Here is a 121896-nt window from a genome sequence, read left to right as displayed (position 1 = left end):
ATGCTTCCAGATATTTTGTGTAGCTCACCTGCATAGCTGACACAGCAGAACCACATTAGCCAGATTTCAATCTTAGCAATTAGAAAAGGTGATGCTAATTTTTGCCACACACACTGCACTGAGATTAGAGTAACACTACATCAAACAGCACGTCTACCTTTAAGATGTTCAGTGCTAGATTTTCTAAGGTCGCTTCCAGATGACCTGTTTACTGAACATTCACCCCAATTCATTTGTGTACGAAGTTTGGGAGAAGTGCATTTTCCTGTCAATTTTTGTTACTGAGAGAGAGAGGGGCATACCTCAGGTTGCAAATGCTGCGGGTTACGTCTTTTGAGGTTGCGTCCCGTGGCGACCTGGAAGTACCGAAAGGGTTACTTCCGGGTTTCGGCGCTCGCACATGCGCAGACGCACAAAACGACATAACGCGCATGCGCAGAAGCAGTTAATCACAACCCACGCATGCGCAGACCAGGTTGCGTTCCTTTCAGGTTGCAAACGGGGCTCCAGAATGGATCCTGTTCACAACCAGAGCTACCAGTGTGTGTGTGTGTGTGTGTGTGTGTGTATATATACACACACACACATACATATATACATACATACATACAGTGGTACCTCTGGTTAAGTACTTAATTTGTTCCGGAGGTCTGTTCTTAACCTGAAACTGTTCTTAACCTGAAGCACCACTTTAGCTAATGGGGCCTCCCGCTGCCGCTGCGCCGCCGGAGCACGATTTCTGTTCTCACCCTGAAGCAAAGTTCTTAACCCGAGGTACTATTTCTGGGTTAGTGGAGTCTGTAACCTGAAGCGTATGTAACCTGAGGTACCACTGTACTATCTACAGTAGTACTTATATATATTTGCAGAGGAGGGTGTTGAAGCAAGGTTCTTAAGGAGCTCAAAACCCACTTAATGACACAATCTGGATTTGCTGCCATGCCACTGGCTCCCACCCACATGGCAGCAACAGCCTGCAAGTCTCCTTAGAGCAGACAGGAAAACGCTCCAGACCACTACTGAATAACATCCTGCTCATGGGAACAAGGAAGAACCCTATGTATTCAGAAATAAATCCAAATGAATTCAATGGGATTTACTCCCAGCATTCCATTAAACACACATAAAATGCTGAAGCGTTTCAGTACTAAACATTGAATATAATTTATTGATATATATATATATGTATATATGGGGATACACAAACACAGAATCTTGAAGGGAAGAAATATTCTCTGTATGGCCATACCGGAAGAAAATGAAATTAACTGCTGATTCAGAATTCACACCACAGATCTACTGTAAAAAATAATAATAAGGTGCTTTCTAACAGAGAAGAAAACTTACATAAAGCAAAGCTGTATATGTATATTTATGTATGAACACACACACACACACACACACTGCCAGAATCACTCCTTGATCTTTTTAGAGTTGCCCCCCTACCATGTCACTGACCAGTAAATAAAAAACCTTGAAACAGCTCACTAAAAGGCTCCATCCAAAGGAGAATGGAGGACTGTGATGCTATGGATCAGTCTTGGCTGAATATTTGGCAAACTCTGTTTTCCGTGTTCCGCACCAACCGGAACGAACTTATACTTCTGTGCAGTAGGTTCTTTTTGGTGGCGCATCTGACTTAGGTCCAAGACGCCCGCTTGGTTCACGCACCAAGGGTCGTAGATTTCTTCCGTTGGGCATGGATGAGGAGCGTGCACCATCTTCATGAGTTTGGGACGCATCACAACGCCCAGAAGATCTTTCTTAAACGATTCCCAGGAGTTCTGTCTGAGGAAGACTTGACATAGCTCGTCATCACTGAAAAGGGAATTCAAAATTGAGAATAGGGTGGCACCCCCCTACAGCCAAACAGTTGTGGTTCGAGGACCCGATCCCCGCTTTGAGGAATACAGTGGTGCCTCGCAAGACAAAAAGAATCCGTTCCGCGAGTCTCTTCGTCTTGCTGTTTTATCGCCTTGCGAAGCAAGCCCATTAGCGGCTTAGCGGATCAGCTGATAAGCGGCTTAGCGGATCAGCTGATAAGCGGCTTAGCGGATCAGCTGATAAGCGGCTTAGCAGATCAGCTGTTAAGCGGCTTAGCGGATCAGCTGTTAAGCGGCTTAGCGGATCAGCTGATAAGCGGCTTAGCGGATCAGCTGATAAGCGGCTTAGCGGATCAGCTGATAAGCGGCTTAGCGGATCAGCTGATAAGCGGCTTAGCGGATCAGCTGATAAGCGGCTTAGCGGATCAGCTGATAAGCGGCTTAGCGGATCAGCTGTTAAGCGGCTTAGCGGGTCAGCTGTTAAGCGGCTTAGCGGGTCAGCTGATAAGCGGCTTAGCGGATCAGCTGATTAGCGGCTTAGCGGATCAGCTGTTAAGCGGCTTAGCGGATCAGCTGTTAAGCGGCTTAGCGGGTCAGCTGATAAGCGGCTTAGAGGGTCAGCTGATAAGCGGCTTAGCGGCTTGGGGAAAAGGGGGGGGGAGGAAAAAAGCCCTGCAGGAACTCGCAAGACATTTTCGTCTTGCAAAGCAAGCCCATAGGAAATTCGTTTTGCGAAGCACCTCCAAAACGGAAAACCCTTTCGTCTAGCGGGTTTTCCGTCTTGCAAGGCAGTCGTCTTGCAGGGCACCACTGTAATGACACGTGGACACAGTGTATAAGGTTAATGGGCAAGAAAAGGCCACAACTTTATTGATTACAGCAAGTGAGAAGGTATCGGCTTAGGCATTGGACCACGGAAGATTGACTCCACCCACTCGGAGAGGGGTGAGCCTAAAGAGGGGTTATTCACCAGTAGGGGGAGCCTGTTGATGCTAATGCAACTATAAGCTCTCCCCTGATGTCACTGAGGGTCGTGCCATGGCCCCCCGCCACACAGGCATCGGACAGGATCCACGACCGCCGGATTCCTTTAACGGAATACCCATAAGTGATGGGGTAGGCGATGGCCACACCTTGCCCTTCCACACACCAACAACACATTCCAATGCTTAACCTAACCGCCAATACCAAGAAAGTTGTGACGATTGCTACGAGGTAGGCGAAAAAACCAAAAGGCCTAATGCCAATTGGAAAAATTCCTACCAGCCCCCCTGGGCGACCAACCATAGGTCCATAGCAAGGTCAAGAGAAAAGCTAAGCCCTAAGCCCTAAGGGAGTGGTGGGTGGGTGACTCGTGGCGAGAAGGTGAAGAAATGGGCAGAATGGCTGGCGCGGCTGTATCTTAAACAGCAAACCACGCCCCCACCAAGCTGCCCGGTTTCGTGCTTACCCGTGGGCGTGGTGCGCCTCCCAGGTTTGTGGGGCAGGAGGAATAACGCCCCCTGCGTGACGCAGAAATCGCGTCCCGCCCACAATACCTCCCTCCGGGAGGCCCTAAGCTACTGGAGGTAATGGGGCCCTTTATATGCCCAGCTGTCCTTCGTCAACAACAAATGTTCACTGTTTTTTGTGTTGAATATATGCTATATGGTAATTTATGGACCTAATAGCTATCTAAAGCCATTTGCACATAACAAAATATGTATTTTATCAAAGTAATAGGTACAACCAGTCTGTGCAGAATGTAGGCACCCTATATATAGAAATGAGCAAACCAATGATATTTTAGGGAGCAGGCTAGCAGGCAGGGCCCGTTACAGTGGACCCTTTAGTTATGTACCGCTCTGGATACTTAACTTTCGGGTTACAAATGCGGCAAACCCGGAAGTTATACTTCTGGGTTTAGCACATGCGCAGAAGCGTTCTGTGTGTCATGCGCATGTGCAGAAGCGCTTAATCGCCCAGCATGCGTGCGCAGAAGTGGCACCTCTGCCAACAGCCTTCTCAGGTTGCGGAACGAATTTAATTCGTATCTGACTGGGCGTGCAGGGTCCACTGTACAGTCATACCTTGGTTTAAATATGCTTCAGGTTGAGCGCTTTCTCTTTTCTGTCAAAATGACGTCGCGTGGAAGCGGCGAAGCGCTGCACATGCGCGGGTCGCGATTCAGCGCTTCTGCACATTAGCAAAGTGCGATTTAGCACTTCTGCGCATGCGCCAAAACCCGAAAGTAACCCATTCTGGTACTTCCGGGTTCGGCGCACTGCGCAATCCAAAAACGCGCAACCTGAAGTGTCTGTAACCCGAGGTATGACTGTACTGTTTAGGTTCTATTCTGTTCTAAACCTGCTTCTCATTGGCTCCAGCAAACCACATAATATCTGAACACTCCGTACAGATACAGGGAAATAGATTTGTCAAAGGGGCCTCAAACTTAGTCTACAACATAGCACCTGTGTTTCCCTCATTATATAATGGGCTTGGACCCCATGCATCACAACCCCCCAATATCTATCTTGCGCCAGCCCACCCCAATGCTTCAGTCGTGCTTACCTGGGATATTTCACCTTTATTTTGCCAAATTTTATCATGGTGGCAGCATCTGCCCATTCCTCAACCTTCTCTTTTTTCAGACGGATGATCTCTGCCCCCTGACTGACCAAAACTATGACACGGCTATCTTGCAGATTCGCCTGAGAAGAAATGCAAACCGTGAGGAGATCCTTCCACCAATCTTTGTACAACTTTTGAACGGACCACCTTTAAAAGTACCGTATTTGCAGAGTCTGATTTAATTCAGTTTGGGCTGCCGAAGGCTTGCCACTCCATTTGTACGTAACTGCTGAATGCAAGGAGTACGACAAGGCTGTGTATTGTCTCCCTGCTTATTTAACTTATATGCAGAATTCATCATGCAAAAGGCTGGGCTGGATGAATCCCTAGCCAGAATTAAGATTGCCAGAAGAAATATCAACAACCTCAGATATGCAGATGACACAACCTTGATGGCAGAAAGTGAGGAGGAATTAAAGATCCTTTTAATGAGGGTGAAAGAGGAGAGCGCAAAATATGGTCAATGACAAACATAGACAGCATCTTAAAAAGCAGAGATATCACTTTGCCAATAAAGGTCCGTATAGTTAAAGCTATGGTTTTCCCAGTAGTGATGTATGGAAGTGAGAGCTGGACCATAAAGAAGGCTGATCGCTGAAGAATTGATGCTTTTGAATTATGGTGCTGGAGGAGACTCTTGAGAGTCCCGTGGACTGCAAGAAGATCAAACCTCTCCATTCTGAAGGAAATCAGCCCTGAGTGCTCACTGGAAGGACAGATCGTGAAGCTGAGGCTCCAATACTTTGGCCACCTCATGAGAAGAGAAGACTCCCTGGGAAAGACCCTGATGTTGGGAAAGATGGAGGGCACAAGGAGAAGGAGACGACAGAGGACGAGATGGTTGGACAGTGTTCTCGAAGCTACCAGCCTGAGTTTGGCCAAAGTGCGGGAGGCAGTGGAAGACAGGAGTGCCTGATGTGCTCTGGTCCAGGGGGTCATGAAGAGTCGGACACGACTAAACGACTGAACAACAACAGCTGAATGCAAGACATTTTCTGGATACAAGGGGCTGGAGTGAAGAAATACCCAAGGCCTCTTTCATGAACATAAACAGGGATGCAAGAGGCAATGTACAGGCAAGATCCGTCCCAGATCCTCAAGAAGTTCAGCCTCTTGTATTCTTCAGGCTAATTATTGCAAAGGCATTGGATATCTGAAAGGCACTAGGACATTTATTGCAATTTAATCAAAAATCATATAATAAGCGAAATAATTCATTGAACTATTTTAAACTCCTTTTATTCAGGCTTTTGCTGTTCCGCCCACTATTTCATTTCATTTTTAATTTGTACACCACCTTTCTATCTTACACAAAAAGCCGGCTTACAGCAACAAAATATACGACAAAGAACACCCTAATAGGTCGAAGGAATTTCTTTTGCATAGAAATGTTCTCTTTTATGTATGTTATCTGTTTTGTTATACCGTTGACTGGTGATATTAAAATCAGTAAAAATTAATTAAAAAAACAACAATACGCACCATAGAAGACTCTGACCAATACAAAAAAAGTCATAATAAAACATAACTTTACAATGGAATTACTTTTATCAAATAAAGTAATATTCGGTAATCGGTTAGAATATGATAGCACACCATGAAATGAACTCTCAAAAGGTCAGCAAATAATAAACAAACAGGAATTCACTCTTAACAATTACAATAAGTAATGACTAAACTATTATTGATAAAAGTAACTGCAAGTCACAATGCATAAAATATCATAGGTGGCTGTTTACTAAGTCCCTGGTCCTCCTAGAACGATGGTTACAGGGAGGGGGGAGGAAAGGAGCAGGAACTCTTCTATTTTTATAGATAGATAGATAGATATAGATAGATAGATAGATAGATAGATAGATAGATAGATAGATAGATAGATAGATAGATATCCATTTAATATTATACATTCACATCATCTTTATCTGCTATACTGCCTTGGCTCTTAGAGCCTGTAGACTTCCTTCCTTCCCGCCTCATGGCTTTCAAAATTAACCTTTATATCATTGCAATTTATACGTTTTCTGATTCTAATAACTCTCATTGCAGAATATCTCAAATAAATTAAATAAATATAGAAAGATCAGGAACTCTTCTAAGCAATTTCTGCGATATGAACCAGCCTGACTGATCCTGCCTGTCACTAAATGAGTGAAACCAATGAGTGGCGTCGGAAGGGCAATTCATGAGTCCTAAAGGACTACTTTTTTCCTCCTCCCTTTTAATGGAGTTTTTCAGTACAGTGGTACCTCGGGTTAAGAACTTAATTCGTTCTGGAGGTCTGTTCTTAACCTGAAACTGTTCTAAACCTGAGGTATCACTTTAGCTAATGGGGCTTCCCACTGCTGCTACGCCACCGCCGTGCAATTTCTGTTCTCATCCTGAAGCAAAGTTCTTAACCCGAGGTACTATTTCTGGGTTAGCGGAGTCTGTAACCTGAAGCGTATGTAACTTAAGGTACCACTGTAGTCATGAGGTACACCAAATCTTGGGGGCGGAGGTGTCTTCAGTCCCCCAAATTTTTGTTTGAAGAGGGCCCAGCCTGCTGCCCCCCTAATGTTGAGGGGGCCTGGTACGATGTCATAGGAGGTTGCCCAGGTGTCAGGGGGTCATACCCACCCACGCAGAAGGCTTGCACTAGCCTGCACAGCACCGAGAGGCACGTGTGACATCACGCAGCGCAAATATGATGTCACACGTACGCCAAGACCTCCCGATCTGGGGGCAACCTGCCCCTCTGCCCCTGCATGGCAGCCATTTTGTGTCTGGTGCCCACAGCACTATCTCAAAATTCAGATTGCTCCCACGAGTTCAAAAAAAAGTTGATGACCCCTGCTATGTAGTCCCACCACAGCCACGAAATGTTGGAGATTCATTCCTCGTGTCTGCAGTCATGGGACTGTTGTCTGTCACATGACAGTGTATGTTTTCATTCCACAATGTGGGAAGTGATGGAGACAGGATGTTTTGGTATTACTGTGTTCCGTGAAGTGGAACTATTGTCCTTTGTTCTTTCTCTCTTTGCTGTCTGATGAGAAAGAGGAAGGAGCTAATTCAGAATGCTCTGAGTGTATTACACGTAAATAAATGTAGATTAGCCAAAATGCTGTGCTATTGGTTCTGTTACGCAAACTGCGAATACTCTGCGGATCCCTAAGTGTGCTAATGCCTTTTTGCATCAGTCGATGTGATGTTAGGGCAGAAGAAAGCTTTTGAAGCTCCCGAAGGATCGACCAGGAGGGAGAGAACATGCCAGTCGGGCATGTGTTTCTGCCAGGGTCCTACACAAGAGTAGGACGCTCCTAACATGAAAATCTCCGGCTCTATAAGGCTAGTATGATGGCCTGGGAATCAGATTCAGAGGCTGAACCTGACGAATCCCAGCCTGTACAGGATTCCCCGCCTCCAGAACCAGCTGAGCCGGGGCTGGGGCATGAGCCTGAAGGGTCCTCACCTGTGCTGGATCCTCAGGTGTAGGCTCCAGCTGAGTCTGCTCTGGGTCCTGAGGTGATGGAGGACCCAATGCCTGCAGGTGCTCCACTCTCAGCCCCGTCAGGGGAAGGTGAGGTTGCCTCTGGGTCCGGTAACCCTCCAGCCTCTCCTGAGCTGCAGAGGCTCAGGGCAGAGAGGCGGAGGGAACTAAGTTCCTGCAGGAGGAGTGCTCGCCTCCAGGCCAGGAGAGGCGAGTCACCTGTGGACCGGGGCCGCCCTATGCCTCAGGGCAGATAAAAGCCAGCCAGTCCCAGTCCCAAGTTGCAGGAGCAACATTGTTAGTAGCCTGTTCCTGCCTGCACCCTGTCCTGCTTCTCTGCCGGAGCTCCTGACCTCACTCGACTCTCTGCCTTGGACCCAGCTTCAGCTTTGACAGACTGCCTCCATACTGCACCCTTGACCCCGGACTGGACTCGGACCTCACCTCAAGGTTAGCCCCCGGGACCAGCACAGCTAGGATATACTTACTATCATTTCTCCTTTGCGCAATTCATCCATTCTGATGTATACAGCTGCTGCAACAGAAGTTGGCATCTCTCCATAGGAAGTGGAGTACGTGGGTTCCTTTACGAACTCTCCCGATATAATCTTTTGAACAACCTCCCGATCGTCTTCCCCATGATGCTTCTGAATGAATGAACTAGAAATTGAAAAGTGGGGGCACACTTGTTTCTTTGTTTCTTTATTTGTTTGATAAAATATATACACCACCTCAAAGCTGTTTAAAAAACGATAAAACGATAAAATCATCACTAAAAAAAATTGCAGCCATAATTTAAAATGTACAGAAAGTTAAAACCAGGATAAAAGAGACTAAGGCAATTTAAAACTCATAGAAATGTTCTAAACATCTGGGTAAAGGTAAAGGGACTCCTGACCATTAGGTCTAGTTGTGACCGACTCTGGGGTTGCAGCGCTCATTTCGCTTTATTGGTCGAGGGAGCCGGCGTACAGCTTCCGGGTCATGTGGCCAGCATGACTAAGTCACTTCTGCCAAACCAGAGCAGCACACGGAAATGCTGTTTACCTTCCTGCCGGAGCGGTACCTATTTATCTACTTGCACTTTGACGTGCTTTCGAACTGCTAGGTTGACAGGAGCTGGGACCAAGCAACGGGAGCTCACTCCGTCGCTGGGATTCGAACCGCCGAACTTCTGATCGGCAAGTCCTAGGCTCTGTGGTTTAACCCACAGCGCCACCCGCGTCCCCCCCCAAAAAAGCCTACGGCACCCAGTATTCCCAGGCAGTCTCCCATCCAAGTACTAACCAGGCCTGACCCTGCTTAGCTTCTGAGATCAGACAAGATTGGGCGTGTTCAGGGTAGTATGGCCCACATCTGGGTGGCTTTATCTAAATATGAATGCGTTCAGCAGGCACCAAAAAGAATACAGTGAAAGTGCCTAGTTTGATATCAACAGGTAAGGAGTTCCAAAGTTGCAAAGGATTGGGTTATTACAAACACGGCGCAGGTATTATGAAGCACCTGTAAAAGTGTCAAATGCTCTTTGACGGTTCACTGTGCCTTGCGAGATACAAGAACCCTTATCTCGAATTTTTGTACACGGATCAGAGTGAAGAGATCTCCCCACCTGACATTCATGTGATCTTAGGTGAACGACAGGTGGACGTGGTTTGCCCAAAATAATATCACAGGCCAAATCCAGAGGCCCAGTGGCCCCAAATAGACCCATGGATTGGCGGTTCCATACTACAGGTTTAGCCCCTCGCTGTCAGGGTCTGGGCAAATGAGGAATGGGAGAGACCGCCTCCTCAGCTTGACCCTTCTAGGGAGGAGGAAGAGGAAGACAGTTTAGCAGAAGGAAACTGTTAAGTTGTGGATGAACATATCAGACGACACAGCGATTCTTCAAACAGCTCTTGTTTATTCACAGGCCAGAACAGAACTGAACTGAAGGGTTCAGCCAGCCTGGTTATATAGAGCTCCACTAGAACGCAACAGTAACCATTTTCTGTAACTATCCAATCACTGAACGTCACTTTCAATCCCTTATTTGCATATGTGGACCTGAGTGAAAACTATCTACAGTATCTCCCTGCTGGCCCAGGGTGAGAACTTCAGTACATAACAGAAACTAATCCAAAATGAAATGCTTCCAGATATTTTGTGTAGCTCACCTGCATAGCTGACATAAAACAGCAGAACCGCATTAGCCGGATTTCAATCTTAGCAATTAGAAAAGGTGACAGATATACAACAGGGGTTTGAGGGAGGTCACAGTGCAGAGGCAGATGAGGGGGGAGGTTGGGAAATAATGGGGGAGAAGGAGGAAGAGGAAGCAGACGGACACAGTGTCTTTAGAAAGCCTTCTATTTATAATGATTTTTTTTAAATGATGAAAGGCCTTTCTCCTTGGAATAACAGGTTCTGAATTGCCCAAAAAAGATGTAAAAATATTTTTGTATGCCACAACTGCTGCACGGATTTTAATAGCCAAAAAATGGAAAAACACAAGAATTACCAATGGTAGAAGAATGGCAGATGAAGATGATGGACTTTATGGAGCTGGCTGATCTCACTGGGAGAATCCGCGACCAGAAAGAAAAGTAATATCAAGAAGACTGGAATAAATTTAAAGGCTATTTGAATAAATATTGTAATATTAAAGATTTGTAATTACTTGAAAGAACTAATTAGGCCTAGGATTAAATCAGGATTAAATAAATAAATAAGAAATAGTAGGATAAGAAAAGTTAGGAAATTTGATTATAACTGGAATATTATATGTAATAATGATATTGGAAACTGCTACATTCAATTACAAGGAAATTCAGTTGGAAGAGATTAGAGGAAGTCAAGTAATATGTTTATGAAGTTGGAATTTAACCAATTAACTAAGTTTTATTTATTTATGCATGTGGTGGTGGTATATGTGGGTTTGTAATATTTTATTTTCTTCATTCTTCTTTTTCTCCTTTTTATTTTCTCCCCCCCCTTTTTTATTATGTTAAAGTTAGGTCTTTGTATGAAATTCAATAAATATCATTGGGGGGGGGGAGAGAGAGAAAGCATTCCAGACCTTCCATCTCCCAGAACATGGCGAGCCTTGAAAGTAGGAGAGCGAAGAGCTCAAAGACAGAGGGCATCTAGCAGCACCCGTAGGAGAGACAATGAGAATGACGAATGAGGAAATGGGAGAGACGGGGGGGGTGGATATTCACTCGGGACAACACCATTATCCAAGAGGCTGGGTTCTATAGCCTCTCTCTGTAAATACTGAATAAAAAGTGGGTGGTAAGAAACATTTCCTTGTCTTTGTGCGTTCCTGGTGTGGCGATCACACAGGGTCCCCGGACGTTTGACGGTCTATTGATCCCTGTGCCACCACTGTGATTGCTTTCCCGCTGCCACCAACCCATTTCTCTCGGGTACACACGGAGTCCAGACAGTTGTTAACATTAACAAATAATCAAGTTTATTTTATAGGCAGGAACAAGTTTATGGTTTCAGTTAATTTTCTTGGCAGTTTCTTAATCTTAGTTTCTTTACTGACCTATACGTTCCTAACAACTTCAAACTGATTATCCCAATTATCTATCTGACTCCACCTAACACTTCCTCTCACTCTCTCACCACACAACTCGACCAACCCACAAATTATTCCTCCCTCTTCCTTCTCCAACTCCCAAGTCTCAACTGACTTTCACACGACTCCAACTCTCACTCTAACTCCACCTATCAGTTTTCACTGGCCAATCACTTCACACTCATTTAACCCTTTTCTTATGACCCACCTAGGAGGCAAATGCCACACCTGGCAACCGGGCAGCAGCCTGTCACTTGCACCCTACACAACCAGCCATTTCCCTTGCACTCTCTGCCTCTAGGAAAACAATCTGGAAAGCCCCACTCGCCTCTCACCTTTTGTCCACGTTTATCACAACACTTTTATGCTGCCTGTTGAAGAGGCTGTCCTGTTTCATGAATTGGTCATACTGTTCATTCCGCTGACTGATATAGTAGTCTTTGAGGTCCTTCAATCTCTCCCCACTGAAGGAATTCCACATAGTGCTTTTGAATCTGTCAACGCACGCAATCTCTGCATAAGAAGAAAAGCATGTCAGAAGCTAGTTATGTAAAAAAAGCCATTGCCCCCTCTAAATTTAATTTAATTAAAGGAAAATTCAAAATTTTATCGCACAATAAAATTGCATGTTTTAAAGGATAGGAGCAGCTCAGAAAGTTCCTACTTTAAAAAAAATATTGTACACTGTTTTCACATATCAGGTTTTTAATGCTAACCAAGCCTTTTCAGAAGTAAGTCGTATTGAATTTGTTGGTGCTTATTTCCCAGGTGAGCAGGGGTAAGGGTTACAGTCTAAGTTGTCTTTGTGCGTTGGCAATATTTATGTTAGGTCCGATGCAGAACAGAAAGAGTAACAGAGGCATTTGTAAAGCAAATGGACATTGTAAGAATGCATGCTTTAGGTTTGCGTTGCCCAAAAAACTTAAACAAGGGCTACTTCAAACTTAATGTGTAAAAAAATGCATTAAGTTGTGAAGGCCAATTTATGCAAGGGGTTTAGATTTCTGTAGTAAATGAGTTAAGGGTAAGACTTTTTTCTTTCTGCTTTTTTCGCTTCTGGTATTTTTCTGTAAAATTTGAAACTTGAAGAAGGTTGTATTAAAAGCCCCCCCCCCCCCAAGCAAGGAAAACCTGTGTCCTAGAAGCGGTTTAGTCATGCTGGCCACATGATCCAGAAAGCAGTCTATGGAACAAACGCTGGCTCCCTCGGCCTGAAAGCGAGACGAGCACCACAACCCCATAGTCACCTTTGACTGGACTTAACCGTCCAGGGGTGCTTTACCTTTATCTTACAATTTTTAGAAGATCTCTGGAGGCAACCCTGTATACAGAAGTTTTTTCAATGTTTAATGTTTTGTTATGTTTTTATATATGTTGGAAGCTGCCCAGAGCAGCTGGGGCAACCCGGTCAGATGAGTGGTGCTTAATAAAATAATTAATAATAATAATAATAATAGAATCAGACATCCCTATTTTCATCAGAGAAATATTGGAGAGTATGGTGTACAGTGGTACCTCAGGTTACATACGCTTCAGGTTACATATGCTTCAGGTTACAGACTCCGCTAACCCAGAAATAGTGCTTCAGGTTAAGAACTTTGCTTCAGGATGAGAACAGAAATCGTGCTCTGGCGGCACGGCGGCAGCAGGAGGCCCCATTAGCTAAAGTGGTGCTTCAGGTTAAGAACAGTTTCAGGTTAAGTACGGACCTCCGGAACGATTACCGGTAAGTGCTTAACCCGAGGTACCATTAAAACAAATTATGAGTGGGCTATAAATAATAAATTGATATAAATTATTATTATTAATTGTTATTATTATTATTATTATTATTATTATTATTATTATTATTATTATTATTTCCCTCAGAGAATTCTGGGTACTGTAGTTTGTTCAGGGCTGCTGGGAACTATAACCCTGTGAGGGGTAAACTACCCCCTAGGGTCCAGAATTCATTGAGGGAAAGAATGGGCTTCACATGACGTGCTGCATATTCAGCACATGACGATCCCCAACAAATCCTTGGAATTGTGAAGGTGCTGGGAACTGGAGCTCTGTTAGGGATAAACTACAGTTCCGTATATTGTCTCTCTCCTTATTTAACTTATATGCAGAATTCATCATGCGAAAGGCTGGGCTGGATTAATCCCTAGCCGGAATTAAGACTGCCGGAAGAAATATCAACAACCTCAGATATGCAGATAACACAACCTTGATGGCAGAAAGTGAGGAGGAATTAAATAACCTTTTATTGAGGGTGAAAGAGGAGAGTGCAAAATATGGTCTGAAGCTCAACATCAAAAAAACTAGGATCATGGCCACTGGTCCCATTACCTCCTAGCAAATAGAAGGGGAAGAAATAGAGGCAGTGAGAGATTTTACCTTCTTGGGCTCCATGATCACTGCAGATGGTCACGAAATTAAAAGACATCTGCTTCTTGGGAGAAAAGCAATGACAAACCTAGACAGCATCTTAAAAAGCAGAGACATCACCTTGCCAACAAAGTTCCGTATAGTTAAAGCCATGGTTGTCCCAGTAGTGATGTATGGAAGTGAGAGCTGGACCATAAAGAAGGCTGATCGCCAAAAAATTGATGCTTTTGAATTATGGTGCTGGAGGAGACTCTTGAGAGTCCCATGGACTGCAAGAAGATCAAACTTCTCCATTCTGAAGGAAATCAGGCCTGAGTGCTCACTGGAAGGACAGATCCTGAAGCTGAGGCTCCAATACTTTGGCCACCTCATGAGAAGAGAAAACTCCCTGGAAAAGACCCTGATGCTGGGAAAGAAGGAGAAGGGGACGACAGAGGACGAGATGGTTGGACAGTGTTCTCGAAGCTACCAGCATGAGTTTGACCAAACTGCGGGAGGCAGTGGAAGACAGGAGGGCCTGGCGTGCTCTGGTCCAGGGGGTCACGAGGAGTCGGACACGACTAAACGACTGAACAACAACAGCTGAATGCAAGACATTTTCTGGATACAAGGGGCTGGAGTGAAGAAATACCCAAGGCCTCTTTCATGAACATAAACAGGGATGCAAGAGGCAGTGAAAGACAGGAGGGCCTGGCGTGCTCTGGTCCAGGGGGTCACGAAGAGTCGGACACGACTAAAAGACTAAACAACAACAACAAAGTTCCAGGTCTTTGTGGGGGAAGCAGTGTGATTTAAATGTACGCCGTGCAGTGCTCCCCCCCCAAAAAAACCATTTAAGGTACTCTCCTTTTCCTACTCATATTGAAATACTGCCCCTCAATGAGGCCAACAGTTCACAAAACGTTTAGGGGTATGCGTACCCCTGCATACCCCCAGAAAAAAGCACTGGCGTGTTCCTCCCAGTCTGCTTCCTACATACAGTTTTTGCTATATCTGCTCCAGGGATAGAGACATAGAAATAGAAGCCAGGCAATTGCTGCCATCTATGAAAAGCCATGAGCAAAGGTCGGCCTGTTTTTCTTGATTTAGGAGAGCTTCCAGCTACAACAATTCTTTGTTTTGCTATTTTTATTCCTTTTTATGTTTATTCTTCATAGTGCACCGTTTCGTGGGAAAAGAGAGTTTTGGCACATCCTATACTGCTTGGGTTCCAAGCTTTCCTGGAACAGCCTTCCTGCCAAGATCAGCAAAAGGAGACCTAGAACATTGGCCAAGGCAAACAGAGAGGTCTCCGAATGTGAAAGTGACTCTTTCTTATGGCGTTTTGCTTGATTTTGGGGTGTCTGGTGAGAACACTCTCCCAGTACCCTCATCAAATGGTAATTTTCTGGAGTCTTTGAGGCCATTGTGATAGTTAAACTGGAATCGATATAACTTTGGAGTGTGGGTTTAAAAACTGTTGAAGAAGGTCCATAATGGAAGAAAGCTGGAATACAGTGGTACCTCAGGTTAAGTACTTAATTCGTTCTGGAGGTCCGTCCGTTCTTAACCTGAAACTGTTCTTAACCTGAAGCACCATTTTAGCCAGTGGGGCCTCCTGCTGCCGCCGCACCACCGGAGCATGATTTATTTTCTTATCTGAAGCAAAGTTCTTAACCCGAAGCACTATTTCTGGGTTAGCGGAGTCTGTAACCTGAAGTGTATGTAACCTGAAGCGTATGTAACCCGAGGTACCACTGCATAAGAACTAAATATTAAAACAAGCTGGAGTTATTCAAAATTGGTGAGTTTATTTTGCTTCTGCATATAAAAAAAGCCACGATTTGGTGTATGTATCAGGGCTTTTTCAAGCCAGAATCCGCTGGAACTGATTTCTGCCCCCTCCCAGGTGGGCAGTATTGCGCGTTTAAGGAGAATGAAGAAGGTGTTCAAGGTGAGTTTAAATCCTACTCAATATTGATAAAGATTAACTTGCTTGATTAACCTGGAGGTAGGCTGTATGAATTGTGTATTGATTTGTAATGATTTGTTGGGTCTCTGGACCGTAATAAAGATTGATTGATTGATTGATTGATTGATTGATTGATTGATAAAGATTCCAACATATAGTTAGCAGAGTAAAAACATAAACACGTTGCAGGGTTCCCAAAAAATAGACCAGAGGCAATTGTATTTCATCCAGCAGAGCTTTACTGCTACTGAAGGCAAATGAGCATAATGGTCACGAATCTAATACTGTACATTCAGGATTGGCGCAGTCCATAAAAATCTAGTTGCAGCAGACGTAAACTTACAATAACTTATAATAAGTCTAAAAACCTTAAAACTAAGTGTTATGTACTGAGTTGAATAGGATCCAAAATGCAGCAGTCTGATTGGCCCTAGAACAATAGGATTCAGAATGCAGCAGTCTGATTGGCCCTAGAACAACAGGATTCAGAATGCAACAGTCTGATTGGTCCACAGGAGCCACCCAATCCTGCTCCAGGTGGAAGTGAATCTGCAACCTGATTGGCCTACAGGTGAATTCCGGAATTAGCCAATCATTATTTACATGTGTAAATAATGTATATAAAGCAGACATTCTGGGGGAACATTAATTCCTCCTCACCACTATGAGCTGAATAAAGAACATGAAATCCACTCTCGACTCCGAGTATATTTCACTAAGCATTCTATGTAGAAAACACACCACAAGGAAGAGAGATAGAAAGTGAAAGTGAAACCTAGGCTCCTTCTGGCCTTAATATTATAGTCAGCATGACCTTGGCAGAAGAGATAACAGAACCAGTTGAAACCAGCTGTACTCAGCTTCTCTGAAGGAATAACCCAAACACCATGAACCTTCTGCTTGTTTCTTTCACACAGGGAAGCTTCCAGAACCCTCTGGAACTCATTAGAATAGGAAAAATATCTACACATCAGATCAATACTTTCTGCACTAAGAAATGCAAACTGACAAGTTCTGGCACCACTTTTTCGAGAAGAATAGTGCTGTGTACGTTAGAAATTTCTTTCACTGAGACCAGCATAACCACCATATCTGGGAAGCAAGATTAATACTATTTTATGTGGGGGTTTTTTGCATTATTTCTCACATTTACATTTTTCCATCATGGAATTCACGGCAATGTGCACCATATTTTTCACTCTATAAGACGCACTTTTTCCCCTGCAAAAATTAAGGGGAAATGTGTGTGCGTCTTATGGAGCGAATGCAGGCTCCATGGCTTCAGCGATAGCAACGCAAAGCCTCCGAAGCGCAGTGGGAGTGCTCCCACTGCGCTCCGGAGGCTTCGTGTTGCTTTTTGTGCACCGATCCCTCTTGCTCTCCTGGCTTTGCTTCGCTGGAGAGGCGCTGCACAGCTTTCCCTCTCTGCACAGCACCCCGTCAGCGAAGCGGGAGGAGGACTGGAAGGGGCTCCATTTCTCCTGCTGCTTCGCTGAAGGGGCACTGCGCAGAGAGGGAGAGATTTTTTTCCCCTTCTACTCCCCCTCTAAAACAAGGTGCGTCCTATGGTCGGTGCGTCCTATAGAGCAAAAAATACGGTATATGTGATTCTCAGATGGTCTCCAATCTAACAGCTGACCAGACCTGGACCCATTTTCCTTGAGCAAGGCAGTAGCTTTGTGTACCTGCAAGACCATGCGCTGAGACCAGGTGCCATCCTGGCAGCTGAGAAGTCCTGGTGAATCACATGTGCGTAAAAAGGCAAAGTCGTAACATACCAGCTGCTATGCGGCGCTTCTCCATCATTTGTAGCTTGCGTTTGGGTAAACACAGTTGTTTTGAGATCCACTTGTGGTAGGATGGGCAGGTGCTGAGATCTACCAGTCGCAAAACCTCGCACACACCCTGATGAAAGACAGAAAAAACTACTGCTGAGTTGATCGTATGGGCCCATAGCTATGCACATCTTCCCAAGATTAGAACACAGAGGAGGGCAGGGGAGGAAAAGGAATTGACCTGATCTATAAACCTTGGTTATGGAACAACTGATTGGTTCAAAATTGGGAAAGGAGAATGACAAGGCTGTATATTGTCTCCCTGCTTCTTTAACTGATATGCAGAATTCATCATGCGAAAGGCGGGGCTGGATGAATCCCTAGCCGGAATTAAGATTGCAACAACCTCAGATATGCAGATGACACAACCTTGATGGCAGAAAGTGAGAAAGAATTAAAGACCCTTTTATTGAGGGTGAAAGAAGAGAGCACAAAATATGGACTGAAGCTCAACATCAAAAAAAAAACGAAGATCATGGCCACTGGTCCCATCACCTCCTGGCAAATAAGAGGGGAAGAAATGGAGGCAGTGAGAGATTTTACTTTCTTGCGCTCCATGATCACTGCAGATGGTGACAGCAGCCATGAAATTAAAAGACGCCTGCTTCTTGGGAGAAAAGCAATGACAAACCTAGACAGCATCTTAAAAAGTAGAGACATCACCTTGTCAACAAAGGTCCGTATAGTAAAAGCTATGGTTTTCCCAGTAGTGATGTATGGAAGTGAAAGCTGGACCATAAAGAATTAATGCTTTTGAATTATGGTGTTGGAGGAGACTCTTGAGAGTCCCATGGACTGCAAGAAGATCAAACGTATCCATTCTTAAGGAAATCAGCCCTGAGTGCTCACTGGAAGGACAGATCCTGAAGCTGAGGCTCCAATACTTTGGCCACCTCATGAGACGAGAAGGCTCCTTGGAAAAGTCCCTAATGTTGGGAAAGATGGAGGGCACAAGGAGAAGGGGACGACAGAGGACGAGATGGTTGGATAGTGTTCTCGAAGCTGCCAGCATGAGTTTGACCAAACTGCGGGAGGCAGTGGAAGACAGAACTGCCTGGCGTACTCTGGTCCATAGGGTCACGAAGAGTCGGACACGACTAAACGACTAAACAACAACAACAACATAAACATTGACAGTTTATAGGAAGTTTCCTGAGGAATACAGTCGAACCTCGGTTGTCGAACGTAATCCGTTCCGGAAGCCCATTTGGCTTCCGAAACATTCGACAACCAAGGCACGGCTTCTGATTGGTTGCAGGTGCTTCCTGCACTCAAGAGGAAACTGTGTCGGATGTTCAACTTCTGAAAAATGTTTGAAAAACGGACCATTTACTTCCGGGGTTTTGGTGCTCGGGAGCTGAATCATTCAAAAACAGAGCCGTCGGATGGAGATGATGGACTTTTGGGAGCTAGCCGACCTGACCGGAAGAGTCCGCGACCAGAAGGAAGAGGAGTACCAGGAAGAATGGAGGAAATTTAAATAATATTTAGCTATGCTAAGATAACTTAAATAGAAATACTTGCAAATACCAGATTGGCTTAGGATTTAAATATGTGTTTTTATATAATATTATGTTTATATGAAAAGTAAGAAAGAAGTTAATTGATTAAGTAAATTTTACGAGAAATTAGTTTTGGAAAATTGTTGCAATGATTTACATTGAAATTCAGCTGGGGGGGATTTGAGGAAGTCACCTAACAATGTTAATAATAGTGGAATAATTACAGTTAGGATTTGTGTTTGTTTGTCTGTTTATAAATTTGGAAAATCAATTTTTTTTTGAAAAAACAAAAACAGAGCCGTCCAGGAGCTGAGGTTTGACTGTACTGCCATCTACAGTATCTTCTTAAGAAGATAATTTACATTTTTTGGCAGGGGGGAGTTTAAAAGGATATTGAATTGATTAACTAAATTAGAAGCTGAAACCTTAGTTCTAACTCTACCAGGGCACCATGCTAATTCTTTCCCTTTGTCCAGCATCACATTCCACCAAGGCTGGCCTTAGTATGAGACAGAACGAGACGGCCTTTTCTTGGATATCATCAACGGACAGCAATTTGTTGTTTTTACTGTTATTCTGCCCCAGAGAGGCACTTGTGAGATTTTCTGCCTCCTGTGCCAAAATACCAGTGTTTGAAACTCCTGTTGTTCTAGGCGCATTTTGGAAGAGGGAATTTCATGAGCGCGAGCATTTTCTGAGCTCTGGGTGCAGTACCGCACCTAGGATTTCAGATTAAAACTGCAGAGTGGAAGGAAAGGAGGAGCTTTTTCTGCCCACTTCCAGCTACTCTCTGAAGACTGCAGAAGAGACCCTCTTCAGAATATTAGACGGGTGGGAAGGGGAAGGACTAGACTATGTGAAAAATAAACATAATATTTTAGCTGCAGTTCATTCAGCTTCAGCTTTGTATTCTTGTTACAGTGGTGCCCCGCAAAACGAATGCCTTTTCTGTTTTTCGATGCGCTTCGCAAGATGCATTTCCCTATGGCAGGGGTCTGCAACCTTTAAGACAAAAAGAGCCACTTGAACCCGTTTCCGAAGAAAAAAAACCTGGGAGCCGCAAAACTCATCATTATAAAAATAACTTTTTTGTCACTTTTTTATTATTTCTTTGTTTGACCCCTCAGAATTACTCCTCCTCATAGAAATAAACATTAAATTAACAAGTTACCTTTTTGTGTGTGTGTGTTCTTCACTCCCCTTCAAAACAGTGACCAGTGTACATGCCCCCTTTCAATGCAGTGACCAGCATGCATGTCCCTTACAATGTAGCGGGCGGGCAGGCAGGAAGGTGACGTCGGGACGGTGCGTGACTAATGCAGGCACTGCCCCCATGCGACATCACAGCCAGTACAGCGCCCGCCACAGTGGGGAGTGTCGGGGCGCACAATGCGCCTCCTCCCCTCGCTAGTATCCGCCCCAGAGCCGCGGCAAAGGTGTAAAAGAGCCACATGCAGCTCTGGAGCCGCGGGATGCAGACCCCTGCCCTATGGGCTTGCGATTTTTTTCGCTCCCTCCCCTTTTCTAAGCCGCTAAGCCGCTAATAGCCTTTTAGCCGCTAAGCCGGTAAGCCTTTAATAGCCGCTAAGCCGCTAATAGCGCTAATCCGCTAAACCGCTAATAGGGTTGCTTCGCAAGACGAAAAAACTGCTAGACGAAGAGACTCGCGGAACGGATTATTTTCGCCTTGCAAGGCACCACTGTATATTCTTAATGTATTCTTGCCCTACTTGCCATATAATTACTTTAATAGTGGCTGAATTTTTGAGTGCTGTCCATGTAGAAAGACTGGACCGTTATAAAGAGATTTAGTGGTTCTTAATTGATGTGGTAGTGTTATATTGTATTATTTATGCAAATTGATTTTCTCTGGAATTAAAGATCTGACAGGGTCAAACCTTGTTATGCCGAATTCGTATTTTGCACAATTTGTATACGGTGCTTGTGTGGTTTGCTATGACTAATAAAGGATTGACTTTTTTTATTTGAACTGAAGTTTGGTGGGAACCTCAAGGTTTGTGACTTGAGGAGGTGGTCCAGGAGTGTTCTGAGGGGTCACGGAGGATGAGGGGAGCTGCGTGCGGGCATGCAAAGGGTGCCCTCTTTTTGATGTGTGGTCATTATGAGGGGGGGCCGCTAGGGGCGCCTTGGAAGATGGCCGACAATACCATCTCTCCAGCTCGCACGAGGTAATTAAGGGGCTGGTGATGGGAGTAAATCAGCCTCCCAAATTCTTCCCGGTGGAAGGGAAGATGCAGCCTCATCCGCGGTTGCCCATAAATCACCCCCGAGTTCGAAAGAAGGAGGGGGTGAGGGCACTGGACGGAAAGCCCTTGAGTGAGTTCGGATCTCCCGGATGTTGTTTCTGAGAGTGACTCTAGTTGCATTACTTAAGATAAAAAATTGGATATAAAAGTTATTGCACATGCTTCAAGCGAAGAAAAGCGTATGTTAGCTGCTAATTCAGCCTGCCACTGAGAAGTTAAGAGTGATGGAATAGACTGGACAGAAGATAACATCAAAGAGTAACATCTATGCCGGTATGTTGAAACGGAACGGAAAGGAGGGGGGGACTTTTTCTTCTTTTTATTACAATATTACCTAACAATCCCCCCGCCCGAAGAACTGTCATACAATTTATAAGAAGTGAGATTGGAAAATAAACTGTGTGGAAATAAAAATTTAAACTAAAGCCTTTGTTTTTTGAAAGATCTGGAAAGAAAACAAAAGGCTCTCTTGTGACGCAGTTTTTAATTGGGATCCGCCATTATGAGATAGACTTCATTGCGAGATTAATAGGCACAGGGGGAGGCGAGCCATTACTCTGTTATCATGTTTGTATTTTAAGTTCGACTTGGCAAATTCTTCCCTGGAAAGCCTAATTTATGATGCAACCTGTCTGGGAAAATTAATGAGCAAACGCCTACATTTTATTTAATCGGAGCTGAGAATGATGGCATCTGCCGCTCGAGAAGGACTTTTGGATCAGCGTGTGAGAATTTATTGCAAACAAAAGACTTATAAGGGAGAGCCTTATAAAGTTCACACAGAAGCATAATATTGCTTACTTTAACTCGCCTGTGGAAACAACTCAGAGGCAATTAAGAAGAAAAAGGATAACATCAAGAAGATTGAAAGATAGGACTGGTGAACACTAAAAGCAGCAGAAATATGAGATGACTGGACCCTTACTGAACTCGAAGCATGGGAACCCCCAACAAAATATATAATTTAGTAAAATATTTGGACTTTATGATAGGTATTGGTATAATTTGGAATAATTAATGTGATATGATTGGATTGTTAAATGGAAAACTTAATAAAAAATATTTTTTTTTAAAAAGAGTGGTCATTATGCTCTTCACAACAATATACCCCCCCAAACTGACGTCCAATATGCGCACCTCCAAAGGAAACAGAACCCCCCCAAGGGCTACAGTGGCATCCCCACCTGTTGGGAAAGTAAGGCATATTATGAAAGATTAATCACACGCTGAGCTCACCTTTGTAATAAATATCATCGTGGACGTATCTGTGATGTCGCTAGTAATCACCTGCCCATAGTGGAACCTCTCAATTTTGCAGAAGTAGGCTATTTTCGCTACTGAAGAATCGGGCAGTGTTTCGAAAAGGTTGACACTTCTGAAAACAGGAGGGATACATGGAGAGCTTTCATCTGCAAGGGTTTCAAGCTGGCAACCATGATTTTGGTGTCCAGGTACACATTAACTCTTGAGAGGAGGGAGGTGTTAGAAAAATAATAATAGAAAAAGTACTGGAACATCCTGGGAATCTGCATAATGAGCAGCGCTCCATTAGGCTTACTGGGAAAGAGGTTTTTTAATTTTATTTTAAAACAGCTCTTTTTTGGAACTGTGCTTCTTGTGACAACGGAACAGCAGCTGACTCAGACTGTTCATAGTAAAAGCACTCTTGTACAGTGGTATCTCAGGTTACAGACGCTTCAGGTTATAGACTCCACTAACCCAGAAGTAGTACAGTGGTACCTCTGGCTACGTACTTAATTCGTTCCAGAGATCTGTTCTTAACCTGAAACTGTTCTTAACCTGAGGTACCACTTTAGCTAATGGGGCCTCCTGCTGCCACCGGTGAGCGATTTCTGTTCTCATCCTGAGGTAAAGTTCTTAACCCAAGGTACTACTTCTGCATTAGCGGTGTCTGTAACCCGAAGTGTTTGTGAGGTGTTTGTAACCCGAGGCACCACTGTACCTCGGGTTAAGAACTTTGCTTCAGGATGAGAACAGAAATAACACCGCCACAGTGTGGCGGCAGCAGGAGACCCCATTAGCTAAAGTGGTACCTCAGGTTAAGAAGATTCCGGTTAAGAATGGACCTCCAGGATGAATTAAGTTCTTAACCCAAGGTACCACTGTATCACATAAGGCTGCACTCACGGTAAAGGTAAAGGACCCCTGACAGTTAAGTCCAGTCGTGGCCGACTCTGGGGTTGCGGCGCTCATCTCGCTTTACTGGCCAAGGGACAGTTCTTCTGGGTCATGTGGCCATCATGACTAAGTCGCTTCTGGCGCAACGGAACACCGAAACCAGAGCAGCGCACAGAAACGCTGTTTATCTTCCTGGCACCTATTAATCTACTTGCACTTTTTGGGGTGCTTTCGAACTGGTCTCACCCCATCGTGGGGATTCAAACCACCAAAATTTTGATCAGCAAGCCCAAGGCTCAGTGGTTTAGACCACAGTGCCAACCACGTTCCATGCACTCACGGTGAGAAAGCTTAAATACACATTGTCATTAGAGGTTGTGACGCAAAGCTCGGCTTTTTAAAGGAGCCGGGACAAGGGCAAAGGGACACGAGAGGGGAAGGAATGATGCAGAGAAGCAGTGGTACAGAGTTACGCAGGGATACGTTACCTCAGGAATTCATATCGGTTTTTGAACTCTCGGTTAAGTTCCTTGTCTAGCTCGTAGGCAAAAAAATCACTTTTGTCCACCACCAACAGTTCCGTTTCCTCCAGGCAGACAACAGTGGCAACCCTCCTTGTGTTTTGCAAAAGGGCAATTTCCTAATAATAAGCAGGAATACAGGAATGAATCTGGGCAGCACAGCCAATAGTAGGTGCCTACAGCCAGTGATATTTCAAGTCAACCTAGGATTCTTCACTTTGTGGTTCTTAGCAATGCATAGTTCTACTATCTCTGCCTATTCTCTCACCATTTTTTTCTTTCCTCATCCACCTCCCGCTTTTCCTCAGGACATCCCTACTTTCAACAAAGAAACGTTGGAGGGTATGTGTTATGTTTTGAAGTTCTCACCCTGGCCACCAGGAGTATCATGTATATAGTTTTCACTCAGGTCCACGTCAGTGACCTTAGGCGAGAAACCCTGGGTTGTTGTTGCTACAATGTTGACAGCCGGCTGCCTATAAAAGCAGGCCGGCTGAGCTGTTTGCGGTTCAGTTCTGTTCCAGCTTACAAATAAAGAGCTGTTTGAAGAATCGCTGTGTCGTCTGATATGTTCACCCACAACTTAACAGGATGGAGTTATGTGACCGCGGAGCCAAGAAGATAAGTAACTATACAATCTTTAGAAGACATCTGAGGGCAGCCCTGTATAGGGAAGTTGTTTAATGTTTCATGTCTTTATATATGTTGGAAGCCAACCAAAGTGGCTGAGGCAATCCAGTCATATGGGCAGGGTATAAATAATAAAAGTATTATTATTATTATTGAATAGGAAAAGGTAAAGGGACCCCTGACTGTTAGGTCTAGTCGTGGCCGACTCTGGGGTTGTGGCGCTCATCTTGCTTTATTGGCCGAGGGAGCCGACGTACAGCTTCCGGGTCATGTGGCCAGCATGACTAAGCCGCTTCTGGCAAACCAGAGCAGTGCACGGAAATGCCATTTACCGTATTTTTCGCCCCATAGGATGCACCGCCCCATAGGACGCACCTAGATTTGGGGGGGAATAAAGAAAAAAAATTGTATTTCCCCCCCAGGCGCGGGGCTCGCACGGGGGAAGCCCAAGCTTCCCCCGACCCTAGCCCCCAGAACAGGCTGCTGCCTGCAAGCCTTGCGAGCCCGGTGGGACACTTGCCCAAAGCACGGGGCGTCCTCCGGAGGGCGCCCCGTGCTCTGGGCTGCAGGCTGCTGCCCGCAAGCCTTGCGAGCCCGCGGGAACTCCCCCCGGGCGTGCAAGGCTTGGGGCGGCAGCCTGCAGCCCGGAGCATGGGGCGCGCTGCGTCCTATACGGCGAAAAATACGGTACCTTCCCGCTGGAGCGGTATCTCTTTATCTACTTGCACTTTGACATGCTTTCGAACTGCTAGGTTGGCAGGAGCAGGGACCGAGCAACGGGAGCTCACCCCATCACGGGGATTCTAACCGCCAACCTTCTGATCCTAGGCTCTGTGGTTTAACCCACAGCACCACCCGCGCCCCACTATTATTGAATATTATTGAATAGGACACCTCTATTTTCATTGGAGAAATGTTAGGGGGTATGCTTTTCTCTCGCCTGCTGTGGCATACAACTCTAAACCATTGTTTCCACAGCACCTCTGCTCTTTTCACGGCAGTTTTTCTCCTTCTCTGGCTACTGCTCTGCTTTCTTAGACTCTAATTTTTCTGTTTGCCCTACCCCTCTCTATCTGAGAATTTGTTCTGAGTACCAGAACAGAACTCAGATCCTGGGATTCCATGTTGATGTAAAGGTCCATGCATTAAAATATATATATAAATTCTGAAATGGATGATTAATCCAGAATGCAGCAGCTGGGATGGGTGACTGGGAGCGGCTGCCGAGACCATATAACACCAGTCCTGAATGACCTACATTGGCTCCCAGTAGGTTTCAGAGCACAATTCAAAGTCTTGGCGCTGATCTTTAAAGCCCTAAACAGTCTCAGCCCAGTATAGCTGAAGGCAGTGGCATAGCGTGGGTTGTCAGCACCCGGGGCAAGGCAAGTAATTTGCGTCCCCTAACCCGTGGATTTGCGCCCCCTAACCCTAACCCCCAGATGTTGCGCCCGGTGAGGCCGCCCCCCCTGCACCCCCCACGCTACACCACTAGCTGAAGGAGTGTCTCCACCCCCTTCATTCAGCCCAGACACGGAGGTCCTGTTCCAAGGGCCTTCTGGTGGTTCCCTCACTGCAAGAAGTGAGGTTACTGGGAACCAGGCAGAGGGCTTTCTCGGTGGTGGCGCCCACCCTATGGAGCACCCTCCCACCCGATGTCAAGGAAATAAACAAACATCTGACTTTTAGAAGACATCTAAAAGACATCACCTGTATTGGGAAATTTTAAATGTCTAATGTTTTATCATTTTTAATGTCCTGTAAGCTGCCCAGAGTGACTGGGGAAAGCCAGCCAGATGAGTGGGGTATAAATAATAATATTATTATTACAGATTAGCACTTACACCAAAACAAGCACCTCTCCGAACTGTAGTTGGAGCGGCTTCTACAAACGCGCTGCTACCATCTTCGTCATCAGTGATAGCAACGGAACCACAATAGATGAAGTAGAAACTGTCTGCCTGGTGTCCCTTTTTGATGATGACTCTCCTGCGACCAAACCTAGAAAGCAGACAACCGGACAAGATCATTAGCTAGTGGAAATAAACCTGAACTGAAAGACGTCTGCTTACAGAAGCAACATAGGTAAAAAAAAGGTAAAGGTAAAGGACCCCTGGACAGTTACGTCCAGTCAAAGGTGACTACGGGGTTGCGGTGCTCATCTCGCTTTCAGGCCGAGGGAGCTGGCGTTTGTCCACAGACAGCTTTCTGGATCATGTGGTCAGCATAACTAAACTGCTTCTGGCACAATGGGACACCGTGATGGAAACCAGAGCACACGGAAATGCTGTTTACCTTCCCGCCACTGTGATACCTATTTATCTACTTCCACTGGCATGCTTTCCAACTGCTAGGTTGGCAGGAGCCGGAACAGAACAACGGGAGCTCACTCCGTTGCGGGGATTTGAACCGCCGACCTTCTGATTGGCAAGCCCAAGAGGCTCAGTGGTTTAGACCACAGTGCCACCTGTGTAGGAACGGTACATCTAGACTGAGTTGTACACAAATCCCATTAGTAACTGTACAATCCACACTTTGTCCTGTGGTCTGCCGCATACAGCAAACCACTCCTGCACTTTTTTTAAACACGGGAGTTGACTCCAATTTAAAAAGCAGCTGCTGCAATATCCCCGGTTTATGTTTGAACTGGGGGCTGAGTCCCCGCTTCTGCTGCTTGGCAAACCCTGCTCCCTGCTCTCCTCCTTGGTAACCCATTAGATCTTATGCAGCTGCTATAGACATACCCTCCAACATTTCTCCAATAAAAATAAACAAGGTAAAGGTAAAGGACCCTTGACAGTTAAGGCCAGTCGCAAACGACTCTGGGGTTGCGGCACTCATCTCACTCTACTGGCCAAGGGAGACAATGTTTGCCCGCAAACAGTTTTTCCAGGTCATGTGGCCAGCATGACTAAGCCGCTTCTGGCGAAACCAGAGCAGGGCATGGAAACGGCGTTTACTTTCCCGCCAGAGCAGTACATATTTATCTACTTGCACTGGTGTGCTTTCGAACTGCTAGGTTGGCAGGAGCAGGGACTGAGCAACGGGAGCTCACAATGTCGCGGGGATTCGAACATCCGACCTTCCAATCAGCAAGCCCAAGGCTCAGTGGTTTAGACCACAGTGCCACCCGCATGGCCACAGCACCAATAAAAATAAGGACGTCCTATTCCAGAATAATAATTTTACTATTGATACTCAGCCCATCTGACCAGGTTGCCCCAGCCACTCTGGGCGGCTTCTAAGATATATAAAAACATAATAAACAGTAAACATTTTTTAAAAAAATTCCTTATACAGGGCTGCCTTCAGACGGTTCGGGAGTCAAATAACTCCAATCCCTCCAACATTTCTCTGAAGAAAATAGGGACGCCCTAAGGAAAGGATACCGGGACGCAGGTGGTGCTGTGGGTTAAACCACATAGCACTGCTCTGGTTTGCCAGAAGCGGCTTAGTCATGCTGGCCACATGACCTGGAAGCTGTACGCTGGCTCCCTCACCCAATAAAGCGAGATGAGCGCCACAACCCCAGAGTCGGTCACAACTGGACCTAATGGTCAGGGGTCCCTTTACCTTTAAGGAAAGGATGTTCTAGGATCAAATCAGAAACTGGGACGGCTTTTGTAAATTGGGGACTGATCCTGGGAAATAGGGGCACTTGGAGAGTCTGAACAGACCATGAGATCACCATGGAGCCACTTCTGGGCGCCTTCCTCAATCCCACACTGTTCCTTCTCGACTCAAGGCTGGCAGGCAGAGGAGCCAGTGGACCTCTTTTTTAAACTGAGACTTCCAGATCTAGCTCTAGCTCTTTTTGGACCAGGATCGAACCACCTTCAGTAACCCATCCCCTGGTAACTGCACGAGTGTGGTTTATCGCGATGGGCATTGCAAGCGCCGCACTTCAAAACAGCCAAGGAGCAGCAGCTGTGCCCACCTGACTATTACAAGGGGTAAGTATGGGACCACATAATAGCAATCCTGAAAGCAGTGCCTGTGAGCTACCAGCACTGGCATACAAAGGGGGGACTTGGGAGCGCCACCGTACTGTTATGTGTTATGTACTGAAGTTCTCACCCTGGGCCAGCAGGGGGATACTGTAAATAGTTTTCACTCAGGTCCACATATGCAAATAAGGAATTGAAAGTGACGTTCAGTGATTGGATAGTTACAGATAGTTGTTACTGTTGCGTTCTAGTGGAACTCTATATAAGCAGGTTGGCTGAACCCTTCAGCCCAGTTCTGTTCTGGGCCTGTGAATAAACAACAGCTGTTTGAAGAATTGCTGTGTCGTCTGATATGTTCAACCACAACTTAACAGGTACCATTTGGGGAAAGGGTGCCATCGCGGCCGCTGGCCCTGGGACATGTGCCATGCCACCGTGGGCAATGCACCACGCCCCTGGGGCGCATGCCAGCCATGCCCCTGCCTGTTCTCTGCTCCAGGGGCTGCAGCATGTTGCTTCTCCACTGGCTACCAGGCTCATTTCAGGGGATTGGTATTAGAATTTAGATCTCTGGACAATTCAGAAAGATGGAATCAAATTGCAGAAATACATTGAATTGCTACGAAGCCCACCATCGCCACCCTTCCGGTTACCGTTCAAAGCGAATCACTTTGGCCAGAAGACTTTGCAGGGTTGGACTATACTGTCGAAAGCTTTCCACGAACTGCAAGCGGTTCTGCAAATGTTTTATTTCAGAATCAGTCCTCCACGCCGGTGGCTTCTTGGTGATTTGGATTGCTTTAAAAGGAAAATGCTCCTGTGAAGATACCAAACACCGTTTAGATGTTTGACCCGGAAGCTGTATGCCGGCTCCCTCGGCCAGTAAAGCGAGATGAGCGCCGTAACCCCAGAGTCGGCCACGACTGGACCTAATCGTCAGGGGTCCCTTTACCTTTATACATAGGGTGCCTACATTCTGCATTGACTGGTCGCATGGAAACATGTGCAAATGGCTTTAGATAGCTATTAGGTCCATAAATTACCATATAGCATATATTCAACACAAAAAACAGCGACAATTTGTTGTTGACAAAGGACAGCTGGGCATATAAAGGCCCCCATTACCTTCAGTAGCTTAGGGCCTCATCAAACCGAAATCTGGCCCTGCCTCCAAGCCCTACCCCATGGCATTGCTGACTGACGCTCTCTCCTGCTATGTGTAGATATTTGGGTGTGAATCACACCACGGTGGTCCCACAATGTCTCAACTTTTCTTCTTCTTCTTCTTCTTCTTCTTCAATGGTGATGCTTCAAGATGGCCTCTGCTTTGATCTCATGATGGGGAGGTGTTATGTACTGAGTTGAATAGGATCCAAAATGCAGTCTGATTGGTCCTAGAACAATAGGATTCAGAATGCAGCAGTCTGATTGGTCCTAGAACAACGGGATCCAGAATGCAGCAGTCTGATTGGTCCACAGGAGCCGCCCAATCCAGCTCCAGGTGGAAGGGAATCCGCAACCTGATTGGCCTACAGGTGAATCCCGGAAATAGCCAATCACGTGGGGCCCATTGTGTAAATATTGTATATAAAGCAGACATTCTGAGGGAACTTCCATTCCTTCTCACCACTATGAGCTGAATAAAGAGCATGAAATCCACTCTCGACTCCGAGCATATTTCAGGAGGTCACTTGGGAAGCAAAAGAGCATTTCAGGATTGTGCTAAGGTGAGCCACATCACGGATCAGAGGAAGCAGGCAGGGCCATGTATTCAAAGACCACTTCTCAAGGAAGAAGCAGCGTCACCCTTGGCTTATTAAGCCACTTTCCCCAGTAATAGCAAAACACACCAAGCGGTTATATTCAAGCAACTGAACTAAACCCACAAACACAAATGCCTACTGTTACTGTAAGGGCAAGAACAGACATAAGACGGTTTGTCCTGACCTTTGAAACACTGAACTCATGGCGATCAAACACAGCATTGGCAGTTTTCTTGTCCTGTAAGTTAGACAACGAACTGCAATTAATTTCGTTATGCATCACACAAGAAGAAAAAGCTTAAGTACGTTAGCTCTTTTAAAGACTTTTATTACAATTAAGAAGTCCTATGACCCTTTGTGTTGGTGGTATAGTGGTGAGCATAGCTGCTTTCCAAGCAGTTGACCCGGGTTCGTTTCTAGGGACGCGGGTGGCGCTGTGGTCTAAACCACAGAGCCTAGGGCTTGCCGATCAGAAGGTCGGCGGTTCGAATCCCCATGACGGGGTGAGCTCCCGTTGCTCGGTCCCTGCTCCTGCCAACCTAGCAGTTCAAAAGCACGTCAAAGTGCAAGTAGATAAATAGGTACCACTCTGGGGGGAAGGTAAACGGCGTTTCCGTGCGCTGCTCTGGTTTGCCAGAAGCGGCATAGTCATGCTGGCCACATGACCCGGAAGCTGTACGCCGGCTCCCTCGGCCAGTAAAGCGAGATGAGCGCCACGACTGGACCTAATGGTCAGGGGTACCTTTACCTTTACCCCTTTATGGCCCTTTAAGGACTTATAAGCTATGCAAGGTCTGGTGCAGTTTCAAATTGGATGGGGGAATGGCACGTTGAGATTACTGCATCCCAGGGGGTTGGACTAGATGACCCTTGGGGTCCCTTCCAACTTACAGAGAATCTTACTGTGTTTCTATTCTGATTTCAGCACAAGCCGACTTCATTGGGTGCAGCAGGTTCCTCAACCTCTGTTTCAAAGGCTCAGGCAATCATCATTATTTTATTAAATAGAAAAGGCCCCGACGAGGAACGAGAGCAATCGTAAATACAAGACTTTTGGTTGTGGTATTTGTGTGTGTGTGTGTTTTGCGATATTCCTTACTTCCTCAATCGCCCCACGAGTGTCTTTCTCTACCAAGTGAAAACATGAGAATCCTTTCAGTCCACGCCGGAAGCACCGACACACCTTGATCATCAGGATAACATTCTTAAAAACCCTGTGGAAGTTCTTTGGGGGTGGGGGAAGGAAAAATGCAATGAAAAAAACAATGGTGTCACTTCTGTTTTGAGGAGCAAGGATAGAGATAGATACAGTGGTGCCCTGCAAGACGAATGCCTCGCAAGACGAAAAACTCGCTAGACGAAAGAGTTTTCCGTTTTTGAGGTGCTTCGCAAGACGAATTTCCCTATGGGCTTGCTTTGCAAGACGAAAACGTATTGCGAGTTCTTGCGAGTTTTTCCCCTCCCCCCTTTTTCTAAGCCGCTAAGCCGCTAATAGCCGCTAAGCCGCTAATAGCGCTAATCCGCTAAGGCGCTAATGGCCGTGCTTCGCAAGACGAAAAAAACGCTAGACAAAGAGACTCGCAGAACGAATTATTTTCGTCTTGCGAGGCACCACTGTAGATAGATAGATAGATAGATAGAGATAGATAGATAGATAGATAGATAGATAGATAGATAGATAGATATAGATAGATAGATGATAGATAGATAGATAGATGATAGATAGATAGATAGATAGATGATAGATAGATAGATATTAGATGGATTAGATTACACACACACACACACACACACACACACACACAAAACGAGATGGCTACACTACCATGTTCCACTTCTTAGACTGACTAATATAATATCAGATTTTTCTCTTTTCCTTCCATTACGGTGTTACTCCTTTGTCCTACCCAGGGCTGGCCCACTCATGAGGCACAGCGAGGTGACCACCTCAGGCGGCACAATCCACAGGGGCGGCAGATCCCCATGTAGGTCTTCATTCCTCCTTTGTTGATCTCTACTCAATCCCTTCTTCCCTGAAGGGGAGGGGGGCACCGTTTTGTGGTTCGCCTCAGGCGCCAAAATGTATTGGGCTGGCGTGCTGCTTCATCTCACCTCTGAGGTATTTTTGTACCCTCATTGCTCCTTACCCATTAATGCTCCCTCTTATCCCACACTGCATTCTCCCCCCCCCCCACTAAAACTAATTTTATGGCTGAAAATAATGCTCTTTTTTCAGGTGACTTTGGCCACCGGCACTTTGCAATTTTACTCTTTCAAACAAGCCTAAAAAACGCTTTATCGGGGAGCGAGCTCCATGAAATTTATTGGGACTTGTGAGAAGACATGCGTAAAAGATCAGGGCTGTTAAAAATCCATCTGTTCAGCTTGGTCTTCTCTGATAAATCAGTTTTATACTCCTCCTCTTCCTCATCTGATTCACATTTTTCTCTCTTACACTCCTTCCCTCTTTAGTGTGCGTCTGTCTTTCATTTAGAGCCAGTTAAATTTATTTTATTTCCTTTGCCAGCCATTACCTACCTCCAAGGGGCTCAAACAGAAAATTAAGTGTCTCACGCAGGGAATAATACATACCTGATATGCAATTCGCCGCCCCTTGGAAAATCGTCTAGAATCTATTAAGACAAAAGTACACAGCCTGGTCTTAAAATCTTTGACCTGAACTTTGTCCACCTGTTACGAGAACGAAAAGTTCATTTCCTCTCCCTCAATTTATAGACAGGTGGGAAGGTACCTTCTAGATCTCTGGATAATTTTGGTTTGGCTTTTTTGGGCTTCCTCTCCCAGCTGCGCTGGGGTGCCTCCCATATTCTTCCAGAGGACCCCACAATCTTGAGAAGAACTTCAGGATATACCGATCTACAAGACATCCTCATTAAACCATTGCTGTCCAGTTTTTGTTACCTGTGCTGTCCTCCTGTGGGGTTTTTTTTTACTGGGCCTAATTTATGTGGATTATTGGGGGGGGGTAATAAAATTCAATTGTGACATCAGCCTAGCCCAGGGGTCAGCAAACTTTTACAGCAGGGGGCCGGTCCACTGTCCCTCAGACCTTGTGGAGGGCCGGACTATATTTTTGGGGGGAGGAAAATGAACGAATTCCTATGCCTCACAAATAACCCAGAGATGCATTTTAAATAAAAGGACACATTCTACTCATGTAAAAACACGCTATTTCTTGGACCGTCCATGGACCAGATTGAGCAGGCGATTGGGCCGGATCTGGCCCCTGGGCCTTAGTTTGCCTACCCATGGCCTAGCCAATGTGGACATGCAAAGCACTATAGCCTTATCAAGGCTCATATAGTAAAGGTAAAGGGACTCCTGACCATTAGGCCCAGTCGTGGCCGACTCTGGGGTTGCGGCGCTCATCTCGCTTTATTGGCCGAGGGAGCCGGCGTACAGCTTCCAGGTCATGTGGCCAGCATGACTATGCCGCTTCTGGCAAACCAGAACAGCGCACGGAAGCGCCGTTTACCTCCCCGCCGGAGTGGTACCTATTTATCTACTTGCACTTTGACGTGCTTTCGAACTGCTAGGTTGGCAGGAGCAGGGACCAAGCAACAGGAGCTCACTCCGTCATGCGGATTCGAACTGCCGAGCTTCTAATCGGCAAGCCTAGGCTCTGTGATTTACGCCACAGTGCCACTCGTGTCCCCATGTGCATTGCAGCCAGGGCCCCTGCCCCCTACATTCCTTCAGGACAGGCGGCATGTATCAGACGATCTGAGGGTGGGCTGCTCCCCACCCCCAGCCCTGGGGTTTGGTGGGGAGGATGACTACTCCAATATTATCCTCATTATCCGCACAAAAGGGCTCCGCTTTTATGGGACAGCCGTTCGCCATGGCAGTCAGACAGGAAGTGCTCAGCATGCTGCTTTCAATCTAGATTGATTCTAGATCCTGCCACCCAAAAGAGTGACAGTTGCGTGTGATGAAAATGATGTATAGATGGTACATCACTGCAGTTAAGTTAGCAAAAATGTATAAAGTTAGTAATAAATATTGGAAATGTAAGGAAAAAGAGGGAACATTTTATCATATGTGGTGGGAATGTAAAAAGGTGAAATGCTTCTGGGAGATGATATATAACGAGTTGAAAAAAATGTTGAAATATACATTTATAAAGAAACTAGAAGCATTTCTCTTGGGTATTGTTGGAAATGATACAAATAAAAAGGAATGTAACCTCTTTTTTATGCGGTAACAGCAGCAAGAATACTATTGGCCCAAAAATGGAAGCAAAAAAATTACCAACGTTGGAAGAATGGAGGATGAAACTAATGGACTATGCAGAACTTGACAAACTAACAGGAAGGATCCGAAACCAGCAGGACCAGAGGTTTACCGAAGACTGGAGTAAATTTACGGATTATTTGAAAAGTAGTTGTGATGATCAGACGACGTTTGTAGGTTTACAAGAAGTTCTGTGAGGAGTAATTTAAGAAATATTGTAAAAATGGAAAAGGAGAGATGATATGTTAAGAAATGTAAAGGCAATATTAAGAATTGCATAAGAAGTGATTAAGACAGAGGATTATCAGAGGTGCTGACGGAATTCCAAGAAGAATAACCAATTATATATATATATATATATATGCAGGTTTTGGTGTCCTCGGGTGTCTTCCCGTGTAAAAGTTGGGGTGTCTAGGCGACGTTTCGACGAGGTCTCACTCGTCATCTTCAGGCTGGTGCTTTCGGCTTCTTGTTACTGGAACAGAGCAGGATCTCAGTGTTTGAGTTCCTATAAATACTGTTGAGGGGGTGTGGTGTATAGCCTCCAATGTTCTGGGCAGAGAGGAAGTTCCCAGGCTAGTGTGCCTTTTCTTCTTTTGTTCCTTAATTACTTGAGGGATATCTTGAGTGATTTCTTGAGTGATATCCTGAGTACCACTTAGGTGGGTCATTAGGTGTGGATTAGTTGCTAAAGTCTTTGTGTCTTGACCTCTTGAACTTTGTGAAGAGTTTTTCTGAGAAGATGGCTGTACTGCACTTAGTTGTGCTCTGGCTTGGCTTCGTGTATAGGGGCGAGCTGTGGTTTTGTGGCCTGTGTCAGCCAGATCTGTGTAGGGATTGCAGGGGGGTGCAGCATCCGGAGGTGCCACCATGGTTTGGCTACTGGATGGTGTCTGTAATTTATCTGTGGAGAGGGTCTGGGTTTGGGTCTGGTGTGGTTGATTGGTGCCAGAACATTGGAGGCTATACACCACACCCCACCACACCCCCCAATGTTCTCTGCCCAGAACATTGGAGGCTATACACCACACCCCCTCAACAGTATTTATAGGAACTCAAACACTGAGATCCTGCTCTGTTCCAGTAACAAGAAGCCGAAAGCACCAGCCTGAAGATGACGAGTGAGACCTCGTCGAAACGTCGCCTAGACACCCCAACTTTTACACGGGAAGACACCCGAGGACACCAAAACCTGCATTCCTGTACCCGTGAAAATCTACGAAAGCAAATATATATATATATATATATATATATATATATATATATATATATATATGACAGTTGCATGCATTTGAAACCCCTACCCTTGCTTGGGTTACCCATGCCTTTACTCCTCCGCACATGCTCCTGGCGAATGAAAAAGAAAGTGGCAATTGCAAGTTTGGAATATGCCCACCGTTGGCATCATTGGGCATCAATATACACCACTGCTGCTATGCTTTTTTAAACAAACAAACAAACAAACAAACACCTGACTTTATTTTTACAGATTGTTCTGAGCCCGCGGGAAAGAGTGCGATATAAATATACCAGCTGCACCAATGCTAAGAGACAAGGCTCCAATGGGCCTATCTGTGGCTATTAGCTATGAAAAGCAAACTTCTGCAACAAAATGTTGCAGCATGAAGTGCTTCTGTTCAGGATTAACCACTCTATTCCCTCTCTAGACCAATATTTGGTTTCTCAGAACAGTCAGTCAGCATTCTGTATCCAGCGAACATTCCAATGGGTTGCTTTGCTTTTGTTTTTGGCAAGTTCCCAAAATTGGGGGGTGGGGGGAGAGAGAGAATTTCCCCTAAATGTTTTTTTGCAATTCTGCAAACTCTGGAATTCCCTCGCAACTATTTTTCTCTCTTGCTTGTGTGGGGGTGCTGCTGTTTTGTTTATATAAGAAAAAAGATCATTATGTGATAGTCAAAAGGAAAGCTCTATAAATAGAGAGGATGTATCTCTCGGAATGGGACACGGGTGGCACTGTGGGTTAAACCACAGAGCCTAGGACTTGCCGATCAGAAAGTCGGCGGTTCAAATCCCTGTGACGGGGTGAGCTCCCGTTGCTCGGTCCCTGCTCCTGCCAACCTAGCAGTTCGAAAGCACGTCAAAGTGCAAGTAGATAAATAGGTACCACTCCGGCGGGAAGGTAAAAGGCGTTTCCGTGCGCTGCTCTGGTTCGCCATAAGCGGCTTAGTCATGCTGGCCACATGACCCGGAAGCTGTATGCCAGCTCCCTTGGCCAATAAACGAGATGAGCACGGCAACCCCAGAGTCGGCCACAACTGGACCTAATGGTCAGGGTCCCTTTACCTTTTTATCTCTTGGAATACTAGCTGTTGGCAATAAACAACAGGGGATAACCTGTTGTTTATCATCTCCAAGTCCTGCTTTACACCTATCCAGACTCCAGAAGCATCTGCCCAATCATTGTTGGAAACACAATGCTGTTATGCTAAAAGGGGCCCAAGAACTCTCCCTGACCATCTTCAGAACAAGGGGTTATACATAAAAACTAAGTTGGTAGGAAATCACACTCTCAAAGCCACAACACTGGAGAGAAGATCTCAGTGAAATCAAAGTGAGAGCAGCTGTAGAAAAGGAATTTTGTTAGACATTGTCAGGGGCTCAGGAGCAGAGGCACAGGAGAGGGAGGAAATGGAGAGCGAGGGGGAGGAATCCGAGGGGAGCGTAGGCGATGACAGTGGTCTGAGGAATTCCCTGAGTCTCTCCAGCGAATCGGAAGATTCACAGAAGAGGGCGCCGATGGCCAGGGCAAGGGGGGTGCCTAGGGGGACACCCCAGGAAGAAGGGGCCAGCGGGGACTCCGAGAGCAGCAGTTGGAAATCAGGACCAGCTTCCCCACCAGAGCGCAGTGGGGGGGGAGGAGTCCCAGGTATCGGGACCAGTGTGCTCACCACCAGCGAGAGGAGATGAGTCAGGATTGACCACGCCTCCATCGGAGAGCGCGGAAACGGTCAAGAGGAAGGTTGCCGGCTGGGCGCGCGCGCCAAGTTCAAATGTACAGGCGAGCGGCACAGCAGGTAGCCCGGATAGGGAACCAGGTCCTAAAGCCCGCCGGAAGGAGGGACAAGAGTCAGGGGGGTCAGCGTCAGAAGAGTCCAGAAAGGAGGAAACCCCGGGGGGCAGACGGACCCAGAGGAGGAAAGAACAACGGAAGAGGTGGAGTAAGGCTAGAGTCTTAAACTGGTGTATAGGGGGCGGGGACTCAGACGGAGCTTCGCCGGTCTAGGTTCTAAGACGTAGAGCTGCACGCTGCGGCTTGGAAATGGAAACTGAACTTCAATAAAGACTTTTGTACATTACCACAGACTAGCGTTGGTCCTCTGTGAGCTGGGACCTAGAGGCAGCTCTGACAGACGTGCAACAAGAGGATGTAGGATGATCATAGATGTGACCTTCAGGAACAGGTCAAGGAAGATATATTCCCCCTCCCCACCGCGCCTGCTGAATAAGGGAAGAGACTTAGGTCATTATGTCCTACTCCCCAGCACTCACTGAACCAAATATGCTGCAATCCAGCAGAATACAGTTCTCTTCTCCAGAGCTTTGCAGGCATGGCGAGAGGTTCCTGAGAGTCACTTCGCTTGGAGGCCTTAGATTTCCCCCACCAAAAGACCTTCTGTGACAGAATCAGAACCAACGGCTATAGAATCGGGCAACTGCACTCTCAAGATAATCCACATTCCGTTCTATTTTCTAGAGGCAGAGAACACAAGAGCAGTCTTGCTAGCCTGGGCCTAACGTTTACACCACCTAGTGTTCTATTTCCATTCTTCTTTGGTGACAACTCGTAGCTGAGCAAGATTAACTCACGGTCTTAACAGTGAGTCCGTAAGTGACTGTGGAGGCCAATTCTGGATCCACACATCCTTCCACAGTGGGGAAATTGGTTTCCGGGCGGCAGTTGATCATGGTGAGGATTTGCCAAGCGTGCCTTCCTCTTAGCATGTTTCTCCCTTTCGTCCTGAGTTTGAGCATCTTCAAAGTCCATGACATCTTTGGTAAAGGCTGCTCTCCAATTGTAGCGCTCGCAGTCCAGTGTTTGCCAGTTTTCGGTATTTATACTACATTTATTTTTAAGATTTGCCTTGAGAGAGTCTTTAAACCTCTTTTGTTGACCACCAGCATTACGCTTTCCATTTTTAAGTTCAGAATAGAGTAGTTACTTTGGAAGACGATCATCAGGCATCTGCACAGCATGACCAGTCCAACAAAGTTGATGCTGAAGAATCATTGCTTTGTCACTGGTGACCTTTGCTTCTTCCAGCTTTAGTTCGCCTGTCTTCCCCAGCAACGTGTACAGATTTTCAGAGCCACCGTTGATGGAATCTTTCAAGGAGTTGGAGATGGCATTTACAGTGGTACCTTGGGTTACATACGCTTCAGGTTACATATGCTTCAGGTTACACATTCCGCTAACCCAGAAATAGTGCTTCAGGTTAAGAACTTTGCTTCAGGATAAGAACAGAAATCGGGCTCCAGCAGCACGGCAGCAGCAGGTGGCCCCATTAGCTAAAGTGGTGCTTCAGGTTAAGAACAGTTTCAGGTTAAGAATGGACCTCCGGAACGAATTAAGTACTTAACCTGAGGAACCACTGTATTAGTGGTTCATATAATAAATATGCAAGGGCAGCAACAATTTTCTTTTGGTTATGTAAGCACCTAACACATTTAGTAGCTGTTATATTCAACCAGCCATAGCTCAGTGACAGAGCATCTACTTTACACTCAGGTCCTGGGTTTAGGTCCTGGCACCTGGGGAGAGGGGTGTTGGGAGGTTCCCTGTGTGACACACTGGATAGGTCAGTGTAGAGTTGGCAACAGGATGGGACAGTGGTCTGCCTCAGAATGCGGGAGCTTCCTACGTAATGTTGTTGTTGTTTAGTCATGTCCGACTCTTCGTGACCCCATGGATCAGAGCACGCCAAGCACTTCTGTCCTCCACTGCCTCCTGCAGTCTGGTCAAACTCATGCTGGTAGCTTCGAGAACACTGTCCAACCATCTCGTCCTCTGTCGTCCCCTTCTCCTTGTGCCCTCCATCTTTCCCAATATCAGGCTCTTTTCCAGGGAGTCTTCTCTTCTCATGAGGTGGCCAAAGTATTGGAGCCTCAGCTTCACGATCTGTCCTTCCAGTGAGCACTCAGGGCTGATTTCCTTAAGAATTGAGAGGTTTGATCTTCTTGCAGTCCATAGGACTCTCAAGAGTCCCTCCAGCACCATAATTCAAAAGCATCAATTCTTCGGCGATCAGCCTTCTTTATGGTCCAGCTCTCACTTCCATACATCACTACTGGGAAAACATAGCTTTAAGTATATGGACCTTTGTTGGCAAGGTGATGTCTCTGCTTTTTAAGATGCTGTCTAGGTTTGTCATTGCTTTTCTCCCAAGAAGCAGGCGTCTTTTAATTTCCTACGTAATATTTTATTTTAAAAATAAAGTAAAATTAAAAATGAAGTAGATAAAAGCAACTGAGATATCTTTGCATGCAGTCCTGTCCTCCCCCTCATTTCCCCCCCATTTAAAATAAAAAAAAATCAGTTATGTTTATTCACTTCACATGTTCAGATTGTATTAAGCTGAAGGAAAATGACACCAGGGACTTCTGAAAGCTTTTTTTTTTTACGGCATGCAACTGTTAAAAACAAGAACCGTTAAACAAGGTAGAAAAAATGGATAGCCAGCAATGCATTTTGGAGAACCTGTTCCATTTTGTCTGCCTCTTACCTTTAAAAACGGCATTGAACAAAAAATGCATCTTAACCCGCTACCAGTTTTATACAACGACAACTATTTCAAAACTATATATGGGGATATATGGATTTGGCTGGAGGAGCACATAAATCACAGCCTTCAAGCATACTACAAGCATAATTTTTCAATAGTTAGAACCAGTTGTGCAGACGTTACTGTTTTCCTTTGCATTTGGCAGGAAGTATTTCAGCGAAACCTGTAAAAACAGTAACTCTAAATATGCTTACCATATTTTTCCATGGATAAGACGATACACCCCCCCCCCCAATTTTTAAGTTTGAAATTGGGGGTTGTCTTATACAGTGGTACCTCAGGTTACATATGCTTCAGGTTACATACGCTTCAGGTTACACACTCCGCCAGTGGCGTAGCGTGGGTTGTCAGCACCCGGGGCAAGGCAAGTAATTTGCGACCCCTAACCCTAACCCCCAGATGTTGCACCCGGTGCGGCCGGCCCCCCTGCACCCCCCACGCTACGCCACTGCACTCCGCTAACCCAGAAATAGTGCTTCAGGTTAAGAACTTTGCTTCAGGATGAGAACAGAAATCGTGCTCCGGCGGTGCGGCGCCAGCAGGAGGCCCCATTAGCTAAAGTGATGCTTCAGGTTAAGAACAGTTTCAGGTTAAGTACAGACCTCCGGAACGAATTAAATACTTAACCTGAGGTAGCACTGTACACGGAATGTTGCAATTAAATATATGAATAAATACATGCCGCCATCCATATTCTTCCCCCCCCAGCCTCCCCTCACTATTGGCCTTACGACAAGCCCTGGTCTGGTACTCCCCCCCCAGCAGCCCCCACTCCGGACATTGTCCCTTCCACCCGGTTCCCTCAGCCGCCCCCTGGCTACCCAGACCCCCCCATTCCCCAAGCGCACTCACTCGGGAAGCTCTGGCAGTCGCAACTCCTTGATCAGCGTTCGCATTTGATGGCGCTTGTGGAGTAAATACGGTACATACCGTAAATACTGAGACAAAAGTGCAGCACACAGGCGGCGGAGCTGGAGCTGGAGCTACAGTGGAGTTACACTGAGCTGAAAGGAGCAGCCGCCATTAAACAGCTTTCCTCAATGTTTGATGTTTAAATATACGGTTCTAAATATACCGGCGTTTTGAATATTTAACAAAATATCAAAGTTGTTCTGTTTGGTGTTTAAAATATTTATTTCTTAATTTTGGGCTCAAAAAATAGGGGCCGTCTTATACATGATGGTGTCTTATAGGCGGGAAAATACGGTATGTCTTCTTCCAGCCATTATAGAAATATAGAATGGACTCTTCTCCATCACATTGGCAGTTTTAGGAAAGGAAGGCTTTCCCCTTCCTATGATATGTCCATCAATGTAGGCTTTTATTGCAGAGCCAAGAGGAAGGCCAACCCAGCTAGACCAAAACTGGCTGCAATATGCCCAGCTAAGACCATTCTCCGCTGCCATCATCTGTTGTAACAGGGAAGCCGCTTCTTCTTCTTCTTTTTTTAAAAAAATGTTTTTAAAAAAAGAATGTTTATTAAAGTTTACAGTAATACTACAATAAAAATAAAAAATAAAAAATAACAAAAATACAAAAATAAAAATATTTTTAAAAAAACATAAGATTTCAAATGCTTATTTTCAGTAACTTATTTCCCAGACCTCCTCATACCTCCCTTTTTTGTATTCCAGTTCAAATTGTTAGTTCAGCAAATCCTTATCAATAGATTTTAACCTGTTTCTAAACCATTTTTTCCCATATTCTCTTAGCATTACAGCTGGAAACCACTTAATTTCTATCCAACATCATTCTAGCATTCATTAATTTTGCAATATTTCTGTAAATAGTCTTTAAATTTCTTCCAATCTTCTTCCGCCGACTCTTCTCCCTGGTCTCGGATTCTGCCAGTCATTTCTGCCATTCCCATATAGTCAATCATCTTCATCTGCCATTCTTCCAGAGTGGGTAGATCTTGTGTCTTCCAGTACTTTGCAATAAGTATTCTTGCTGCTGTTGAAGCATACATAAAAAAAGTTCTATCCTTCTTTGGCACCAATTGGCCGACCATGCCCAGGAGAAAGGCCTCTGGTTTCTTCAGGAAGGTATATTTAAATACCTTTTTCATTTCATTATAAATCATTTCCCAGAAAGCCTTAATCCTTGGGCACGTCCACCAAAGGTGAAAGAATGTACCTTCATTTTCTTTACATTTCCAGCATTTATTATCGGGCAGATGATAAATTTTTGCAAGCTTGACTAGGGTCATGTACCACCTGGAAATCATTTTCATAATATTCTCTCTTAAGGCATTGCATGCCGTAAACTTCATACCTGTGGTCCATAACTGTTCCCAGTCAGCAAACATAATGTTATGTCCAACATCTTGTGCCCATTTAATCATAGCAGATTTCACCGTTTCATCCTGAGTGTTCCATTTCAGCAGCAAGTTATACATCTTTGACAAAATCTTAGTTTTAGGTTCTAACAGCTCTGTTTCTAATTTTGATTTTTCCACCTGGGACGGGGGGGGGGGCGCTTCTTCACCCAGCTGCAGAAAGGCCATAGGCGTGCAGGCACTGTGGAAAAACACTCTCCAAGTCATCAGTCACCTGACACAGTGTCCCTCCTTTGGCTAAACAGGTGAAGCTTAGAGACTGGGCTTGCCAAATTATTGGAGTATTACAATATATCCAAAACAATGGGAGAAATTGGAAGGATCTCAAAAGAGAAGATAGACAGGAATTGGAAGGTGTTTAAAGGATACTTACAAAACAATACTGAAAAATCAGAACTCCTATTAGAATAAACAAGTTCGGTTTTAAATACTGAAATACTAAATAAGATGGATATCAATGTGTAATAGAAAAAGAAGCATGAAATTAGGTTAAAGGTGTGTGAAAGAAAGTAATAGAAGTGGAAAGAAATTGCAATTGAGTAGATTGGAAGTCTAACGCAAGGGTGGGGTGAGGGGTGGTGGATGGTGACGGGAAAAGAAATTCTCTGTGGGATTGAGTGTAGGTATGTTTGAACACCTTTAAGGATTGTATGAAATGTATGTTTGTATGCTTGTATATTCGCAATATGTGTGTATTTTATAATAAATAATTAAAAAAAATAGAGACAGGGCTGTAGACTGCAGGCACCAGGTGGCTCCCTCTTCACATAACACATACGGAGACAAAAAGTTACAGCAATGTTTGGCTTTTCTCTTCTTAAAGGCAGCCTTGTAGCTGTGGTACCATCTCTTCTGGGAGTGAATCGCAGAACAAGCACCAGGAAAAAGCATTTTCAGAAAGCTTAGTGGCAAGTTTGAAATCGCAGCGGTTTCAGACACCTCTTTCGCCTTTGGTAAGCCAGCTTCCGTGATTACTTCATAAAAATGAAACCTCTGTTTTCGCAAAGCCAAGGGTTGCACCAAAAAATGTGTATTGAGAAACCATCAAAAGTTTTTAATTCGGACCAGCTTCTTCCAATTTATACTCTCAGCTAGTTTTGTGTTTGGCAAATTCTTCCCTCCTCAACCCATCCACTATTTGAGTTTCCCCTCAAACTAGCCACAATCTAATGGAGATTAGACCTTAAATTTGCCCACCTGTCTCTACCAAGTGAAACAACAAACAGCATTGCTGCTGGTAACAAACATATTATGACAGGGGGCGTGTCATCAAGCACACAGCTGTCTACTAAGAAAAGATTCACTGAAGCAAAGAAGATCCTACACAGTGAGAAATTAAGGCTGCCGTGTAATCTTAAGAATTTGGAGAAGGAGATGCGTATTGTTGACTTAGAACAAGGCCCTTCATACAGCACTGAAGGAACTGTCTGGTCTGGTTCTGGTCTGTAGAGGAGTCTGTGCATACACTGTGAAGGTTATTTGATGCTTTAAGGAGGTTTCAGGTTATTATGAATCTCAAAATAAAGCTCAATGTCATAGGTGTGCCCAGTTTGGAAGGAGGCACGATTGGCAAACGAAGAGAATACACTGGAGTACTACTATCAAAGGACATGCTCTATTAACATTATTTTTAAAAAACTGTATGCAGCCTTTCCAAAAACAGAATCATGCTCAAAGCAGGCATGTTCAGAACCATTATCACAGACTTAGCTGGCTGTGCAGAAACTGAGAAGAAAGTGGCCTTTTAACAAGTCTGTAATCCGACAAAAATATGGCATAGCCATGTGCTGATGACTTTATGAAGAATATTGTTCATGATATTTTTCCCTGTGAGTGGTCAACATTGATGCCGAAATCCAGCATCGCCTGAGCTCTGCGAGTGCGGCTTTCTCCCGATTGAAGTGCAGAGTGTTTGAGGACCGGGACATTCGCAGGGAAACCAAAATGCTTGTTTACAAAGCTATTTTACTACCAACCTTACTGTATGCTTGTGAAACATAGGCCACCTACAAACGCCATCTACGACTTCTCAAAAGATTCCATCAACGGTGTCTCCGAAAAACCTTACACATCACTTGGGAAGACAGGCAAAGTAATATCAGTACACTGGATGAAGCAAAGATCACCAGTGTTGAAGCAACGATTCTTCAGCATCAACTTTGTTGGACTGGTCATGTTGTGCAGATGCCTGATTATCATCTTCCAAAGCAACTACAGTCATACCTCAGGTTAAAGTTGCTTCAGGTTGTGTGTTCTTGGGTTGCGCTCCACAGCGACCCGGAAGTAACGGAACGCGTTACTTCTGGATTTCGCCACTCTCACATGGACACAAAATGACGTCACACGCGTGCGTGGAAGCGGCGAATTGCGACCCACGCAGAGGCGGGTTGCGTTTGCTTCAGGATGCGAACGGAGCTCCGGAACGGATCCCGTTCGCATCCAGAGGTACCAGTGTACTCTATTTCGAACTCAAAAATGAAAAGCGTAATGCTGGTGTCAACAAAAGTCGTTTATAGACTGTCTCAAGGCAAATCTAAAAATATGAAGTATAAACACCGACAACTGGGAAACACTGGCCTGCGAGCGCTTCAGTTGGAGAACAGCCTTTACCAAAGGTGTCATGGGCTTTGAAGACACTCGAACTCAGAACACAAGGGAGAAACGTGCTAAGAGAAAGTCACGTTTGGCAAATCCACACCGTAATCAACTCCCATCCGGGAACCAATGTCCCCACTGTGGAAGGACGTGTGGGTCCAGAATTGGCCTCCATAGTCACTTACGGACTCATTGTTAAAACCGTGTTTATGGAAGACAATCTTACTCGGCTACGAGTGATCACCAAAGAAGAAGAAGATATTCTTCCCAGTAAACTTTATAATGGGTATCCACTGGATAGCAATGTCATCCTTCAGTTCCGCTTTGGATTTCAGGCAAATCAAGTTCTTCCTTTAATAAAATACAGTTGCAATGTTTTACAGGGAAACATACTGTATTTTTCGCTCTATAACACGCACCCGACCATAACACACACGTAGTTTTTAGAGGAGGAAAATCCGTAGGCATGCCACCCGTAGGCATTTCCTCCATAACACGCACAGACATTTCCCCTTACTTTCTAGGAGGAAAAAAGTGAGTGTTATGGTGCAAAAAATATGGTACATAGTAGCAAGCATGTCACAACGTTTGTATATGTAGAATTGATTTTATAAACAGGGGAAAAGCATAGTAGGAATCGGTGCTCACAGATTTCTGTCACCTTCCTCAGACCAAAGTCCTCAGGAATATGTTTATGGCCACACACTAATCACACAGAACACAAACATCACCCTTTTTGTTTTTAAAAAAATACTCCAACATTACTGTCAGGGAACTGCCATCGGAAAGAGAGATGGTGCAGAGGCTCCAGCAGACTCGGAGAGATTCTGCAGCGGAGGAGGGAACCAGCAGGGGGAGAGCAGAAGCTCCGGCAGAAGGGGAGTCGGAGGAGGGAGGGCTCTGGGATACTTCTAGTGAGAATAGTGCAGAGGTAACAAGACCCCCGTTGGCAACTCCCACCCTTCGCCGGAAGCTGTCACGCAGAGAGTCACGAAGGCGCATGTCCGTGAAACAACTTTTATGTTGGCGTAAATTTCGTAGACGCCCACTGTCAGATTCTACCAGCGACTAACGGAGTCACGCCTTGGGAGGCTCCGTTAGTGCCTCGGTTTGGTTGACCAGCCAAACACCAGAGGGATCAAGCTTTTACGCACAAGCAGCTCATTATCCCATCACAGCAATCTGACAGTCTCTGTAAGCTGCTTGTGCAAGCAGAGGGCATCATGAGCGAACCAGCCGGAACCGCAGGAGCTGGAGCTGGAGCAGGTCCAAGCCTGGAGGAAAGGTACAGGGCGATGGAGGTCCAGCTCGCGCTGCAAACGGCGAGGCTTGAGGAGAGGAGGGCTCAAGATGCGGATAAGGGGAAAACCGCCCCACTTGCCAGAAAGGTGCCTGGATTGGTGCAGAGATTTGGGGGGGATCCCAGGAACTATCAAGCCTTTAGAACGGAGATGCAATATGCTCTCAATCTACTGTTTGATGACTTCACCGATGAGAACTCTAGAGTGGCGTACGTAATTAGCCATCTAGAGGGAGGGGCGAGGGACTGGGTTCGACCCCTGATGGCAGCCAATAATGATATCTTAAAGGACACGAGGAAGTTTTTTCGCGCCATGGACTTGATGTTTTCCAGCGAGATTGAGCAGGGGGTGGTGCGGAGGCAGTTGATGGGGTGCAAACAGGGGAGCCGATCTGTACGTGAGTACTGGACTGAGTTCACTATGCTTATTCATAGACTGGGGTGGGATCTAGCAAGTGAACCTATTCAAATGTTATTTGAAGAAGGGCTCTCTCCGACCGTGAAAGATGAACTTTCCCGGGCGCCCAGGGCGGAGTCTATGGATCAGCTGACTAAATCTGCACTGTCCATAGGAGCGCGCCAAGAAGCAAGAGCTTTGGAAAAGCGGGAAGGAAAGGGGGGTTTGAAGAAAAGAGTGGGGCGTTGTATTACAAAGGGGCACTGTACATACCTGATGGGGAACTGAGGGGCAGAGTACTCAAGCAGTTGCATGATAGCCCCACAGCGGGGCATTTTGGACAGCACAAAACCATGTGGTTGGTTACCAGGGAGTTTTGGTGGCCCAAGGTGAGGGAGGATGTACGGGAATATGTCAGGGGTTGCGACAGGTGCCAGCGAGCGAAAGGGGAGAGGGTGGCGCCAGCGGGGCTCTTACAACCCTTACCCACACCAGAAAGGCCATGGGAGGCAGTCTCCATAGATTTTATGACGGACCTGCCAAAATCCAAGGGCAAAACGGCGGTCATGGTAGTGGTAGATCTATTAACTAAGATGTGTCATTTTATAGCCTGTTCACATGCGGTCACAGCGGAGGAAACCGCCAAGTTGTTCGTAGAGCATATTTTCCGGTTGCATGGCGCCCCCTTGAGGGTGGTCAGCGACAGAGGGAAACAGTTTACTTCCAGGTTCTGGAGGAAACTTATGAGCTTACTGCACGTGGAAATCAATTTCTCCACTGCCCGGCACCCGGAAACAAATGGGCAAGCGGAAAGGGCAAACGGGATTTTACATCAATACCTGAGGTGTTATGTAAAGGACCGAGAAAATGATTGGGTAGATAAGTTACCTCTGGCAGAATTTGCCTACAACAACGCTGAGAACGTGTCCACAGGGCTGAGTCCCTTTCTGGCAAATTATGGGTGTCATCCCAGGGCATTTCCAGGAGAAGGAGGGGAGAGGTGGAGTGTGCCGGCGGCGGAACATTTTGTTGAAGAGATGGAAGCCATCCACCGTCAGCTACAACTTAACTTAGAGAGAGCCAAGGAAGAATATAAAAAGCAAGCAGACAAAAATAGGAGGGAAGGTGAAACTATAAGGGTGGGAGACCGGGTGTGGCTATCCACCCAGGGACTACCTTTCAAGGGGGGTTGTAAGAAACTGAAACCCAAAAGATTGGGACCCTTTGAGGTCATACAGCAGGTGAACCCAGTAGCATTCAAACTCAGACTGCCCAGTCACATGAAATTGCACCCAGTATTTCACAGGTCATTACTGTCGCCGTACCGAGAGGGACGTGAAGGGAGGGGGGAGCGTGAGAGAGAGGTCTCCCGAACGCCCGTGATAGAAGAGAGAGAACGCGACATGAACGTGGCAGGAATCATTGATTCCAGGTGGAAGGGGGATCAGGTGGAATATCTGGTAGAATGGGAGGGGGAAGTAGAGTCGGAAAACACTTGGGTACCCGCTGAGGTAGTCAATGACGAGGTTTTAATAGAAACATTTCATCGGCGTTTCCCAAAAAAACCGCAACCCGTGGCACGATTTAGAAGGGAACACTTTGGGACCACCGATGAGGAAGGAGAGTTTGGAGGGTTCCCAGAGTCAGGGGTGGGTGAGGAAGCCGACTCCGACGAAGAAGAGGAAGACGGGGAGAGAGACGGTACGCCATGGTTAGAAGTGTTTGAATCCTCGGACGACGAGGAGAGTTCCTTTAGGGGCTTTCCGCCCTCACCGCCAGTGGGAGAGGACGCGGGGGGTGAAGGGGGCCCTGAGGGGGAGGTGGATGTCAGGGAACTGCCATCGGAAAGAGAGATGGTGCAGAGGCTCCAGCAGACTTGGAGAGATTCTGCAGCGGAGGAGGGAACCAGCAGGGGGAGAGCAGAAGCTCCGGCAGAAGGGGAGTCGGAGGAGGGAGGGCTCTGGGATACTTCTAGTGAGAATAGTGCAGAGGTAACAAGACCCCCGTTGGCAACTCCCACCCTTCGCCGGAAGCTGTCACGCAGAGAGTCACGAAGGCGCATGTCCGTGAAACAACTTTTATGTTGGCGTAAATTTCGTAGACGCCCACTGTCAGATTCTACCAGCGACTAACGGAGTCACGCCTTGGGAGGCTCCGTTAGTGCCTCGGTTTGGTTGACCAGCCAAACACCAGAGGGATCAAGCTTTTACGCACAAGCAGCTCATTATCCCATCACAATTACATTTTAATATGAAACACTATAGAATGAGTATGTACAACACAAAACCTGTCTTCAAAATTGCACAAGTGAAAACATTATCATATTCACATGATTAAATTGTTTACAGCTCAAAGAAGTAATCAATTCTTCAAGTTTCAACATCAGAAACGAATAGTTTAGGTATTTACAAAACGCTTCATTTGTAACATGCACATAATGTTGAGTTGGGTCACAAGTTAATGGCTCTTAAGTCCCGTTAAAATCAATGGGAACCAAGGCATGACACAATTCGGAACACAATCCCAGACGTGTGAATTGCTCACAGGAAATAATTTCTACTACTACACTGTATGTGCAAAGAAAGAAATGGCATGAATTCATTGTTTCTGTGCTTTCATTTTTTAACCCTGCAGATATGAATAATGCCATCAGAATTCTGCTTGGTACAAAGATAATTGAAAAATCCCCTTTCCTTTCATATGCTCCCCTTAGTGATGTGTGCATGCCTCCATCATTATTAACTTAATATTAACTTTCAGGAGGAATGTGAAAACATTCCCATTTACCCAGACACTTAGTAGCTGAAGAATACTGTTCCTGCAACTCCAAGATCACCAGATAGAATGTGGTTTTTTTAAAACTATAACAGTTCCTTCTCCCCATGTGTGGAACAGTTTGCTACCCTAGACACTTTCAGGAGAAAAGGCAGGATATAACTTCAACAAATAATAAATAAACTGGCAGTCTTCACATTAGACCAATCACTCACTTTTGCATTCTTAAAGCTTTTTTGAAGGGGGTTGGAGGGATCACAGAAGGCTCAACTTACCCGTAACTCGTGGATGGGACTGCTACGTATTTCTTGAACAGTCAAGACACATTACGGATTTTAGAAGTCTGTTCTACCACATGGTAAATGAATGAGCATGACTTAGCAGTAGGCTTTAAATCCCATACGCTTCTCTGCGAAGGGTAAAGTGCACAGTGTAACAAGAGAGAGATCTGCTGATGAGTAACTCCTCACCAAATGTAAGGGCTCTTTTTAGCCACTGTGCTCCATAGGTTGCCTTCAGTATTATGGAGTGCAGAATGAGAAAAGACAACACCATCAATAAATCTGAAGGTTAATTGTAGGTATCAGGTGAAACCTTCTTCCACAATGTCAGCTAATCATACAAGTTCAACAGTTGTTGCTTTTTTGCTGGCAACCCAATTCTTTTCCCCAGGACAATTGGTTTCTCCCCTTTTCAGCTGCTAATTGGCTGGGTCTCAATTAATAAATGTCTCTTGGAATTCCACTGCTGCTGCTATCGAGGCAAATGTCCTTGTGTGTGCTGAGACAAGTTAAAGGGTCCCCAGGTGGAGAGGAATCAGTGAGAGCAGGCATTATTGAGCTCAAAATTATAATAATAATAATAATAATAATCCCCTCAGCAATCTGATTTCGGAAGGTCTTCTCAAATATGACCACAACAGGTCATTTGAGTATTGAAACATCATGCGAAGGAGGAAGATACTAGTAGCTTCACATGAGGAACGATCTGGGACTGGCAATGAATCAGATCAGCTGTAAATCAAAGCAGTTGTCTGTTACAGATTGTCATAAGGAGCCTGCATCAAATAATGTCTTCTCAAAAGCTGACCTATCTTCATTCCAAGTTCTCAACAGTCTTCATGGACTCAAGCACAGATGGTGCTTGCAAGTCTCTGTATTTCTCCAACTTTGGATATAGTGCTTGTTCTTTTGTTTCTTGACCTCTGCAAACATTGTCCCCTTCAGCTGCTGCTGCTGCTTCCTTCTCCTAAAAAAGGAAATAAAAGCATTAAAGTTAAAACTGGTTTAAGACTTTGCTTTTGACAGAGACTCTCCTCCCTGGAAGAGAGGGGAGTGGTTGTGGGCGGGAGCCCGAGCCCCGCCCCCTGCCTCCTCCTCTCACCTGGCTGGCGCCCACGCCCCTCAGCAGGCGCCCAACCAGGTGCCTCCGAGGGGGCGTGTTCAGCAGCCTTTTGCTGCGGCGCCAGCCTCTCCTCGGCCTCATTCTTCTCTCCGTCATCTCGTCGCGAGTCACCCACCCTCCACTCCCTTTGAGCTCAGGGTCTTAGTTCATTGGCCTTGCTATGGACCTTAGGTTGGTCGCCCTGGTTGTCCAGGGGGCCTGGTAGGAATTTTTCCATTTGGCATTAGGCTTTTTGGTTTTTTCGCCTACCTCGTAGCAATCATCACAACTTTTGTGGTATTGGTGGGTAGGTTAGGCATTGGACTAATGTGTTGTGATGTGTCAAAGGGCTAGGTGTGTCCATCGCCTATGCCTTCAATTTTTGGGTATTCCGTTAAAGGAATCTGGCGGTCGTGTATTCCGTCCGAAGCCTGCTTGGCGGGAGGCCATGGCACGACCCTCGGTGACATTAGGGGAGAGCCTATAGCTGGATTAGCATCAACAGGCTCCACCTACTGGTGAATAAACCCCCTTGTTTTAGACATCCAATGCCTAAGCCAATACCTTTTCACTGCTGTAATCAATAAAGTTGTGGACTTTTCTTGCCCATTAACCTTATATCACGTGTCCTTGCGTATTCTTTCACATCGCGGGGGTCGGGTCCTCGAACCACAACTGTACTGCTCTAACAACTGGTGGATGCAAGTTAAACTACTTGTAGAAGCGGCAAATCGTAATATATGTGGGAAGGCAGGAAAACAGTAGGAACCCTCCCCTCTATTCACATTAATTGCATACAGACAAACATACATATGAACAATCTCATCCTTCGAGACACCCGAGACAAACCATGAATCAAGTTAAATTTTTAAAGTTCTCAGTAGAGTTTCTTCCTCACTATTTGTAGTTTTGTAGAGTTCTGCACAGAAACTATGGAGTCGAGTTCCTTTTGAGGATGGAGAAAGACACGGCAGCCATTATCATGCTGACGCAATTCCTTTCAAACACACTTCAGCAGAGCCAATAATTTCCATGGTGTGAAATATTGAGGCTGAAGACTCTGCAAAGCAAACACCTCGCCTTCAACCATAGATACAAGGTTAGGAAGGGCTAAGAAACAGAAGGCTGCATAGCCCCTTTCTGTTCTTCTTATGGGAGAAATGCACAAAGAGACAGATTTGTTCACTTGTCTAAACTATTGATCGTATATTGTCTAGACTCCATTGTGCAGCTCGATGATTAAGCCCATTGTGGGAAGAAACACTGGTTGTACCCAGAGCAGCTTCCAGGTGTTGATTAAAGAAAATGACCCCTTCTGTGATTTATTTCTGTGATTTATCTGTTTGCTTGTCCACACTCCTTACTCTGGAGTAGTCGCTTTGGTGATATATTTCTGTACGACTCTGCTTTAGGATTTAGCAACTATTCAGAGTTTCAAAGCCTACAATGGGCATGTTTATCTGCCACGAATGTGTATATACACCAGATGAGCTCAAAATATAATGCTCCGAGAAGCCTGCACGCACCCTGAAGCTGCATTATTAAATGTTGTCAGATACCAGCTAGCAGTCATCTCAACCATCCTTGTGAAACAGATGGCTAAGAGTGAAAGGCTTCTGGGAAATGATATATAATGAATTGAAAAAGATGTTGAAATATACATTTGTTAAGAAACCGGAGGCTTTTCTATTAGGAATAGTAGGGAATTAAATAAATAAAAAAGATTGTAAACTTTTCCAATAAGCAGTAACAGCGGCGAGAATACTTCTGGCCCAAAAATGGAAACAGGAAGAATTACCGACGGTTGAAGAATGGAGAATGAAATTAACGGACTTTGCAGAACTGGATAAATTAACAGGGAAGATCCGATATTTGCGAGACCAGAAGTTCATCGAAGACTGGGCAAAATTTACAGATTATCTGAAAAGAATATGTGATGAAGAGACAACGCTTGTGGGTTTTCAAGATGTTCTGTGAGAATATGAGGAATATTGTAAAAAAAAGGAATAAGACTGGGGAGGGTATATTTAAAGGCAATATTAAAATTAGGAAATGCCCAAAGAAAAAATTTAAAACGGAAGATTGGCAGAGAAACTGAGGGAAGTCCAAAAAAGAAGAATGTGTGACAAATTCTGATATGCCTGTATAAATTTGTATTTGAAAATGAATAAAAAATATTATATATAAAAAAAGAAACAGATAGCTAAGAAGTAGAACTTTTTGCATGTTGACAACCTAGAGAGATTTGTACTTACTAAGAGCTGGACAGTTGTCTGCTGTCTGTGCGGGAATGGTCTGCTCATCTCCCAAAAGATTTTGATTCGTTTCAAGAGCTTCAGCATCCCCAATGTTGCCTGCAGTTACAAACTGACCCAAAGCCACAACCCTTTGATTTGGTCCATGTTGTTCTCCAAGCGCTGATGTTGTAGCATTGTTCTGTGCTTGTCTGAAACTTGCTTGAAGGTTCTTATCCTTATTGAATAAGGGCCGGATGGTTAAGTGCCTCCTTGTGGAATGCGTAAGGCTTGCGGGTTGGAGAGGTGTTTGGCTATCCACCCTCAGAAGGGCTGCTGCTTCATCAAATGATTGCAACTTTAAACCCTAGAAAAGTAAAAGTTTGTTTTAAAAACGTTTACGCGTTCACCCACCGAAGTGCAAAATAGCAAATGAAGTTCTATGACAAAATTCAAGTTGGGTAGTTTCTGAATCCTAACTAGGATATATGGAGTGGTACTATCACCCGCCCCCCCAAAACCCCCCCCACCCAGAATACACACACACACACACACACACACACCGTGTCAGACCAGCAATGCCTACATTGTAGGTATGAACTGCAATTCTCTCCCTGTAAACAGGTGGTTGCCAGCAAATGTGTGTCCAGCAGCTACTGAGTGCAGTTACTCATGCGTTGTAGGGATCTAAAATGTATTTCTTCAAGGAAATGCATGCTGCAGGAATATCACAGCTTGCCATCAGTCAAGTCACAATATTTTGTTCCTGGATTCTGCCTCAAGAGGAGGGATTGGTGCTATGCAGAACACAATTGCGCAAGTGTCATTTCTAGGACAAAGTCTGCATTGTGAAATCTATAAAGCAGACAGCTTGTGTCCCTTCAGATGTGCACTTGTCTTCTCCTGCAAAGAAGGGCACATTTCCCCTGATATTTAAATAAAAAACCCAATACCTTGGATTACATACGCTTCAGGTTATATACGCTTCAGGTTACAGACTCTGCTAAACCAGAAATAGTACCTGAGGTTAAGAACTTTGCTTCAGGATGAGAACAGAAATTGTGCTCTGGTGGCACGGCAGCAGGCGGCACCATTAGCTAAAGTGGTGCTTCAGGTTAAGAACAGTTTCAGGTTAAGAACGGACCTCTGGAATGAATTAAGTGTAAGAACAGTTTCAGGTTAAGAACGGACCTCTGGAATGAATTAAGTGCTTAACCCCAGGTACCACTGTACACAAACTAAAATACAATGGTCCTGTCCTGTGCAGGTAACTCCCTGATCCCAGACTACTAATTTTTTGACAGCTTGTTATAGAAACCGTAGTTACCTTTTGCTGGGTAAATACTATGGGCTGGAGTAACTCTGAAGTTAAGAGCTCCCTTGCTCCATTTGATTCCACTTTGATTATGGTTTTCTCTGGTGAGCTCCCTACAAAAAGAACCAGAGACAAAGTGACATGGGGCAGGGACCCGTCTTACCTTTGATAAAAGCTTATCCAATCAGCCAGCCAAACTAAATCCCCAGATATATCTCATGCAGTATAAAGTACTTTGTTGAACGGTCAGAAGTCTATAGAGGAATATTGAAAGAAAACAAGGGAGTATAAAGCAGGAAATGAAGTTGAGTGACTATTACAGTGAGTAGTTGAACATTAAATCACAGGAAAATGAATGAGTTACTTGCTTACTCTCTTCTCAGTTAGCATTACAGGTTAGTTACAGGTACGTAGCCGTGTATCTGAAGAAGTGTGCATGCTCACGAAAGCGCATACCAATAACAAACTTAGTTGGTCTCTAAGGTGGGGAGCATGGGTGGCGCTGTGGGTTAAACCACAGAGCCTAGGACTTGCCGATCCAGAAGGTCGGCGGTTCGAATCCCCGCAACGGGGTGAGCTCCCGTTGCTCGCTGCCTGCTCCTGCCAACCTAGCAGTTCGAAAGCACGTCAGAGTGCAAGTAGATAGGTACCGCTCCGGCAGGAAGGTAAACAGCGTTTTTGTGTGCTGCTCTGGTTCACCAGTAGCGGCTTAGTCATGCTGGCCACATGACCCGGAAGCTGTACGCTGGCTCCCTCAGCCAATAAAGCAAGATGAGCGCCGCAATCCAAGAGTCAGTCACGACTGGACCTAATGGTCAGGGGTCCCTTTACCCTTTTACCTTTATAAGTGTGTACTTAGAACATAAGCTCCACCCATATAAGTTTGTACAGGACTGCTGCCTTAAGTGTGCTGGGGATATAACTTGATTTGATATTTTTATATGTATTTAACTAATAATTTAATACATTTAAATGTTTTTGGGACGCGGGTGGCGCTGTGGGTAAAACCTCAGTGCCTAGGACTTGCTGATAATAAGGTCGGTGGTTCGAATCCCCGCAGCGGGGTGAGCTCCCGTCGTTTGGTCCCAGCTCCTTCCCACCTAGCAGTTCGAAAGCACCCCTAAGTGCAAGTAGATAAATAGGTACCGCTTTATAGCGGGAAGGTAAACGGCATTTCCATGTGCAGCACTGGTCTGGCTCGCCAGTTGCAGCTTTGTGACGCTGACCACGTGATCCGGAAGTGTCTTCAGACAGCGCCGGCTCCTGTCCTCTTGAGCGAGATGAGCACGCAACCCTAGAGTCGGTCACGACTGGCCCGTACGGGCAGGGGTACATTTACCTTTACCTTAAATGTTTGTTTTATTGTTATGTGTTCTGCTTTGTGGCAGTGCCCCACTTAGGGAATTTGTAAAATACAGTGGTGCCTCGCAAGACGAAATTAATTCGTTCCGCAAGTCTTTTCGTCTTGCGAGTTTTTCGTCTTGCGAAGCACGGTTTCCCATAGGAATGCATTAAAAATCAATTAATGCGTTCCTATGGAAACCGAACCGCCTTCAGACCAGGTCTGGGGACAGTCTGTCCCCCGACCTCTTCTGAAGGCTGGCGGGGGCGAAAGTCTTTGCTTCCCCCCCCGCCTGCCTTCCCGGGACAGCGGAGACTTTTCCGCTGTCCCGGGGCGATCTTAAAATGCTGGCGGGCGGCAGCGAAGGGTTCGCTGCCGCCCGCCAGCATTTTAAAATCGCCCCGGGACAGCGGAGGAATTCTCCGCTGTCCCAGGGCGATTTAAAAGCCCCTGGGAAGGCAGGCAGGGGGACAAAGACTTTTGCCCCCCGCCCGCCTTCGGAAGAGGTCCTCTTCCGAAGGCGGGCGGGGGGGCAAAAGTCTTTGCTCCCCCCTCAGGCAGGGGGGAGCAAAGACTTTTGCCCCCCGCCCGCCTTCGGAAGAGGTCCAGGACCTCTTCTGAAGGCGGGCGGGGGGCAAAAGTCTTTGCTCCCCCCCGCCTGCCTTCAAAAGCCGTCCGGGGGCTTTTAAATCGCCCCGGACAGTCCCGGGGCGATTTAAAAGCCCCCGGTTAGGCAGGCAGGGGGGGCAAAGACTTTTGCCCCCCGCTCGCCTTCGGAAGAGGTCCTGGACCTCTTCCGAAGGCGGGCGGGGGACAAAAGTCTTTGTCCCCCATGCCTGCCTTTCCGGGAGAGCGGGAAGGCAGCGCTGCCTTTTCTGCTCTCCCGGGAAGGCAGGCAGGGGGGAGCAAAGACTTTTGCCCCCCGCCAGCCTTCAGAAGAGGTCCTGGACCTCTTCTGAAGGCTGGCAGGGGGCAAAAGTCTTTGCTCCCCCCCGCCTGCCTTCAAAAGCTGTCTGGGATAGCGGGAAGCGCTTCCCTGCTATCCCGGACCGCTTTTAAAATGCTGGCGGTGGGGAGCAAAGCCTTTCGCCCCCGCCGGCCTTCCTGGACCTCTTCTGAAGTCCGGAGGGGGGGAAAAGGCTTTGCTCCCCACCGCCAGCATTTAAAAGAGGTCCCCGAGATTTCCCTATGGGCTTTCGTCTTGCGATGCAAGCCCATAGGGAAAATCGTCTAGCGAAGCGTCGCAAAAAACGAAAAACCCTTTCGTCTTGCGGGTTTTTCGTCTTGTGAGGCATTCGTCTTGCGGGGCACCACTGTAATAAAAGCAGCAGCTGATGCAGGCAGTATATGGCGTGGCGTGCTCTGGTCCATGGAGTCACGAAGAGTCGGACACGACTAAACGACTAAACAACAACAACAATAAACCACTGTACTGTATTGATGTGCATTCATTTGCCATGGTTTCTGCTAAAGCAATGGCTCAAGTAAATACAGCAATTACTGTAATTTAGGGGTGCCCAGACTTTTTTCAAAGAGGGCCAGATTTGATGAAGTGAACATACGTGAGAACCACCCAAAGTTGCTGAGCTCTTTTTAGGATTTAACCCTAAAGTTGTTGGGATTAGGCCCTGAAATTGACTTTGGACATACCTGCTGGACCAGAACAGCACAAAACATCTACAGCAATCTTGCAGGTTCATTACACCAACACTTCAAATAGATATATTAGCACAACACATTTAGGATCAGATTTACTAGGTGCAAATTTGTGGCATCACTGAAATAAATACTATTGCCAGAATCTCTACATTACTTGCAGTCACTAATTATCTGAAGCAAGCTATAAATTTAAAAAAACTACTGTAAAAATATGCAAATAAGTATGTCTGCTCCCAGGAGGGTAAAAATTAATTGATGAATAGAATATATATGGACATATTTCAAATTAAGCGCCCTAGGGCCAAAAAACTGATCTCTTATGCTACCAGCAATTAAATTCTTACCTTCCAGTTCCAGGAGTGGGATGTGTTTTTCAGTTCAATTGGTCCGTTTCAAGAGTTGCTAAAATACAAGTTAAACACAGACAGAAAAAGGCTCAGCTTAATGTGCAATTCGCCATACATACCCTGGTATAAGCAATACATTGCATCAGTTAGGTCACCAACTAACATATGAGGAATTGCACGCTGAGCCACACACTTATTTAAATATTTTTCTGGGGACAAGTGTTAAAATAAAATCAAATCTACGGATCAGGAATCAGGCAGGTAAGAACAGGAATAAATGCCAGTGTAGATGAATATTTTAAGTGTTAACAAACATGAAAATGTCCCTTTCAATAAGTCATCTTAATATTCTCCTCTCAGTAAGCATCTGACGCAAATCCATTCTTTTCTAGCGGCAGCTGAATTAACATCAAAAATTACAACAGCCTTTGAAGCCTACTCTTACCCCCAAACAGAATATGAGAGGAAGATAATCAAGATAGGTTTTGCTTGAGTGAATACAGGGTTTTGGGGGCGAAGCTTGTGTCCAGTTTCCCTCTCTCTCTCTCTCTCCATAGATTGCAGATTCATGATGTCACAACATTCTGGGTTTCCCCATTCCTATCCCTGGCTGCTGTTGGGCTGGAAAGCAGAACGCCACACGAGCTCATGGACTGGGGAAGATTTGATTTGTCGGGAGGCGATTTCTGCGACAAGCACATGCATTTGTTGTCATAACTGTCCTGTTTCATACAAATACAGAAAATAAATCACTACTTACTGTCTAAATATGATCACACCAGATGAACCATGTGCACATATTACTAATGACACATGTGCATGTTCAACTGTGTTCAGTATTCTAAGAAGCTGGAGGAAGACCATTCTGAGAATGCACCACAGCTGCCTTCAATGTATCACAGATACATTCAAATATCTACTCCAATATTCTGTCACCACATCCCCTCTTTAACCTAAAGTTATTCCTTCCAGTTTCCCTGGGCCTACACCCTTTGCACTATACATTGCTTTAATCACTCCACTTGCTGCAGCAACTTTCACTAAAGCCATCCACATTCAGCACCCATTCCTGGACCAATATCTACACTACTTGCCGAAATGCTGGGGGGGGCGGGGTTACAGAACACTAAGCTACCAGCTTTTTAGAACAGGAAATACAAATAGATTAGTTCTTATATACATAATGTCCAAATAGAAGCTTTTGTTTGGACATACGTTTAAAAAAACCTGATTCGTTTGTACATAGGTGGAACACAAAAGCTTCTATTTGGACACTACGTATATAAGAACTGATCCATTTGTATTTCCTGTTCTAAATGTTGGTCCTTAATTGCTTCTACTCAATTAGATAATGTGAAAAGAGTTATGTTTATATGATATACAAAGAATTTATATAGTTAAACACAGCCAGTTACGTTTTGAATATCAAAGCAGCAAAGATTTGAGACTATTCCCTCACAACTGGATTTATTATTCAACCCAGCTGAAAGAAAATAAAACAGAAAAGCAGAGAAATAAATTTTCCGTGTAACACGATCACCCCACCCAAAGCTCTCTGAAGGGTTGTATTCAATGTGAAAAAGAACACAGAACATAGGAGCAAGCCAATGGCTCATCTAGTCTTAATGCAGTGCTAAGATTAATGCTGCTCTCCTCTCCTTTTGCTGCATGCCCCTTAAATCTGTTCTGGCTTCTCCCCACCACAGAACTTGTGGGGAGGAGAAGCCTTTCACTAACACAAGGATTTAGTTGCATAGTGTCCATACTCTGGAGCAGAACAAACACCCAAGGTATTCATTCCAATATCGGAGAAAACTCTACACTCGTAATACAGCACTCTGCTTCATATATAAGTCAATAGGTGATCCCTGTGTATTTCTGACTCCTTGCATTCACAAGGAGCCACTACCTCGTGGCTTAGGGACATTCCTAAAGATCTTGCTGCAACTTCCTGTACCAGGCTATTTTTTTGCTCCCCACCCTGACAACTACAGTGGTACCTCGGGTTACATACGCATCAGGGTTACATATGCTTCAGGTTACAAACTCTGCTAACCCAGAAATGGTGCTTCAGGTTAAGAACTTTGCTTCAGGTTGAGAACAGAAATCGTGCTCCGGTGGCGCGGCAGCAGCAGGAGGCCCCATTAGCTAAAGTGGTGCTTCAGGTTAAGAACAGTGTCAGGTTAAGTACGGACCTCCAGAACGAATTAAGTACTTAACCCGAGGTACTACTGTATCACTTCCAAAGGACTCATCACACCATGGCAAAGGGAAATGCACAAAGAGTGATTCATAGGACAACGTTTAAACAATAAATTGTAAAAAAGGCATTTACTTTTAAGGCACATGAACTGTAAGATGAAAAACAAACCCAACCCGTAATAATAATAATAATAATAATAATAATAATAATAATAATAATAATAGGTGAAGGAATGAGACTTTGAAACTGCCTCTGAAATTGGCACGGTTAAGCGATAAAATAAAGCAGGGGTTCCCAAACTGTGGTCTAGCAGATCATCAATGGCCTGCAATCTTCATTCAGGTGGACCATGGCATTTCTGCATTAAATATTTCTATTGATTTTTAATGGGATTTTATTTGTTTTCTTTATTGTATTACCATTTGAATTCTATGCAATGCAAATTTGAAAACTATATAAGAAATAAAATAAGTAATAAAATTACAATTACAAATTATACAACATCCAGCACAGTGTGTTACAACTGTGACCGCAAACAGGAAAATCTTTAAGTGGCCCACCAAGATATTGAAGAGGTTGGGGAGTTTGGGAACCACTTATATAAAGGCTACATAACGTTAGGATTAACTCAGCAACAAATAAATGTTTTCAGCTTGCTCCTACCCTCAGTAGGTGAAGATGCAAGTGTAACAGTCACTGTTTCAGTAAGAATATTACCACTGTCTGTTGTCCATTGAAGCTGAAAAGTGGAAGAAGAGCCATTTAAAGAAGCCAACACTCTTATCACGTGTTGACACACATCCAAATCACCGTGAAAAGACAAAAACTGAATGCAGATTTACTTATTTGTTCTTATACTCTTATCTTTTAAATTCCTCCTTCTTAACCCTTCTGTGGTTTTAAGAAACAGTGAACTTGGTGTCAAACAAACCCTGGTCAAGTAATCATTTAAAGAAATAAAAGCCAAGCCTTCTGCCATGTGGAATATTAGCAAGACCTTTGTGGTCCTCTCTGATATTTGAGTTGTTCTAGCTAGGAGTTTGTGAGGGACGCGGGTGGCGCTGTGGGTTAAACCACAGAGCCTAGGACTTGCCGATCAGAAGGTCGGCAGTTCGAATCCCTGCGACGGGGTGAGCTCCCGTTGCTCAGTCCCAGCTCCTGCCAGCCTAGCAGTTCGAAAGCACATCAAAGTGCAAGTAGATAAATAGGTACCACTCCGGCGGGAAGGTAAACGGCATTTCCGTGTGCTGCTCTGGTTCGCCAGAAGCGGCTTAGTCATGCTGGCCACATGACCCGGAAGCTGTACCTCGGCTCCCTCGGCCAATAAAGCAAGATGAGCACCATAACCCCAGAGGAGCTAGGAGTTTGCCATGCACTTGCTGAGTGACAACCCCAAATAATTTAAGCTTGTCACTTGTTCTGTCAGATATCTATTAAGTGACCATTTGAGTAGATAAATTTGCTCTACTAAAGACAATGTTTTTTTTTTATCATAATTTATACTCCGTTTCTCATTTTGACAATACTGTATCAATCACCTTAGTAGGCAATTTAACTGTAATTTACTCAGGGGGGGGGGGAATTATTTGTGCTAATGCCTTTGAAACAGTTATCCTGAGAGAGCAAGCAATGAAGACTGTCCACAAAATGACCACAAAACTCGGCTGAAAGAGAAAGAGAGGAAGAAAGAAGAGTCCACGCTTACCATTGCTGGAATAGTTTCTGAGTTGTATAATATCTTCCCGTTTCTTAGTGACTTCTGCACTTCATGAATGTGGTTCTTGAGATCATTTACAGTAGGAAAGAAAGACAAGTTGTGCTTCTCCGGCACTTCATCAGGTCTGAACAATTCTCGTTCCACAAATTTTCTGTTGAGTATTAGAAATGGGGGGAAAGAGAGGATTACACACGTGTTAATATGTGATTTATCGTACCTGCTGCTCTTCCAAACAACATACAATCAAGACTTGAGAAGTTAACATTCCTTCCCCAAGCAGGGTAGAGCTCACATTCACAGATGGAGGTCTCCTGCCTCTCCTTTTCCTTATGCATCTGAGACTGAGGTATCCTTGGGAATGGTGCAGGGGCCTACAAACGAAGCAAGACTTGGTGGACGTCCCCTTCAAGCCCAAGTGTTTTACTCTTGTTGTTGTTGTTGTTTAGTCGTTTAGTCATGTCCGACTCTTCATGACCCCATGGACCAGAGCACGCCAGGCCCTCCTGTCTTCCACTGCCTCCCGCAGTTTGGTCAAACTCATGTTGGTAGCCTCAAGAACACTGTCCATCCATCTCATCCTCTGTCTTCCCCTTCTCCTTGTGCCCTCCATCTTTCCCAACATCAGGGTCTTTTCCAGGGAGTCTTCTCTTCTCATGAGGTGGCCAAAGTCTTGGAGCCTCAGCTTCAGGATCTGTCCTTCCAGTGAGCACTCAGGGCTGATTTCCTTCGGAATGGATAGGTTTGATCTTCTTGCAGTCCATGGGACTCTCTAGAGTCTCCTCCAGCACCATAATTCAAAAGCATCAATTCTTCGGTGATCAGCCTTCTTTATGGTCCAGCTCTCACTTCCATACATCACTACTGGGAAAACCATGGCTTTAACTATACAGACCTTTGTTGGCAAGGTGATGTCTCTGCTTTTTACTCTACTAACATACATTTAGCCTGATTATCCAGGGTCAGATTTTTTTTTAATTTAAATCGGATTTTTTTAAAATTTAAATTGGATTTTTAAAATAAAATGCTTGGGGTGGGGAATCTTTCTAAAGATAGGTTTCTACGTTATAGTCCTAAGGCTATTCATCAGGAAATAAGGATTTGTTTTGAGTTTTCATGTGTGCTAAAACTCAGTTTAAAGTTTAAAAGAGAAAAAAAATGTTTAACCACATCAGTTAACTAACATGGATAAACATGCTATAAATGTTATGGTTTCATTTAAATAAATTGTTTAAATTGTTATTAAGGAAATGATTATTTTCTCCTTCCAATAAAGTACAGCAGAGAAGTTGTCCAAATATACTAAGCACTTAACTTATTAAACCTCACAATAATTTCCTAACTATCTGTCTATGTATTTCTAATAGTCTAACCAAGTCTTTGATATAGCTGTTATAGCTGTAAAATTTTATTATTCCAAAAATGAAACCTTCATCTGGTTGTAAATATTAAGATTATGCCAGCAAGAATGAGTCTTTCTGTAAAAAAAAATGATTTAAATCAAGTCTTACTGACTAGTGATTTAAATCGTGATTTAAATCTAATCCACCCTGTGATTAACCCATTCTTTTCCTACTGGAAATTTTGCCGGACTACTTAGGAAAAATCCAAAAACTTTGCAAAAACAAAACAAACAGGCAAACAGAAGTTTGGTAAAGAAAATACTTCATAGAATACCAGTATGTAAAGCTTTCTCTTCTACAACTACAACTTAGCCCATACATTGGACTCTTGAAAAATCTCAGGTATGGATAATAAAGTAGTAAGTTTCTATGCTATAGGCATAGGGACTAGAGGTTTACTACAGGTATCTGGGGTCGTCTTTCCAATTGGTTTGAAAAGCACCTACCTTGAATTATGGGAAGGATCTGTGAAACCACATTCCACTCCCAAAACAGCCAAAATGTCAAAATCAGGAGAAGGGGTGGGGAGCAGGTGCTGTGTCATAACCCACACAAAGTGGAAGAAGTGTGTTGCGTAGAGACTTACAAAGACTTACCGTAACTGTTTCCTCACCGCGTAGACTTGTTCTATTCCTTGAGACACTAGCTCTCGGATCTTATCTGCAACTTGCGGGTGAAGTCGCGAGGGCAGCGTGCAGCTTTCGTCTTTGCCTGCATCGTCCTCACCCTCAGGAGACGGTATGGAGAATGGCGATCGTGGGAGGCACATCTCTAGCTCATGATACTGATGAGCCTGCTGAGTAGGTAATTGCACATACCACCTGGCGAGAAAAATTGGCAGATGCAACTCCCAAGGAAGTTATTCCTTTCTCCAGCAGGAGGGGGGAAACCAACTCTAGTGAATATTTCAGGTCTGTCTAACTCAGGCATAGGCAAACTCCGGCCTTCCAGATGTTTGGGACTACAATTCCCATCATCCCTAGCTAACAGGAGCAGTGGTCAGGGAAGATGGGAATTGTAGTCTCAAAAAACGTCTGGAGGGCCGAGTTTGCCTATGCCTGGTCTAACTCATGGGCATCACCACACTTCCACACAGATTGCTGTTATCTTTGCCACTCCACAGCAGTAAAAGGTAAAGGACCCCTGGATGGTCACGTCTAGTCAAAGGCGACTATGGGGTGCGGCACTCATCTCGCTTTCAGGCTGAGGGAACCAGTGTTTGTCCACAGACAGCTTTCCAGATCACATGGCCAGCATGACTAAACCGCTTCTGGTGCAACAGAACACCGTGACGGAAGTCAGAGCGCATGGAAATGCCATTTACCTTCCCACCACAGTGGTACTTATTTATCTACTTGCACTGGCATGCTTTCAAACTTCTAGGTTGGCAGGAGCAGGGACTGAGCAACAGGAACTCACCCCGGGGATTCGAACCGCCGACCTTCTGATCAGCAAGTCCTAGGCTCTGTGGTTTAACCCACAGTGCCACCCGCGTCCCAATATTAATAATAATTGATTATTTATACTCCGCCCATCTGGCTGAGTCTCCCCAGCCACTCTGGGCAGCTCCCAATCAAGTTCTAAAAACAGTACAGCATTAAATATTCAGGGGTTCACAGCAAAAGGGTCTTGTTTCTCCAGAGGGCTCACTGGAAGGACAGATCGTGAGGCTGAGGATCCAATACTTTGGCCACCTCATGAGAAGAGAAGACTCCCTGGAAAAGACCCTGATGCTGGGGAAACAAGGAGAAGGGGACGACAGAGGATGAGATGGTGGGACAGTGTTCTCGAAGCTACCAGCATGAGTTTGACCAAACTGCGGGAGGCAGTGGAAGACAGGAGTGACTGGCGTGCTCTGGTGCATGGGGTCACGGACACGACTAAATGACTAAACAACAACAAATCAAGCTGAAAGACATACATTACCTGAGAACCCCACCAGCATCAATCAGGTTTTTCTTCAACACGTTGAAAGCTTTCTCCTGTTCCACACGTAAAATTTTCTTATCAATTTTGGGGTCTGTTGGAACTCTATACTCGGGGAACTTTTGGACCTTCTTAATATAGATCCTGCCACAGGAAAGGAGGGGAAGGAATCACAACACAGAGACTACGACAAACAAACACATTCTCTTATTCTATTAAGACGTTTTAGAATGAAAGACGCCTAACTATTTAAAGAGGTGGAAGAGTGACACGACCCCTTAAAACATATTTGCCCCGCACAGCTGCTCTTATCTATTTTTATAATATTGGTAGTAACATTTTCATGCAAAAAATTTTTGTACGCTCTTGATCAGATAAACATTTGTCCTATTTACTAAAATGTCCTAAACCTTCTACAGTGGCTGGGCAAACCCAGCCAGATGGGCAGGGTATAAATAATATATTGATTAATTATTAATTAATAAATAATAATAATAATAATAATTTATAATTTATACCCCACCCATCTGGTTGTTTCCCCAGCCACTCTGGGCGGCTCCCAATCGAGTCTTAAAAACAATACAGCATTAAATATTAAAAGCTTTCCTAAACAGGGCTGCCTTCAGATATCTTTTACAAATAGGAGAGCTGCTTATTTCCTTCACATCTGAAAGGAGGGCATTCCACAGGGCGGGTGCCACTACCGAGAAGGCCCTCTGTCTGGTTCCCTGTAATCTCACTTCTCGCAATGAGGGAACTGCCAGAAGGCCCTTGGCGCTGGATCTCAGTGTCCGGGTTGAATGGTGAGGGTGGAGTTGCTCCTTCAGGTATACTGGACCGAGGCCGTTTAGGGCTTTCAAGGTCAGCACCAACACTTTGAATTGTGCTCGGAAACATACTGGGAGCCAATGCAGATCTCTCAGGACCGGTGTTATGTGGTCCCGGCGGCCGCTCCAAGTCACCAGTCTAGCTGCTGCATTCTGGATTAATTGCAGTTTCCGGGTCACCTTCAAAGGTAGCCCCACATAGAGCACATTGCAGTAGTCCAAGTGGGAGATAACTAGAGCATGCACCACTCTGGCGAGACAGTCTGCGGGCAGGGAGGGTCTTAGCCTGTGTACCAGGTGGAGCTGGTAGATAGTCGCCCTGGACACAGAATTAACCTGCGCCTCCATGGACAGCTGTGAGTCCAAAATGACTCTCGCGCTGCACACCTGGTCCTTCAGGGGCACAGTTACCCCATTCAAGACATTCATTATTCTTTATTAACATTATTATTCTACTTTCCTGGCTATCCATTGCTTACCTTGCAGGGCAGGTGGCTTTATACACTTGGCAGGAAATGTCCTCCTGTTCACCAGTTTTCCTGGGCTGAAAACCCTTCCTTCGGGGCCCATATTGGCACTCCATCACTATGGCTCTGCTTCCTGTTCCGAGGGAAATGCTGCATGTTCATTGCGACAGATATTTTGTTTCCTTGGCAGATCAGTTTGGGATAGGTATGGGGGGAAATACATCCATCCAAAAAGCCAAATCCATAAGTGGCCAACCCTCCGTGAGCCATTCTGACGAACTGGTGGTGGTGGAGTCACCCAACTATCAATAATCCGACACCATATAAAGTCAGGGGATTCAAACTTCAAGCCACACACTTGCAAAGAAAGACTCTACCTTTGCTGTTCCGGCTGGAATTCAGCACTTTTTGAATCTAAGCCACAGCTGAAGGACACCGGTGGAGCAAGCCGATTGGGCACCTGGGGCGGCGCACGTGCCCTGCACCTAGGGGCGGGGCCAACTACCCATGGGGCGGGGCCAGCTGGGGCAGGACGCTTTGAGGAGTCACTCCCAGGAGAGACGCATGGCTCAGGCGCACTGCAGGCCCCACGGTGAGTGCCACCCGGCATTTTGTCAACCCCCCCAGTGGTGACACCTGGGGTGGCCTGCCCCCACCGCACCCCATTCCTCCGCCCCTGCTGAAGGAGAACCAGTAGCAGAGCCAGCCAGCTCATGAGGTGGGGTACAGCAACTGCCTCGGGTGGAGCCCTGATAAAGTTCGGGAATGGATCTTTGAAAAAGACGCCTTTTTGGACTCCACCAAGATAAAAAACTCTGGGTTTTCCTACTGGTTCCCCCGAGTAAAAGCAGTCAAAATCTGTGCCAACTACTTGGTGGAGATCACTGATCCCACCCTTCAGAGAGCTTTCACTATGGCACGGTTTCAAACATTGCCAACTGCTTATCTGACCGGTAGATAGACAAAAACCCCAGTAGAACATCGTCTATGTCCTTGCCTTATGAAAATTAAAGAGGATCTTACACATTACTTCCTCTATTGCCCCATTTACTCGGGCTTTAGAGACGCATTGCTGCAAATTATACCCAACTCTATAACCAGTCCTGAAGATAGAGTAAAATTTTTGTTAGTTGATGCAAACCCACGCATTACCCATGTGGTAGCGGTCTTTGTGATGAAGGCCATGAAAGCCAGGGAAAGATTTATGGACGACAATGTAAAGACCCCTTCATCGTCTGTTTAACTCGCTGCTCGTTTTCCCTCCTTTTCTATTTTGTGGGAAGAAGGTTTTTTTGGCATAGTATGTAATGAATTTTAATATTTTTAACTATTGTAGTGTTGATTTTTGTGCACAGGCATGGTCCTCACAATAAACGGATTTGATTTGAAACTGCCTCGGGCAGCGGAAGCGCAAGGGGCAGCACCTCTGCAGATACCTTGCCCACCCGCACCGCTGGAGAAACAGCGCTGGCAGAAGCACCCGTTTCAATTGAGATTTTATGAGATCTCACAGAAAGCTTGTGAGATCTTGTAAAGCACATGAGAGCTCGCAGGAAACCAGTGCCACCTCTCCAGCAGCAGCGGTGGCGGTAGCTGACAGGAAGCACATTTCTGTTTCGCCTCATGCGGCAAAACAGGACACACCGCACCTGACCGGGAGCTCACTAAATGCACATGCTATTCGTAAGACTTTGTTAAAAACAAATGATTTAATAATTTAACACTGCTAGAGAGCAAGAGACGTGTGTGTTCCATGACAATAAAGTTTTCATAGGTAAAAAGAGAATGTATGGCCTGCGCATGCTATTTATTTGAAGATGGCATAACTGTTTATTTAATCACAATTGTATGCATATAAAGGCAACACCATAGTGGCTTCCAGACATGCAATGGAGATTATATCTGTGTAGAAAAGGGTTCTGTGAAGAGTTCTAAATGACATTTTCCCTCAAAAGACTAGAACACAGGTACCAACGCACAAGCACACAGCAGAATATGAGTGAAAACCACTACAATGTAGGCACTTTCACAATACCTAGATACTCTGCAAAGCAAAATGAAGCACAGTCTCTCTAATAAATCTGAAAACCATTAAGAAGAAAGGAAGTTACCAGCGTTGACAAAAGGGATCCCATCAAATGGAACATATTGTGATTTCCACATCAGCCTCGTGGCAGGTTTAGCTGAGCTTGGAGACTGGCGTGTTCCCCACACGCTGTGTGTTTGCTGCTTATGCACTGTTAGAATATTCTCTAATTCTGCTTCACTTGAACAATAGCCACGGTATGAATCCCCAATTTTCTGCATGAAGAGGAGGTGAAATAATAGGATTTATTCACCAATTAAAATGCTATTTGGAGTTCAGGAAGTCAGTATCATCACATGAGATGCCTGTGGCAATTCGGTGCGTTGTACGCACATTATCTGCAGGAGACAGAATTTTTCCAAGAGTTTCTTCCCTTCCCAATTTTCCTGAGTTTAAGATGCAGTTTCTGGGTTTATTTGTTGAAAACAAGTGTTAAACATTTTATGTTTTGCCAGAACTCCATGTACTCCCTTTAACTGTACAGCCATACCTCAGGGTGAATATTTTCAGGTTGAATATTTTTGGGTTGCGCTCCGTGGCGACCTGGAAGTAACAGTATGTTAAAAAGGTAAAGGTACCCCTGCCCATACGGACCAGTCGTGTCCGACTCTGGGGTTGCGCACCCATCTTGCTTAAGAGGCCGGGGGCCAGCGCTGTCCGAAGACACTTCCAGGTCACGTGGCCAGTGTGACAAGCTGCATCTGGCGAGCCAGCGCAGCACACGGAAACGCCGTTTACCTTCCCACTAGGAAGCGGTCCCTATTTATCTACTTGCACCCGAGGGTCCTTCGAACTGCTAAGTTGGCAGGCACTGGGACTGAGCAACGGGAGCGCACCCCGCCGCGGGGATTCGAACTGCCGATCTGACAATCGGCAAGTCCTAGGCACTGAGGTTTTACCCACAGCGCCACCCGCGCCCCACAGTAACAGTATGTTACTTCCAGGTTTTGCCGCTCGCACATGCGCAGACCATCAAAATGACGTCACGCGCATGCGCGGAAGTGGCAAATCACGACCCACGCACGTGCTGACGGTCGTTGCGTTCACTTCAGGATGCAAACAGGGCTCTGGAACAGATCCCGTTTGCATCCAGAGGTACCACTGTATATGAGTGAAAGCTCAGTGACAAGTGTGTATAAAATGCAATTTTGGAAAGCAACGCTTTTTCATTTCTGCCGACTTTTACTGCTGTACATGATTCTAAAGAGAAATGTCTGCTGAGCAGTGTGCACCATCTCCAATGATTTTCCTTATATGCCTATTTAATGTCAAATACCCAAAACACTATTTTAAAAACACAGGCAAGTGTATAAAGCCGTTTCAATATTATATGGGGTAACAGCCAAACAGAAAACTCCTGGGAAAATTGTGTGCTATTGTAACAAGTTATCAGATCAGTCTAAGTACAGTGGTACCTTGGGTTATGAACCTAATTCGTTCCGGAGGTCCGTTCTTAACCCGAAGCCATTCTTAACCTGAGGTGCGCTTTCGCTAATGGGGCCTCCCGCTGCCGCTGGCGCGTGATTTCCATTCTCATCCTGGGGCAAATTTCTCAACCCGAGGCACTACTTCTGGGTTAGCGGAGTTTGTAACCCAACATGTTTGTAACCCAAAGCATTTGTAACCCGAGGTACCACAGTATTTTAAAAGTATGCAAGCTAAAGGTTATATATAGTCATCACCCAAGAAAGATATAAATATTATGTTGTCAGCTATTCTATGGCCTTTTGGCGAAGGGCAGTATACAGTGGTACCTCCGTTTGCGGATGAGATCCGTTCTGGAGCTCTGGTCAGATCCCGAGGTTATCACTACCAGAGATGCCTGTTCTGCGCATGTGCGTGGCACGGTAGAGCGCTTCTGCGCATGCGTCAAAACCCAGAAAAATACTTCCGGGTTTGCCGCGTTTGCATCCTGAAGTTTACATAAGCAGAGTGTTACGTAACGCGAGGTACTACTGTATGTCTATAATTTTCTTAATAAAACCAAAACAAATGAACTGCTCAGGAGTTTAAGGCAGTTTAGAAGATGACTTGTGGTAGCAAAGCCTTGCCATAAAGAGTGTATTCATCAGATGAAGGGGTTGACTGAAAGGCAATCCCTCACTGCTTGTTGCATTTCATGAAAGATACTAGTGAAAAACTTACACAGCATACCATACAGAGGCCAATTACAATTACTTTCCCACTTTCGACTAAGTTGCTAGGGCCATTTACATTCCATGACATCCACTTAAATCCCCCTCTGGCTACCACTAGACTGCCTTGGCTCCGAACAAACTACAAGACAGTTGAACTGACAAACGTCAAGTAACCTAGAAGTGTAGCCACCTCCGATACTAGTTTGTGAGATTAATACTTTGCTCAGTTGTTGTTGTTGTTTTTAGCTCACCTCACAGTTCCTGAGACGGCGAGCCCAGGTAGGTGTGTTTGAGGACAATGGTTGAGGGGAAACTGGAAAAGTGTCTTCCAATAACCTGAGCAATAAATGCAACATGGGATATAGAGTCAAAAAAAATCCATGCAGATAAACACGTAATCGCAGATTCAGATGATGTTGCTATATTAAGGACAGAAGCAGACTGCTTTTCACTTCTTGCGGTTAACATTTGTAAGGCAGTATTTGCAATACTTCAAAAAATATTTTAAAAGCTATCATTCAAAGCAACAACCTACTCTTTCACTTTATTGCTGCAAGCCTTCAGGGACAAGATGGTTTAGGAATTTCCTATGTCAATCATTAGAAAGCAACCTATGACCATTTCATTGATGCAACAAGAGGAAGTTCAACTAAAATACTGACAATGGGAAAAACTGTAGAACTTCACAGTCTGTCTGAGAAGAGATTTCCTCATCTTCTGACCTACCTGGTGGCTGTTGCTTTGGACACCGTAAGAGATGCTTGAGGATGAAGGATGTATCTGCTTCTACCGTCTGCAACAGCAGCCACTGCAACAGTTTGCAAACTCCCACCATTTCTCTCTTCTGAAGCATCTTAGGAAAAAGATGGGGGGGAACACGTCTCTCTTTAATAAGTGCATAGAGAACCAAGAAAGCGCAATTCAGAAAACTGGTGAGCAATTAGCAAGCAGCAGCCTGAGACTGAAATGTGAATCTGTTTCTGCCAGACTCTTAAACCTCCTAGAATGGAGAGGCCCTGTTCTAATAGAGCTAAGGGCACAGCTTTCAGAATTTGCTCTTCCATAACCACCACAAGCTCAGCTAAAAGTATAGCAACGCCGCCGAGAAAAAAAGATGGGCTCCATCTTGCTTGTGTACGTTTGCGAAATTCTGCATTTCCTGTTCTCAAGTCAAATAAATCTTGAGTCAAAGGAAGAAAAGGAAAGAACCTATGCCATTGTGCTACAGGTACAAAATATAGTCCGTACTTTGCATCTAGCAGCTGTGACCTCTGCAAGCAGCACCACACAGCCTGCTGTTAAGGAACGTCTCAAGAAAAAGAAGCTTGAACAGCCTGTGAGAAGCCTATCTCTTCAGATTCCAAGTTTACAATTAAAATTATTAATTCTGAGTGTGAAATACTGTACAATTACATAATGAAGGTGTATGTTTTGGCACCAGAATTCACAAATTGAATGTTAAGTGCTTTCGCTTAGTAGCATGTTGTACTGATTTCAGTGGAACCTGCTTCCACATAGTCTGTTGGGACACGATGTACCTTACCCTGAGAACTGGTGACATCCAGAAGTTGACCTTGGGGAATAATCACTTGTGCCATTCCCGGCTGAGAAGGAATAACGTGCAGCACTTGCCCATTTTCAGACTGGCTGGCAACTATCATCTTTGAAGGAAACAAAGTAATGGTATAATGAATATCATATACTATTTGAGAGATAGATTTATAACAATAAGCTTCAAGCCAATCTGAAATTATTCATCTCTGTTTTATAGAAAAATCAGAAACCACTGAGATCTAGGTTTGAATTTAAGCAGAGAGACTCAAGTTCTTACTGATAAGATCCACATATTGATGGAATTCCCCCTGCCCCAGATACTTAATAATAATAATAATAATAATAAATTTTATTTATACCCCGCCCTCCTCAGCCAAGACCGGGCTCAGGACGGCTAACAACCAATAATAAAAACAAGTTGTTTAAAATACAACTTAAAAAACAAGATTAAAATATAACATTATTTCAAGGTTCCCTTAACATAGGGATTCGACAAAACCACAACACACTTAATCCACATATCTGTTTATGAAGTACAGAAGACTAATGTGTTATTAAGGTTGGCAATTAAAAAAAGATTCAGTTGATTCATCATCTGTTATTTAGTCAACAAAACATAACGCAAATTAGGGCATTATTACATTTCAACACAGGGTTCCTTTTTCAAATACATTGGAGGGAAAACTAAACAAAAACTGTCCTAAGATGTATTTACTCACCATGTGAGTGCTGGACCCCTCTGAGGATTGTACTTCATAAAGGGGATGGGCACTCTGGCGTACAAGTTGAAACTCTTCTGCTGAAAAAGGGAGTGTCTGGGACAGCTGCATTTGTGCATTCAGTGACTGAGAAACATCTTCCGAAATGGGCGCTGTGATGGGCAGGACTGCCTGAGGAACATTTGGCCCAAAGGATAGGTCCCCGGTTTCCACGTATGCTAGATGCTGTCATACAGAATATAATTGACATCTTTTCAATCATTTGTTTTTTTTAAATCTTCGGAATAGCAAATGGTACCTTAGTACCAAGGTGACCAGTGAGGCAATTTTCTACTCAAACCTGAGTTTTCTGGCTGAAAACTATGACCAGAAAAGCCACCTCGATTGGACTGCCATCATCCCTCTTGTATCATCTGGGCTATGATACCGTCCTTGAATCCCTGAGGCAAAAGCTTTGGGACATTTCACATAGCAACCTGCAATCTCGATCTCATCTGTGGCCCAATAGCAGCAGGAATCCAATACAGTGGTACCTTGGGTTAAGTACTTAATTCGTTCCGGAGGTCCGTTCTTAACCTGAAACTGTTCTTAACCTGAAGCACTACTTTAGCTAATGGGGCCTCCTGCTGTCGCTGCGCCGCCAGAACACGATTTCTGCTCTCATCCTGAAGCAAAGTTCTTAACTCAAGGTAATATTTCTGGTTACAGATAGGTAGCCGTAGTCAAAACAAAAAAAATTCCTTCCAGTAGCACCTTAAAGACCAACTAAGTCAGTTCTTGGTATGAGCTTTCGTGTGCATGCACACTTCTTCAGATACATGTGTATCTGAAGAAGTGTGCATGCACACGAAAGCTCATACCAAGAACTGACTTAGTTGGTCTTTAAGGTGCTACTGGAAGGAATTTTTTTTGTTTTTAATATTTCTGGGTTAGCGGAGTCTGTAACCTGAAGCGTATGTAACCTGAAGCGTATGTAACCCAAGGTACCACTGTATGGGTACAACTTTCAGATACCCTCATATCTTAGGAACCTGTCTGTACCAACCTATCGGCATTTATTTACCAAAGCCAAACTAAATGTATTTCCTTCGGAAGTGCTAAATGGTAGACTGAGAGGCATCCCTTATCAGAATAGGCTTTGTTCATGTTCTCAGGACGTCGATTGCATGAAGCATATCTTACTGTATTGTGGGCAGTATGAGCAAGCAAGGGACCAACTGATCAAACTCCTACTGGCAAATCTGCCGGGAAAATTTGAGGCCTCCCATATTAAATATCTTTTGGATGATAGGTCCAATGATATTGCACTGGCCGTGGTAAAGTTTCTTCCGGAAGTCAAAAGCATAGATCATCAAGCTCGAGACAAAACAAAATGACCACCTTGGTTTCTCTCTCTTTTGTGGTTGGCTGTCTTAACTGTATTTTGTTCTGAAATTGTTCTATGGGTCTTTGGACCGCAATAAAGATTTATTATTATATACTCAAACCACACCCACCCACCAGCTGATGTCAATTTGTTTTAGCAACAACTTTGGGACTGCAAGGGACGCAGGTAGCACTGTGGGTTAAACCACAGGACTTGCCGATCAGAAGGTTGGCGGTTCGAATCCCCGTGACAGGGTGAGATCCCGTTGCTCGGTCCCAGCTCCTGCCAACCTAGCAGTTCGAAACACGTCAAAGTGCAAGTAGATAAATAGGTACCGCTCTGGTGGGAAGGTAAACGGGATTTCTGTGCGCTGCTCTGGTTCGCCAGAAGCGGCTTAGTCATGCTGGCCACATGACCCGGAAGCTGTACGCCGGCTCCCTTGGCCAATAAAGCGAGATGAGCGCCGCAACCCCAGAGTCGGCCACGACTGGACCTAATGGTCAGGGGTCCCTTTACCTTTACCTTTGGGACCGCAAAGCACTCGACATTACCGACAAATTTGGCCTGCGAGGTCAATTCACACAGGGTTGCCAAATTTTGAGCAGTAAATAAGAGACACATTTGCCAACTTCTACTTTTAACTATGGAACGCTGTAACGACTCTATGCATGAAAAAGACCTGGAAAAAGAGGGCATATGGCAACCCTACGAAAGTTAACAAATATATGACTGATCACTTACCTGGAATACTTGGTCTTCAGTTTCCACCTCTTCAGTATTATTAGAGTTGACCAATAAGTCACTAGCACTCTCCATGCTGGCTTCATGATCAACTCCATTTTCTTCCATTACAGAACGGACTAGAAAATAAATATTTAGAATCTGAACCCTGGTATTCTGCCATAGGTAAAGGTAAAGGGACCCCTGACCATTAGGTCCAGTCGTGACCGACTCTGGGGCTGCGGCGCTCATCTCGCTTTATTGGCCGAGGGAGCCGACGTACAGCTTCCGGGTCATGTGGCCAGCATGACTAAGCCGCTTCTGGCAAGCCAGAGCAGCTCACGGAAACGAGCAGTACCTATTTATCTACTTGCACTTTGACGTGCTTTCGAACTGCTAGGTTGGCAGGAGCTGGGACCGAGAAACAGGAGATCACCCTGTCGCAGGGATTCGAACCACTGACCTTCTGATCAGCAAGTCCTAGGTTCTGTGGTTTAACCCACAGTGCCACATTTTCCCTGGCATTTCCTCCTTTCTAGGTAGATTTCACATTTCAGAGACCAATACCTATTTTCCTTTGAATTAGTGGTTAAAATTGCAATCCTACACCAGGCACTAAGACCCGTTGAACTCTGAGGGATTTGATTTTTTAGTAGATTTATGTACGATTGTATTGCAATCCCTCTTTGGCATTCCCAAGGCTAAAATACTTTTCATCCTTCATAAAACAGAACTTTCTGACATAATTAAGCAGCTTCCATATTATTAGACTCTCAAGGTAATACTATGATGGATTAGCAAGAAAGCATACACTGGAACTGTAAGAATTTCTATTCTTTTTAAAAGTTTCTGGTCCTCAGGACTGCTGCAATAAATTTGGCATCAAGATGGCCCCAAAAATCAATCAGAAACAATTTTGGATGTATTGGAAAATATAAATATTTGGGGAAGTTGCATTAGAGTAATGTACAGTACACATTTAGGATACCAACTACATTGATTTATTTTTAAAATCTGAGTTCCAGTCTCTAGAAAAAATATGGGTTTTGAAGCAAGACAAACAATCCATCTGTGGCCGGACAACCTTTTACTGTCACATCCTATTTCTGACAATTATAAATATTTGCAGTTATGTGTGTGCATCCAATTGGCAGTATTGGGGTCCAATCAAAACCCTAGCAGTGGTGCAACAACGGCTTTTCTATCCCCAACCCCCCCAAAACCAAATTATTATAACTCTTCCAACAGGTTGAACATATCCCGTGAAACAAAAAGGGGTGAGATTGGGGGAGGAGAACAGCAACAGCCTTAAGATGGAGAACAACAAGCCAACCCCTTGCCAACCACTTTAAAAGATGGGTGGGGTAGAAATAATGATTTTAAAAAATATTATGAAAAGTCTTGAGGCACCTTAAAGACTAATCAGATTTAAACAGTAACTATGAATGGTAAAATGCACATTTACTAAAAGAATGTAAGAGGGAGGAAAATAACCTCCACATTTAAGGGATGCGGGTGGCGCTGTGGTCTAAACCACAGAGCCTAGTACTTGCCGATCAGAAGGTTGGTGGTTCGAATCCCCATGACACGTCAAAGTGCAAGTAGATAAATAGGTACCACTCCAGCGGGAAGGTAAACGGCGTTTCCGTGTGCTGCTCTGGTTCGCCAGAAGCGGCTTAGTCATGCTGGCCACATGACCCGGAAGCTGTACGCCGGCTCCCTCGGCCAATAAAGCGAGATGAGCGCCGCAACCCCAGAGTCGGTCACGACTGGACCTCATGGTCAGGGGTCCCTTTACCTTTACCTTACTTTCAGCAAACTGTCCACAGCTGCACCAGTGAAAGTTGCAACAGGCTTTTTGGAACTGGCTGCTTTCAATGAAAGGGCCTTTTTCAATTGCAATTATTTCATATGCTCGCAAACAGATTTTACATACCTACATACTTTTAACTCTGACGTTTAATTGTGTGTGTGGGGGGTGTTAAATGCCTGTTTCCCCTTCTCCCCTGAAGTTTTAAGCAGTTCTTATCTGTAAACCGCCTTGAGCATCAGGGGGAAAGGCAGAGTACAAATGAATATTTTTTATTGTACTTTTAATTCTGTTGGGAGCTGCCCAGAGCAGCTGGGGAAACCCAGCCAGATGGGCAGGGTATAAATAATTTTAACAACAACAACAACAACAATAATATATCAGCATCATCTTAAATTGGCTCGTGCCACGTACAAATGTTTAATTTAGGGTGTGCAGAAAATAATTTTTAAAAAATAAATGTAAGGAGCCTAGGAAAGAGAGGGAAGGAAGCAGAGTTTGGAAATGTCAACATGACTGTAAAGTTACTGAAATGGATAAAACTTAGTCACTAATAAATAATAATAATAATAATAATAATAATAATAATAATAATGGAGTCGTGGTTTTTGCCCACACAACAAGCTGAGCTGAGGTGGGGCGGATTTGTCAACACAATTGTAAAGTTATTGAAATGGATAAAACTGAAAGTCACTAATAATAATAATAATAATAATAATAATGGAGTCATGGCTTTTGCCCACAAAAGCTGAGCTGGGGGGGGGGGGGAATTTGACAACACAATTGTAAAGTTACTGAAATGGATAAAACTGAAAGTCACTAATAATAATAATAATAATAATAATAATAACAACAACAACAATAATAATAATGGAGTTGTGGCTTTTGCCCACACAACAAGCTGAGCTTGGGGGGGGGGGGATTTGTCGACACGATTGTAAAGTTACTGAAATGGATAAAACTGAAGTCACTAATAATAATGATGATGATGATGATGGAGTTGTGGCTTTTGTCCACACAACAAGCTGAGCTGAGGGCGGGGGGGATTTGTCGACAGGATTGTAAAGTTATCGAAATGGATAAAGCTGAAAGTCACTAATAAATAATAATACTAATAATAATGATGATGGAGTCGTGGCTTTTGCCCACCCAAAAAGCTGAGCAGAGGGAGGGAGGATTTGTCGACACGATTGTAAAGTTATTGAAATGGATAAAGCTGAAAGTCACTAAATAATAATAATAATAATAATAATAATAATAATAATAATAATAATAATAATAATGGAGTCGTGGCTTTTGCCCACACAACAAGCTGAGCTGGGGGGGGGGAATTTGTGGGGGGGAGGGGGCGCCCCTCCACCAGAATATTAAGCCCCAATTTGGGGTGGGGGAGGGAGGGGGGAGCTCGAGCCCCTCCCCCTGCCAGGCAGAAACAGCCCCCCCTCCCTCTTTCCCTCCCTCCTTCCCTGAGGAGGAGGTGGGCAGGGCCGGCCAGGGCGCGCGGCAGGATGAGTGACGCGACCGGCGACTGCCGCGCGCCCGAGCCCAGCCAGGGGGTGGGGAGGGGGGAGGGGGAGGGGAGGGAGGGAGGGAGGAAAATTCAGAACGAGTCTACTCAACCTCGTCTTGGGCACCGCCGTGGGAGACCGCCCGTACGGCGCAGGCGCAGCAGCACGCCCACCAGGCCGCCGCAAGCGAAGGCGAAGGGTTTTTTTTTTCAGACACCAACGGGGCACCGTAGAAAACCCGGAAGCACTGAAGTATCCACGTGTCAGTGTGTGGTTTTTTTCAGAAAGGGGGAGAGGGTTCGCCGATGGGTGCTTTATTTATTATTTTTCCCCAGAATATTTTTTTTTATTTCCTTTAAATAATCTTTTTCCATCAGTCCATACAATCACATTATGTTCCCTTTGACTCTGCCGAGTCTTGACTTCCCTCCCTCCCTTCAGTTGGTATATTTATCACATTTTTATCGCGTACATTGTTCTTACATCACTACTGCTTTACGTTGAAGGTGCTTTTTTTAAAAAAGGGTTTCCGTACGTTCAGTTGTGCCCAATTTTGCAGAGGTTCGGAATGGCAATGAACGCTGGGTTTGCGGGCTGTTATTAAAATGGAAACATTGCCAAATGCGTGGCACGTTTGTAGACGCGCAGACACGCATCTTGGAAGGGGGAGGTGTTATGAGTTTGTTTCTTTTTTGTTCCTATTATGAACTTTGTGTTTTTATGCTGTGAACTGCCCTGAGATCATTAGATAAAGGGCAGTATTAAATAAACATTTCATACATATACACACATCTATATTTGGGTAATATAAAAATAAGAGAGAGATAGAGAGATAATATAAATATATATGAGTTTTATTTCTTTTTTGTTCCTATTATGAACTTTGTGTTTTTATGTTGTATTTTTATGCTGTGAACTGCCCTGAGATCATTAGATAAAGGGCAGTATTAAATAAACATTTCATACATATACACACATCTATATTTGGGTAAGATAAAAATAACACACTGTATATATATAGAGAGAGAGAGAGAAAAAATAATAATAATAATAGATATAGATATAGATATAGATATATATGAGTTTTATTTTTATATTACCCAACTTCCTTCAACTCAGATGGGTATAAATAGGAATAACAGGCTGCACACCCAGCGTAAGTTTACAGCACAAAGTACATTTTCCCCACCCTGAAAACTAATTTCCTGAGAATTGTAGCTCCAGAACTGCAGCTCCCAGGATTCATGGGGAGTGGAGTGGAGAGGGAAATATAATTTTTTAAAATATAGTGTACGCCTTTTTTGTGCACGGAGGAACCAATTGAAAACCAACAACCCAACGACTTCGTGGCTTATGTAGGAAGTGGGGGGGGCGAGAAGAGAGGGAGAAAAATAAAAGCTGGTTCTTTACCTTTAAGGACAGACTAAACTAATCGCTCGCTGAGGCGACTCCGGCGGCCCCACGGCAGAGGGCGGAAGCAACTCTGAAGCCACGTGGGACGAGGCGCTGCTGATTCTGGGGGGAGACAGAAATATCCCAGCCTTTGAAATGGCGCAGCTTCAGGCTCGCTTCTTCACTGAGGACACGAAGTAAGTACATCGCCGGGGTCTGGAAGGGCATAACTGGGTCATCGCAGCAATGGCAACTGTGGTTGAAGCGTTGCTCTTAAGCAAAGTCCATTTTGGCGTTGCTGGGCTGCCTGCCTCTTGCACTTTACGGTCTTTTGGCCTCAGCCATTCATTCATATAGATGTACATGTACGTGTATGCAATATTATCATTCATTCTTATCATGGGCAGGGTGAAATAACAGAACCTTTTGGAAACTTACCAGATTGGCTTCCAGTATCTGTAACTGAAGTCAAGAATCTTATTTCACAGTTAAGAAACATTAAAGAACCAGGCATAGATTATTTGCCCCCAGAATCTAACACTGACTGATGGGCCTCCCTGGTGGCGGTAATATTCTCATTTATTGATTCATCTGGGTTATTTACCAAAGTTTGGGCCACAGCGGTAGTCATCCCTATATTCAAAAAGGGCCTTGCATAAAATCCAGCTAGTTATAGACCAATTAGCTTGCTACCTGTAATTAGCAAATTATATGCAAAGCATCTTAGTTGATTGGATATATGTATATGTGTGTAATCTGTATCCATGTGCTTGCATTTCATCGTTTTTTTGCCTCAGCCATCTCTCTCACACATGCTTCTATCTGTGGCACCTGAGGGTAGCAATCTGTGCATGTTGTAAAATGGGCAAAAGTGCCGAGTGCCTTTAAAGTGCCACAGATGGTTTGTTTGCTTGCTTGCTTTGATTCCAAAACAGTTCTCTTGGGTTTGGTTAGTCATCCAGGTTGGGAGTAGATGTTACTGGGATTTGATATGGGTGGCAGGGCCCATAGTCGCATTTGGCTGGACTTAACCATCCAGGGGCCCTTTACCATACCTATACGATGGTATAGTACATGAGTCTGCTCGTAAAAGGTAAAATATTTCCCATGAAGACGATGGTGGAAGTTTGAGATTGATTTTACCCTTTTCTGAATACTGTGTGCAACTGTTTTCTCTCCACAGATACGTAGTAGATGATATTCCTTTCTCTGTCCCAGCTGCTTCTGAAGTTGCTGATCTCAGTAATGTTATCAACAAATTGCTGGAAGCAAAAAATGGTACGTTTATGTTTGAGGGAAGTGGTTTTACAAGTTTGCCCCCTTGCTATTAGTCGAGAGTTAATTTTAGGAGTCTGTAGAGGTGGTTACCACACATACAACTAAGCACAGTTTACAATTTTACAGACTTAATTAATTTTTGTTGTTAAACACCTGATGCTATAGATATCACATCAGCAAATTCCGTATAAACTCACATTAATTTTTTACATTTATTTTCAACCCTTCCTCCCAAAGCATATCTTATTTAGCAAAGCAAACTAGAGTGGAGATACACAATTTGAGGTACAAGATAATTTGTAATTATGTATGTATTATTTATTTATCACATTTGTAGTTCACGCTTCATCTCAAAGTGTCAGAACACTTTTATCCCTGGAGCAGTTTTTTTGTCGTATGGGCTAGGTTGGGAGACAGTGACTTAGCCAAGGGTCTCCAGTGATCTTTACAAGGAGCAGTCTGAACCTGGGTCCCACACATCAAATTAGTACTGCCTACTTCATTATACTGACTCTCACTGTGGTACCCAGTTGTATTCCTGCTGTGGTCACAGGGCCATTTCACACAGTAAGTTTCTTGTCCAGAAAGTTGGCCCTTGCCTTCCTTGGGTACATGTTCAAATGGACAAAATCTCTGCACAATCTCTGATAATCTCTATGATTATTTTTTTCCCCTCGTGATTGCTTGGCCAGAAAAGTGTGTTATGTCATGTCTAGGGGTTCAAAGAATATTACACTTGGAACCATGATGCTGTAACATCTAACTTGCTGAATATGTAATGTGTATCAGTGATATTACTGCTGGTTTGGGGAGCTAAATATTATCTGCTGACAAAAAACTTGAGAATTTTCGTATTCCCCTGGATAAAGTTTGGTTGCCTGTGATAATTTGGTAATATGAGTGTGTATTGTACAGGAATAACTGAAGGCTACATTTTAGACATATTCACCAAGCCTCCTCAAGTGTACAGTGCAAACTGCATCTTCTGAGTGTATCATATAAGCTATGCAACCTGACACTTTGTGTTTTCTTTGTCTCTAGAAGGCCACAAATATGTGGAATTTGATTTCCTTATCAACGGACAGTTTTTGCGCATGTCCCTGGTGAAGCACATGGAAGTGGAAAATATCTCAACTGTAAGTCATTGGTGTGTGTGTGTGTGTGTGTGTGTGTGTGTATAGAGTATAGGCTCTGGATTATGAGAGTAATAAATAGAGAATCATCCACTTAAATTTGTACAAAACTCCCAATTATTGTATCGGGCTGTCTAGCTTGCAAATGTATGACAGAGCAATTCTAGCCTCCAGAGCTGCTAGCTAGAGGGGGCTTAAAGGTAAAGGTAAAGGGAGCCCTGATCATTAGGTCCAGTCGTGACTGACTCTGGGGTTGCGGTGCTCATCTCGTTTATTGGCCGTGGGAGCCGGCGTACAACTTCCGGGTCATGTGGCCAGCATGACTAAGCCACTTCTGGCGAACCAGAGCAGCACACGGAAACGCCGTTTTACCTTACCGCCGGAGCAGTACCTATTTATCTACTTGCACTATGATATGCTTTCGAACTGCTAGGTTGACAGGAGCAGGGGCCGAGCAACGGGAGCTCACCCCGTTGCAGAGATTTGAACTGCCAACCTTCTGATCGGCAAGCCCTAGGCTTTGTGGTTTAACCCACAACACCACTCGTGTCCCCTAGAGGGGGCTTAGGATTGGTTAAAAGTTCATCTGCAGTTGGGAGCCCATGTCTGCTACAGAGGCCTCTGTTGTTCCCATAAGACACAGGTCTGCTGCTTGCAGTAGCCAGTGTAAGGCCCCGGAACGAGGCATTCCAGCAGCAGAGATTACCTTGAATGCATTGGACCAAAAAGCCCTTCCATTCTCCTGAGAGGCCCCAGAATTGAGTTCCTTACTATACCTGAATTAGCCAGGATCTGGTCAGGTAATTTGCCCCCTTGCTTTCAGGGTTGGAGGGAACTGGAAGAAAATAAGGATTTCTTATAAGAGACCACCTTGTTTTGTTTTCAATATCTATATATGGCTTTTGCTAAGCAGCATACAAATCATAATCTTAAATAAGTATATAGTATACTAAGTGCGGGACGCGGGTGGCGCTGTGGGTTAAACCACTGAGCCTAGGACTTGCCGATCAGAAGGTCGGCGGTTCAAATCCCCGTGACGGGGTGAGCTCCCATTGCTTGGTCCCTGCTCCTGCCAACCTAGCAGTTCGAAAGCACGTCAAAGCAGGTCTTCCAGGGCTCACAGCTAAGGTGGTCTCATTTAAAGCAACACAGATAAAAATTGAAAACAATTTAAAAGAGGAGCCCTCGGTGTTAAGCAGAAGCCACAGTCCTTGTGAAGCCTCCTCTGCTGCAGAGGAAATTTTCCTCTCAAATCTCACTGGCTGATCCTTTCCCTTGACATGTTTTGTGTGCGCAGGAAGAAGTAGTAGCAATAGAGTATGTTGAAAAATACACGGCTCCTCAACCTGAAGAATGCATGCTCCATGATGATTGGATCAGTTCTATTGAAGCTACAGAAGAATGGTAAGGGAGACATGCTACTTCTTTCCTAATCTCTTTTGTCTGACTTACTGCCTGTAAGATATCGCCTTGCATTATTTCTTTTTTTATTTATGATTTTTCATTTCTAATAATAATAATAGTAATAAATTTTATTTATATCCCGCCCTCCCCAGCCGAGGCCGGGCTCAGGGCTGCTAACAACAATAAAATACAACATACTAAAATCATTTCATTAGAATTAATTCAACTCAAATTGAAGGCAACCATTAGGATAAAATTCTGTCTAGATTGCCAAAGGAGGGAGTCAGGCTGTGCCCTGGCCAAAGGCCTGGAGGAACAGCTCTGTCTTGCAGGCCCTGCGGAAAGATGTCAAGTCCCACAGGGCCTTAGTCTCTTGTGACAGAGCGTTCCACCAGATTAGAGCCACAGCTGAAAAAGCCCTGGCTCTAGTTGAGGCCAGCCTAACCTCTCTGTGGCCTGGGACCTTCAGGATGTTTTTATTTGAAGACCGTAAGTCCCTCTGTGGGACATACCAGGAGAGGCAGTCCCGTAGGTACGAGGGTCCTATACATTTCAGTGATTTTACAATCATTTAACATTCCAAAACTTGGCTTCCTTTCCCCTCTTTCTGCAGTTCCTTAAATTATATATATATATATTTTCTGCATATTCCAAATTAACTTAGTTTACTCATTTATTCATCTGCTTTAAATATATCATCTTATAAAACTGCAGGTTATTACAATGATCCTGCCAATGTCCTTATCTGTTTACAGTTTCTTTGTAAATATTCAATAAACCAGTTCCATTCTTTTATAAAAAGTTTGTTACCTTGGTTTCTTATTTTTCTGGTAAGTTTTGCCATTTCTGCGTATTCCGTAGGTTTTTGTATCCATTTTTCTTTCGTCTTGTTTTATTTCACTCACCATGTTGAAAGCACAGCGTCAGTTTATCCATTCTTTTCCTCCTTTCCCATCTGTCTTTTAAATAAACATATTATTTTCCATTCAGAATCTCTATAGCCCAAGTGCCTTGCTGGGAAAGGATTCTTCATTAACAAACATCATATTTCAGCATCATATTCCCAAAAAATTGAAATTGCACACTGTGTCAAGTGCCCGATTAAAGCCCATAAAGTAGATGTATCCTATGAAGAACTATAGACAACCACCAAGCAGGCTTTTTGCTTCTCAATTCCATAGGATATTGACAGGCTCCTATGACCAGACATCTCGGATTTGGTCAGTAGAAGGCAAACCCATAATGACGCTTGCTGGACATGTAGATGTGGTTAAAGATGTGGCCTGGGTCAAAAAAGGTAAGTAGATTTTACTCTGTTTGGGGTTTCAGCTTAAATAAATTTCACAGAAAACTTGCCACCCCGAATTGTTCAGTTATTTCCAAACTGAAATCCAACACAGAACGTGACACCTTAAAGACTTAACAATTTTTGCTTTCGCTGCATCAGAATAACCTAGCCACCTCTCAAATTCCACTCTTTTTTGCAATTCCTCCTGTGCAATTGTTGCCACATTACGTGGCAGTTTTGTGTTGAAACAAAGGCCTCAGGATCAAAGTCCCATTGGGTAATAATAATAATAATAATAATAATAATAATAATAATAATAATTTATTTCTACCCTGCCCATCTGACTGGGTTTCCCCAGCCACTCTGGGCAGCTTTCAACATAACATTAAAAACAGAATAAAACTTCAAGGGTTAAAAACTTCCCTAAACAGGGCTGGCTGATGTTATACTGATGCCTCTGACTGCATTCATGGCCATTAAACTAGAAATGTGTATGAGTGACCGTCATATTCTGTTTACTTCTACATTCCCAGCAGCCCTGTGATATCCTTCTGTATTGCCTCAGCTCCAAATTGATCCCATCCTCGGCCTGTTTTTAATCGTTTTGTAAACTCCTCGTCATATTTGAGTGGGTTGGGAGAATTAGGAGAGGGTTGGTTTGGGGAAAGACTGCTGTGTGAACCTGTCTGCTATGCCTGTGTCCCTCAGATAGTTTGTCCTGCCTGCTGCTTAGTGCATCGATGGACCAGACTATCCTGCTGTGGGAATGGAATGTAGAAAAGAACAAAGTGAAGGCCCTTCACTGCTGCAGAGGACATGCAGGAAGCGTAGAATCTGTCGCTGTGGATGGCTCAAGGACTAAAGTAAGTTATATTGACTGCCCTTTCCTCCCTCCCTCTCACCCAAGCAGCTGAGGCAGTTGATGTTGTTTCACATAAAAGGCAACACTATAGCATCTGCTCTCCATCTTCTGATAACTGGAAGCCTTGCACTAATAATAATAATAATAATAATAATAATAATAATAATAATAATACCTTTAATGTCAACGTACAACCTGTGTACAATGAAATTAACCAAGTCTCTCCCCCCCCCGCCACAAACACTCAATCTCATTGCACTTTGTGTGCTTGTTGCACAACACACCAACCCCGAAAGTCAGTTGCACTATTATTATTTTCCGATCAGTAGCCTAACAGCCCACGAGTAGAAACTGTTTTTTAGCCTGTTGGTACGACTGATTATACTTCTATATCTCCTGCCCGAGGGTAGAATATTAAAGAGGTGCTGGCTGGGGTGTGAATCGTCCCTGAGAATTTTTCTCGGTCTCCTTAGGCAACGATCCCTTGCGATGTCATCTAGCACGCTCAGGGGACAGCCCATGATATCATGTGCTGTGTTCACCACCCTCTGTAAACACTCAGAGATGTGAAATTATGGCATGGGGCATCCATCTCTTTCCCTCCCTCCCTCCCTCCCCCACTTCCTGATTTTCTATTCTCCAGTAAAACCATGGGGAATTATTTTGGTGAGGAATTGTTTAGCTGAAGACCGAGGAAGGTCCTTTCAGCCTCAAGTCAAAACAAAAAAAATTCCTTCCAGTAGCACCTTAAAGACCAACCAAGTTAGTTCTTGGTATGAGCTTTCGTGTGCATGCACACTTCTTCAGATACACTCATGTATCTGAAGTGTGCATGCACACGAAAGCTCATACCAAGAACTAGCTTAGTTGGTCTTTAAGGTGCTACTGGAAGGAATTTTTTTTGTTTTGACTATGGCAGACCAACACGGCTACCTATCTGTAACTTTCAGCATCAAGATATTTTAAATAAAATGTAAAAGCTCATTCTTGTTTGAATCTGGTTTGGAGTCAAATCAAGCCTATTTTACCGTATTTTCCCATCTATAAGACGATGTTTTTTGCTAAAAGATTTTAGTCAAAATTTGGGGGTCATCTTATACACGGATGTTGAATGCACAGGGGTTTGGGCTCTGGTATGGGTGGCCTGGGCTCGGGTTCAAGCTGTGGTGCTGGCAGCCCAGGTTGTGGTTCAGACTTGGGCTCTGGCACGGGTAACCCAGACTCAGGTTCGGGCTTGGCCTCTGGCCCGATTTCTTAATTTTGTGTTAAAAAAAATAGGGGCGTCTTATGTGGGTGTCTTATATATGGAAAAACACAGTGACTCACTTGAGTTAAGCCTGTTCTGAAATCAAGCTTTGGGTAATTTGCCCATCAGAAATGATAGCTAGCTAAAATGTGCCATTTTTGTTGAAAACTCTTTTGTGGTGTGTTTAGTTTTGCAGTGGATCCTGGGATAAGATGCTAAAGATCTGGTCTGCAGGTAAGATCAGTGTTTAACTATCTGCTTCCTTTGACCTTTCATCTAGTAACTCCCAGCGCCTTTGTCTACAACTCTGCATGCTTACGATACATTAATTTATTTAACAGGATTTGTATACTGCCTATTTGTAAATGAAACCTCTGAGTGGTTTACATGTGGGCGCACCCTTCTTTTCGTGAACCTGAACCACCTTTTTTGCAAACTGAAGCCGCCCCAGACATTGCAGTTTGGAGCTGCATGCAAATACTTTTGCTAACTGCACGAGAAGTTCAAAATGGGGTGCTGTGTTGCAGAATTGTATATTCCCACGTGTGTATGTATATCAGTCCTGTGAGTTTGGAGAATACTTCGTTTTGCCATAGGGGTTAGGTTCAATTAATGTGTGAACTGCGCTGGCCACCTGTAACCCAGTGTCTGTCTCGTAGCTCCATAAAAACATACCTCAAAGTCCTAGCGATGTCCTTAACTCGCATGTAGGAACAGGGCCTGCTTCCATCTCAATCTCGCCAGATTATGAGGATGTCCGATTCGCCTGGAGCCCATGTGCATAAGCCGCTGTTTACATGAAGGGCTTCCTTGCTAGATGTTGCGTTCAACACAGGAAGGCAGAGAGAAGCCTGGAAAATAGGATTTAACATTGGGATCAGGGCTAGGAGCATGGCCCCACTTCTGCTACACATGAGGAAATAGTGGCTATCGAAGGACAGGCCATGGTGACCTTGTTTGCCAGACAGTAGTTATTGCAAACAAGTAAACCTGCAGGCTCTCCGAGTGAAGATCACAACCACAGTGCTCCTTCGCTGGCCCTGCTGCCACCACGTTAACCAGTGCTAAGCCATGGTTTGGTTTAAGTCAGTGTTTCTCAAAATTGGGCCCCCGGCTGTTGTAGGATTACAGCTCCATAATTGTTGACCACTACAATTAATCCAAAATGCAGCAGCTAGGCTGGTGACTGGGAGTGGCCGCCAATACCATATAACACCAGTCCTGCCTCCCAGTACGTTTCTGAGCACAATTCAAAGTGTTGGTGCTGACCTTTAAAGCCCTAAACGGCCTCAGTCCTGTATACCTGAAGGAGCGTCTCCACCCCCATCGTTCAGCCCAGACCCTGAGGTCCAGCTCCAAGGGCCTTCTGGTGGTTCCCTCCCTGTGAGAAGTGAGGTTATAGGGAACCAGGCAGAGGGCCTTCTTGGTAGTGGCACTCACCCTGGAAATAAACAACTATCTGACTTTAAGAAGACATCTGAAGGTAGCCCTGTTTCGGGAAGTTTTTAATGTCTAATGTTTTAGCGTATTTTTAATATTCTGGTGGGAGCTTCCCAGAGTGGCTGCGGAAAACCAGCCAGATGGGTGGGGTATAAATAATAAATTATTATTATTATTATTATTATTATTATTATTATTATTATTATTTTATTAATTATGGTCCTGCTAGCTAGGGATGGTGGGAGCTGTACACCAACAACAGCTGGAGACTCAGGTTTGAGAAATGCTGGGTTAAGTGCTGCATCGGAGTGTGGTTTGTATCACTTGTAAACTTTAGTTACAACTCATGGATTATCTGGAGGGATTATCTGGAGGGAAACAAACCACAAATCTGGATGTACTAAACCATATTTTAGCAGTAGCTGCAGGCTTGGACAAGGAGTGCTGCGGCTGTGATCTTCAATCTGAGAACTGATCTTATGCAAAAAAAAAAAAAAATTGGACAAAAGACTTCATGTTACTGAAAGAAGCCCCCAAAACCTCTGCCACAAAAATTTAAGATGTCACAGGAACCTACTCGTATTTTTTGCTCCATAGGGCGCACCGGACCATAGGGCACACCTAGTTTTTAGGGGGGGAAATAAAGGGGGGAATTATTCCCCCGACCCCAGCTCCCAGAGCAGGCAGCTATCCGCAAGCCTTCCAAACTCCCGCTGCGCTCAGAAGGCTTGCGGATGGCTGCCTGAAGCCCAGCGAGCACAGCGGAAGTTGGCACTGCACTCGCCGGTCTGCAGGCTGCTATCCGCAAGCCTTCGGAGCCCGGCGGCCACTCCCGCTGCGCTCCGAAGGCTTGCGGATAGCTGCCTGAAGCCTGGAGAGCGAGAGGGGTTGGTGCGCACCGACCCCTCTCGCTCTCCAGGCTTCAGCGAAAGCCTGCATTCACTCCATAGGACGCACACGCATTTCCCCTTCATTTTTGCAGGGGGAAAAGTGTGTCCTATAGAGCGAAAAATACGGTAAATCAGGTGTGGGAAACCTTTGGCCCTCCAGATGTCGCTGAACTACAATGCCCATCAGCTCCCAACAGTGGTCAGGGATGATAAGTGGTGTAGTTCATCAATGTCTAAAAAGCCAGGGTTACTCACACCTGACCTTAAGCAACTAGTATGACTACAGCAAGATGGCTCCACAATTCCAAAAGCTTTTATTTGGAAGTTAATCCCATTGGACGACATCTAGCTCATACTTGGATTGCTCCCAGTGACTTAAAACGCTTGCTTCCGTGGAATTGAGTTAATATGGCAATTGATCAGTGTTCTTGGGGAAGATGTGTGCAAATAGCAGGCCGGCCTGTAAATTCTTCATATCACAGTGATTCTTCATATCACAAATTTGTTGATGATTAGATTTATTCTTTTTTTACAAAGATCCAATTTATAGCAATAGGAGATTGACCAGTGAGTGGTCATATGGTTAAAATGACCATATTTTTTTATTTCAGTGCCTACAGATGAAGAGGATGAAATGGAAACGGAGGAGGCGGCAAACAGACCAAGGAAAAAGCAGAAAACTGAGCAGCTGGGACTAACAAGAGTAAGATAAACCTGGATTGTGTAGAAATTCCTTTGAGGGGATGTGGGGTTCGGGCTAGCAGCCAGCTATACTTCCAGGGACCTGCTGGCTGCAGTTGTGACATTTGCCTTAGTTTCCCCAAATTGCAGTGCTCTGTAAGTTCCACTTGGGCATAAGAAAAGCCCTGCTGAGTCAGATCAAAGGACCATGTAGTCTAGCATCCTGTTCTCATGTTGGCCAATCAGATGTACATGGGAAACTGCAAGCAGGACTTGAGTGCTACAGCTTCCTTTCTGCTTGTGTCCCCCAGTATTTTGAGGAATAAAGTCTTCAGTACTGAAGCTGGTACACAGCCATGACTGGTAATCATCTATTGCCATCCATGAATTTGTCTAAACCCCTTTTGAGCCATCCAAGTTAGATTTGCTTGGCAATTGTCCTTTTATATATATGCGGGATTTGATAGCACCGTGATCACTGTTTTGAGAGAGATCAACAGCTTAATAATAATACTTTATTATTATAAAGGCATTGCTTTTTTGGGGGGAAACTAAGATGGCAGCTGCAGTTGCCAAGGGAGAGAGCTGCTGCAATAAGTCTACTGAGCCCTGGAGCCAACTCCAGTGGGTTGAAATGGAGGGAAATAGCACGATCCCATGCACATTTACCTGGGAGCAATTCCTATACAGTGGTACCTCGGGTTACATACGCTTCAGGTTAAATATGCTTCAGGTTACAGACTCCGCTAACCCAGAAATAGTACCTTGGGTAAAGAACTTTACCTCAGGATGAGAACAGAAATCGCACGGCGGCAGCGGGAGGCCCCATTAGCTAAAGTGGTTCTTCAGGTTAAGAACAGTTTCAGGTTAAGAATGGACCTCCAGAACGAATTAAGTTCTTAACCCAAGATACCACTGTATACATATTACCAGTATGTAAAGCTTTCTCTTCTGTGCTGTGTAAGAAAAACTACAACTTAGCCCATACTTTGGCCTCTTGAAAAATCTCATGTATGGATAATAAAGTAGTAAGTTTCTATGCTATAGGCTTAGGGACTAGAGGTTTACTACAGGTCTCTGGGGTGCTCTTCCCAATTGGTTTGAAAAGCACCTACCTACCTTGATATATGGGAAGGATCTGTGCAACCACATTCCACTCTCAAAAGAGCCAAAATGTATAAATCAGGGCGGGGAGCGGGCGCTGTGTCGTAACCCAAGTGTGTTGTGTAGAGACGGCATAGGTAAACTCAGCCCTCCAGATGTTTTTGGCCTACTACCCCCATGATCCCTAGCTAACAGGACCAGTGGTCAGGGATGATGGGAATTGTAGTTCCAAAACATCTGGAGGGCCGAGTCTGAGTAAGCCTGGTGTAGAGACTACAAAGACTTACCATAACTGTTTCCTCACTGCGTAGACTTGTTCTATTCCTTGAGACACTAGCTCTTGGATCTTATCTGCAACTTGCGGGTGAAGTCGCAAGGGCAGCGTGCAGCTTTCGTCTTTGCCTGCATCAATCCCATTCACATTGGGAGCAATTCCTATAGTACAGTGGTACCTCGGGTTACATACTCTTCAGGTTACAGACTCTGCTAACCTAGAAATACTACCTCGGGTTAAGAACTTTGCTTCAGGATGAGAACAGAAATTGTGCAGCAGCAGCGCGGCAGCAGCAGGAGGCCCCATTAGCTAAAGTGGTGCTTCAGGTTAAGAACAGTTTCAGGTTAAGAACAGACCTCCAGAACGAATTAAGTTCTTAATTCAAGGTACCACTGTATATCTATAGACTTAACAGTGTTGGTGAACAAGCTCATTTCACAAAATGAAATATTTCAATAACCATATCCTCCCAATATTTATTTTTCCTGTCTAGATTCCTGTTACAACCCTCTCTGGTCATACAGAATCGGTCTCTTCTGTACTTTGGTCAGATACAGACGAAATATGCAGTGCTTCATGGGACCACACAATTAAGGTGTGGGATGTTGAAACGGGGGGCCTCAAATCCACTTTGGTGAGTTCTCTTGCAAACCAAGTTTGCCATTTCTCAGATTGCTTAACTGCCTTCAACAAAGAATTTTGTACAAAGTCTAAAGAGCAATTCATTAATTACTTCTACTCAGGGTGGATAAAAATCAATGATTTTTTTTTAAAATCTGATTTTTAAAATTTAAATCAGATTTTTTAATATAAATTGGATTTTTAAAATAAAATGCTTTTGGTAGAAAAATCTTTCTAAAGATAGCTTTCTATTTAAGTTACATTATAGTCCAAAGGCTATTCATAAGGATATAGGGATTTGTTTTAAGTTTTTCATGTGTGCTAAACTCAGTTTAAGGTGTGTTTTTTAAAAAAAAGTTTAACCACATCAGTTAACAAACATGGATACATATGCTATAATGTTATTGTTTTAGTTAAATAAATTGTTTAAATGGTTATTAAGGAAATGATTGTTTTTCTCCTTCCAATAAAGTACAGCAGAAAAGTTGTCCAAATGTAAACAGTTAACTCATTAAAACTCACAATAATTTCATAACTATTTGTCTATGTATTTCTAATAGTATAAGCAAATCAGCAATTTTTGATATAGCTGTAAAAAGTACTCGGAAATTTATTATTCCAAAAATGAAACTTTCATCTGGTTGTAAATATTCAGATTATACCAGCAAGAATGAGTCTTTCTTTAAAAAAATTTGATTTAAATCAAGTCTTACTGACTAGCGATTTAAATCCACCCTGCTTCTTTCTACTCTTATTTTTCCATAGACTGGAAACAAAGTGTTCAACTCTATATCCTACTCGCCATTGTGTCGGCGTTTAGCCTCTGGAAGCACTGACAGACACATTAGGTTATGGGACCCTCGTACCAAAGGTGGGTAGAACAGAATGTATATTCACGAGAGAATTTTTGCATAGGTACACACACACACACACACACACACACACACACACAAGTTACGTTTTTAAAATTATTATTATTTCATGCATTTATTGAGCTGTACATACATGCTTTCGAATAAATTTTCTGGTGAGGTTTCCCAACCCTGATTGACTGGTGGCATACTTTGGTAACCCAGACTCAGGAAGAGCTGCTATAATCTTCCACTTCTATGCAGTGGTTATGGCAGCGTTTGTAAAGCTCTCTACATGCAGGGATTATAACTCAGTGTGAGAGGACAAGCTTTCACCATACACAATGTCTCTGGTCCAGTCTCTGGCACCTCTAGTTAGGAAGAAACAGGTTGTAAGTTATATGAGGTTACAGGGAACCAGACAGAGGGCCTTCTCGGTAGTGGCACCTGCCCTGTGGAACGCCCTCCCTTCAGATGTGAAGGAAATAAGTAGCTATCTTTAAAAGATATCTGAAGGCAGCCCTGTTTAGGGAAGTTTTTAATATTTAATGCTGTATTGTTTTTAACACTCGATTGGAAGCCGCCCAGATTAGCTGGGGAAACTCAGCCAGATGGGCAGGGTATAAATGATAAATTATTATTATTCTTTTGCCTGAGACATTGGAGAGCAGCTGCCAGTCTGGGTACACAAATTTGGGCTAGGTGGATAAAAAAATCTGACCTGGTATATGGCAACTTCCTAATTCCTTCATCTGGCTTGCAGATGTCCTGTTTTTACTGATTATATCACTAATGTGCTACTTTTAATAAACATTTGTTTTGGTCTTTGTAAAGAAACATTTCATCTCAGTAGTGGCCTAGGGAGTGGTCGTTGTCTCCTACTTGGTTTGATTTCAGCACATTTACTAAAGATGTTATTACTATTTTTGTATCCATTGCGTACTCACTCTCACCCTGCTGTATGCTTGTAAAAAATTTAAGTGTTTTGTGTGACTCATCAGTTGTGGCTAGTGAGACTTGTCTGCCTCTTTTCAGATGGTTCTTTGGTACTGCTTTCTCTTACCTCACATACTGGCTGGGTGACATCAGTGAAGTGGTCACCAACACACGAGCAACAGCTCATCTCTGGTTCTTTAGACAATGTTGTCAAACTCTGGGACACAAGAAGGTAAACTTTAAACCCTGGGTTTTTGTTGAACTTTTGCCATATGGATTTGTGTTACTGGATGGCACACAAACTGAAGAAATGTCACTATAGAGTATTTAGGGCAATTGATATTGAATATTTTGAATATTTGAATATTTTAGGGCAATTGAATATTTGAAGATTTAGGGCAATTGATATTGATTTGAAGGGTTCTGGCTAGATCTTAAGTCTGATTTTAGCAACATTCTCATCAATATTAGTTCTGCACCTGCAAATGTCTCCCTAAGCATTGTGTTTGATGCAATTCTGTTTTTCTAAGGATTATGGCACAGCAGGAAAGTGGGTTTTTTAATCTATTGCATTTACCAGTTGCTTTTATACAACATGAAGTCTCAAAGTGACTTGGCAAGGTAGAATGCAATACATAAAAGCAGTTCAGAAGAATAAAAAGAATTAAAACAGTGAACATGCAAAATACATTAAAATGCTCATCCAGAAACACATTATTAATAAGGAGAAGTCTTACCCACGCCACTGAAAGATGAGGATCACTGTGAGGAACAAGATCAAGTAGCCAAAGGCCTGGGTAAACAAAAAGGTCTTAGCCTGGCACCTAGAGACTGACAAGGATAGTGCCAGGCACATCTCCCTCCAAAAACATTCGTTGGATGGGAGGCCACCAATGAAAAGGCCTGTTCATATGTGGTCACCCTTATCTTCCTTGAGTGGGGCACACAGAGAAGGGCCTTTGATGAAGACCATAGTGTCTCAGCTAGTTCATATGGGAAGAGATGGTCCTTGAGGTATTGGAGTCCTGAGCAGTATAGCGCTCTAGAGGTCAAAATCAGCACTTGCTTATGGTTAAAGACAGTATGTAGGCAGTGTGCATAATTCCAAAAGTGAAATTGTAGTTTGGACCCTGACTTTGCAGAAGCATCCCAGGAGTGGAATTTTTCTCCCACTGATGGAAGTGAGGAAGATATTTTTGTTGATTCATCCTGCAGTGTTCATCACCACCTCCCATGTTCTTCCCCAAATTTTCTGGGCCCAATTTCTAGGGGGCTGGAGGAGGAATGGGAAATCTGCAAAAATTGCCACCACCTCCCTCCACCCCAAACCTTGTGCCAGCAGAAGTTCTTGATTGAATGACAATAAGAGTCTTCTGCAATTGGATCTTACCGAAAGGTTGACAGAAGAATGAGAGTAGGAGGGGAAATTTATGTAGAAATAATTTGCTGGCTGATTTCAGCAATTAGCTATCAGAATGCTTTTATTTCCATGTAATATAACTAGTATGGCTGTCTTATTTTCTGTTTCCTATAGTTGCAAGGCACCTCTCTATGACTTGGCTGCTCATGAAGACAAGGTTTTGTGTGTGGAATGGACAGAATCAGGGGTAAGAACTTAGTCAGGAACAGGAATTGGGTGGAAACCGAAGTATCTTTGCAGCAGATGTTGTTTATTTAGTTGGATAAGTGTAGTGATTTATAAATATTCATTACTTATGCAGTGCAGAACAGCAAAGGTTCAACTTGTGAAAGTGATTTATCTTAAAACTACTTGAAAGAATGTATGTGATTTTGCATAAACTTTGGGTTACGTCCAACAAAGTCTTGTTACTGCAAAGACCTGCCTGTGCAATGGGACTTCCTCTCCCCTTGTGCCCCAAAACCTGTTCTGGGTTTTCCCCCCAAGCCTGCAGAATGGATCGAGAGAAGGGACAGGGACACGAAGTCTGGTTGCACAAGTGGAAGTCCTTTCTCTTTTGGGATGCTGATGTTAGATATCATGCCACATGACCAGCTGTTTTTTGTTTATAGCATTTTGTGCTGCTTCTCTTTATATTGTGGATTTAAGACATTGTGAAGTTTCTGTTCCTAACATTAAGGCAGGCAAAAGTTCCAAGGCACAATTGGCTGTATTAATCATATGTCTGCTTAATAAGCCAGGATATGAATTAACTTTTCCCTATATACTCCTTCCTTTGCATTAAGCACCTGGAAATCTGTGATACCATGCCTTGTGTTTCTTATGCAAGTTTTGATGAAAAATTGTTTTTCCTGGTACAGGTTCTCGAACCTAATCCGTTCGACTCCTGAAACCGTTCGAAAACCAAGGCGCAGCTTCCGATTGGCTGCAGGAGCTTCCTGCACTTAATTGGAAGCCGTGTCAGACGTTTGGCTTCCCAAAAACATTCGCAAACATATTCACTTATTTCCAGGTTTGCTGTGTTTGGGAGCCAATTTGTTCGACAACTAAGCCATTCGGGAATCAAGGGACCACTGTATATACGTTTTTACTTGGTCTGAGGGGAGACAACAACAATAATTTATTATTTATACCCCACCCATCTGGCTGGGTTTCCCCAGCCACTCTGGGTGGCTTCCAATAAAACACTAAAATACAATAACCTATTACACATTAAAAGCTTCCCTAAACAGGGCTGCCTTCAGATGTCTTCTAAAAGTTTGGTAGTTATTTTTCTCTTTGACATCTGGTAGGAGGGCGTTCCATAGTGCGGGTGCCACTACCGAGAAGGCCCTCTGCCTGGTTCCCTGTAACTTGGCTTCTCGCAGCGAGGGAACCGCCAGAAGGCCCTCGGCACTAGACCTCAGTGTCCGGGTAGAATGATAGAGGTGGAAACGCTCCTTCAGGTATACTGGACCGAGGCCGTTTAGGGCTTTAAAGATGAACACCAACACTTTGAATTGTGCTCTGAAACGAAATGAATGTTTCAGAATATTGTCTCATTATAACTAGAATTTTCTTCCTTGCTCTATAGTTGCTGTTGAGTGGTGGTGCAGACAACAAGCTCTATTGCTACAGATACCGAGCAGCCACCTCTGATGATGGAGCATGAAAACAAACGAAAAGATCATGAGAATGAACTCTTCTGCTCAATGTGCTTGCAAACTATCATACACAGCTGTATAAAATGTGTGATTTATGGTATTATAAATCTTGCATATTATACCTTGGGGCAACATTAGTTTCCTGTTCTTTGTTTTGAGGCGAGGTGACAGGTTAAGGCATTTTTATTTTTATTTAAAACCTTTCCCCCACAACTCGAGTTGGTCAATTTTAACAGTTTAAGCCTTATTAGCATAATATGTGTTTATTAAAACCTTTTTATTTTGTGCAAGTATATTTAAGTTTTTTAGTTAATCATGATGCTGAGCTTTCCACCTTCCATTAGTTTCAGTGGGAACTTCAGGTGTGTCTCCCATGAAAAATCAATTGAAGCTGTTGCCAGATGGAGAATGCTCAAGATTTCAATGAAATAAAATTGCGGTGTGTTCCTTAGTAATGCCATCTGACATACTTTTTTAAAAATTGAGGATTTCTTTTTAGGACTTAAAGACTGTCCAACTAGTTCCTCAGATATAAGGGCTCATTAGATTGCCTGCATGGCTGGAGGCAATATGCTTGAATTGCAGGTATGGAAAGTGCTTCTGTCGTGCTTGTTATGTTTGGGTTCTGCTTGTGGACTTGCCATGGACATTGCATGATTGATTGATTGATTGATTGATTGATTGATTGATTGAATTTATATACCACCCTATACCCAGAGGTCTCAGGGCGGTTCACAGAAAAGATAAATGTGATAAAGGAGTGTTGGGTCCAACAGGGCTCTTAGGTTCTTATCTGCATTTCTTTAAGCAGCAGTTTGTTATGCTGCATATTTTTTAACCTGAAGAGGGACATGTTTATGGCGTGAAGCTCTGTGGTTTAAAAATGCCTGGTGGGTTTCAAATTCCACAAGGTATATATTTTAAAAAACAACCCAGGTGTGGTGAGCCATTTAGGACTGCAGTCTGGTGATTGGAATGGCCTATTATTTTCCCTCTTGTTGGTATCTTACCTATCTTTGGAAACAATGGAGTGTGCCTCTGGGGGTGGAGAACTGCTGGAGAATTGCTGGAGAATCACAGCACCTGCTGTGGCTGCAGAGACTTGTAACTGGTGCCTCCCGTGTCGTTTTTGCTGTGTTAGCAGCACTGAAGTGACCTGTGTAGGGTTCAAGCCTGGGCAGTGTGTTGTTCTTTCTTCTTTGGCAATCACTTGTGGCCGAGTAAGATTGCCTTCCATGAACACAGTCTGAGCAGTGTGTCCGTGACTGTGGAGACCAGTTCTGGATCCACACGTCCTTCCACAGTGGGGACATAGGTTTCCGGGCAGGAGTTGATCATGGTGAGGATTTGCCAAACATGCCTTCCTCTTAGCTCGTTTCTTCTTTACGCCTTGAGTTCGTGCTCCTTCAAAGTCTATGACACCTTTGGTAAAGGCTGTTCTCCAACAGGAGCACTCGCAGGCCAGTGTTTCCCAATTGTCCCAATTTCCCTGATGCCATCAAGACACTTAGAATGAGCAGCTGGAGGAGGGTGCCAGCATTGGGAGCCTCCAGAAGGAGACCCCCCCCAGCAGGCTCTGGAAGTGCCTCTTCAGTTCCTGCGGGAAAAGAGAGGTTGAGTGCTGGGTTAAATCTTGCAAGGGTGCGAGAAGAAGAAAGAGCTTTGCAAAGGGAAGTCAAAGCAGAGGACATACCTCTTTGTCATCCTCCTTTTCTGTGCCCCCAAGAACAGCCTCCATTGTCCTATGCAGGATAGCACTGACCATATCGCAGCTGAAATGGGGTCTCATGAAGCTGGGGAGAGAAAGGGAAGGGGTTAGATGCTGCATCTTCCAAGTCTCCCTTGCCCCCTTCTCCCTCCTGCCTGCTCTTGCGCACCCTGCTTGGAGCACTTAAGGGTTCTGAGCCGAGCCGCATGGCAGTTCTGGATGACCTCCAGGAGGTATAGCTGATCTTCCTCCAGCAGCTGAAATGCAAAAGTCAGGCTGTCAGTTCCTCACGGGGAGAGGGCTCCTCCGCATCTGATAGTGCAGAGTGGGGGGCAAAAAGCCTGAGCAGTGGGGGGCAGGTCTGAGGGATCCACTCCCTGCTCTCGTTTTATCCAATACTCACCCCTAGGGAAGAGATGTGGAACCCCAGCACGTTTGCAAAGAGAAGGACATGGGGACAGGGGAGTTCGTCCCTGAGTCCTTGGCAAGGCTGTTCCAAGAGTTTTACCCTGGATTCCAAGTCCTATAACAGGGGAGGGACACCCCAGGCCTTGGGGGCTAATCCTGGCCTCCTGCCCCCCGAACATGGCTCCCCAGGGAATGTGCCCCTCCTGCTGACAACTGCCCCCTGCCTTGCCCTGCAGCCCAGCCCCTTGCTTCCTCCATCGGACCCCACAAAACAGGGTGGTCACTAGGGGGGGGTGTTGGGTTTCCAGATGCTGGCCCGGATGGACCTTGGGTCGGATCCAGCCATCTGGCTCTGGGCTTCTTTTGACTAGCTGCCCCCCCCAGCCCATTCCTGCCCTCCTCTGTCCCAAAAAGGAGGGCCACTTGCTCCTCCTGACACCACGGGCTGCTCCGGGCCTTGCAGGGGGGCCACCCTGTTGCGGCCAATCAGGCGTCTTAAGCACCTGAACCTAGAAGAGACGAGCAGAGAGAGCGACTCAGAATCCAGCAGCCCCAATTCTTGGGGGGTGTTTGTGTGTGAGGAGGGACATCTGGCCCAATTCCTTCCATCTCTCTGCAGTTCAGTGACCTGAAAGGGCATCACCAGAGCTGGAAAGAAGAAGCCCAGAGCACAAAGGGCTGCCAAAGAGAGAGAAAGGAGGCCTCAAGTGCTATGGGTTCAAGAGCTCTAGCCCAAAGGAAAGACAAGCATTGCCAGCTGTTAAAGGGCTGCTCTGCTTCGTTGTCTTAGGACAGCCTTGCCCTTCCTGGAGAGGGTGGAGATCCCTAAGAGGGTGCACATTAAGGTGTCCCAGAAGAGGAGCAGAACATGAGGAAGGTGGTGGAGTCTTTCATGGAGCCAGAGAGACCCCCAGGAAGGGGGAGAAGGCCAATGTAGGGCAGCTGGAGAGATGCAAAATGGAGCCAGGCAGAGGTGTAGTGGTTGGAGGGATGGACCTGGGAGCTCAGGGTTTGAATCCCCACTCGGCCATGAAGCTTCCTGGTGGACCTTGGGCCAGCCTAACCTACTTTGCAGGGCTGCTGTGAAGATAACAGTTGGTGGCAGGGAGAACCTTGAAGGCCACCTTGAGCTCCTGGAAGGAAAGTGGGCTAGGAATGTCCTAGTAAATAATGAAAAGGGGAAGGCAGGGGATGAGTGTGGAGGAGCTGAGCTCTCTGGAGAAGATTGGCTGGGTTGATTTCCAGAGAGTTAAGGCTGTGCAGAGGACCCCAGGACTTGCCCCCCACCCCCAGGAGACCAAGAGAAAGGGAAGAAATCCTACTAACAGTCTGCACATTTTCTTCACAAAAAATCCCACCCACCACTCTAAACTAGCTAACTAAAATGCCCACCCAAGACTAACTCTGACCCCAACCCCAGCCCTAAGCCTAACCCTAACCCCCACCCTAACCCTACACTTACCCCTAACTACTCCTCTATGCACAAAATAAATATATACAAAATGTGCACAAAATAAAAATATGAAAACAAAAAACCAAATAAAAAAGTAAAATTAAATGTTAAAATTAAAAAGTAAAATAATAAAATAAAAATAAATAGAATCAAATGAATCAAATAAAAGTAATAAATCAAATAACAATCACATTAATACCTCTCCTTTTCATCTCCAACCACCACAACGCCTCTCTCTACTACTCAGCTTGCCTCAATGGCTGCCTGCAAGTGGTGGGTTTTTTTTTATAAGATATTTATTAAAAATTTTAGAGGTACAAAAAGAGAAAACAAAAAACATCATTTTTAACAACAACAACAAAAAACAAAAAAGGAAAAAAGGAAAAAAGAAAGAGCAGAGAATTAAAATCCATAAAGCAAAAAGAAAAAAAACAAGGAAAAATACAACAAATCTTCCCATTACTTATCTTTCATTAGCTTATTTCCCTGACCTCCTTGCACCTCCCTTTTTTGTATTCTAGGTCAATTATCCATTCCAGCAAATCCTTTCCCTCTTTTCAAATTTTTGTCCTGTAATTTATCTTAATACAGTGGTACCTCGCAAGACGAAATTAATTCGTTCTGCGAGTTTTTTCGTCTTGCGAATTTTTCGTCTTGCGAAGCACGGATTCCCATAGGAATGCATTGAAAATCAAACTTGCAAGACGTTTTCGTCTTGCGAAGCAAGCCCATAGGGAAATTCGTCTTGCGAAGCAACTAAAAAAATAAAAAACTCTTTCGTCTTGCGAGCTTTTCATCTTAACGAGGCATTCGTCTTGCGAGGTACCACTGTATTAATATAACTTTACTTTCCCTCCTTTCACCAATTAACAGTCTGTTTTTTCCTAAATCTTTGTAACATTTCTGCTAAAATCACATAAATTCATTCCAACGTCATTCTAACATTCATTAATTTTGCAATGTTTTTGTAAATAGTCTTAAAATTTCTTCCAATCTTCCTCCACCGACTCTTCTCCCTGGTCTCAGATTCTGCCAGTCATTTCCGCCAGTTCCATGCAAGTGGTGGCTTTTAATGGAGAAGCAAGAGATGTCACAAAGGAGGGCAGGTCCTGGTCACCGTGGCAACCTCCCCACCTGGACCTGGCCCCTCCTGAGAGGTGATGCCCCACTGTCAGAACTTGGAGGGACCTGCTGTTCCGCCTGCAGCCCCATTTCCAAAGGGAGACCCACATCCTTCAAGGCAGGCTAGGGGTCTCCATAGCGCAGGATTGGACCATCTGCTTTGCATGCAGGCCTTTTGTCCTTGGCAGCATCTCGGGGGGGTGGCTGGGAATGCCCCCCCCTCAAAACCCTGGAGAGCTGCAGCCAATCAGTGCTGGCTAATTGAAGAAGGATATTGAGCAGCTGGAAGGTGAGCAGAGAAGGGCGACTAAGATGATGAAGGGTTTGGAAACAAAGCCTGATGAGGAATGGTTGAGGCAACTGGGTATGTTTAGCCTGGAGAGGAGGAGACAGAAAGGAGAGCCATCTTCCAATATCTGAAGACTGCAAGAGGGAGCAAGCTTGTTTTCTGCTGCTCCAGAAGGGAGGGCAGAACAGGAGATTCAGACCAAACATTAGGAAGAACTTTCTGATGGTAAGACTCTGGGACGGTGGTGGACTCTCCTTCCTTGGAGGCTTTTAAGCAGAGGTTGGATGCCAATCTGTAAGAGATTCAGCTGCAATTCATAGAATCATAGAGTTGGAAGAGACCACAAGGGCCATCGAGTCCAACCCCCTGCCAAGCAGGAAACACCATCAGAGCACTCCTGACATATGGTTGTCAAGCCTCTGCTTAAAGACCTCCAAAGAAGGAGACTCCACCACACTCCTTGGCAGCTAATTCCACTGTCGAACAGCTCTTACTGTCAGGAAGTTCTTCCTAATGTTTAGGTGGAATCTTCTTTCTTGTAGTTTGGATCCATTGCTCCGTGTCCGCTTCTCTGGAGCAGCAGAAAACAACCTTTCTCCCTCCTCTATGTGACATCCTTTTATATATTTGAACATGGCTATCATATCACCCCTTCACCTCCTCTTCTCCAGGCTAAACATGCCCAGCTCCCTTAGCCGTTCCTCATAAGGCATCGTTTCCAGGCCTTTGACCATTTTGGTTGCCCTCCTCTGGACACGTTCCAGTTTGTCAGTGTCCTTCTTGAACTGTGGTGCCCAGAACTGGACACAGTACTCCAGGTGAGGTCTGACCAGAGCAGAATACAGTAGCACTATTCCTTCCCTTGATCTAGATGCTATACTCCCATTGATGCAGCCCAGAATTGCATTGGCTTTTTTAGCTGCCGCGTCACACTGTTGGCTCATGTCAAGTTTGTGGTCAACCAAGACTCCTAGATCCTTTTCAAATGTACTGCTCTCAAGCCAGGTGTCACCCATTTTGGGAGCGCATAGCACTGGCCTACTTTACAGGGATGCGGAGCATCCGAAAGTGCCTGACAAATGTTGAGCCTCCCATTTCATTGTGGGGAACAGCTGCAGCGCATCAGGAGGCGTCCCTCAACTTCCATTTCTACTCTCTCCTGCAGCCAAAGGGGCTGGGCTGGATTACCAAATAGGCAGAGTAGGCACTGGCCTATGGGCCCCACACTTTTTAGGGGTCCTGCAACAATGGATCAAAATAATACTGATTTGATCTTGAAAGAAAACGACAATCAAGCTTTCTTAGTTCAATGTTATTCCAGCGTGCACACGAGGACTGCCCCCTGCCCAGATTTTGTCTGCCAAGGGGTCTCCACAGAGTTTAATCCAGCACTGCCCCATGAACAGCCCAGTATACCTGAAGGAGCGTCTCCACCCCCATTGTTTTGCCCAGACACTGAGGTCCAGCTCCGAGGGCCTTTTGGTGATTCCCTCACTGTAAGAAGTAGGATTACAGGGAACCAGGCAGAGGGCCTTCTCGGTGGTGGCGCCCACCTTGTGGAACACCCTCCCATCAGATGTCAAGGAAATAAACAACTATCTGACTTTTAGAAGACATCTGAAGGTTGAATTGTTGGGTGTATAAATGATGTTTGTTATATGATTGTTGTTTCTTATATTGTTGTTTGTTTTTTCTATTGCTTGTATGCTTGTGTGTATGTTTTTTTTCTTTTTTCTTTCTATAAATGTATTTGGAGATTATGTCTTTATTGTTTTAAAATAAACAACTATCTGACTTTTACAAGACATCTGAAGGCAGCCCTGTTTAGGAAAGTTTTTAATGTTTGATGTTTTATAATAATAATAATAATAATAATAATAATAATAATAATAATAATAATATTCTGTTGGGAGCCGCCCAGAGTGGCTGGGGAAACCCAGCCAGATGTGGGGGTATAAATGATTCTTTATTATTTTTATTATTATTATTACAACATTTTCAGGTTTTTTTGCTGCCTACCTGGGACTTAAAAACATAAGAGGCCTATTTACTGCATATGACTGGTGGGCTATATTCAAAATGGTGGATCACAGATTGTGCAAGCCTGTCCTACTGTGTGTGTGTGTGTGTATATATATATATACACACACACACACACACACATACATATATATATATATATATATATATATATATGCAGGTTTTGGTGTCCTCGGGTGTCTTCCCGTGTAAAAGTTGGGGTGTCTAGGCGACGTTTCGACGAGGTCTCACTCGTCATCTTCAGGCTGGTGCTTTCGGCTTCTTGTTACTGGAACAGAGCAGGATCTCAGTGTTTGAGTTCCTATAAATACTGTTGAGGGGGTGTGGTGTATAGCCTCCAATGTTCTGGGCAGAGAGGAAGTTCCCAGGCTAGTGTGCCTTTTCTTCTTTTGTTCCTTAATTACTTGAGGGATATCTTGAGTGATTTCTTGAGTGATATCCTGAGTACCACTTAGGTGGGTCATTAGGTGTGGATTAGTTGCTAAAGTCTTTGTGTCTTGACCTCTTGAACTTTGTGAAGAGTTTTTCTGAGAAGATGGCTGTACTGCACTTAGTTGTGCTCTGGCTTGGCTTCGTGTATAGGGGCGAGCTGTGGTTTTGTGGCCTGTGTCAGCCAGATCTGTGTAGGGATTGCAGGGGGGTGCAGCATCCGGAGGTGCCACCATGGTTTGGCTACTGGATGGTGTCTGTAATTTATCTGTGGAGATAAATTATCTGTGGAGATAATCTCCCAGCAGACAAAGGTAATGCCACTGTGGTGATGAACACATCGGACTACCAAGCAAAACTATCAAATCTACTCCAAGATCCTACCTACCAACCTATAAAAACAGATCCCACCACCTATCTGGAAAAAACCACCAAATCCAAAATAAAAGCCTCTCCTATCAGTGAAGAAATCCAGCTAAGAATCATCCCCAGAGAAAAATCATCCAGATGCCCCAAACTCTACGGCCTCCCCAAGATACACAAAGAAGGAACACCACTCAGACCAATAGTCAGCTCCATAGGCTCACCTCTACAAAATCTCGCTAAATTTCTCGCCAAGCAACTTCAGCCCTATGCAGAATCCATCTCTTCACACGTTCCAAACTCCTTCCAGTTCATAGAAACAATAAAGAAGCAAAACCTACATCCTAATGACCTACTTGTGAGCTTCGATGTTGTATCTCTCTTCACACAAGTGCCCATTAATGAAGCCTTGACAGCCATTCAAAACAAATACAATCCCCCCGAATACATCTTGGACCTGACCAACCACTGCCTAACCAACACGTACTTCATCCACAATGGACAAAGATACAAACAGATAGAAGGAGCACCTATGGGATCACCCCTCTCACCGGTCATCGCAAACCTGTACATGGAACACTTTGAAACCAATGCTTTAGACAAGTCAGAACACAAACCCAAACTTTGGCTCAGATATGTTGACGACACCTTTGTAATTTGGCCACACGGGAAGGAAAAACTGGATAGCTTCCTCACACATCTCAACAGCCTACACCCCAAAATACAATTCACTATGGAAATAGAAGCCAACAACCAACTTCCCTTCCTTGACGTCCTAATCTACAAAAAACCTGATGGCTCCCTAGGACACACTATCTACCGGAAAAAAACACACACCAACCGCTACTTACATGCACAATCACACCACCACCCTGCACAAATAAACTCCGTAGCCAAGACTCTCATCTCCAGAACCAAACGCCTGGCTGACAAAGACCACTTGACAACTGAGTTACAGAATCTCTCAAATGTGTTAATTGCCAATGGATACCAGCAAAACAGGGTTACGAAGCTAATCCAAAAAGAAACACCCCCCAAAAACCAAGACACAGAAGAAAACAATGGCATGGCCCTCCTTCCTTATATCAAGGGCACTACAGATAAAATTAGCAAAATCCTCCATAAACACAATATCAAAACAGCCTTTTGCACCAACCAAAAAATAGCCAATATCCTCAGAAACCCCAAGGATAAAATCCAGTTGGAAAACCAAGGGGTCTATGAAATACCCTGCAAAGTCTGCCCAGCCACGTACATTGGACAAACAAACAGACGAATAAATGCACGTATCGCAGAACACAAGAATGCCGTCAAAAAAGAAGAAAAAACTTCCTCTCTTTTCCAACACATGAAAGAAACAGGACACGAAATTAATTTTGCAGATTCCAAATTGCTCTTTAACATGGAACATCACCACAAGAGAATAATCATGGAAGCCATCGAGATAGAGAAACACCCTCACAACATGAACAAGCGTGACGACACATCCCGCTTGCCAGACATCTGGAAATTAACCCTCCCCACAAAAACTGACACCAGATCCAGAGGCACACAGAACGCCATCACCAATCAACCACACCAGACCCAAACCCAGACCCTCTCCACAGATAAATTACAGACACCATCCAGTAGCCAAACCATGGTGGCACCTCCGGATGCTGCACCCCCCTGCAATCCCTACACAGATCTGGCTGACACAGGCCACAAAACCACAGCTCGCCCCTATACACGAAGCCAAGCCAGAGCACAACTAAGTGCAGTACAGCCATCTTCTCAGAAAAACTCTTCACAAAGTTCAAGAGGTCAAGACACAAAGACTTTAGCAACTAATCCACACCTAATGACCCACCTAAGTGGTACTCAGGATATCACTCAAGAAATCACTCAAGATATCCCTCAAGTAATTAAGGAACAAAAGAAGAAAAGGCACACTAGCCTGGGAACTTCCTCTCTGCCCAGAACATTGGAGGCTATACACCACACCCCCTCAACAGTATTTATAGGAACTCAAACACTGAGATCCTGCTCTGTTCCAGTAACAAGAAGCCGAAAGCACCAGCCTGAAGATGACGAGTGAGACCTCGTCGAAACGTCGCCTAGACACCCCAACTTTTACACGGGAAGACACCCGAGGACACCAAAACCTGCATTCCTGTACCCGTGAAAATCTACGAAAGCATATATATATATATATATATATATATGATTATTATGTCCAGTAGCACCTTAGAGACACACTAAGTTTGTTCTTGGTATAAGCTTTCAACCAACACAGCTACCTACCACTGGACTTAAGTAACACCTCCACACTCATGGATTTTCCCAGTTACAAAGTAACCAGGTCTAGCAATGTGCCTTCCCTCTTCAATATTATGTTAACAGACTTAGAATAGTTGTGGATTAGCTAGTCCACACACCTACACCTGCATGCGTGTACACACACACACACACACACACATTTGGCTTTAGATTGAAAATGATGGTCTGCACTCTGCACCTTTGAAAGTTGTCATAAATGCTTACAACTTGTCCAGACTTTGCCTGGGAGACCAGAGTACAGTACTGTTTATTAATTCAATAATATTTCCTATCAGGTTTATTTTAATTGCTTTCTGCCATCTTTCCCAACAGAGAGAAGTTGTCCTTGGGCCAAACTTATGATGGGTATAATTAATTTTATGAAAATAAAACAAATAAAATTATTATGAAATAAAATTATTATGAAATATAGCCACAGCCCTATTTGAATATCCTTTCCTGGTATACATATGGGGGGGTAGGAGGGAGAGAGGGGAAAATAAACTGTGCTAAACCCAATCAAGATGTCACTTTTGGGGCACATTTTGTCTTCCAGTCATTTCACCACCTCCCTCTCCCAATTTAGACTTAATTTCTCATTCTCATAAATGCCTTTATCACCCATCCTTATAGGCACATCGAGACTGAGAAAAACTGCAGAGAACGTTTTTCAAAATCGGAGTTTAGATACCAGAAATATTTGGCTTCAAGAGAAAAAGAGAGACTTCCAAGTTCCTTTATTATATTTGAACTGACCAATTAAAATGGGGCGTGAGGTGGCTAAACCATTGGGATAATTTGACGTGATCTACAGAAGCAGCTCTTCGTTTTCCCCTCCAAGTGTAGAAATGTGGAAACAAGGTAACGCAGAGCAATGCGGAAAAAATGACAGTATTTACAGTATTTCCAACAGTGCCCAGCCAAATGCTCAGGGGAGAAGCCGGGCCCAGCAATGCGTTTAATGGTAAGCATTTTGGCGGGAAAGAGTGAGTGAGGGGAAGGAGGGAGGAGCGCCTCATGTCGCCGTTAAATCACCTCAGGCTTTTGCTGCGGCGGTTGGCCACGCCCCCTCCTCACCCCGACCGTTGGCTTCTTCGTGGGGGAGGCTCTCCCGCCTCCCCACTTGCCCCGCTCCCCATTTTTGAACTGCGGTCGTCAACGTTATTTTCCTGTCAGAGACCTTTACATGTGGGGTGCAACGGGCCCACCTAGAAATGAAAATACAGTACCCGTTGTCTGCGCCATCCCAATACCCATAATTCCCACCGCCCCAGTTCGTCGGGGTGGGGGAGGGCGGCCATGGGAGGGGCGGAGGGAGGGTTTTGCGCTGGCATACCTAACAGTGGCACACCTGCAGCACACCTCCTGTGGCACACAGCCTGTAGCACACCGCCTGTGGCACACAGCCTGTAGCACACCTGTGGCACACTTGCAGCACACTGCCTGTAGCACACCTGCGGCACACCACCTGTGGCACACCTGCAGCACACCGCCTGTGGCACACCTGTGGCACCTGTGGCACACCGCCTGTGGCACCTGCTTATTGCTGCCCTTGACTCAAGTGCCTCCCTCAAACCAATCAAAGAAATGCGATGAGGCAGACCTGGAAAAATGTGTAGAAAAGTGCTTGTGGTCACCGAAACAGCAGTTCAGGGTATAAATGAAAATTGCAGCTCTTTCTCCCATGTGAGAAGTTGCCTCAGGCTCAACCAGGGGCAGACTTTGGTTATGTGGCAACCTGAGAGAGGACAAATTTTGGCCTCCTCCCCTAAGTATTTCTTACTTTCACAATAATTCCTTTTGGTTCAGTGGCTTTTTATGGATCTTCTCAGACGCTACCCCTATCAATACTGTATAGGTTTTTTTATTATTATTATCATTATTATTTTGCGTCTTCTCAGCTCAGTGCCCTGTGGCGGGGAACCGGCCACAGCACCCTAAATCCGGTGTTGCCTCGGCACAGGGATATAAAGAGCTTTCTAGCATGTGCATCACTATAAATTGGTGCTTTTCAGAAGAGTAGCCACCCTGAATTGCTTTGGGAGGAAGGGTGGGAAGGGAAATTTAATAAACAAATAAATAAATGGACGTGTCAGGCTCTGGTAGCAAGAGTCTGGTGTCAATTTCAGACCTAACACATTTATTATGGTAAACTCTTTTGTGGTTTAGTGATTCACCTTTGTGGCACTGGGCAAAGTAAGCTTTACAGAGTGCAACAATAAAGAGGTTTAAAAGCAAACAACCCCTTTTTGAGATCAGTTTTGGGAACTGAAGCTGCCACCTTGGTTTCCTGCAACCACAGCCCTCAACGCTCCAACAGTACTTTGATTCCTTTCGTAGAGCTCCATGGAAAAACCCAAGTTTTTATTTATTTTCTGATTTGTTAGATCCTCAGTAAATATCACTCTCTGGTGCACACTCTGTTCATGGTGCACACTGGTGTTTTTTGTTTCAGCTGTGATAAAAATCACAGCTGAAACAAAAACATCAATGTGCACCATGAACAATTATAGAAAGAGCTAAAACCTAAAGCTGAGTTCCTAATAAAAGCATTTGGCACTTTTGCCATTTGGACTCCTCTGTGTCCTGAACTTTTGCCTTGTAAATAAGCCCACAGAAGTTACTAGCCTACAATTGAGAGAGAGAGAGAGTAGCTGGTGCTTCCATACTGGTCCCGGAGATTAGGAAGCCCTTCTCTGCAGCCAGCATGGTAAAAAAAACAGGCTACTAGTGGCTCCTTTAGCAGGCCATTTAAAAAGTTGCCTTTTATCATATGCACCTGTCCACCACAAGTCTACTGCGTCACCTTGCTGGCCAAGGAGGAAGGGGCAAGTGATCCTTCACTCCTCAGCCAGGTTCCTCACTTGCCTATATAGAACTCCTAGTTGCCTATAGCAACCAGGAGAGTTCTTAAATACAAAGTTTTACCAGCCTCGCACAGCTGCTTGCATATAGACTTTTTAACCTTGTGTTGAAGGATGTAAGTAAGTCTCCTTTCAAGCCCTGAAAGCTGACCAAGGGCAGTCTTCAGGTGACTTAAAGGTAAAGGGACCCCTGACCATTAGGTCCAGTCGTGGCCAACTCTGGGGTTGCGGCGCTCATCTCGCTTTATTGGCCGAGGGAACCGGCGTACATCTTCCGGGTCATGTGGCCAGCATGACTAAGCCGCTTCTGGCGAACCAGAAAAGCGCACGGAAATGCCATTTACCTTCCCGCCAGAGTGGTACCTATTTATTTACTTGCCCTTTGACGTGCTTTCGAACTGCTAGGTTGGCAGGAGCAGGGACCGAGCAATGGGAGCTCACCCTGTCTAGGGAATCGAACCGCCGACCTTCTGATCGGCAAGTCCTAGGCTCTGTGGTTTAACCCACAGCGCCACCCGTGTCCCACTTGCTGAAGCTTAAAAGGAAATGTCTAGGGCCTGAAGGTATCCATGAATGGCCTTAAGCTACTTGTGAAAGCGGTGAAAGCGGTCACTGTGGTGGTAGCAACCATTGGGGCACGATCCTTTGGAGACCAGATCCGCCTCCTTTTTGGCAGCCTCTCCCCCACCCCACCCCACCAATACCACCGCTTCAACAGCTCTTGGCAAATAGGAACCGCTGCTGGTCTTCTCCCAATGGCAGAGGGTTGGACTACAGGGAGCAGCAAGGTTTACCTCGCCTGGGCCGGTTCACTCCAGCAGAGATCCCTTTGTGGACCGGATTGCGCGCATGTGTGAGCGCCCACGATTTCCAGCATCTGCGTCTGCACAGATGCAATTTCCGGTGCCGCGGAAGCGAGTCCCAGTGCTGTGCTGGTTCAGCGCAGCGTGTGGGGACTCGCCGGGCGGGCAGCTCAGTTTGGGGGTGGCTCATGATCCCGTTAAATGACCTCCATGGGTCGCTTGTGGCCCATGGGCCTTAGGTTGCCTACCCCTGACATAGGCTTTCAATTCTCTACGACTGAGCATGCGTCATTTGAGATGACGGAACATAGGAAAAGGGACTGTTGCTATTTAAACCCCACCGGTCTCCCACCCTTAGTATCGCAAGATTGTCCTGATGGCACTTGGACTAAAATTGTCAACCAAAAAGCTTTACTTTTCTGGTTTATCACCGCAACAGTTATTAACACTGGGCTTCAGTAAAGCAAATAATTTAATTTTGATATCATAATTTACGATATCGAGCGACACAGTAAATTGGCCACGATAAGGAAATTTTGTCCATGGTATGATTATTTTCCACCTAGTCATTTTGACATGTTGGCAACCTGTTTGTAAAATTTGACAATTCCAAAATACAGGCGCGCTTTTGCTTTTGCAAGATTGAATATACTGCCTTTGGCTGTATTTAATAATAATAATAATAATAATAATAATTTATTTGTACCCTGCCCATCTGGGCGGCTTCCAACAAAGATTAAAAATACATTAAAATGTCACACATTAAAAACTTCCCTGGACAGGGCTGCCTTCAGATGTCTTCTAAATCTCAGGTAGTTGTTTATCTCTTTGACATCTGCTGGAAGGGTGTTCCACAGGGCGGGCGCCACTACCGAGAAGGCCCTCTGCCTGGTTCCCTGTAGCTTTGCTTCTCGCAATGAGGGAACCACCAGAAGGCCCTCGGCGCTTTGAGGGACCTTTGAGGGTTGATTTCAAAAAAATTCACTGGAAAAACAGTTGTATCCCTGTGGAGATGGCAGTATTGAGTCAGTGGCTCATGTGCATCTAGCTTGCACTCTTTATAAGGATTTGAGGAGTGAGGTTATCACCCCTCTATTCTTCTCCATGTTGGGTCACTCAACCATTGCTACTGTGGCCTTCTTTTTAGCAGATAAAGATGATCAGGTTACAGCAAAAACTGCAAGGTTTTTAGTGGGGGCAATTAGAATAAGATCTATTATTTGATTATTGATGCAAACCTCTAAAATGTATTTTGTATAGTTACGTTTGTATAGATGTACTCTATCTTCAGTACATATTATTTTATTTTATTGCTATGGCTAGTGGCTGATGCAAATAAAGATTCTTCTGATTCTGAAAAGGACTGTTGCTGTCACTTTTCTGAAAAGAAAAAAAACAGTCTTAAAAATTTATAGGGATCTCAATTTGAAATAGCTCTTCAATAATTTAAATTTCAGGGAGTACTGTAGTAAACAATGGCATTTAATCTGATACGGAAAACTGACCTAGTTAAACCAAGCTTAAATGTCAAGTTGCTAAGCATCACATCCCAATGCAAACTTAGACTGTAGCTTGCAAACTGTGTACAGTATTTCCTTTCAACCTGTCCAAGAAAGAAAGTTTACACTTCTTATATTTTAAGCTTGAGAAATGCACTGAAGTGGTACAGCGTATCCCCAATTTTATCTTCTTAGATACTTGTGGATACTTCTTTATTGAACTTGTGGACATTTACTTTTGGGTTTAGTCACTCCATGGACACCTTCAAGCAAGGCAACCTGGAAGACCAGTCAGTAGTCAGCAGGATGCAGAAAAAATACTGGAAAACAAAACAAGTTTTAATAAAGGTTACAGGAAAGAAAGAAGATGAACATGTGGTAGCATCTGACGCGGAATTAGATGCCAAAATAGAGGTAATTATATACATATACATATATATATGTATACAGTTCTTTATAGTACCATGGGTTGCATACAACTTTTACTCAGAGTAGAACCATACAATTAAATCAGGGCTATTACTTCCAATAGGTTTACGCTGAGTAAAACTTAGCTGAATTTATCAAATGGTTATTGATTCAGCTTGTATTTGGGAGGTTTGCTAGTTAAATCAACAGTTATTTTAATGTTCACATTTGTTTTTCTGGCCAAATTAATTTGCTGACACACCTTTTATTTTTAAGGTTTTTCACAGCATTCAGGTGACCTGTACAGATCTTCTGAAGACAATTGAAAAATACCAGCAGAGACTTAATGGTAAAATGGACAAAAATCTACCTATTTGTTGCTTTATAATAATGCTTTGCTTGATGTCAGATTCCATGTTACAGTGAAATAAGATATATATTCTATACTGAGTGAGATGAATGTTTTCAGGCTTTCAGTTTTTGCCATATATTATTCATAGCACTTTACAACAAGAGGTGTACCATAAGTTAGTTAATAATTCCTGCACTTTCAGGTTGTGAGATTGATATTAAATAGCTGTGAAGACGGTGGCAGGCAGCAGAGTGAATCAGGCCCTTTGAATGTACTTTTGAATGCTTGAAACATCCCCTCATGGAATGGAATGTCAAAGGACCCAGTTCCTTTTTGATGTAACCACAGGGCTGCTCACCCATCTCTGCTTTCAGTAGTTAATTTATTATATCCTTGTTGTCAGAACAGTGCAGCTATGAAAAACTACAGTAAGCCTATCCCTAAAGCCAAAATTGCATAGTCAATACACATTGGGTACAGTGGTGGGTGGGATGAGCCTGCATTTCCTGCAATAGAGAGAACCTCACATAGTTTATGATCTAACAACATCACCAAAAAGAATGCTTTTCCTTTCCTGACCTTGCTTTTAATTTGTGTGAATATGTGTGAACTGATTTATTATGTATCTCCCTTTTGTAGATCTATCTGAGCAGGAAAACGAACTAGGGCTTTTTTTAAAGTTGCAAGCAGATCGGGGTGAAGCTCAAATTGACAAGATGACTGATGCCACTGGCCAGGCCCTCTGTTCTTCTTCCCAACAAAGGTTTGTGTGTTGTATAAAAATAATATGTTGACTAAGGGACGCGGGTGGTGCTGTGGTCTAAACCACCAAGCCTCTTGGGCTTGCTGATCAGAAAGTTGGCGGTTTGAATCCCTGCAACGGGGTGAGCTCCCTTTGCTCCATCCCAGCTCCTGCCAACCTAGCAGTTCGAAAGCACACCAGTGCAAGTAGATAAATAGGTACCGCTGCGGCGGGAAGGTAAACGGCATTTCCATGCGCTCTGATTTCCGTCACAGTGTTCCGTTGCGCCAGAAGCGGTTTAGTCATGCTGGCCACCTGACACGGAAAGCTGTCTGTGGACAAACGCCGGCTCCCTCGGCCTGAAAGTGAGATGAGTGTCACACCCCATAGTCGCCTTTGCCTGAACTTAACTGTCCAGGGGTCCTTTACCTTTACCTTTTACTTAATACGCTGACTGAGTGTCAGAGTCTTTTTTGATGTTCCAGAGTGCAAATAACTTGAATTGAGACAAGAGTAAGAACACTTCTTCAAAAACTAATGAATCCACAAGTGTTACCGTATTTTTCACTCTATAAGACGCACCAGACCACAAGACGCACCTAGTTTTTGGAGGAGGAAAACAAGAAAAAAAATATTCTGAATCTCAGAAGCCAGAACAGCAAGAGGGATCGCTGCGCAGTGCAAGCAGCAATCCCTCTTGCTGTTCTGGCTTCTGTGATAGCTGTGCAGCCTGCATTCGCTCCATAAGATGCACACACATTTCCCCTTACTTTTTAGGAGGGAAAAAGTGAGACTTATAGAGCAATAAATATGGTAATTTCTCTCTGCTAGCTCTGTTTAGGTGTTCTTCACTCCCATGTCAAACTATATGAGAACAAGGAGCACATTGGACCGAGTAGCCTCACCTCATGCCTGATGTTGCACATTCTTCCCTTGATATCTGCAAATATAGCACAAATGTCTGTAGTTAGAGGGCCTTTGCGTGTATCACTGTATGTGTGAAGCCTTCTCTGGAATCTGCAGGCAAGATAGAAATTCACTAGAAGGGAGGGTATAATATCTGCTGTATCTGACTGGGGATGATAGGTAAGACCAGTTTTTGAAAATGTCTGCATAAGAAGCTTCTGCAAAGACCATTTTGACTAAAAGTATCTGTTAAGTTGTGGGTGAACATATCAGACGACACAGCGATTCTTCAAACAGCTCTTCTTTATTCAAATGCCAGAACAGAACTGAACTGAAGGCCTCAGTCAGCCTGCTTATATAGAGCTCCAGTACCTTGTTACTGTAACAACTTTCTAAAACTATCCAATCACTGAATGTCACTTTTGATCCTTCATTTGCATACTAACTATCCAATCACTGAACGTCACTTTCGATCCTTCATTTGCATAACTATCTACAGTATCCCCCTGATGGCCCAGGGTGAGAACTTCAGTACATAACAGTATCCATGCAGAATTCAAATCGCATTCATATATGCTCAGGTTATTATTTGCAAAAATAAACTTTGCTGCAAAATTACGTGACTTGACTCACTATGAAGATATCCACGAAATAGTGTTTAGGATTAATGGATAAAATTCCAATTTTTTTAATGGTATTTTTGAAGTAAATGCGATGTACATCTCAATTGGATAGCGTTTAAGATATTAATAGTCTGGTGCTCTTTATTGCTATGCAAGCTCAACTTCACATGAGCCTCCCATTGAAATCAGGCTGCAGTTTAAAAAAAACCTTTTTTCAGTATAAAAACACATTTCATTGTTATAAGGTAAGGGCAGACACAACTATTTACAACATGACTAGTATTATTTTACTTAGAAGTAGGGTTTTAGTATCACTCATGGTGGTTGTACATACATCATTGAATGCAACACCCTCAACTTTATTTGCTTTTTAACAAGGACGTTAAAATACAGTGGTGCCTCGCTAGACGAAAAGAATTCGTTCCGCGATTCTCTTCGTCTAGCGGTTTTTTCGTCTTGCGAAGCAAGCCCATTGACAGCTTAGCGGATTAGTGCTAGAGCTGTCAAGCGGCTTCCAGCGATCAGCTGTTAAGCGGCTTATCAGTGGAACAGCTGATAAGCGGCTTAGCGGCTTAGGAAAAGGGCAAAAAAAGCAAAAAAACCCCGCCGGGGGACGCAAGATTTTTTCGTCTTGTGAAGCAACCCCATAGGGAAATTCGTTTTGCGAAGCGCCTCCAAAACGGAAAACCCTTTCGTCTAGCGGGTTTTTCATCTTGCGAGGCGTTCGTCTTCAATACAAATATTGATGATTGGAACTGCTCTATGTCCTCTGCCAGGTACCATTGGTGTTTTGATGTGATAACTAATCCAGTTCACTTTCCCCCTCACTTCAGGCTAGCTCTTTGCACGGCTTTGTCTCGCCTCGGACAAGAACTTGCAACCTTTAGTCGGAGGGCCGTGTCAGATACTTTGCTTACAATCAATCGAATGGAGCAGGCGCGCACAGAGTATAGAGGGGCTTTGCTGTGGATGAAGGATGCTTCGCAAGAACTGGACCCAGACACTTGCAAACAAATGGAAACATTCAGAAAAGTAGATATTCCCAAAGCTAAGATGTCCTAGGCCAGCTTTCCCCAGCTTGTTGCCCTTCAGATGGGCCTTCCCTGTGGAATGCCGTCCCACCAGATGTCAAAGAGAACAATAACTACCAGACTTTTAGAAGACATCTGAAGGCAGCCCTGTTTAGGGAAGCTTTTAATGTTTGATGTATTATAGTATTCTAATATTTTTTTGGAAGCCGCCCAGAGTGGCTGGGGAGGCCCAGCCAGATGGGCGGGGTATAAATAAAATAATAATAATAATAATAATAATAATAATAATAATAATAATAATAATTATTATTATTATTATTATTACTATTACTATTGCTATTATTATGTTTTGGACTACAACTCCCATTATCCCTGACCATTGGCCATGCATCCTGATGTCACGTGTGCAACATTGCCCCCGCCCCATCATCCTTGCAAGCCGGCTCCTCTGCTAATGGGAATTGTGATCCAAAAGGTTGGGGTAGACTGTTGTAGGCCCTGTTTCTTCCAGGGATCGTATCTGGGGAAGGATTGGTGATGAGTTTCAAGCACATTCACTCTCTTCTGAAATCTTTCCACACTCCATCACACCAAGAAGTGGGAATCCCATATTTATTTGTACTTTAAATCCCCCTGGTTCTGCAGGATAAAATGCACTTTTGGAGATTTCAAGAAAGGAGTTAAAGGGAAAGAAACAAAGGCTTGCTTGTCTTTAATTAAGAGTAATAACTCTTGCGGTGTGTTTGTGTAAATAATGGAGGAATAGGAAGACATATCCTCCTAAATAATCACTGCAGAAGTAATTTATTATTTTGCTTATGTTTGTTTGAATTGGCAAGGAGATGTCCAGTCAGTGCTTCATATTCAGCATGTGAGGAATATGTAAAGTATACACAGATCAGTATACAACATACAAAAAAGCTAATGGGAATTGTCATAGCACTAATACAAGGTTAACTGTTCCCCCATACCGTATGTGCCAAGCCTGATCTTATAGGCTGCTGTGCTTGTGCAGAAGCTCATATGATTAGGCTGCTAAGTATAAATAGTGAATTTTAGAGCATGCTCCTAAACGAGTGCTGTGCTGATTTGTTTGCTTTCAAACGTCATTTCAGTTTCCTCTTTAATTATTCTAGGTGCAGGTGCAGGTAAGAAATACCAAAGCACAGTTTGATAAGATGAAGATGGATGTTTGTCAGAAGGTGGATCTTCTTGGAGCCAGCCGCTGTAATATGCTGTCACACTGTCTTGCTGTCTATCAGGTATCCACTCCCGTATTAGATGGCGTGAGAATTTCTATGCCATTGATGAATGACCTTTGAAGTTGAACAGGTTTAGCTTAATGTAGGCCCTTCCTGTGTTCATAATGATCTAGTAGGCGTAGGATGCTTAAGAACAGCTGACTGATGGAAGTATAAACGATATACAGTGGTGCCTCGCAAGACGAAATTAATTCGTTCCGCAAGTTTTTTCTTCTTGCGAGTTTTTCGTCTTGCGAAGCACGGTTTCCCATAGGAATGCATTGAAAATCAATTAATGCGTTCCTATGGAGACCGCTTGCCAGGCTGGCGGTGCGGAGAAGGGCTTTTCTCCCCACCGCAAGCCTTCAGCACAGGTACGGGAACAGAGGGGAAGGCGCACAGCGCTTCTCCTCTGTTCCCGGGGCTTGCGGTGGGAGGAGGGTTTTTCCTCCACACCGCCAACATTCAGAACAGCATTCTGAATGTTGGCGGTGGGGAGGAAAACCCTCCTCCCACCGCAAGTCTTCAGGACAGCCTTCCGAAGGCTGGCGGCGGGAGGAGGTCTCTCCGCCCCACCGCCAGCCTTCGGAGCAGCCTTCCGAAGGCTGGCGGTGGGGCGGAGAGACCTCCTCCCGCCGCCAGCCTTCGGAGCAGCCTTCCGAAGGCTGACGGTGGGAGGAGGTCTCTCCGCCCCACCGCCAGCCTTCGGACAGGTACGGGAACAAAGGGGAAGGCGCGCAGCGCTTCTCCTCTGTTCCCGGGGCTTGCAGTGGGAGGAGGGTTTTTCCTCCCCACCGCCAACATTCAGAACAGCATGGTACAGTGGTAGGAAGGTAAACACGTTTCCGTGTGCTCTGCTTTCCGTCACGGTGTACGGTTGCGCCAGAAGCAGTTTAGTCATGCTGGTCACATGATCCAGAAAGCAGTCTGAGGACAAACGCCGGCTCCCTCGGCCTGAAAGCGAGATGAGCACCGCAACCTCATAGTTGCCTTTGACTGGACTTAACTGTCCAGGGGTCTTTTACCTTTACCTTACACATTTAAAAGCAGCATCATGCCACTTAATCAGTCACAGCTTCCCGCAAAGAATACTGGGAGCTGTAGTGATGTTCAGGGTGCTGAGATTGGTTTAACAGTTAATCCCTCTTTCGAAGCAAGTCAGAGGATAGCAGCTATATGAGGGGAATAGGAATCTACTCACCACTCTCCGCAGCCTTAACATAACTACAGTTCCCAGAGTTCTTTGAGGGAAGCCATGAATGTTTAAAGTGGTAGGATACTGTCCTACATGTACAGTGCAGATGGGGCCCTTGAGTAGTTAAAGGCAAGCTTTCCCTATTCACCTTAGAATTAGATCAGTTTTTTTTAAAGCTCCTGTAGAACACTCAGAAAAAAGTCTGTTTTTTTCCTTCAGAAAAAGACAACACCCTTGCTCTCTGTGTTATTTCACCTTTTTGGCAAGCTAGCTGTGCAACCATTATTGACTAAAATGTGTCCCTAAATAACAGCGCTGGAGGGCAAGTGTTTCCTGATGATATTTTAAGTGTAGCCTGTCCATTTCAATGCAATCATATAGAAAAGGAATGACATATATTCATTATTTACTGTATATCCTTTGCTATTTCAATTTTGTGCGCAAAATGATTTTTTAAAAGATAATATCACACACACACACACACACACGTACATACGTATACTGTAAATGTATTTTACTTTGCTTTCTTTAGATGACCTTTTTGCATTTCTGTGAAAAGACTGTTCAAAAGATGAATGAAATTAATGAAGGCTTTGCGCATCTCCACTCGTATCATCAGAATGCATGTGAGGTAAAGATATTTTTCACTTAGTTGGTCAATTAAAAAAAACACGCAAGGTCTACAAAGTAAGCATACTGCATTTTGCTAGCTAGTTTGGGATTGTGTTTCCTTGCTTGTATCCGTTTTATAGCAGAACCTCGGTCGTCAAACGTAATCTGTTTCGGTAGACCATTCAACTTCCGAAATGTTCAACAACATATGCACAAAGGGCTGACAGCAATTTCCACTGAGAAAATTGAAAAACACTCCACAGAGGCCGTTCGACTTCCGAGGCACGTTCAAAAACAGAAGCAATTGCTTCCGGGTTTTCACCGTTTGGCTTCCGAGATGCTCAAAAACCGAGGTTCCACTGTATTTCAAAATATACTGTTTAGTATTTAGGTCAGTCAGCACAGCATCTTCTGCGCTCCAAGTGTATTTTCAAGTGTATACTTAAAACATCTTAGGCCCAAATTACTCATTTTGGAAAGATAGAAGGCCACTGCCAAGCTGTGTCTTCCTAGAAAAGTGTAGTTGGAAAAACGTGTGATGTGATAACATCATATTAATATCTCCCTTTCTCATGCTGCTTCTGGGGCAGAGGTGTGAAAAAAACTTAAGGCATGTAATGACATGTAATTAATTTCCCCATCCACAAGTTATGACTTTTCTTTATCTGAAATATGTGGTTTGAGCCTTAGGTGTAATTCCAAAAAAACTTACATATGAAATAGGATTGGGCTTACAATCACCTGGGAGAAAGTAGTGGTTTGTCTTGCATGGGGACATCATGACTGCCAGGATATTCTCCTCTATTATTTTAATGTCCTTTTAGTTGTTTAGTTGCAGTTGGCTCCTTACCTCTCTCGCCCTGACCTAGCCACTGTGATCCACGCGACGGTCACCTCCAGACTTGATTATTGTAACTCGCTCTACGTGGGGCTGCCCTTGAGACTGACCCAGAAACTCCAGCGGGTGCAGAATCCTGCAGCGAGACTCCTTGCAGGGTCCTCGCTGCGGGATCACATTCACCCGGTGCTATATCAGCTGCGCTGGCTCCCGGTGGAGTACAGAATCAGGTTTAAGGTGCTGGTTTAAACCTTTAAAGCCCTATACGGCCTAGGACCCTCGTACCTACGGGACCGCCTCTCCTGGTATGTCCCACAGAGGACCTTACAGTCTTCAAACAAAAACATCTTGGAGGTCCCGGGCCACAGAAGTTAGGCTCTCAACAGAGCCAGGGCTTTTTCAGCTGTGGCTCCCATCTGGTGGAATGCTCTGTCACAAGAGACTAGGGCCCTGTGGGACTTGACATCTTTCCGCAGGGCCTGCAAGACAGAGCTGTTCCACCAGGCCTTTGGTCAGGGCACAGCCTGACTCCCTCCTTTGGCAATCTTCACAGAACTTTAGCCTAATGGTTGCCATCAATTTGAGTTGAATTAATTTTATAATGAAATGATTTTAGAATGTTGTATTATTTTATTGTTGTTAGCTGCCCTGAGCTATTCGGCTGGGGAGAGCAGGATATAAATAATTATTTATTTATTTATTTATTATTATTATTAGATTTAGGAAGGGCTATTCCAGTTTGGAGAGAGATATTTGTACTGATTAAGTCCCTGCTGGAACAACAGCACCTCCATGGCAAGAAGTGTCCCGAAAAGCCTTTTAAGATGCATGACTATCTTGAAAGGAAAGGGAAAATGAAGCCTTAACTGTGACCATAGTAATAATGTGAAAAAGAAACAAGGCTTGGTAATTCTATCAATAGGTGGCTCATAGAGTCGGCTTGCCTTTTCCACGATTGTGCTTAAGAGTACAGCCCTTTATTTTACACCAGCTGTGGGGCCTTAGCACCTGGTATACCTTAGCACTCAGTCCAGTATACCCGAAGGAGCGTCTCCACCTCCATCGTTCTGCCCAGACACTGCGGTCCAGCGCCAAGGGCCTTCTGGCGGTTCCCTTGCTGCGAGAAGCCAAGTTACAGGGAACCAGGCAGAGGGCCTTCTTGGTAGTGGCGCCCGCCCTGTGGAATGCCCTCCCAGAGAAAAATAACTACCAAACTTTTAGAAGACATGTAAAGGCAGTCCTGTTTAGGGAAGCTTTTAGTGTTTAATAGGTTATTGTATTTTAGTGTTTTGTTGGAAGCCGCCCAGAGTGGCTGGGGAGACCCAGCCAGATGAGCAGGGTATAAATAAATAAAATAATAATAAAATAATAATAATAATAATAATAATAATAATAATAATAATAATAATTGTAGAAGCCAGTGGGGTACATAAAAAGCCGCTGTCAAGACAGGTGCGCAAGGGGGGGTGTTAAGTTGTGGGTGAACATATCAGACGACACAGTGATTCTTCAAACAGCTGTTGTTTATTCACAGGCTAGGGTTCAGTCAGCCTGCTTATATAGAGCTCCAGTACAATGTAACTGTAACAATTTTCTAAAACTATCCAATCACTGAACGTCACTTTCGATC

General features: G+C 44.5%; 4 protein-coding genes and 1 long non-coding RNA gene across 15 annotated transcripts in view; 2 read left to right on the top strand and 3 right to left on the bottom strand.

The window, feature by feature from the left end:
* Nucleotides 1–1354: 1354 nt before the first annotated feature.
* LOC309376540 (cyclic nucleotide-binding domain-containing protein 2-like) lies at nt 1355–38319 on the bottom strand. 4 transcript variants are annotated; one of them, XM_081922955.1, is made up of 13 exons: nt 38163–38319; nt 32991–33031; nt 31498–31623; nt 30583–30636; nt 29289–29452; nt 26533–26689; nt 24026–24177; nt 22635–22773; nt 17573–17699; nt 11806–11983; nt 8394–8565; nt 4377–4516; nt 1355–1818 (listed from the first exon to the last, which is right to left on the bottom strand). In XM_081922955.1, exons 1-13 carry the CDS (start codon nt 38221–38223, stop codon nt 1488–1490), a joined length of 1842 nt encoding a protein of 613 aa, XP_081779081.1. In that variant the 5' UTR covers nt 38224–38319; the 3' UTR covers nt 1355–1487. The 4 variants fall into 4 exon arrangements, with proteins under 4 accessions (XP_081779081.1, XP_081779080.1, XP_081779083.1 ...); XM_081922954.1 differs by lacking the exon at nt 38163–38319 and adding an exon at nt 33151–33356; XM_081922957.1 differs by lacking the exon at nt 38163–38319 and adding an exon at nt 33321–33338.
* A 7328-nt stretch (nt 38320–45647) lies between these two features.
* LOC309363381 lies at nt 45648–53635 on the bottom strand. Of its 2 annotated transcripts, none has more exons than XR_014165313.1 (3): nt 53497–53635; nt 49326–51106; nt 45648–46150 (listed from the first exon to the last, which is right to left on the bottom strand). It is a non-coding gene; the product is annotated as an uncharacterized lncRNA (long non-coding RNA). The 2 variants fall into 2 exon arrangements; XR_014165314.1 differs by having other exon boundaries at nt 49326–51103; nt 53497–53621.
* Nucleotides 53636–53711: 76 nt separating this feature from the next.
* On the bottom strand, nt 53712–78742 carry CARF (calcium responsive transcription factor). 3 transcript variants are annotated; one of them, XR_014171776.1, is made up of 14 exons: nt 75283–75401; nt 73176–73400; nt 72446–72563; nt 71629–71755; nt 71154–71238; nt 68790–68979; nt 66691–66811; nt 65385–65528; nt 64055–64279; nt 62047–62209; nt 61005–61080; nt 58136–58193; nt 54954–55044; nt 53712–53842 (listed from the first exon to the last, which is right to left on the bottom strand). XR_014171776.1 is itself a non-coding variant. In XM_081925564.1 (14 exons), exons 2-13 carry the CDS (start codon nt 75388–75390, stop codon nt 58165–58167), a joined length of 1611 nt encoding a protein of 536 aa, XP_081781690.1. In that variant the 5' UTR covers nt 75391–75401; nt 78692–78742; the 3' UTR covers nt 54802–54903; nt 58136–58164. The 3 variants fall into 3 exon arrangements, 2 of the variants coding, with proteins under 2 accessions (XP_081781690.1, XP_081781691.1); XM_081925564.1 differs by lacking the exons at nt 53712–53842; nt 54954–55044 and adding exons at nt 54802–54903; nt 78692–78742; XM_081925565.1 differs by lacking the exons at nt 53712–53842; nt 54954–55044 and adding exons at nt 54802–54903; nt 77198–77620.
* A 1313-nt stretch (nt 78743–80055) lies between these two features.
* WDR12 (WD repeat domain 12) lies at nt 80056–97168 on the top strand. Its single transcript, XM_081893168.1, has 13 exons — nt 80056–80168; nt 81155–81249; nt 82291–82385; nt 83680–83786; nt 84968–85083; nt 85783–85937; nt 87371–87416; nt 90124–90215; nt 92065–92205; nt 92958–93063; nt 94079–94211; nt 95514–95586; nt 96973–97168. Exons 1-13 carry the CDS (start codon nt 80128–80130, stop codon nt 97048–97050), a joined length of 1278 nt encoding a protein of 425 aa, XP_081749294.1. The 5' UTR covers nt 80056–80127; the 3' UTR covers nt 97051–97168.
* Nucleotides 97169–107864: 10696 nt separating this feature from the next.
* Nucleotides 107865–121896, top strand: part of ICA1L (islet cell autoantigen 1 like) — a 26191-nt gene continuing 12159 nt past the window's right edge. For 2 of the 5 annotated variants that reach the window (XM_081888807.1, XM_081888808.1), the window contains exons 1-6: nt 112524–112732; nt 113003–113075; nt 113718–113841; nt 116183–116381; nt 117517–117642; nt 119349–119447. In XM_081888807.1, coding sequence (XP_081744933.1) covers nt 112574–112732; nt 113003–113075; nt 113718–113841; nt 116183–116381; nt 117517–117642; nt 119349–119447 — 780 coding nt within the window. In that variant the 5' untranslated portion in view covers nt 112524–112573. Of the gene's footprint in view, nt 107884–110079; nt 110195–112523; nt 112733–113002; nt 113076–113717; nt 113842–116182; nt 116382–117516; nt 117643–119348; nt 119448–121896 lie in introns of those variants that run through there. The other 3 variants (XM_081888806.1, XM_081888805.1, XM_081888804.1) reach the window with 3 other exon arrangements.

Source organism: Podarcis melisellensis, assembly GCF_964234715.1.
Source record: "Podarcis melisellensis genome assembly, chromosome: 1".
NCBI lineage: Eukaryota > Metazoa > Chordata > Lepidosauria > Squamata > Lacertidae > Podarcis > Podarcis melisellensis.
Note: the sequence above shows the minus strand (reverse complement) of the source record. Positions and strands in the feature narration are given on the sequence as shown.

Bases quoted from the DNA above. Each gene is read 5' to 3' on its own strand.
- WDR12 (XM_081893168.1), top strand. From the start codon at position 80,128: ATGGCGCAGCTTCAGGCTCGCTTCTTCACTGAGGACACGAA. The intron at 85,084-85,782 runs GTAAGTAGATTT...TGTGTCCCTCAG, and splicing joins TGTGGCCTGGGTCAAAAAAG to ATAGTTTGTCCTGCCTGCTG. The intron at 85,938-87,370 runs GTAAGTTATATT...TGGTGTGTTTAG, and splicing joins TGGATGGCTCAAGGACTAAA to TTTTGCAGTGGATCCTGGGA.
- CARF (XM_081925564.1), bottom strand. From the start codon at position 75,390: ATGGAAGAAAATGGAGTTGATCATGAAGCCAGCATGGAGAGTGCTAGT. The intron at 71,239-71,628 runs GTAGGTCAGAAG...TTTATTGCTCAG, and splicing joins TCCAAAGCAACAGCCACCAG to GTTATTGGAAGACACTTTTC. The intron at 64,280-65,384 runs GTAATGTATGTC...TTTTCTCGCCAG, and splicing joins GATGCTGGTGGGGTTCTCAG to GTGGTATGTGCAATTACCTA.
- LOC309376540 (XM_081922954.1), bottom strand. From the start codon at position 33,292: ATGAGGATGTCTTGTAGATCGGTATATCCTGAAGTTCTTCTCAAGATT. The intron at 22,774-24,025 runs GTAACGTATCCC...TCCTGTTTTCAG, and splicing joins AACCGATATGAATTCCTGAG to AAGTGTCAACCTTTTCGAAA. The intron at 17,700-22,634 runs GTGAGCTCAGCG...GTCTTTCATCAG, and splicing joins CGATGATATTTATTACAAAG to GGTGTGTGCGAGGTTTTGCG.